Below are 144,179 nucleotides of genomic sequence, written 5' to 3' on the forward strand. Positions count from 1 at the left end.
CAACATATTCATTTTGCATACATAATGAAGTCTTGCTTTAAGATTTCAATCTGCTACCTCAAGAAAATTGTTATGGTCAGTTTACTAGAAGAATTTCATAGTAGAAATCTCACGTCCTGTCTGCCTCTCTGAGGTGGCGGAGCAACACCAAGTAAAAGTAAATTATCCAAACACAGTAAGGCAGAAAGCTATTTGATTCCAAGTGTTAACGGTAGGATTATGTAGTCCTTTGGGCAGACAGAAGTAAAGGATGGGGAAAAAAATGGAGGTAAGAGGAAGGAAATAAAAATATTCCACTAGCACCTGCCTGCTCTAGAACAAAGCAGTAATACCAATACCATAGATTGTTTATTCATACATTTGATGACAAGACGTGGCATTATGAATCCAATTTTCCTCTTTTTCAGCTCCCAGCATTTTGATCATCCCTTGTGTATTTCTGGTAGGTAGAGTTTGGGATCCCAGAAATACAGGGAGATCATCAGAATTGAAAGGAACCCTAAAAATCATTGTCAACTTCCCTCTTGTTACAGATGTGAAGACTAAAGCCTAGAGCTAGATAATTGAGCAGTAATTACTGAATAAAAGAACAATAAGGAACCCAAATCCAGCACAACTCATTATTTCACTCTTTGCATTTTAGCTTTCGGAGTGAATTACTCAGAATTGGTCCTTAAATGGCCTCAAATGATTAGCCATAAGTAATCCTTACATGCAATACTTCTTGTAAGACACAACATTCTACTAGCTAGCAAGGCCATAAATTATGAGACCAATGTCAGGTAAAGATATTTACAAAGCACATTTGAGCTATTATTAATATTTAGCCCAAAAAAATATCACAACACATTTGTCAATACTATAAAAGCCTCAAGAGATTCTGATATGTAATTAGTTCTGCTTTAGGATATAAAGCCATTCATAATGGCAAACAGGCATTCTTAAGGCAGCTGGTATTCTTTGCCTGTAACACAGTCTCATCTTTCTGGGTGACTACAGCAGGAGACAATGATACCAGTCCAGTTCACTTATTTTTCTCTACTCTCAGAATGTCTATAGTAACTATTATCTACTTCATTACTTACCAACCTTTTTCAGGTTGGAACCCCTTGGAAAAACAGATGTCAGCTACATATATTTTCCCCCAGGAAAAGGCACATACTAACATAGAAAATCTTACATACGGTTTCAAGTTTAGCACACATATGATCAAGAATCACCGTTCAGGGGGCGCCTGGGTGGCGCAGTTGGTTAAGCGTCTGACTTCAGCCAGGTCACAATCTCGCGGTCCGTGAGTTCGAGCCCCGCGTCGGGCTCTGGGCTGATGGCTCGGAGCCTGGAGCCTGTTTCCGATTCTGTGTCTCCCTCTCTCTCTGCCCCTCCCCCGTTCATGCTCTGTCTCTCTCTGTCCCAAAAATAAATAAAAAACGTTGAAAAAAAAAAAAAGAATCACCGTTCAGGCATTCACCTCAGTTAGCATGGGCTACCTTGTACTGATATTTATCCCCACTCATGTAGGTCCTGACTCAGATCAAAAGGTGGTAGAGGGGCTCCTGCATGGCTCTGTCTTAAGGTTAAGCATCAGACTCTTCATTTTGGCTCAGGTCCTGATCTCACGGTTCATAAGTTCCAGCCCTGAGTTGGGCTCTGCACTTACAGCATGGAGCCTGCTAGGGATTCTCTCTCCCCTTCTTTCTCTTCCCCTCCCCCACTCACTCTTTCTCTCTCAAAACATGTAAGTATTTTAAAAAGGTGCTAGAAGTTAGGAATAAGTCTTACACTCCTCTGTATCAAAAGCTGGGTGCATTCCTCAGCACATAGTATTGACTCAATATATGTTAATAATTAATTCTTAACAAAAGGTCATTTACCCATTTTGTGTCCATTATGAGCCAAATACTGTGCAAGAAAATGAGGATTCAAAGATGAAAGACAAGGATCCAATCCTCAAGGAACTAACAGTCCAATGTAAGAGATAAATAGGTATAACTATAATTACAATAGTGGGAAAAAATGCTAAAGTGGAGGAGAAAACAGATGGGGAAAGGAGTACAGAAGAGGAACTGGTGCTCATAGATTTCTAGGCAAGTGCAGAAGAGGAACTGGTGCTCACAGATTTTTAGGTTTGTTGAGGATGGTGAGTTAGGAAATTAAGATGACATCAAAAGCTTCCTGGATATGAAGCATGCTTGAGCCAAGTCCAACAAAAACAACAAAATGCCAGAAAAGGGGTAGAAACTTAGAGAAGGAAGGAAAAAAAAATGGGGCAGCTTGGAGTAGGAAGTATCCCTTAATTTCTCTTCTATTGTTTCATTCCTGTAAGTTAATCAAACACTACTGAAACACCTGTATTAATATTACACACATATTGCTCTTAGTTCTACACTTGTAAAACACCTATACAAACACATTACAACAACAAATATCTTTACAACAACACATTATCTGGCCATTCCATCAAGTTCTTTAAAGTGAAAGTTAATCTAGTCCACCACGATAAATTCAGTGTGTTTAACAGAAAACAGAAGTCACAATTACCATGCTAATTCAACTGTTAGCACATTTGGTCTTCCTATATACTGTAGTAATGAGAGTTTTGCATTTTATATAGGTGACAAATGTTACTCAAGTTTCAGCTCAAATCTTTTATTTATGGAAGACAGGCCTGAGTCCATGTCATTTTACTCCTCTATAAGGCAAAGGTCTGGATTCTACACTTCTTTTGATAGAATGAAGGGTAGTTAATAGATCATTTTAGGTATAAAACTATTGATAACAGTATTAGTAATTTGAATTATAGTCAGGCATACATGCTTTTCAGTAGAGAAAATTAGTAACTAATTATCTTGTTATTGGAAATCACATAAGGTGGGCTTAGGAAGAGCAAAGATAACTTGCATTATTCGAGTCGGAAACAAAAGCAATTTTAGAGCTTTTACCTCAAATCCTTCCCTAAGTTCTGGGGAAAGAGATAGCAATTTGTGCTCTATTTCATAATACTTAACTGTATGTTCAAAACTTTACAATTTATAAGCCCTTCCATTTCATTTTACCTTCACAGTAGCTTTATAAGGTTGGCAGGTTAGTATGTTTACAAATGAGTAAAGGTTGTCTTACGGAGGCTTTATGACTTGCCCTAACTCACTTCTTAAGAGGCAGAACTGGGATTAGAAATTCATCTTCTGACTCATAGTCCCGTGCTCTTTCCTTTATGATGCTGCTTTTAAAAACAATCATCTAACACATCTTCCATAACTCATATCCTTTAAACTGCAGTGATAACTGGACCTTTCTGTTATCTACTCTGTTCATGAAATAGATCATTTTATTCTTGGTTTATCTTGATCAGTCTGCACAGAATAGGTTATTAATATTCTCAGTCTGGCTTATATATTTTTATCCTCCCAGCAGAAGTCTTCCTTTTTATCAGATTTACAAAGTAATGAAGACAAAAGAGCTTTAACATGAGATATCAAACAATAACAATTACCCACATTTTGTCATTTTGCCAAGTTTCATTCAGTGGCAGAATACCAAGCTACTCTATTTTCTACAATGCCAACTCCTGGAAGAAGGCGAAATTACAGAGAAATGAAAATCCTGTGATGGTATTTCAGTTGTAAAAAACGATTTCATCCTTCAATTCAGGGTGTCACACAGCTTGGTTCCTAACCCTCACCTGACCTTAGTGCTTAAGTGGAAACACAGGTGCAACTGATGAACTTTTATAGCTTTGGGGAACTATGAGTTTCCTCATGTGCTAAATCAAATTATTAACAACAAGCACTCACTCAATTTAGTTTGCGGGGCCGCTATTAAGGACTTCACCTCATTACCAGTCACCTAAACCCAGAAAAACGAAGAAATTCCACAAAAACTATTTGCCCTTGTATTGCATTCAAAACCTATACCTCTGCTCTAAACCTCTAGCAAACTCCTGCTGCCTTTTTCCATACAACTCCCCCTCAATTTCTAAGAAACAGATAAAGTAACTGAAAGGACAGGTGACAGCAGCCCTGAACGACAAGGGTTCACGCTCAAGAATCATTTCAAGCCAGTCCCCCTACTCCTCTGACTCTCGCCAAAGCAGTCCCGCTTCCTGGATAAAGGCGGCTACCAGGAAAACAACAGCAATAACAAACAAAAGTTACAGGCGCCTATCAACCAGCATCAGTGCCCCCATCCTTCCACAACTAGACCTAAAAGGTCACCAGGCCCTGCCCTTCTCCCATTCCCTAAACCCTGGCAGCAGCTTTTCAGACGGGAAAGGATACTCTCCATATTCGACATGGTCCCACAACTTTTCTCGTGAGGCGACAGCCCAAAGCAGTGACACGAGTTTCATAAGAGAGCGTTCAGGGTACCGCCCTGGTTCCGACCTGCTGCTCCCCAAGCTCCCAGATTCGCAGTCCCACTTCCTGTTTCCGCGCACAGCCTGCGGGGTATGGGGGGGGGTTGGAGCCGTCTGCGACTGAGGGGCGGAGCTTGTATAATGCCAAAATGGCTGCCTCCAAGAGAGGCTGTTAGGGTGGGCTGCAGTCGCTTGGGGGCGTCGGCGGGCTCTAGAGGTTATGCCCCTCCCCCTTGTGTTCTTAACCCAGCCCCTAACGGATTTCGTCCTCCGGCTAACCGTCTAGTTCTTTCTTTTGTTGTACTCCGAACTCTACTTAATCTTCCACCCCAACTCTTTCCACAGATTTCACACTATCCTTGGCCCCTCACTTCTGTTTTCAGAGTTTAAGTCTTACGGAGGAAGGAAAAGGTATAGGGCTTTTAAAATACTTTAAAAATATGTATAACCGTATGAAATGAGGGCCTGCGGGATTAGCGGGGTTGGTAATTTTGATTTGTGAGGTTCAGTTGAACTTTTAAAAAGGATCATGATCCTTAAAGTTTTAAGTTAGAAGGGGAGGACAAAATAAGTAAGCGCAGGTTTAAGAGGTGAAGCTGCTGTGAAGTGTAAATTCGTACAAAATAGATTATTCTTATTTTTCACAGTAGATGGTGTAAATTACGAAAATTACTATGAAACCTTTCCAAAATATAATCGGTGGCAGGTTAACTGAACCACTAAGTGGTCGGCGTTTTATATGCGATATTAAAATATCCAAAGGTAATTTATTAGACGCCATCTCTAGATTTGTGGGAAGGAAGGGGGGATCTTTACCGGTATCGCTGCATTTCGATTTAAAACTCTTGGAAATTCCAAGATCTGCTTTGGAAAAAAAATAGCTAGGATAATTGTTCTCTTTCTGAGGAATTTTATAAGTTTGGCTTTAATTTTTTTCTCATCTTTAAAATTTCAATATGTGGGAAAATAATGAATACATTATTGTCTTTTTATCTTTAGGATGGTTTCCTGGTGCACCAAAATGGTCCTATAAGGTCCAGACTGTTACCTAATTATAAATGCTTGATGCTGGAAAAACCTTTTTGGGGGGAATATATGGTTTCGGGGAAAGTACAATTTGGAAACCACTTACATAAATGAAACTATATAAAGATTATATTTATTTTTTGATCCTGCTCTGTTTCTATATGTTTCAGATGAAGGTTTACCTTTATAGAGACAAAAAAAAATGGCACATTTCATTGTTGTTTCATCACTTTCCATGCTAGATAAGCAATTACATTTCACTGTTTGAGAACTTTATTTTTTTTGTATGAAAATGAAAAATATTTTTAAATAAGTTCTTTCCTATATGCTTAATATGTATTAACATAGCTCTTACAATAAATCCACATGTAGACCAGAACAATTCACTAAAGCTTCAGAATTTCCATGTTTTGTTTTATTTTTAGTTATATGTGCATAGCCTATAAAATAAGCCTTTAAAGAAAGTGTTTTTAAAGTGTTTTGCATCGCATAGAACTTCTTAAGAGAGGAATCTTTAGGATAGACTAGGGTTTTTAGTAGAATTAAGATATAAAGATTTTTACAATTAAGAAGTTTGTTATTGTTGTCCATGTTAAGTAAAAAAAAATGCATATCCTGTATCTTTGATTGATTAACCACTTAGAAGATTAAGAAATTGTTATGAGTTGTGAACTAATGTTGATTCCAAAACTTGCCCGGTTTTTTGTTGGATATCTTATGTCTTAAAGTTAGCTTTATAATTTATTTTTTGATTTTAGACATAGTAATAGAAGTATTTAAAGTATATGTATAATTGCTGCTGCTGAAGCAAGGAATTGAAATGTCTTAAAATCATAAACTTCTTTTATTACAAAGAAATATAGAAAGCAAAGACATCAAATTTCAATTGTTTTCATTAAATATTGAATATGTATAAAATATTTGTAAAACATGAGTATAGAATAAACAAAAGCAATACAGCAAACATCTGTGACCCAATTTAAGAAAGCTACCATTCCTTTTAAATTCCCGTGTGTACCCCTTCCCTGATCACATTCCTTTCCTTCCTTCCTTAGAGGCAACTGCTGTCTCAAATCTATATGTAATTTCCTTGCTTTTCTTTATAATTTTATCATAGTTTTTATATCCCTGAACAATATTTAGTTATTGTTGTGCAAATAACAAAAGTTATTTAGTTGTGCATAAACTCTGTGTAAATCATACTGCTTTTTCTTCTTTGACTTGCTTTTGTAATTCATTGTAATGTTGCTTGTCTGTATTACTGCTTGTAACCATAGTTCATTCATTTTCACTGCTGTAGAGTATTCCACTATATGAACATTTTGTAATTTCCCATTCATTATTCTGATGATGGATATCTGGGTTGCTTCTAGGTTATATAGCCTCTAATAATATATTAGTGTTATATTAACACATACTCTAAGCACTTAAGATCCATAACTTACTTAACTCTCCTAACATATTAGGATGAAATCTGGAAATGTTTACTTTATTATAGAGATGATTAAAGTTAACCTTTTTAAAGTCAGATATAATCTTTAACAATATAATTTTACTCTCTCACCCTAGGAACTGTTATTCATTTATTTTTTTTAATTTTTATGTATTTATTTTATTTTGAGAGAGAGACAGAGTGTGAGCAGTGGGAGGGGCAGAAAGAGAGGGAGACACAGATCTCAAGCAGGGTACAGGCTCCGAGCTGTCAGCACAGAGCCCGATGCGGGACTCGAACTCACAGACTGAGACCATGACCTGAGCTGAAGTTGGAAGCTCAACTGACTGAGTCACCCAGGCACCCCTCATTTATTGTTTATTGTATTTATATTTCTTATTATTTTGGGTTATCTTGGATCTTGGCTTTGGTTCTTCCACTCTATCAGATTAATACCTCCAACTCTGTCTCACCTAAATAGGCAACTACCTTGTTCTCCTTTCACCCTTTGAACAGGGCTATAATGATAAAGATGGAAAGTATTGGACCTCCCAAATTGTTCTTTTAGATTTTAGTTAACTCTAGATATGAAGGTTTAACTGAAGCAACATTAGTCACATATTGATAAACCCGGATGTGGTAAATTTCATTATGAATACTTATATGTGTTTTAAAATATCTATGCATTTTTACTATGATAATTGAGATATAAAGAGCCAATATACTATCTTAACTCAGCCTCTATTGAATATATTAAAATTTGATATTATTCAAATAAAGTTAATGTAAATTATACTAATTCCTACTGTAAATTGAGTTATATTCATGGTTAATCAACTATGTTTACAATCTGTGTTAAAAAAGAACAAGCTTTGCTTTTTAAAGTTAAAAATATTTATTAAAAATTGCAGTTAAAACCTAAATTAGTTAATTTTTTTCAATTTAATTTTAGTTCTTTTGTGACTACACAACATTTTTGTTATATTTTAACAAATGGTTTCAAGATGATCAGAAAATCAAATGGCAAATCTGGTTAAACTTTCACTGAAGTATGAAGTAAACTCTCATACACTATGAATGAGAATGGTGTACTATATGTAGTATTTCTCAAAGTTTGGTGTTCTTGTTAAAAATACAGATGGCTGGGACTCATCTCTATATATTCTGATAGAATAAATTTGGAATAGGTCTTAGAAGTCTGTATTTTGCCTCTGTTTGTGTAATTGAATATTGTAATATAGAGTAACATATATCCTGCATTGCCTAAAATAGCTCAATGTGGATGCAACTTCATAGTTTACAAAATGCTTCTTATACATCATTTCATTTGATACTTAAAAGTAATGTAAGGCAACCTCAGCAGGCATTATGATCCTCTTTTTACCAATTAAAAGAAAAAATTAAAAACCAAAACTCAGAGATATCATATGATTTGCCCAAGCAAGTTTTTTTTTTAAAGTAAGCTCTACACCCAAGTGGGGCTTGAACTCACAGCCCCAAGATCAAGAGTCAAATGTTTGATCAAACTGAGCCAGCCAGGTGACCCTGTCCAAGCAAGTTTTGAGCAAATGGAGTCTATATTCAGTTCAGGACTCCTTGATTTCTAATCCAGTACTTTTGAATGCATATAGCAGATTGGCAAGTAGGAATCATTAGACCACTTCTGTTTCTTGCTTTCTATACTTTAGGTGCCCATTGGGTATAGGAGTAAAATGAACAGATATTCCAGTTGGTCAGCAGTCTTTCTGGTTTCTATAAGAAGATTCAGTTTTTTAGAAATTCTAGAAAGGTAGAATCTAAGGGTTTTTTTTAGTTTTTGGTTTTTGGGTTTTTTTTAGTTTTTATTTAAATTCCAGTTAGCATAGTGTAATATTAGTTTCAGGTGTACAATTTAGTGACTCGACACTTACATACAACACCCAGTGCTCATCATAAGTGTCCTCCCTAATCCCCATCACTTACTTAATCCTTCCCCCTACCTCCCCTCTGGTTACCATCCATTGTTTCTATATAGTTAAGAGTCTTTCTCGGTTTGCCTCTCTCTTTTTTTTCCCCCTGTGATCATTTGTTTTGTTTCTTAAATTCCACATGTGAGTGAAATCATATGATATTTGTCTTTCTCGGACTGACTTATTTCACTTAGCATAATACTCTCTAGCTCCATCCATGTCATAGGGTCTTTCTTTGCTCACAATGGAAAAAGTTTTTCCCTAGGCTGGTATCATTTGTCTCCTGGGTTTCCTAGTCTATAACTCTTCAAGTGAGAGAATAAAGAAATTAGAGCACAGAAGAGGTAAATCTCTATTATCTGAGACATATAGAAGGTGAGGTAGGAACAGAAGTTTAAAGACAAGAAGATGGGTTTGAGTGGCTGCAATAGGTGACCTGAAAAATATCCAGTTTGTGATTAGCAAGTGAGAGATAAACATAAGGAGACCAGATAAGAAGCTGAGTGTAAGAGTCAACTGAACAGAAACAGAAAAAAGTCTTGGATAATTAGGAAAAATACATCCATATATTTACCACCTTTATAAGTGATCATTCCTAAGATTTCATTGTTATTTTAATAACAAATGGTGATATTTGGTGATTGTAGTATATAGTTATCAGAAAGAGAATTTTTCTGGAAAGCTTTGATTATAACAGAGCACTCAAGACATTAAAATTTGCTTTTCCCAGGAAACCTTTTTAAAATGTGAATAATCAATACAATTATATCTTATCATTAGATGAGTTGATTGATTCTTAATGAGTGACATGAGAAAGAATAAAGTATTTTCCATTATTATTAGAGATGCTTTCCCCTTTGGGATGATTCCAAAGTAGTTTTGAGAGTTGTATAATTCAGAAATTCTTTAATATAGGTATAAATGCTTATAAAGAAATTCATTTTTAATATGCCTTTTTCTTATTTCTGTTATTTTACCATACAGGAGCTATTTGAAGAAAACTCAAGAGAAGAAAAAGCAAAAATAAGAGACTTTTATCAGAAGGACAAGTGAAGGCAAGGTAAAAAACAAAGCGCTTGCTCTCTTAAAAAGCTACTATTCTGTACTCCTATATCCCATTTTACTGACCACAGCACCTACACACTTAGTTCTAGACACTGCTTTTATTTACTTTCTCACCATAGACCAGTTGTAGAATTTCAAGTCAAAATTCTGTCAGTCATTCCTATGGTTTTAGAAATTTATCTGGTAACTGGTTAGTAGAGAGCATGCTTTGTAAATCCTTTGAGTTCTCTATATTTTAGTACGCACATTCTATCTTTTAAAGTTTTTTTTTATTTTAATTCCAATGTAATTAACATACATTCTATTATTTTTGCATGTTATTTTTTTCCCAAAATCATCTATAATGTGGCCCATAATTCTTACCTCTGGGTCAGGGTTTCTCAACTAGCACTATGGACGTTTTCGACTGGTTAGTTCATTTGTTTTGGAGGGCTGTCCTATACATTATAGGACTTTTAGCAGTATCCCTGGCTTCTAGATGCCAGCTGCTTCCTCCCACCTCCAAAGTTGTGACAACCAAAAATGTTTCCAGAGATTGCCAAATATCCTCTGGAGGATAAAATCTCTAATTAAGGACCAGTACTCTAGCTCTAACATCAGCTAGTGCTGCCTTATGTATAAAACCAACAGACATACAACAGCAATAACCGCAAAACATCTTTAAGCTTACTCTTTTTTAGGAATAACTGTGGCAAAAGCAAATGCAACAATAACATCTCTAGATTTTGAACTGTTTTGCTAAAATTGCTAAAATTGGATCCAGGACAGGGGTTTTGAAGTCATTGTAAAATTTTTCTCTATGGAGGCTTTTGAAACAGCAGGACATTTAGAGTCATTCAGAGCTAGGTTTGAATTTCTGGCTCCTATATTTAATAGCTGATTATTTTGGACAAGTTATTTAATCTCTGTGTTTTCAATTTCCTCATTCGCACAAACGGGTAATAATATTTATTTCCTAGGTTTATTATGAGGATTAAATGAGATTATTCTGAATGTTAAAATACTTAAAATAGAGGCTCTCAGAAATCATAGCTTAGTAATGTCTTCTGCAGCCAAAACACCCTAAATAAAGAGGTAAGCATTAAGAAAGGTATTTGAAACAAAGGAGAAAATCATACTGATATAAAAGCATGGTACCTTGGTGCGTGGAAAAATTTTGGCATTTCTATTCACCACTTCTTGAGAAAGAATTAATGTCAATAAAGTGGTCAGAGGGGCACCTGGGTGGCTCAGTAGGTTAAGCATTCAACTTCGGCTCAGGTCATGATCTCCTAGTTTGTGAGTTCGAGCCCCAGATTGGGCTCTGTGCTGACAGCTCAGAGCCTAGAGCCTGCTTAGGATTCTGTGTGCCCCTCTCTCTGCCCCTCCTCTGTTCTCCCTTTCTCTCCCTCTCTCTCTCTCTTCAAAAAAAAATAAACATTTAAAAGAAAAGAAAAGAAATGGGTCAGAGAAGAAGTTACAAAAAGTGTCAGAAGGGCTTTGATCAGAATGGACTATTTAATATTCTTCTGTCTAGAAAGAATGGGCACATGTTGATTGAATCAGCATAAATGGTGGAGTGTATGGGTAGAGTAAATACGAATTTTTTCCTAGGATCTTGAGCAACAAAGAGTAGGCGATCTTCCTGTGACTCAGCCTACTCGATGATAGAGGGAGGTATTTATTTTTTGTTTTTAATAATTTTATAGTATATTCTCTCAATATTACATGATTCTCTTTGTATGTTTTATAAGAAAAAAAATTTAAATGTTTTAATGTTCATTTATTTTTGAGAGAGAGAGAGAGAGAGAGAGAGACAGTGTGTGAGCAGGAAAGGAGCAGAGAGGAGACACAGAATCTGAAGCAGGCTGCAGGCTGTGAGCTGTCAGCACAGAGCCCAACATGGGGCTCAGACTCACAAACTGCGAGATCATGATGTGAGCCAAAGTTGGGTGCTTAACTAACTGAAGCACCCAGGTGCCCCAAGAAAATGTATTTATATGAGAAATTTTTAAAATATAAAGGTTATAAATAATAATATATTAAATATCCATGTTTCCACCTCCAAGAGTTTACAATAGTCAATATTTTGTCCCATTTGTTTCCAGTTCTTTTTAAAACCAAGTAAATAAAATATAGTGAAGTTGAAGTCTTCTTTGACCACGCTCACTAGTATTATTCTCTGCTCTCCCTCCTGGAGACAACTACTTTCATGAGGTACTATGTGTATCCTTTTCCACGCATAAATATACATTCAAGTAAAATATACAATATTTGGGGGGCATCTGGGTGGCGCGATTGGTTGAGTATCCAACTTCGGCTCAGGTCATAATCTCACAGTTCATGAGTCTGAGCCCTGCATCAGGCTCTATGCTGACAGCTCAGAGCCTGGAGCCTTCTTCAAATTCTGTCTGTCTGTCTGTCTGTCTATCTCTCTCTCTCTCTCTCTGCCCCTCCCCTGCTCTCACTCTAGGTCTCTCTCAAAACTAAACATTTAAATAAAATAAAATATACAATATATTTATGTTTTTAAATTTACATAAATATTAGTATATGTCTAGGTTTTGTACCCTTTATCAAACATTACTTTTGATATCTACCCATGTTGATGTATCTACATTTGTATATGTAATAATTTATTATACAAATATGGCTCATTTTATTTATCTACTCCCTCTTCATGGACATTTATAGGTTGCTTTCATTTTTTTCCCCAATTACAAGAAATGCTGCAGTAACTAACTGTATAATGCTGTACACATTTGCAAGAGTTATCTAAGGTATATGCTGAAAGTAGAATTACTGGGTCATTGGGTAGAAATATCTATCTTAAGATAAGTGGACAAGTAGTTAAAAAGGTTTTGTATACTGGAAATGAAGTTTCAAAAAGGAGTTAAATTTGCATGCATTTGATGGAAGCATTTTATGGCTTTTATTTGGGATGCTTTAGAAGTCAGACATGCCTGCTTATTTCAAAAACAGTTTAATGAAATATTGATTGCCTACTATGTGCTTAGAACTGCACAACTGATATTATGAGAAACAGAATACTGAGCTGGATGAACTAATCCAGGGTGGCTTTTATTATGCTCTTATTCAGTCAAAAGGAAAGACTACAGAACAAGATCAATGTACCACGCAAAAGTATATGAAGTGTGAGTATATCAGGTTCATTGCCTGTTTGATTTGCATAGTTCTGGTCAAGAAGGTTTGTCACATGCTTTCCTCCTCTCTGAACCTCACATTTATAAGACCATTATTGATTAGTTGTAGCTGAGATACACTGAAAGTTAGCATTTGTCCTAAGCTGAAGCTTAATCAGATCTAGGCAGTGATCCAGACTACATAAAAATTAATAGCCTGTTCCTTTTTTCAGATTTAATTCTTTATAAAAGAAATCACCGAATATTTCACATCTATCTAACTGAAGTTACCCTAACTGGAGGTAAGATACAAAGTTTAGAGAGGCAGAAATATATGACTTGGAGGAAAAAAGAGAGGTTGTGGAACTTGCTAAAGATCATACATTAGATTGTTGTGAATTTAGCCTTTCATTTCTTATTTCACCTTTCAAATAACTCCTCATTTAATATGTATTTATGAACAGGGTAGAAAGGATCATCTTGAAAATTCCCTTTGACAATTATGTTAATAAATAAAGTATGGTTTTAGTAAGTTCAACTTTGTATAGAGGGAAGGAAAGAAAGATTATGGGCATATATTTGATAAGCATATTTTCCATTATATTATTATTTTATAGTTCTTCATTTTTTTATTTAAAGCAGTAGTGGGGCGCCTGGGTGGCGCAGTCGGTTGAGCGTCCGACTTCAGCCAGGTCACGATCTTGCGGTCCATGAGTTCAAGCCCCGCGTCGGGCTCTGGGCTGATGGCTCAGAGCCTGGAGCCAGCTTCCGATTCTGTGTCTCCCTCTCTCTCTGCCCCTCCCCCGTTCATGCTCTGTCTCTCTCTGTCCCAAAAATAAATAAACGTTGAAAAAAAAAAAAAGAAAAAGGAATAGTTTATCTATTGTGATAGAGGAAATGTCAAACTGTGTCAGGTCAGATAATTATAGGTTAGTTGATTTAGTGGCAAGGGTATGAGATATTTAAAAAAAAAAATAAAGCAGTAGTAGTTGTTAGTGTTCCTTTCTCCTTTCTTATTACCCTTTCCCTAATTTTTTTTAAAAAATATTTTAATGTTTATTTATTTTTGAGAGAGAGAGAGAGACAGAGCGTGAGCAGCGGAGGGGCAGAGAGAAAGAGAGACACAGAGTCTGAAGAAGCTCCAGGCTCTGAGCTGTCAGCACAGAGCCCAATGCAGGGCTCAAACTCATGAACTGTGAGATCATGACCTGAGCCAAAATCGGATCAGATGCTCAACTGACTGAGCTATCCAGGTGCCCCTCCCTAATTTTTTTATTTTTTATTTATTTTACTCATTCTCATATTCATCCTTAGTACCAGCCCTTTGAAATACTTTAAAGTCATGCCTGATCAAGGAATCTCAAGCTCAACTGAGATTTCTATACTTAGACTCAGAAGGGTTTACTAGAATTCATAGGATACAGTGCAACTTTAAGGTGAAGATTTAGTTAACTGGAATTCATAGGATACACTTCAATTAAGTGAAGATTTAGTTAATAGTCTTATATTAGGCAAAGAGGGACCACATCAGGTGCATGAATGTATAAATGTTCCAATACTTCATGTTTTTTAATATTTACTAGAAATCTATCAACTTCTAAAAAGTTACCGTTTAGAAATTTGGTGTCAATCAGAGTGATACAACCACTTCTAGTAATCACTGCGATAAACAACTTTGGTTACTATATAAATTGTTATTATCTTTTTATCTGTGTGCCTATCTCTGCATTCAGTTTATAACCTTCTTTAGGACCAGGTCATTTTATTACTTATGACTTGTGACTCCTGGAACCAACTGATTTCCTTGCATATAGTTGAAACTTAGTACATTTTTAATATTGATAAGGTTTTATTACTTTTTAAATTAGAGCTATTTCTTTTATTCAGAGAGATGACTTCATAACCAGTTACATGTCTGTGATTGGGAAACATATGCAAATATTTGAGGAGTAAGAGATTTGTAAACGATTAATTAGCTGAGAGTAAGAGATTTGGAAAAGATTAATTAGCTGAAGAGAGAAGACAAGAAACTCTTATTTTCAGCAGACAAACATGTCTGTTAAAATAATATCTCTCTAAGTGAATATATCTGAAGTTGAGAACTGCCTGTTCAATACAAATAGCAGATTGTTTATGTTTATACATATTAGATGCTTTTGATACCAGTCAGTAACTGAGCATGAATGAGCTTCCAACAGAATTAGCAGTGGAAACTACTCTCTTATGAATCTCAGGTATCTCTGTTCTGATAATGATAAAAATTAACTAATTTTAGTGCTCGCAAAGTTGTTCCTCATTTTATGACCCTGGTATCTTTATAAATGGTATAAGTTAGTTGATTGATGGTCCTGTAATTTTACAGTTATTAAATATCATATATTGAAGTGTCCTTCTGATTAGAATACCTTTCAAGAGAAATATATCCACCCCCACCACAAAAGATAATTTTTGTTGTGAATGACTAAAAAAGAAGACCTTGTCAAAATACCATGTAGTTAAGTGTTACAGGAAGCAAGTCCTGGTTTATTATTTTTTAACTGTGTCTGAAGCATTTTGGTCATAGAGATGTAGTAAGAACTTTTAAATACTTGTCCTCTCTAAAACTGAATGGGCAAAGAACTATCTTCAACCTTATAATCATAGGACAAATTGATATCATTATACACAAAGAATACACTGATTTTATTAAATCAGTAGTTTTCTTCATGCAGCAGACTTGTGGTTTTAATTACTCTTTGGGAACTTTTTTTTTGGAGAAAGGTTCTCCTAATGTCTTTGTACTAATGTAGTAATAGGAGATGTTTTTGTTGAATCTAATCAATTAATGAACATTTTTGGATACCTTCTTTTTCCCACAACTCGGATGAAAAAGAAATGTAAGACATTAATGTGTCCTCAAGGAAGTTATAATTTAGTTGTGGAAATAAAACCAGCATATATTGAACAATTAGAGAACACTAAGTGTTAACTTTGCAACACTGGCTTGATGTTGAAGATATCAGTATTGACTAGAATGCTCAAGGTTTCATGGAAGACATCAGACTTAGAAGATTAGGGTAGGCCATGGGAGAAAGGAAAGTAATTCCAGATAGGTAGAATGACATGATTGAAAACATAGGGATAAAGATTAATACCTATTTACACTCCAGGGGTATGTCTGTGTTGGTATAGTCAGTAACCCCACTTTACAATTTTTTTTCAACGTTTTTTATTTATTTTTGGGACAGAGAGAGACAGAGCATGAACGGGGGAGGGGCAGAGAGAGAGAGGGAGACACAGAATCGGAAACAGGCTCAGGCTCTGAGCCATCAGCCCAGAGCCTGACGCGGGGCTCGAACCCACGGACCGCGAGATCGTACCCACGGACTGCGAGATCGTGACCTGGCCGAAGTCGGACGCTTAACCGACTGCGCCACCCAGGCGCCCCCCCACTTTAAATCCTAACTGGGAGACTATGAAACTCTAGTGTTTATGTAGTTAAGTAATGTATTTCTTATTTCTTCTATGGCATGTTTTCACTGACTGAAAATGCTACCAATCAAATAAGCATATCAAGGGTAATATCTTAGTAACATTTTCCTAGTTAACTCTGTCCTGTGTAGTAGAGATTAGAGATGTCAGTCTTTAAAAGATAGTTTAGAGAGGTGCCTGGGTGGCTCAGTCCTTTGGGCATCTGACTTCAGCCTAGGTCATGATCTCGCCATTCCAAAGTTCGAGCCCCACGTCGGGCTCTGTGCTGACAGCTCAGAGCCTGGAGCCTGTTTCAGATTCTGTGTCTCCCTCTCTCTCTCTCTGCCCTTTCCCACTCACACTCGGTCTGTCTCTCTCAAAAATAAACATTAAAAAAATTAATAAAAAAATAAAAGATAGTTTAGAGCTGTGTGATATTAAAATAATTTTAGAAGGTCCAGAACCAGATGAGTAAGACTGAGAAATCAATTGTCCCTGGTTTATTGGTTGATATTTATGGCTTCATTAAACTATCTTACATATAAGCAAACACAAATGTACAGCTTTTACTGTACTGCCTATAGCGACACCATTATTTTTTTTTAGTTTGAACTTAATATGAAACAATAGCAATAATGCTGCAATAAGATCTTATTGCTAAATAACTCAATGGGCAGATGAATAATGAGATAATTTATAAGTTGTGAATAAAATTTTTGTTTTGGGTATTGAAAGATGTGTTCTGTTCTTTTGAATGAATTTTAAGCTAATATCTTATTGGATGGGCTATTAGTTACCACACAGTTCTAATAGAAGGGTGAAAAAATCCAATTTTTTGGCACTTGAACCAAAAGAAATACTATTTTGATTCAGGTACATTTGGAGAATATCTTGATAGTTTGAATCATTAATTTTAGAATTTGGTAGTGTTGGTTCCTGTTCAGACTGGTTAACTGTATGTGATTTAAAGCTGAATTTTGGTATAAAAATGAATTTTCAATTTGATATAAGCTAGAACTAGAAAATATGTTTCAGTAAATAGTGACTTTTTTTTCTTAAAGTACAAAATAAAGTTCAACTCAAGTTCTTAGTCTGTGGAAGTTACTAGGAGGAATGCAGATTGTTGGTTGCATGTGATATGGGAGAAATATCATTTGTGTGTGATATTTGATAGTGTATGTTCAGGGAGGTTACAGAGCAATAGTCAGCTTATTTGGATATTTGTGATAAAGGCATATATATTAGAAGAACCAAGGGAACTCTTCACTAATAGCTCTACATGTATGAAATAAAACTGAAAAAGATAATGAAGAGAGTTCCAAATTGAGCAAAGTAGTTCTGCGCAGTGTCCTTAAGATAGCTGACCTGTTTTTGTAGAATAAACTCATATAAAGTTAGAGATACTAATGGTCTTTTTTTTTAAGTTTACTTATTTTGAGAGAGCGAGAGTAGGGGAGGGGCAGAAATAGAGGGAGAGAGAGGGAGTCCCAAGCAGGCTGAGAGATCATGACCTGAGGTGAAATCAAGAGTGGGACGCTTAACCAACTGAACCACCCAGGTGTCCCAGGGATGCTAATGTTCTTAATAACCTAGTCCAACCCTTTAATTGCACAGAGGAGACTAAAGTTTCAAAGTGGTGAGGTGACTTGGCAAGTCCCACAGACGGTATTAGAGTCAATATTAAAATCTAGGTATCCTCCTTTCCAAATCTATTCTTTACTGTAACTTATTACCGATATGAGACAAGATATGATTTGAATGTTGTTGTTAAAAAACATGCTAGCCCTGGTACATCTTATCATTATCCTCTCCTATACCAGAAATTCCTAATATTAGTGATTCTTATGTAATCCTGTAATCTCTCTTTCTTTCTCTCTCTCTCTCAAAATTAAATAAACATTTAAACAGACTTTTTGTAGGATCAGAAAAGAATTACCAGGAATTATATTTCCAAGTTTTTGAACTACTTTTTATGTTTGTTAATGGTAAAATTAGTGGTGTTCTTAATATTAAGAAAACTTGTCTGATACAGAGTAAATATTCTCATTTTTATGTAAGAAACATCAGAATCATCCACTGCATAAATTTCCATGTCTTGGTTTTTATTTTAAAAATTTGTAAAAGAAACAAGATTTATGGTGTTTTATATATTTATTGTAGCAGTCTAAGACAAATATTCCTAGAGAAATTAGGAGGCAGTTTTGAAAACCATGGGCTTTAGAGTTAACCTGTTTTTAAAAATATTTATTTATTTTTGAGGGGCACTTGGGTGGCTCATCTGACTTCGGCTCAGGTCATGGTCTTGTGGTCAGTGAGTTCAAGCCCCACGTCAGGCTCTGTGCTGACAGCTCAGAGCCTGGAGCCTGCTTTGGATTCTGTCTCCCTCTCTCTCTGCCCCTCCCCAGCTCATGCTCTGTTCTCTCTGTCTCTCAAAAATGAATAAACATTAAAAAATTTAAAAATTAAATAAAATATGTATTTATTTTTGAGAGAGAGAGAGAAAGTGCACACACACACACACACACACACACACACACACGCAAGTGGGGGAAGGGCAAAGAGAGAGGGAGACACAGAATCCCAAGTGGGCTCTGCAAATGCTGTCAACACAGAGCTGGACAAGGGGCTCAAATCCAAAAACTATGCAATCATGACTTGAGCCAAAATCAAGAGTCAGAGGCTTAACCAACTGAGCCACATGAGCACCCTGAGTTAGACCTGGTTTTTATATCCTGACTCTGACAACTGTGCCTTTTGGAAAGTTAGTTTCTTTATCTATAAAACAAAGGTGGTTATACATTCTTCATACAGTTGTTGTGAGGATTAACTGAGACAAAATAGTTAAAGGTATTTAGCAGACTACAAGAAACCCAATTAATATTCAATAAAAGATAGGAGTCATTATTTCATTGTTAAGAGCAGCAGCAGCAGTAGAATAATAATTGTAATAGTAATTGTTGCTTTTGTCACCATACTCTGTTTTGTCATAGCAATATGTTGTGTCATAGCTAATGTAAATCTCTTCAGGCAGACATTGGGTTCAATGATTATTTCATGAGTTTCACTTGCACTGTTTAATAGTTTCTCAAGGTATGTTAAGAAAAGTTGAAAGGATTGTCAGTGTCATTATTTATACTACTGAATAGATTGTTCCAGTGGTAGGAGGGGTGGGGGAGAAAAAGAGAGAGAGAGAGAGAGAGAGAGAGAGAGAGAGAGAGAATGAATGAGTGCTTTCCTTATGGAATTTATTCCACAAATGTATTATGAAACCTTAATAATGGTGTCAGTGTTTTTATTGAGAAAATAGTAAAATGTCTTATTTTTCTAGCTCTTTGGCTTTAATATAGATCTTAATATTGTTTATTGTACAGATAACTTTAGAATTTTGTCCTTTTAGTAAAATTCATTTAAAGTAGTAGTACTTTACAAAACAAGGTTAAAAGCAGCATTTTTGGCTATAGCTTATTATTTCATTTTTTTGATAAGGACTTTCTCAGTTATCCTTTTGTATCACAAAAGACGTAAGAGCTAAATGTCTTTATTTTTTATGTTTTTATTTAAATTCCAGTTAGTTAATATGAAGTGTAATATTAGTTTCAGGTGTACAATATAGTGATTCAGCACTTCCATACAACACCCAGTGCTCATCACAGCAAGTTCACTCCTTAATCCCCTTCACCTAGAGCTAAGTGTTTTTATAGTGACATAGCAGATATGCAGTTTTTTCTTTCTCCAATTTTTTATTTAAATTCCAATTAGTTGACATACAGTGCAATATTAGTTGCAGGTGTACAATTTAGTGATTCAAGCCTTACATATACCACCCAGTGCTCAAGTACAGACAGTCCTTAATCGCCATCACCTATTAAACCCATCCCCCCCACATCCCCTCCAGTATCCCTCAGTTTGTTCTCTGTAGTTAAGAGTCTTATTTCCTGGTTTGCCTCTTTTTTCCCCCTATTTTTATCTGTTTTGTTTCTTAAATTCCACATATGAGTGAAATAATATGGTATTTTCTTTCTCTGACTTACTTCACTTAGCATAATACTCTCTAGCTCCATCCACATCGTAGCAAATGGCAAGATTTCATTCTTAATATTCCATTCTATTTTTTTAAGAGATAGCTATACATTCTATTTGATTTTTGAGAAAAGGTAAGAGAATGAATGCTTTATTGAATGCTCACTGTGTATTTTCTTATTTAATCATTGAATAGCCATGTAAAGTATATTATCATTGTTGCCCTCACTATAGATGAGAAAACAAAGATACAAAGATTAGACAACTTACTCATGGTAACATAGTTGATAAATTATAAATACTCAGATTCAAGCCCTGATATATTAGGATTCCAAGACTATAATATTATTTTTCTACTAGATCATGCTGCTTTCAGTATTTATTGAAGACTGTAATGTTTAAGGTACCACGATGGGTACTTTAAATAGTACATTCTCTCTTTTTAATTTTCATAGCATCCATGTATAGTAAAATTAGATACATTTTATAAATAAAAGATGTGAGACTTCATGAATTTAAGTAATTTAACCATGACTGCTTAGTTATTGAGTGGCATAGCTGGAATTTGAATCTGTATAAGTTTAATAATTCCCAAACCTAAAACCTGTCATACCTTTACACCCAGATAGCTAATGTGAAATAACCACAATCCAGTAATTTTTTATGTGATGTTAATCATAATGTAAGCTGATCCCTTTTGTTGTGAATTTTAAAATGTGTCTCATATTTACAGTTCAATTCTGATTAGAATTCTTATTTTATATTTCTTAGTTCATTTTGACATAGTACAGAGATTAATAATACCTTAAGAAAGTACGGTTCCAGAGGAGTCTCAAATATACCAAGAGGTTTTTTTGATTTACAAAATGTTTTATTCATTATTTTAAAGTGTTTTCTGATGTTGTTAAATGTGCTATGCATAGTAGTTTAAACTTCTTTGTTTACAGGTGATGAAGAAACACCCATTAAGCAAATCCAGCATAAACTACAAAAAAGTACAAAAAAAGTACGAGAGAGAATTTCTAATAGCGTTTATCCTTCCAAGACATGAAATAAAAAAGACTAAAAGAACATCTAAGAAAAATATAAATATAAACTCTTTTAACCTGTATTTTTAGATTACTGAGAATTAAAAAAAAACTTTTTTAATGTTTATTTATTTTGACAGAGATAGAAAGCATGAGCAGGGGTTGGGGGGTGTTGCAGAGAAAGACACACAGGATCCAAAGCAGGCTCCAGGCTCTGAGCTGTCAGCACAGAGCCTGATACAAGGCTCAAACTCAAGAACCGCGTGATCATGACCTAAGCTGAAGTCAGTCGCTCAACAGACTGAGCCACCCAGTTGCCCCTAGATTACTGAGGATTTTAAAAGTCAGAATTTCTAGACAGTCCATCTAAATGCTAAAATATATCCAGTGCTTGGGGCGTCTGGGTGGCCCAGTGGGTTAAGTGTAGGACTCTTGATTGCAGACTAGGTCGTGATCTTGGGGTTTGTGAGTTTGAGCCCCATATAGGCTCTACACTGACAGCATGGAGCCTGCTTAGGATTCTCTGTCTCCTGTCTCCCTCTCTCTGCCCCTCCTCTGCTTACACTCTCTCTCTCTCTCTCTCTCTCAAAAATAAATAAATAAAATATTTAAAAATATGTATATATGCATAACATATATGTTTTTATTTAACATATACATATATATGTTTATACATATACATGTATATATACATATTTATTTATACATATTTATATACATATTTATTTATACATATACATGTAAATATACATATTTAACATATACATATATATATATCCTGCTCTAGTATATCTAGTATATCTAGTCCATTATGCCTCCTGACTTTCTAATATACTTGCTATTGTTGCATTGCACTATTTCCCCACCTAGTAATTTAGGTTTGAGATGTAAAATATTGCTCGAAGTCAGATGGTTATTAAGGCAATTTTTTTTTTACTTCACCTGGCAATATATTCAACTACAAACATAATTATAATAGCTAATAATAATAGCAGCTCAAAAGGGATTCCCAGACTAAACGTAAGCTTCTATAACAGTATTTTTGTTGGCTATCATTATCCCTTACTGTCGATTGCTTTTATTTTTTTAAGTTTTTTATGTTTATTTTTGAGAGAGAGACAGAGCGTGAGCAAGAGAGGGACAGAGAGAGAGGGAGATACAGAATCTGAAGCAGGCTCCAGGCTCTAAGCTGTCAGCACAGAGCCCGACGCAGGGCTTGAACTCACAAGCCATGAGGTCATGACCTGAGCTGAAGTTGGATGCTTAACCGACTGAGCCACCCAGGCAGCCCATACTGTGGATTGCTTTTAGAGAGTGACAGTAAAATGTGAGGATAGCAATGATTTGAAGGATAAGACTTCCCTTTAAAAAAAAAGTAATGAGGAGTATTTTATTCACATTTTGTGGCAAGTTAGCACCTAAATATTTTCAAAGTAGCAAAGAATAGTAGTAAAGATTGGTAATATCTAGAGAGATCCAAAGATTTAAAAATTTTAAATTGAAATCAAAGAATCCACTTATTAGAAGAACAACAACAAGGGGTATTAATAGGAAAACAAATAAGTATTCAGAAGTAGCTAGGAGCTTTTTACCCATAAAGAATAAGACAGATACTAAAATGGAGAAACTCAAGCTGAAAAACAAAAATAATACTGGAAAATATGGAAAGTCTTTATCTTAGAAAGAATATGGAAAACCTAGGGTTCTTGGTGAAAAAGTCCAAGAGTTATAGGGATATAGATGCATATAATCTGCTGAATCTGAGATTTGGTTTACTAGATAGACCCAGGAAAGCATACTTCCAAAGTAAGGAGATAATAAAATGAGATATCTTGGAGAGTAATGGCCTTATGAAGAAGAGGTCCTGTAGTGCCCTGCCATGTAGTGTCCCCTGTTCTCCAGGTCGTGGTGCTTCTGGAAGTGTCTCCAATGTGTGCTGCATGTGTTCTGCCTTTTGCTTTGTCCTTCAGGGTAGTTGTCTGAAGAGGTGCTCTGCCTTTTGTGGGAAGTGTTTGGTCCCTGCCATAAATGTCATATGTTTTAACTAGACATGATCTGGTCTGCTTTTGAAATGAGACCTGTTGCTACCACCACTGAAACTGAGACTCTGCAAAATTCCCAAGTCAGGAGATGCAGTGTGGGCAGGGGTTTGGGCCAGTCCTCTGAGGTAGGGGGCCTACCACATTGGGGGCTGAAGCAAAGGAGGTGGAGAAGGGCAGTTCCACCAGAATATGGGGGGACAGGGCTTGATGTAATCAAGTTAGATAGCAAGTTTTGGAGCCACACGTGTTCCCACAGGTTGCCCTGTGCTTATGCTGAGGGGCGGGGGGGGGGGGGGGGGGGAATGGCACCTGCCAGTTCTTTTGTTCCCAGAGGTGTCTCTCCATGAACACTGCCTCTCTGCAACACACTCTGAAGTGAGAATATAACCTTCCCACTGTGTGTCCCAGTACTCTTCAGATCACTGATTCCACACTGTATGTCTATGGGTTGTTTGCGTGCCTTCACTCCAGGAGCACCGCAGTGCCCTCCAGCCCCTATCCCAGCCTGTCTTGCTGACCTTTAAAACTCCAGACTTTAAGCCCAAATGGTTGCCAGAAGTCACAAAGTTTGGCCCCTCTCCCTTTCCAAGCCAGTTTCTATGGGGATTTATTCCCCATTCTCTGAGCTCCCCTGTGTGTTAGTCTTTCTCTTGCCACTCTCCATGACTGCAGCTCTCTCGCCACCACAGTGGCCAAGATCTGTTTCTCTCCTAAACCATGTCAAAATTCCTACATTCTTCTATGTGGCCTCTTCTCTACCTTTAGTTGTAGAGTTTTCTCTGCCAATCTTCAGGTCAATTTCTGGGGTATTTAGGATGATTTGTAGTTATCTAGTTGTATTTCTGGGACAAAGAGAGACTAGGGTCCTCCTACACTGCCACCATCTTCCACCCTGTCTATCCAATACAGCTTCATTTTAAATCTATTTCCTTTCCTCTTGTCATTTGTTAAGATGAGGAAAAAGAAAGAAAGTAAAAAAAAATCTAGGTTTTTGGTTTTCCTGGAGCTCAGCTGATTCAGGATTATGGCGTTTTGTGTGTGTGTGTGTGTGTGTGTGTGTGTGTGTAAATATAAAATCTTCTCTCTTCCTCCTGAGAATATATTTCCTCTCTCTAACCAGGAAAATGGTTGCAAATTATTTCCTTAATTTTTTGATATTCCCCATTAAAATTATTCTTCTCCATTGTCCAGAGTATTGGTGAGATAGGCACCTACCCACATGGTAAAAGCAACATAAGGAAAGGCAGCCATGTTATTTTGTTATTTTGCCCAGTATATGGTATCATGCTTGTCAAATGAAACATACTTAATAAATCACTGTTGAAGAAATAAAGGAATTTATGGCCCACTGGAGTCTAAATTTTCTTTTCCACTCCATAGAAACTACTTACTGTTATTTCTAAGTCTGATGAACATTTTAAAAATGTCTTATCTTACTAGATAGCACAACTTCATTCCACAATATTGATCACATTTTTCTCTTTGAAACTTTCTACTTCATAACACTCTTTAACATTTTTTGGCTCTCCTTGTGTATATTTAACTGCACATGCTTTTCATGAACTTCTCTCCACTCTCTCAGTGTAGGTGTTCCCAGGATTCTCTTACACATTTTTTTCTGATTTTGCACTCTTTCCTTGTGTGAACTAATTTATACTTTATCTTTGATTAATCTATATGACAAGCCCACATTTCTCTCACTTGAACATCACACTCCACTTGCTCATCATCCAACTCTTGGTAGATAGCTCTGTCTCACAGGCACTTCAACATATTTAAAATTGTCCTCAGTTTTTCATTCAAAAGACTTCTTCATTCAGTATTTTCAGTCTCATTTGGAAACACCATTTTCTTCCCAGTTACTCAAACTAGGATTTATCTTTTACTTCTTCTCCTTTATATTTTACATTCAATTAGTCACTAGATCCTGCTGATTTGATGTAAATATTTATTGAACTGTTCCTTATTTTCTATTCCTACTACTATAGTCATAGTTCAAACTCACACCTTCTCTTTTTGGGACTATTACAGGATTATCTGTCCATTAAATCATTTTATTCAACAAATATTTTCCTTACCTCTCTTCTTATCCTTTTCAAGTTCATCTACTCTACAGCTACCTGAAAGTTCTATCTAAAGTAGAAGTCTGATTATGCCACATCTCAGCTTAAAACTCTTTAATGGTTTCTCATTATTTTCGGCATAAGATTCAGGCTCCTTTAACATAATCACGTAAGGTCCTTTATGATTAATTCCTCTTCCTATCTCTTTTATCCTTATATTCTACAATTGCTTTATATATTATTTTATAGGACCAATTCAGAGCTTTGTCTCCAAGTCCACATGATAATATCTATCACTTCTGTAGATTTGCTTTGGGCTTTCAATCAGCCTGGAATTCCATCTTCTCCTAAACCCCAGTAATTCCAATTCATCCTTTAAGACTTGGCCCAGTTGTCATCCATAGGCACCTTTTCTTGATGGCTTCACTATCTCCTTATCTAATTATATCATTCTTTGTACTGACTGTATTTATAATTTTTGGTTAATGTTCCATTATATTAAACTTTTTGAAGGTAGGGTCTCTATCTTTTATCACCTGGGCCTGTCATCGTGCCTGGCACCTAGGAGGAACTTCAAAATTATTATAGTCAATTGATATACATCGTATGTATATCTTTGCCAAAGCTATACACTTTTGACTGGTGATTCCCTTAGGAATCAAGAGCTCTGTCATTGCAGGTGATCCCTGTTTTTATTTGCAACAAGAATTGACTATAGTTTAATAAAATTTCTCATTTACTTAAAAGTGGTACTTGGGGCGCCTGGGTGGCGCAGTCGATTAAGCGTCCGACTTCAGCCAGGTCACGATCTCGCGGTCCCGGAGTTCGAGCCCCGCGTCAGGCTCTGGGCTGATGGCTCAGAGCCTGGAGCCTGTTTCCGATTCTGTGTCTCCCTCTCTCTCTGCCCCTCCCCCATTCATGCTCTGTCTCTCTCTGTCCCAAAAATAAATAAACGTTGAAAAAAAAATTAAAAAAAAAGTGGTACTTAATTTATAAAAGTTACTATTTTTATGTAGTTGCTCAGTCAGCGACACTGAACTTGACAACTACTGTTATGTGGGGTTCATGGAAATTTTTGATATTAAAAAGAGGTCTTTATACTCAAAAAGCTTGAGGACCATTACCTTGTACTGTAACTTATAGAATGCAGGAATTTATTTCTTCTATTAATCTCTTTTTATTCAAAACACCAGTTACTAGCACTGGTGAATGGTAATAATTAAATATGATAGTTATGCTGTTTTACTCAATGTTAATTAAGCTCTTATTTTTTGCCAGAACTTTCTTTCACTAGGTGCTATTAAGGGAACTCAGAGATATGTACTTGTATATACATACATAGGATTTTTGCTTCAGTTATCTGATAATAACAGGTACAAGTGATCTGGAGCACTTGGATTGCTCAAATAGTATCCTATTTTATTTGAATGCTTTTTCCATTTCTGTTAGAAACATCTTAATCAAGAAGATTAAAACGTAAGTTTTTCATGGTCATGAACATTGTTCATTCTTTAACCTGGTTAAAAGGAAAGAGGTGTTTCATAACAAACACAAATGTTCTCAAATAGAAATTATAAAAAAAAATCCAAATGTAAGGAGAATCATACTAAGAATTGTACTTAGATTTTACCTTTGTTCTGAAGAAATACTCCATTCTGGATGTCTGAAATGAAGGGAATTTTGAAAATACATCAATACACCCAGAGGCACCTGGGTGGCTCAGTCAGCTAAACATCTAACTCCTGATTTCAGCTCAGGCCATGATCTCATGGTTCATGAGTTTGAGCCCCACATTAGACTCTGCATTGACAATGTGGAGCCTGCTTGGGATTCTGTCTCCCCTGTCCCTCTGTCCCTACTCTACTTGCTCTCTCTCTCAAAATATATACACTTAAAAAATTATTTTTAAAGAAAATACATCAGCAAAAGCTCAAGACAGAAATATGATAGACCCTTAACATTTAAAATAAATTTAGCATTTAAAAAGAAACCTTATATACCAGTTAATATATTCTAAAGAAAATGATTTTGGGATACTGTTCGTCCTTATCATCTAGCATTATAGTTACCTAGAGTAATTTCTTCATAAACATTTATTGATCATAAGAAGTAAATAAAAAGAGTGCAAAAATTTTTGCATTCAACTTCAATGTGATATACCACAACGAAACCTCAAGTTGATGATTAAATTATTATATACTTTTTATTGAATTAAAATACTTCTTATAACCCAAATTATATTGTATTACTTTTCTATGTATATATTATGTATATCATATTTTTCATAATTTGCATCATAGTATGTAACATTTTATATCCAATTTTAACATCTTGAACATTTTCCATTACTATTAAGTACTCTTTTAAAATGATTTTATTTTATTTTTCATGGAACATTCTCCAAGATAGATCACATACTGGGTCACAGAACAGTCCTCAATAAATATAAAAGAATTGAGATCATACCATGCACACTTTCAGATCACAATGCAATGAAACTTGAAATCAACTACAGGAAAAAAGTTTGGAAAACCTCCAAATGCATGGAGGTTAAAGAGAATCCTACTAATGAATGAATGGGTCAACCAGACAATTAAAGAAGAAATTTTAAAAATATATGGAAACAAGTGAAAATGAAAACACAACAATCCAAACCCTTTTGGATGCAGCAAAGGCAGTCTTAAAATGATTTTTAAATTTCTGCCTAACAGTCTGTTATCTATAATGTATCCAACCTTTCTTTTATTGAATGTTTAATTTTCATTGAATATCTTTCTGCCTAAATCTTTGCTTCCATCTCATTTTTAAATTACTACTTTAAGAAAAATCCTATCTCATTATTTTATTTTTCTTGATATGTTTCAGGAATTATTAGATGTTGGGAATGAAATAAAATGATCCTCTACCTCTAGTACTTGAGGGTCCATTGAAAGAGACAGACATGAAAGCAAATGATGTGATAATAAAATAGGAGGTGTTAACAATATTAGGTAATACATATATGTAGAAAGTGCTATGGAAACCAGAAGAAGCAACTATAACTCTATATGAAACTATAATTCTGTGACTTCATTTTCTCATGTAAAATTTTACAAAATGTAGTTATTAAGTATATGCACCAGTGATAAAGAGAATAGTTTCATGAATACTTGCGGGTGCTTTCATGAGAACCATTCCAAATTGTAGTGTATACACGTTCCATTTCGATGGATTTTTTCCCCATTTCCTAAACCAGGGATTCTCAAGGTAGGGTCTTTGGACCAGCAGTATTAGAATCACCTGCAAGTTGGAAATGCACATTCTCTGCCACTACTCCAACCTTCCCAATCAGATATTCTGGTGGTTGGGTCAGCAATCTGTGTTTAAGAAACCTTCCAGGTGATTTTAATGTAGGCTAAAGTTTGAGAACTACTGCTCTAGATAAAACAATGTCTGCCACCAGTATATCATTCTCCTTAGTCAGTCACCCAAGTTTGAAATCTTAAAGCTATTGAATCATGGAATCATTTTAGATTTGGAATGAACTCTAGAGAACCTTCTCATTATAATAGATAAGGAAACTGAGGCACAGAAGGTTAAATAATTTGACCAAAGCCATGTATCTAGTCCTCTTGGTTAATTCTTTTCTCCTGATTTCCCATATATATTTATCACCAAATGTAATTGATTCTAAAGTTATAATGTCCCCACTCTTCTTCTTTCTCATTCCTGTTATCATACTCCCTGGCTTTTGCCCTTTAGTTTAATTCACTGTATGTACTAATTAATCTTCACAAAAGGCATCTTTTGTGGATTAATCTTCACAAAAGGCATCAATTTTGACAAGTCACTTTCATACTCAGAAACTTTGGTGTCTCCCTATGGCCTAACAACTGTATTTTAAACTTCTCTCTTAAATAAATTTTTCTAATTTGTAAGAGCCAGTCTGGTTTACTCATTGACTCCCATCTGCATGCCTTGTGCCATCCATTTTATTCCTTTTTACTGTTGTTTTTTACATTCTATTTCAACTTTTAATTTTCTTAATACTTATTTATTTTTGGGAGAGTGCAAGCGGGGGAGGGGCAGAGACAGGGGGATGGAGGAACCAAAGAGGGCTATGCACTGACAGGTTGACAGCAGCATGCCCAGTGTGGGGCTCAAACTCACAAACCACGAGATCACAACCTGAGCCGAAGTCAGACACTCAACTGACTGATCTACCCAGGTGCCTCCTTCTATTTTTTAATTTTTCCCATCCTGGAATATTTACTCTATCCCTTTTACCTATTTTTCATAATTCTACCTATGTTTCAAAATAAAACTTAAGGTCCATACCTAAAAGCTTTTTCTCATCATATCCAGTCTCTCCCTTCTCTGAACTCTTATTCTCTTTTTATGTGCAGTTCATTGGGCACTTAATTGTATATACTGTTTGCATTGCTAGTTGACTTTTCAAGTATATGGGTATATATGTATATATGTCTTATTTTCCTAAGTTGTAAATTTTTTTTGTAGGCACGAAGAGTACCTTATGTTTTCTTTAGTGCCTTATTGTAATAGATGCTCAATAAGCTAGTGATCTGTAACATTGCAAAAATAATTTGATAACATTATAAGTTTCGCTGAAATGTAAAATTTCTAATTGTGAACCAGTTTATAACTATATTTTGTACAATTCGTATATGTATATTTTAAGTCAGTTTAATTCAAGTGACCTTTTCACCCATTTCTTTTATGATTATATTTTTTTCTACCTCCTTTCTATTTGTTTTCTGTCTCCTTTCTGTGCTAATTTTTGGAAGACAAGAAAACTCTCCATGAAAAATAGTGTTTCTAATGATGTCAATACAACTCTTACTAATTTTTAGTGAAACCTTACATGGTAAATGAAGCATAGTATTTCTGAAAAGAAAACTCTAGAAACCTTTAATATCAATGTTAAAACTCAAATTTCTAGCCTACAGAGTACTGAAAAAAACATAGCCCTGTGCTTAGGGTACTGATATTTTTATTCTCTTAAGAATTTAGCTTTGTGTTTACTGATGTTTCTGGTGAAATGGAATACCTGATTGTAATAAATAAGGCAATAAATATTATGTGCCATATGTTGTTTACTTATTTGATATAAATAGATTTTTATATTCCTAGATGGTAAATTGAATATCACAACAGTTTTCTGAAATACACACTGTTGGGCTAGATAAGGAATTTCAATGCTGATTTTTTGAAGGTGGTATAGGATAGATCTCAAAGACATTTTGATATTTTGCTACTTGTAATTATTAAAGTTTATGGCCTAATTGCTTATACCATTGTATTTTAATTTTTCTCTGTTGAAAGGACAAGAGGTAAATAATCTCACTATATTATAAATTGTATTTTTTTCTTTTTCGTTGATCCCCATTCACAAAGTCAATGAAGTGCTGAAATGTTTCTTGTATCTTTATAGTGTTGCAGTTTTCTATCATAATTAGAAAATAGACTACACAACAAAAATATATCTGCTAGGAATGGGTATAGAGAGTTATTGTATTTAAACATTGATGGATGAAATTTATCTTTTTGTTCAATAGGTAATTCTTTTTTTTTCGTGTATTTTATTAACTTCTCGTTCTCTCCTTCAAATTCTTCCTGTATCACTTTTCTCTGAGCCATTCTTTTCAGACTTAACAGAATATACATTGGTTATGTGTCTTTAAAAACCTATCTTGAAATTGGCTATTAACATTTTACTCAGGTCTCAATTTTTCATGTTTTGGTTATTTTGTGGATGAACTTCTTTCTACATCTTAGGTTTCCCTATCTGCCATCATGTTATCATGTAGGTTTTCCTTGCTGGGCAGCCCATGTATGTATATTCAGGGAATATAATTCAATCTTATTATCCATAATCAGAAACTTACTTAAAAAGGTAAATTTTCTATAAAAAATCTATAATACATTTTAAAGAATTTAGTAGTTATTGAGATTATCCATTATTTTTAAATATCCGTCTTTTCACTCCAACTCTAGCACTAATAAACAATAGTAACTAGTTAACTTCCTAGATCACAACACATAGCTAATTATAATGGGAAATTCAAGACATATCAATAAAATGAGCAACTGACGTCAAGGAGAAGGTACCATCAGTAGTGTAGAAGATCTTCATAATGGATTTATGGCCACTCTGCCTATTTCCCCTGTTTCTACAAAGTCAAGAATAGGCATTAGAAAAAATTTTAAGAAGAATATCTTAGATCTCAAAGATAATAAATTAACCTTTCCTTGTCTATCATAAGCAGAAAATTGTTTCTTATCAGTAATCCAGTTTGTTTTAAAATCTAGTCTAGTAGAGAGCCTGACTTTCTCTGCAGTCTTTCATGTCTCTAAACACCTAAAACATTTTACTCTTTAGCTGCTTCTTCTAAAAGAACAAATATTTACATATTTGTAAGCTTTATAAAGCTTATAATAAGTTTGACTTTAACTTATATAACCTTTCTGAACTCCATTTATCTGATGTAAGTTGAAAGGATTGCCTGTTTTTGTACACATATACACGCCTACTTACACCAGCATACTCACACACAAGCACACAAAGAGCTAACATGATGTTCCAGGTACTGTCCTAAAGACTTTATATATAACTCATATAATCCTCTTTACAGACATTGAAACCTATTCATAGGGCTGCAAATTAACTACCTTCAAGCCAGGCAACTAGTAAGTGCTAGAACCAGGAAATAAACCCAGTTAGTGCAACTCCAGAGCCTCATACCTACTTTTATTTTTGAGTTTTTATTTAAATTCTAGTTAGTTAATAGTGTAATATTAGTTTTTGGTGTACAATACAGTGATTCAATACTTCCATTAAATACCTGCTGATCATCACAAGTGCATTCCTTAATCCCCATCTATATTTACCTATCCCCCCCATGAAATGTGGGTTTACTTATGGACTCTTTATTCTGTTCCTTTGATACATGGGTCTATTTTTTGTGCCAGTACCATACTGTTTTGATTACCATAGCTTTGTAGTATATCTTGAAATCGGGATTGTGATACCTCCAACTTTGTTCTTTCTCGGGATTGCATTGGCTATCCAGGGTCTTCTACGGTTCCATAAAAGTGTTAGTATTATTTGTTCTAGTTTTGTGAAAAATGCTATTGGTATTTTGATAGGGATTGTATTGAATCTCTAGATTCCTTTGGGTAATATGGACATTTTGACAATATTAATTCTTCCAATCCATGAGCATAGAATATATTTTCATTTGTTCTTTTCATTTGTTCTTCAGTTTCTTTCATGAATGTTTTATAGTTTTCAGAGTATATGTCTTTCAGTTCCTTAGTTAAATTTATTCCTAAGTATTTAATTCTTTTTGTTGCAGTTGTAAATGTTTGTTTTTAAATTTCTTATTTTTCTGACTTCGTTTTTTAGTGTATAGAAATTCTACTGATTACTGAGTATTAATATTGTAGCCTGCTGGTTTACTGAATTTATTTCCAGTAGTTGTTGGTGGAATCTTTAGAATTCTCAATGTATAATATCATGACTTTTGCAAATAGAGATATTTTAATTTATTTTTTTGCCAATATAGATGCTTCTTATTTCTTTTTCTTGTCTGATTACTGTGGCTAGTTTTCTAGTACTTTGTTGAATAAAAGTGCTAAGAGTGGGCATCCTTGTCTTGTTCCTGACCTTAGAGGGAAAGCTCACAGTTTTTCACCACTGAATATGATGTTAGCTGTGTTTTCCATATATTGACTTTAAAATGTTGAGGTATGTTCCCACAACTCTATTTTGTTGAGTTTTTATCATGAATGGATGTTGAATCTTATCTATTTCTGTATCTATTGCGATGATTATATAATTTTTAACAATGTGTGTATCACATTGTTTGATTTGCAAATTTTGAACCACTCTTGCATCCCAGCAATAAATCCCACCTGATCGTGCTGAATGATCTTTTCAATGTTGTATGTGGTTTGCTAGTATTTTACTGAGAAGTTTATGCACCTATGCTTATCAGGGACATTGGCCTGAAGTTTTCTTTTTTTGTCGCGTCTTTGTCTGGTTTTGGTTTCAGGATAATGCTGGCCTTGTAGAATGTATTTGGAAGCTTTGTTTCTCTTCTATTTTATTTTGAAATAGTTTGAGAAAAGTAGTTATTAACTCTCCTTTAAATTCTTTATCAGGCATATTGTGTATTTCCATTTCATTTAGTTCTTTTTCTGAGGATCAACTCTTTCTTTTGGAATGCTTTCCTGTTTTCTCCCCATTTTGCTTGACTTTCTGTTCTTTTAATTTTTACAGATTAGCTAGAACAGCTACTTCTCTAAACTTGAAAGAATGGTCCTTTGTATGGTTGTACCCTATGTAGACTTTGTGTGCTTGGTGACATTTTCTGGCTGGTTGGATCTGTGGCTGGCATGGGCTGAGGGTCCCAGGGCTCTCCACATAGTGGGCCTCCTGGCAGGATAGCTAAAGCTGAAGTGGGTGCAAATCAGTGTAGTTCCTGGCCTTTCCATGCAGTAGGTGTCCTGGCAGGACAGCTAAAGCTGATGTGGATGCAAGCTAGTGTGTCCTGAGGCTCTACACATAGAGTGAACCTTGTCAGGATAGCTGGAGCCAAAGTGGAGGTTATGTGGGACATCCTGGGGCTCTCTGTGCAAAGGGTGCCCTAGCAGGTTAGCTAGAATTGATATCAGTATGGGCCAGCTGTTCCTGGGGCTTTCAGCATATTGAACACTTTGACAAGACACCTAAAGCTGTAGTGGGTGGAGGCCAGGGGTCTTGGTGTTCCACATGTTGGGGGTACCCAACATGTCCTGGAAAGACAGCTGAAGCTGATGTAGGTGTAAGTCAGAGGATCCTGTGGTGATCCACAGTGGGGGTGCCCCAGTGGGGCAGCTGGAGCTGAAGCAGTGTGCAGCTGGGAGGTCCCTGGGCTCTTTGTATAGAAGGTTTCCTTATAGGTTAGGTAAAGCTAAATTGGATACAAGTTGGGGAGGGGGTCACAGGACTCTGTTAATAGGGCACCTTGGCAGGGAAGCCAAAGCTGAAATGGGTGTAAACCAGGTTATTCTAGGACTCTCCATATAGAGTGTACCCTAGAGTGCCAGTGTAGCTGAAGCAGGATATAGGCTGGGAGTTCCTGGGGTGCTCTGCACAGGGGGCACCCTGGCAGGACAGCAAAAGTGAGCCTGGACCATTGTGGTTCCTGAGCTATACATGAACTGTGCCTTGGCAGGATAGCTGAAACTGAAGTGGTTGCAAGCTGGAGTGACATGAGGCTCTTCACACTGAGGGCACCCTGGTGGGACAGCTGAAGCTAAAGTGAGTACAAACCAGGGTGGTCAGTTCAGGAGGTGTTATGCCTGGGCAACTGGATCCAGGGTTGGCACGGGTGGGGGTGTTCCTTGGTGCTTTACACAGGGAGCACCCTGGTGGGTTGGCTGGATCTGAAGCAGACATCAGCTGGGAGGTACTGGACCACTTTGCAGCAGTGGTGCCCTAGTATGCTGTCTGAAGCCAAAATGGTATGGGCCTGGAGTGTTCCAGGGTACCTTGTACTTGTGTCACCTTGGCACAAAGACTGAAGCTGTAGTGAGCACTAACCAGGGGTGCCCTGTTGTACACAACCCTGTGGCTGCCATGGTAGAATAGCTGGTACTGGTGTGGGCTAGGGGCCCAGGGCTCATTGAGTTGGCATGGTGGTTTGGGTGCCTGGACACTGGTCTGTGATTTCAAGGTGGAGGAGGAGTGTAGACTGTGTCTATCAGCCCTTCCAACCCCAGAGAGAATTCCAGAACTCTTACCACTTGAAAGAGTTCTAGAGCTTTCTCTTTTATATAAGAGCTTGTTTTTTTATGCTGAGTGAAACAGGAAATCACTAAAGGGTTTTGAGTAGAAAAGGGACATAATCAGACCTCTATTTTTAAAGGTTAACTCTGGGTTCTATATTGAAAAAAACATGCAAGAAAGTAAAGGTAGAAGGAGGGAGACCAGTTAGAAGGATCTTGCGATAATCCAGGCAGGAGATGATGATTTGTTTAGGCCAGATTGGGGACAGTGGGGTGTTAAGAGGTGGTTTGACATCTGGATATATTTTGAAGGGAGAGCTCACAGCTGTTGTTGATAGGTTAGATTTAGGTGTGCTGAAAGCAATGAGCCCATGATGACACAGTTACTGAGATGTGTGCAACCTTGCATAGGGATATGTTTGGGGTTTTGAATACTATCATGAATTCAATTTTGGAAACATTAAATTTGAGAAGTATTAGCACTTAGAAGTGTTAGCAGTTAGATGTACAAATCTGGAATTCAGGATAGATTTCAGCCTGGAGATTTATATTGAAGAGCCATAAGCATAGATAATATATAAAGCTGTGAAACTGATAAGATCACTGAAGTAATAAATGTATCTTTAAAAAATTCCTAGAGCTTAACTCAATCCAAATTTAAAGAAATGAAAAAGAACAGAAGAATATTAAGGAGTGGCCAGAAAGGCAATGGAAAACCAGATAAGTGTAGGATTGTGAAAACCAAGCAAAAAGCGTTGTTGTTGTTATTTTTAAATACAATTTATTGTTAATTTGGCTAGTATACAGTGTGTACAGTGTGCTCTTGGTTTTGGGAATAGATTCCCATGAATCATCACTTACATATAACACCCATCCAGTGCTCATCCCAACAAGTGCCATCCTCAGTGTTTTAAAAAGACAAAGGGATCAGGGTGCCTGGGTGGCTTGGTTGAACGTCCGACTTCGGCTCAGGTCATGATCTTGTATTCTGTGAGTTAAAGCCCTGCATCAGGCTCTGTCCTGACAGATCAGAGCCTGGAGCTTGCTTCAGATTCTGTGTCTCCCTCTCTTTCTTCCCCTCCCCTGCTCATGCTGTGTCTTTCAATAAATAAACAAACAAACAAACAAACAAACATAAAAAATAAAAAGTAAAATTAAAAAGACAGAGGGATCAAGTGTACCAAATGCTGGTAGGTAGGTTCACTAAGATGTGGCCTACCCATACCATTTTGGCTTCAGACAGCATACTAGGGCACCACTGCTGCAAAGTGGTCCAGTACCTCCCAGCTGATGTCTGCTTCAGATCCAGCCAACCCACCAGGGTGCTCCCTTTAGCCCTTGGGTAAATTTCGGGTGTGGAGTTTGGTGAGTATTGGATTTAACAACTTCAACATCATTAGAGAATGCTTTAGTGAACTGGTGTGAGGAGATAAAATGGAGATAAGACATACATACGGCTTACTTTAGAAAATGTATTTCTGGGGCGCCTGGGTGGCGCAGTCGGTTAAGCGTCCGACTTCAGCCAGGTCACGATCTCGCGGTCCCGGAGTTCGAGCCCCACGTCGGGCTCTGGGCTGATGGCTCAGAGCCTGGAGCCTGTTTCTGATTCTGTGTCTCCCTCTCTCTCTGCCCCTCCCCCGTTCATGCTCTGTCTCTCTCTGTCCCAAAAATAAATAAACGTTGAAAAACAAATTTAAAAATAAAAAAAAAGAAAATGTATTTCTGTAAAGAGAAGAAAATGTGATGATAGCTAGAGAGGGAAAAGTCATGAGAATTTTTATTTGATCTGCAAGAAATAACAGTAATATTCCATGGGGGTTTTAAAAATAGTAATGGTTTATTTCATGAAAGTTAGGCATATTAACACTAAGGAAAATTCTATGTTGATGAGAATGAACTTAGTCAAGTGGGAAAGAATGATGTTCCAGGAAGGAGGATAGAATATCCAGGACAATATCCTTGAGTACTGGAAAGGATGGGATAGGATACTGAGGTGGTGGGGTTTGCTTTGGCCAGAAGTGTGTGCAAATCATTCATACTAAACAGGAGAGAAAGCAGCATACATAGGCACAGAGACAGATATAAATGAGTAGAAATCAGATGTAGATGCTTATAAAAATTATCTTTTGTTTCTGTTTTCTCATTGTGGTGGGAAACAGGGTGCTCTGATAAGCATGACAACTGGAGAGAAGGTGTTAAAGATTTGAGAAGAGAGAATTGTATATAGTTGTCTAGGAAAGTGGAAGAGAGAATTAACTAAGGAAGTTCAGTATGATTGGCTGGCAACATTACAATTATACTCAAAATTGCTGGTTAATTAATTTTAAAGTGAGACTTCTCAGAATATTTTGTGTGTTTTTTAACACATGTTCACTTGTACATGTTCAGGCAAGAAATAGGCAGAGAGTTGGCTTTATTTTTTTAACATGAAATTTATTGTCAAATTGGTTTCCATACAACACCCACTGCTCATCCCAAAAGGTGCCCTCCTCAATACCCATCTCCCACCTTTCTCTCCCTCCCACCCCCCATCAACCCTCAGTTTATTCTCAGTTTTTAAGAGTCTCTTATGCTTTGGCTCCCTCCCTCTCTAACCTCTTTTTTTTTTCACCTCCCGCATGGACGTCTGTTAAGTTTCTCAGGATCCACATAAGAGTGAAAACATATGGTATCTGTCTTTCTCTGTATGACTTATTTCACTTTTCGTAACACTATCCACTTCCATCTACATTGCTACAAAAAGTCATATTTCTTTCTTTCTCATTGACATGTAGTATTCCATTGTGCATACAAACCACAATTTCATTATCCATTCGTCAGTTGATGGACATTTAGGCTCTTTCCATAATTTGGCTATTGTTGAGAGTGCTGCTATAAACATTGGGGTACAAGTGCCCCTGTGCATCAGCACTCCTGTATCCCTTGGGTAAATTCCTAGCAGTGCTATTGCTAGGTCATAGGGTAGATCCATTTTTAATTTTTTCAGGAACCTCCACACTGTTTTCCAGAGTGGCTGCACCAGTTTGCATTCCCACCAACAGGGCAAGAGGGTTCCCAATTCTCCACATCCTTGCCAGTATCTATAGTCTCCTGATGTGTTCATTTTAGCCACTATGATTGGCATGAAGTGATATCTGCGTGTGGTTTTGATTTGTATTTCCCTGATGAGGAGCGACGTTGAGCATCTTTTCCTGGGCCTGTTGGCCATCTGGATGTCTTCTTTAGAGAAGTGTCTATTCATGCTTTCTGCCCATTTCTTCACTGGATTATTTGTTTTTCGGGTGTGGAGTTTGGCGAGCTATTTATAGATTTTGGATACTAGCCCTTTGTTCGATATGTCATTTGCAAATATCTTTTCCCATTCTGTTGGTTGCCTTTTAGTTTTCTTCATTATTTCCTTTGCTGTGCAGAAGTTTTTATCTTCATGAGGTCCCAATAGTTCATTGTAGCTTTTAATTCCCTTGCCTTTGGGGATGTGACAAGTAAGAAATTACTGCGGCTCAGGTCAGAGAAGTTTTTTTCCTGCTTTCTCCTCTAGGGTTTTGATGATTTCCTGTCTCACATTCAGGTCCTTTATCCATTTTGAGTTTATTTTGGTGAATGGTGTAAGAAAGTGGTCTAGTTTCAACCTTCTGCATGTTGCTGTCCAGTTCTACCAGCACTATTTGTTAAAGTGACTGTCTTTTTTTCCATTGGGTATTCTTTCCTGCTTTGTCAAAGATTAGTTGGCCATACTTTTGTGGGTCTAGTTCTGGGGTTTCTATTCTATTCCATTGGTCTATGTGTCTGTTTTTGTGCCAATACCACGCTGTCTTGATGATTACAGCTTTATAGTAGAGGCTAAAGTCTGGGATTGTGATGTCTCCTGCTTTGGTCTTCTTCAAAATTACTTTTGCTATTTGGGGACTTTTGTTGTTCCATACAAATTTTAGGATTGCTTGTTCTAGCTTTGAGAAGAATTCTGCTGCAATTTTGATTGGGATTGCATTGAATGTGTGGATTGCTTTGGGTAGTATTGACATTTTAACAGTATTTATTCTTCCAAACTATGATCACAGAATGTTTTTCCATTTCTAGGTATCTTCTTCAATTTCCTTTATAAGCTTTCTATAGTTTTCAGCATACAGATGCTTTACATCTTTGGTTAGGTTTATTCCTAGGTATTTTATACTTCTTGGTGCAATTGTAAATGGGATCAGTTTCTTTATTTGTCTTTCTGTTGCTTCATTGTTAGTGTATTAGAATGCAACTGATTTCTGTACATTGATTTTGTATCCTGCGACTTTGCTGAATTCATGTATCAGTTCTAGCAGACTTTTGGTGGAGTCTATCGGGTTTTCCATGTATAATATCATGTCATCTGCAAAAAGTGAAAGCTTGACTTCACCTTTGCCAATTTTGATGCCTTTGATTTTCTTTTGTTGTCTGATTGCTGATGCTAGCACTTCCAACATTATGTTAAACAACAGCGGTGAGGGTGGACATTCCTGTCGTGTTCCTGATCTCACGGGGAGAGCTCTCAGTTTTTCCCCATTGAGGATGATATTAGCTGTGGGCTTTTCATAAATGGCTTCTATGAGTTTTACGTATGTTCCTTCTATCCCGACTTTCTCGAGGGTTTTTATTCAGAAAAGATGCTGAATTTTGTCAAATGCTTTTTCTGCATCCATTGATGGGATCCTATGGTTCTTATCTTTTCTTGTATTCGTGTGATGTATCACATTGATTGATTTGCGAATATTGAACCAGCCCTGCATCCCAGGAATGAATCCCACTTGATCCTGGTGAATAATTCTTTTTATATGGTATTGAATTCCATTTACTAGTATCTTGTTGAGAATTTTTGCTTCCATGTTCATCAGACATATTGGCCTGTAGTTCTCTTTTTTTTTTTTTTTTTGCTGGGTCTCTGTCTGGTTTGGGAGTCTAAGTAATGCTGGCTTCATAGTATGAGTCTGGAAGTTTTCCTTCCCTTTCTATTTTTTGGAATAGCTTCAGAAGGATAGGTATTATTTCTGCTTTAAATGTCTGGTAGAATTCCCCAGGGAAGCCATCTGGTCCTGGACTCTTATTTGTTCGGAGATTTTTGATAAGTGATTCAATGTTTTCGCTGGTTATGGGTCTGTTCAAGTTTTCTATTTCTTCCTGTTTGAGTTTTGGAAGTGTGTGGGTGCTTAGGAATTTGTCCATTTCTTCCAGGTTGTCCAGTTAGTTGGCATATAATTTTGCCTAGTATCCCCTGATAATTGCTTATATTTCTGAGGGATTGGTTGTCATAATTCCATTTTCATTCATGATTTTATCTATTTGGGTCATCTCCCTTTTCTTTTTGAGAAGCCTGGCTAGAGGTTTGTCAATTTTGTTTATTTTTTCAAAAAACCAACTCTGGGTTTCATTGATCTTCTCTACAGTTTTTTCAGATTCTATATTGTTTATTTCTGCTCTGATCTTTATTATTTCTCTTCTGCTGGGTTTGGCGTGTCTTTGTTTTTCTGCTTCTAGTTGCTTTAGGTGTGCTGTTAGATTTTGTATTTGAGATTTTTCTTATTTCTTGAGATAGGCCTGGATTGCAATGTATTTTCCTCTCAGGACTGCCTTCGCTGCATCCCAAAACGTTTGGATTGTTGTATTTTCATCTTCATTTGTTTTCATATATTTTAAATTTCTTCTCTAATTGCCTGGTTGACCCATTCATTCTTTAGTAGGGTGTTCTTTAACCTCCATGCTTTTGGAGGTTTTCCAGACTTTTTCCTGTGGTTGATTTCAAGTTTAATTGCATTGTGGTTTGAAAGTATACATGGTATGATCTTAATTCTTTTATACTTATGAAGAGCTGTTTTGTGACCCAGTGTGTGATCTATCTTGGACAATGTTCCATGTGCACTTGAGAAGAAAGTATATTCTGTTGCTTTAGGATGCAGAGTTCTAAATATATATGTCAAGTCCATCTGATCCAATGTGTCATTCAGGGTCCTTGTTTCTTTATTGATCCTGTTTCTAGATGATCTATCCCTGTTGTAAGTGGATTATTCAAGTCCCCTGCACTTACCACATTCTTCTCAATAAGGTTGCTTATATTTGTGATTAATTTTTTTATGTATTTGGGGGTTCCCATATTTGGCACATAGACATTTATAATTGTTAGCTCTTCCTGATGGATAGACCCTGTGATTATTATATAATGCCCTTCTTCATCTCTTGTTACAGCCTTAATTTAAAGTCTAGTTTGTCTGATATAAGTAAGGGCACTCCAGCTTTCTTTTGAGCTCCAGTAGAATGATAGATACTTCTCCATCCCCTCACTTTCAATCTGAAGGTGTCCTCACATCAAAAATGAGTCTCTTGTAGACAGAAAATAGATGGGTCTTTTTTTTTTTGCCCATTCTGATACCCTATGTCTTTTGGTTGGAGCATTTAGTCCATTTACATTCAGTGTTATTATAGAAAGATATGGATTTAGATTCATTGCGATCTGTGTAGGTTTCATGCTTGTAGTGATGTCCCTGGTACTTTGTCTCACAGGATCCCCCTTAGGATCTCCTGTAGGGCTGGTTTAGTGGTGATGAATTCCTTCAGTTTTTGTTTGTTTGGGAAGACCTTTATCTCTCCTTCTATTCTGAATGACAGACTTGCTGGATAAAGGATTCTCAGCTGCATATTTTTTTTCTGTTCATCACATTGAAGATTTCCTGCCATTCCTTTCTGGCCTGCCAAGTTTCAGTGGATAGATCCGTCACTAGTCTTATCGGTCTCCCTTTATATGTTAGAGTGTGTTTATCCATAGCTGCTTTCAGAATTTTCTCTTTATCCTTGTATTTTGTCAGTTTCACTCTGATATGTTGTGCAGAAGGTCGATTCAAGTTACGTCTGAAGGGAGTTCTCTGTGCCTCTTGGATTTCGATGCCTTTTTCCTTCCCCAGTTCAGGGAAGTTCTCAGCTATGATTTTTTTCAAGTACACCTTCAGCCCCTTTATCCCTCTCTTCCTCTTCTGGAATCCCTATTATACGGATATTATTACGTTTCATTGCATCACTTAGTTCTCTAATTCTCCCCTCTTACTCCTTGTCTTGTTCTTGACCTTGGGGGAAAAGCTTTCCATTTTTACCCTTGAGGGATAATGATAGTTGTGGGGTTTTCGTATATGGTCTTTATTATGTTGAGGTATGTTCCCTCAAATTCTGCTTTGTTGAGGGTGTTGAGAATGAATGTTGTACTTTCTCAAATGCTTTTTCCACATGTATTGAAATGATAATATGGTTCTTATCCTTTCTCTTATTGATATGATGTACCTCCGTGATTGATTTGCAAATACTGCACTACCCTTGCAACCCAGGAGGAAATCCCACTTGATCATGGTGAATGATTTTTTTTAATTTAAATCCAAGTTAGTTATCATATGTGTAATAATGATTTCAGGAATAGAATTTAGTGATTCATCACTTACATATAGCATCCATTGCTCCTCCCAACAAGTGCCCTCCTTAATGTTCATCATCCATTTCCCATTTAGCACATCCCCCTACCCAACACCCCACCAGAAACCCTCAGTTTGTTCACTTATATTTAAGAGTCTCTTATAGTTTGTCTCCCTCTCTTTTTTATCTTATTTTTCCTCCCCTTACCCTATGTTCATCTGTCGTATTTCTTAAATTCCACATATGAGTGAAATCATATGATATCTGTCTTTTTCTGACTGACTTATTTGCTTAGCATAATAAACTCTATTTCCATCCATGTTGTTGCAAAGGGCAAGATTTCATTCTTTTTGATCACCAAGTAGTATTCCATTGTATATATTTACCACATCTTTTATCCATTCCTCAGTCAATGGACATTTGGGTTCTTTCCATACTTCGGCTATTTTAGATAGCACTGCTATAAACATTGGGATGCACGTGCTCCTTTGAATCAGTGATTCTGTATCCTTTGGATAAATACCTAGTAGTATAATTGCTGGGTTGTAGGGTAGTACTATTTTTAACTTTTTAAGGTACCTCCATACTGTTTGCCAGAGTGACTGCACCAGTTTGCATCCTACCAACAGTGCTAAAGAGTTCCTCTTTCTCTGCATCCTTGCCAACATCTGTTGTTACCTAAGTTGTTAATTTTAGTCATTCTGACAGGTGTCAGGTGGTATTTCATTGTGATTTTGATTTGTATTTCCCTGATGATGATGATGTTGAGTATTTTCATGTGTCTGTTAGCCATTGGATGTCTTCTTTGGAAAAGTGTCTATTTATATCTTTTTTCTACTTACTCACTGAATTATTTGTTTTTTGTGTGTTGAGTTTGATAAGTTCTGAAGAGATTTTTGATACTAACTCTTTCTGTGATATGTTATTTGCAAATATCTTCTCCCATTCCATCAGTTGCCTTTTAGTTTTTCTCATTGTTTCATTCACTGTTCAGAAGCTTTTTGTATTGATGAGGTCCTAGTAGTTCATTTTTGCTTTTGTTTCCCTTTTCTCTGGAGACATGTCAAGTAAGAAGTAGGTGCAGCTGAAGTACAGGAGGTTGCTGCCTGTTTTTTTCCTCTAGGATTTTGATGGCTTCCTGTCTTATAGTTCAGTCTTTCATCCATTTTGAATTTATTTTTGTTGATGGTGTACGAAAGTGGTCCAGGTTCATTTTTCTGCTTGTTGCTGTCCAGTTTCCCAACACCATTTGATGAAGAGATTGTCTCTTTTCCATTGGATATTCTTTCCTGCTTTGTCAAAGATTAGTTGGCCATATGTTTGTGGGTCCATTTCTGGGTTCTCTGTTCTGTTCCATTGATCTATATGTCTGTTTTTGTGCCAATACCGAACTGTCTTGATGATTACACCTTTGTAATACAGCTTGAAGTCTGGAATGCCTCCAGGTTTGGTTTTCTTTTTCAACTTTGGCTTACTTTGGCTTTTCAGGGTCTTTTCTGTTTCCATAAAAGTTTTAGAATTGTTTGTTCTAGCTCTGTGAAGTATGCTGTTGTTATTTTGATAGGGATTGATTTGAATATGTAGATTGCTTTGAGTAGTATCTACATATTGTTGAATTCAGTTTACTACAATTTTGTTGAGGATTTTTTGCATGTGTGTTTGTAAGGGATATTGGCTGGCAGTTCTCTTTTAGTGGAGTCTTTACCTGGTTTTGGTGTCAGGATAATGCTGGCCTCATAGAATGAATTTGGGAGTTTTGATTCCTTTTTATTTTGGGGGAGTACTTTGAAAAGAATAGGTATTGACTCTTTTTTAAATGTTTGGTAGAATTCACCTGAGAAGCCCCCTAGTCCTGAACTTTTGCTTGTTGAAATTATTATGATTACTGATTCAATTTCTTTGCTTGTTATTGGTATGTTTAATTTTTTATTTTTGTTTCAGTTTTGGTTGTTTATGTTTCTAGGATCTCATCCATTTCCTCCAGGTTGTCCAATGTGTTGCTGTTTAGTTTTTCATAATATTCTCTTATAATTGTTTTCATTTATGTCATGTGATTTGTTATTCCTCCTCTCTCATTTGTGATTTTATTTATTTTAGTCCTTTCTTTTTTTCTTGGTAAGTCTGGCTAGAGGTTTATCAATTTCATTTATTTTTTCAAAGAATCAGGCCTGGTTTCATTGATCTGTTCTATTATTCCTCTAGTTATATATCATTTGCTTTTGATCTAACCTTTATTACTCCCTTCTGGCTTTTCAGGTTTTATTTGTTCTTATTCCAACTCCTTTGTGTGTAAGGATAGGTTGTGTATATGAGATTTTTCTTGATTTTTGATGTATTGCTATAAACTTCCCTCTTGAAACTGCTTTTGCTGCATACCAAACATTTTTACCATTGTTTTCATTTTCATTTTTTTCATATAATTTTTTTATTTCTTTTTATTTTCTTGTGGACTCTTTCATTGTTTAGTAGAATATTATTTAATCCCATGTATCTGTGGTCTTTCCAGTTTTTTTTCTTCTGGTGGGCTTCTCATTTCATAGAGTTGTGGTCAGAATATATGTATGGCATGATTTTGTTTTGTTTTGTTTTATTTTTCATTTGTTGAGGCTTGGTTTGTGGCTTAATATGTGATCTGTTCTGGAGAATGTCCCATGTGCACTTGAAAAGAATGTGTATTCTGCTCTTTTAGGATGTAATGTTTTACATTTATCTGTTAAATCCATCTGTTCCAATGTGTCATTCAAAGCCATTGTTTCATTGTTGATTTTCTGTTTAGATGATCTGTCCATTAATGTAAGTTGGATGTAAAGTCCTCTACTATTATTGTACAAGTATTGATTAGTTCCTTTATATTTGCTATTAACTGTTTTATGTATTTGGGTTCCTTCATGTTGGGGGCATATATGTTTACAATTGTTATATCTTCTTGTTGGATTGTCTTCTTTATTATTACTATACAGTCCTTCTTTGTATTTTGTCATTTTTGTTTTAAAGTATATTTTGTCCAATATAAGTACTGCTACTCTGGCTTTCTTTTGACATCCATATGCATGATTGATGTTTCTCCATACCATCACATTAAATCTGAAGCTGTCTTTAGGTCTAAAAAGAGTCTCCTGTAGACAGGAGATGATTCTTATTTTTTATCTGTTTGTTAGCCTGTGTCTTTTGATTGGAACATATGTAATCCATTAACATTCAAAGAACTTTTTGATGGATATGTATTTAATGTCATTTTATTACATATTTTGTTGTTTCTGACGATTTCTCTGATCCTTTCTAATCTTTCTCTCTTTTATGGTTTTCTAATTTTCTTTACTGATATATTTGGATTACTTTATCTTTATACTTTGCATATTTATTAGTGGTTTTTCATATATGATTACCATTAGGTTTGCTTATAACCTTTTCTGCATATTAGCAGTCTGTATTAAGTTGGTGGTTGTTTAAGATTAACCCATTCTTTACTTCTCTCCTCCTCACATTTTAGGTATATTGTCATATTGTATATCCTTTTATTTGTGAGTTCCTTAACTGATTTTTTTGAGAAATATTTATTTTTACTGATTTTGTGTTCCCTACCTTCATAATGTCACTTTTGGTCTCTCCTTTCCACTCAGAGAGTCCCCTTTAATATTTCTTGCAGGGTGGGCTTAAGTGGTCATGAGCTCCTTTAGTTTTTGCTTGTCAGGAAAACTCTTTGTCTCTCCTGCTATTCTGGATGATAGCCTTGGTGGATAGAGTGTTCTTGGATGCAAATTTTTTTTCCATTCAGCACTTTGAATATATCATGCCACTCCCTCCTAGCTGGCAAATTTTATGCTAGAAAATCCCATACTAGCTTTATGGTATTTCCTTGTATGTTACTCTCTTCTTTATTCTTGCTGCTTTAAAATTTTTTTCATCACTATTCTGCCAGTTTAATTACAATATGTCTCATTGTGGATATGCTTTTGTTGATTTTATTAGGGGTTCTTTATACCTCTGGGTCTGGATATCCCTTTCCTTCCTCAGATTGGAGAAGTTTTCAGATTTTATTTCTTCAAATAAATGTTCTGCCCCCTTTTCTCTCTCTTCTTCTGGGACTCCTATAATATCAGTGATATTACATTTTATGGAGTCACTGAGTTCCATAGATTTATTATTTTGCATAATTCTTCTTTTTTCTTTTGTTCCGCATGATTAGTTTCCAGTAGTCTGTCTTCTAGGTCATTAGTTAATTCCTCTGATTCTTCCAACCTGTTCTTCATTCCATCAAGCATGTTTTTCATTTCAGTTTTTAGCCCTTTATTTCTGCTACATTATTCCTATCTCTGTGTTAATGGTCTCACTCATGTCTGCTACTCTTCTCAAGTCCAGTGAGTATCCTTATTATCACTGCTTTAAATACTCTGTCAGGCATGTTACTTATATATGTTTTGCTTATATCTCAGGTCATGGTCTTGTCCTGTTCTCTCATTTGAGATAAATGTCTCTGTCTTCTGATTTTGTCTAAGTCTCTGTGCCTGTTTCTCTGTGTTAAAAAAAAGTCAGCTATTTCTCCTCTGTTTTTGAGGTAAATGGCCTTTTGAAGAAGTCCTGTAGTGCTCTGCCATGTAGTTTCCCTGTTCCCCAGGGCCTGGTGCTTCTGGGAGTATCTCCATTGTGTGCCAAGTATATTCTGCTGTTTTGTCCTGGCTGCTTTATCCTTCAGGTTAGTAGTCTGCAGTGGCTTTCTTTACCTGTTGTGAGCAGTTTTTCCTCCCTGGCCTGAATGTGGCACATTTTAAGTAGGTGTGCTCTGATCTTCTTGTTAAATGAGAGCTGTTACCACCACCACTGGAACTGTGATTCCAAAGAACTCCCAAGTTGGGAGACATGGCATGAGCAGGGGTCTGGGCCAGTCTTCTGGAGAAGGGGACTGGCTGCCTTGGGACTGAGGTAAGTGAAACTGGAAAGGGTGGTTCATGGGATTGCAGGTGGGTGGGACTTGGTGTAAGCAATTAAGTAGCAAGTGTTGGATATGTGCAGGTTCCCATAGGTGGCCCTGTGCTTATGCTGAGGGGCAGTGGAGGGAAATGGTGCCTGCCAGTTCCTTTGTTCCAGTAGTGGTCTCTCCATGAATGCTGCCTCTCTGGAACACACTGAAATGAGCAAATTACCTCTCTACTGTGGGCCCCAGGTGCTGTTCACATGGCTGTTTCCATGCTCTATATCCACAGGTTGTTTGCCTTCCTTCTTTCCAAGAACAGTACAATGCCCTCTGAGTTCTATGCCAGCTAAGCCCACTGACCTTTAAAAACTCCAGGTTTTAAGCCCTGCTGGTTTCCAGAAGTCAGGAAATTTGGCCTCTCTTGCTTTCCAAGGCAATGTCTATGGGGATTTTTTTTTCCCTGTGCGTTCCTCTTTGTGTTGGTCTATCTCTTGCACTTCTCGATGACTGCAGCTTCCTCTCTACCATAGTGGCCAGAATCCCTTTCTCTCCCATACTTTGTCTCCATACTTCCTGTCTTCTTCAGTGTGGCCTCTGCTTTAGCTTTTGTTGAGGAGTATGTTATGCCAATCTTCAGGTGAATTTCTGGGTATTTAGGATGATTTGATAGTGGCCTAGTTATAATTGTGGGACAGGGTGAGCCTAGAGTCCTCCTACTCCACTGCCACCTTCCAACCCTCTCAGTTTCCTAAAATTCATTCATGAATTTATTCATCAAAAATTTTGAGCACCTATTATATACTAGGCCTTTGTTAACTTTTATGGGCATATAATGTTCAGAAAACATCCAGGGTATTTATTTACCCAGGGCTTTTAGTCTGTCAAGGTGAGGTAATCCAGAAATTGCCCACAAGAGAGCAGAAATAAATTGTTAATTGACTTATCAGAGTTCTTGTTTTAAATAGTACACAGCTGAAATATACATACTAACTAGGGAGATAAAGTAAACAACAAACGGACATATTCAAACCATTAATAGTTAACCCAAAATGTGAAGTGTCAGGACCGCTCTAGAGTTATGGTGAAATTATTCTTATTAAAACTAGAAGTTTAAGTTGCTGACAAGGTGAACATTGTATGAAGGAAAAGATTGTTTGAAAACAAGTGTGAGGGGTTCCTCATTGAAATAGAGTAGGATTCTATATAGTTTGGACCCTGTGGGTATCTAATATTAAGTAAGCCAAAGAAAAATGGATACTTTAGCTCACATTCAATTTATAGAAATAATTTTGAACAGATATTTGAGTGTTATTTTTGAAACTCTGAGAACATATGTATATTACTACATAGAATATAGAATAACTTTATTATACATCTTATTAAAATATCTACCAAGCATCTATGGAACTTATGTTAAAGTAATAATGTCATTTCCTTTCGGTGCTCTTCAGCAGCCTTCAGTGCTATTTATATGCTATAAATAATACCCTCACTAATTACACAATTACCCAAAAGCCAAATATTTTTATAATGAACTCTGTGTTAGTTTACTTTATAAGTTCATATTGCAAACTAAGCAGTAAAAAGAGACTCTTATTTATTTTTTTGGTATTTTTTATAATTATAAACGTGTTTAAAGTCACTTGGTTTATTTATAGATGTAGGTTGTCTAAGGTTTAGATTAATATTGTTACTTTTTCACCAATATCTATTTATTAAGAGATAAAAGCAAATCAGTAGTAGTTAAACATACCTTAAACTAAATAATACTTTGAAAATTTTCCCTTTATATTTTATTTATTTATTTTAATTTTAATGTTTATTTATTTTTGAGAGAGAGAGCAGGGGAGGTTCAGAAAGAGGGAGACAGAGGATCTGAAGCGTGCTTCGTACTGACAACAGAGAGCCAGAGGCAGGGCTCGAACTCACAAACTGTGAGATCATGACCTGAGCCAAAGTCAGACGCTTAACCAACTGAGCCACCCAGGCACCCATCTCTTTATATTTTAACCACTCTCAACTAGGGCATAACATAAAGCTCATTACTCCAGCTCTAAATAAAAAACTTCTTTCTAAATTACTGTGCATCCTTATTTTTTAATATATTCCTAAACTGATCACAATTTCAACATGAATTCTGACCATCTTGGCATTAAAATCCTACTGGGATATATACTTCAATATTCTTTATAAATGATATTGACCTCACTTTTGCAATGGTAGGAAAAAATATATCATGTCTGAAAAAATGAACCCTGAGTGTGCAAAGAAGGTATACACACATTATTTATGAGATATCAGAATTATGTACTGAACACCCATTGAAACCTAGAAGACATAATAAAACAAAAATCATTATCATATGAGAAAATGCAGGCTAAAAATAAAATGAGAAATTATGATGTTTTTTCATCACAGAGTAGTTTTTATTATATGTGGGATATCCCAGACCCCATTTGAAAAGGTTTAGTTGAAGTATCACTAGGCATTAGACATATTCACTCATAAAGCAGCCTTATTCTTGTGTAACCAAGTATAGGTTATTATAGCAAATCTCTTGAAAAGCAGGTTGCTTTTATACAAAGTATTTGGTATTTGGAACCAAATAGGCCTAGGATTTTTATCTTCCTTCTACCACTTGAAATCAATGTTACCTGGCACCAGTTAATATATTTAAGTATCAGATTTCTCATCTTTGAAATATGAATAATAATATCTGCTTCAAATTATTATGAGACTTAAATGATATAAAATATAAATAGTCTATTAATATCTGAAACTTAATAGTGGCTTGACAAATATTAGTGCATTTCACTTTTCTCTTCAACTCTGTGTAGTAAATTTAGGAATGATTTAGCTCACTTAGCTGTTTTATAATGATTGCATAAAAAATCTATAAACCTGTGGGAACTTGAAATTTATATTTTAAAAGTAACATCATGCTTTTCTACAAATCACTTTGGGATACTTTTAATGGCCATTATCAATGGTCCAATGCCTAAGGTCTTTAGTGGTTCAGGATTTTTAAAATATTTTTTCATGTTTCATCCTCATTTTATTTCTAAAATGTATCTATACTAAGTTTATTTCTTTGTCCTATAATGTGATAAAAAATTTAGTGACGCCCACCATTTACATGATTAAAAACTGTGAATTTTTCCTTCATTTTATACTTCCTCCAACCTAATTTGCACTATATTTCATGCAGTTGTATGCATGTCTTTGAAAGATTTCATAAACACTATTACTGGTTAAAGAGGATACAACTATGTATGTATAAAACTGAGCAGTGGTTTAGGAGGCATACATTTTATGGAGAAATATTTTGGTTCTTTGTGAATCACTTAACAATCAACTGGTTGGTTGAAAATGTGTGTGTGTGTGTGTGTGTGTGTGTGTGTGTGTGTGTGTGTTTGCTCTGTGTTATTTGAGCTTTTTGAATTTGTGATTTATTGTACTTCACTACTTTTGGAAAATCCTCATTTATTAGCTCTTCCAGTATTTCTTCTGCTCCTATCACATTCTCCTTTTGGGATTAAAATTACATGTATATTAAATCATTTGATATTGCCCCACAGCTGTTAGACACACCATTCTCTATCATATTCACTCTCTGTCTCCCCATTCTTCTCCCTTTTTTCTTCTCCCTCCCTTCCCCTACATTGTGTTTAGTTTGGATAATTTCTGTTGATCTATCTTCAAGTTCATTGACTTTTTTTCAACTGTGTCATGTCTACTGATGAGCTTGCTAAATACATTCTTTATCTCTGTTATCTTGGTTTAATTCCTAACAGTTTAACTTGATTTTTTTTTTGGATATATTCTGTGTTTAGTTTCAGACTACTGAAATAAAGCAAATATTGCAGTAAAGCAAGTCAAATGAATTTTTTGGTTTCCTAGGGCATATTAAAGTTGTGTTTATTGGGTATTGAATTTGATAATTTCTTTATAGATTTTGGATGCTAGCCCTTTATCTAATATCATTTACAAATATCTTCTATTCCATCAGTTGCCTTTAGTTTTGCTGATAGTTTCCTTTGCTGTCAAGATTTTTATCTTCATGATGTCCCAATAGTTCATTTTTGCTTTTGTTTCCCTTGTCTCTGGAGACATGTCAAGTAAGAAGTTGCTGAGGCTGAGATAAATGAGGTTGCTGTCTGTTTTCTCCTTTAGGATTTTGATGGCTTCCTCTTACATTTAGGACTTTCATCCATTTTGAATTTATTTTTATGGATAGTATAAAAAAGTGGTCCAGGTTGATTCTTCTGCATGCTCCTGTCCAGTTTTCCCAACACCATAAAAACAAATAATCCAGTGAAGAAATGGGCAAAAGACATGAATAAACACTTCTCCAAAGAAGAGATCTAGATGGCTAACAGACACATGAAAAAATGCCCAACATCACTCATCATCAGGGAAATACAAATCAAAACCACAATGAGATACCACCTCACACTTATCAGAATAGCTAAAATTAACAACTCAAACAACAACAGATGGTGGTGAGGATTCTGAGAAAGAGGAACCCTTTTGTACTGCCGGTGGGAACACAAAGTGGTGCAGCCACGCTGGAAAACAGTTTGGAAGTTCCTCAAAAAATAAAAAATAGAACTACCCTATGACCCAGAAATTGCACTACTAGGTATTGCTGATTTGAAGGGGCCCATGCACCTCAATGTTTATAGCAGCAGTATCAACAATAGCCAAAGCATGGAAAGAGCCCAAATGTCCGTTGACTAATGAATGGATAAAGAAGATGTGGGGCGTATACACACACACACAGACACACACACACACACACACACACACACACACACACACACTGGAATATCATTTGGCAATCAAAAAGAATGAAAAATAAATATCATATGATTTCACTCCTATGTGGAATTTAGGATACAAAACAGATGAACACAAGGGAAGGGAAGCAAAAATAATACAAAAACAGACAGGGAAACAAACCATAGAAGACTCTTAAATACAGAGAGCAAGCTGAGGGTTGCTGGTGGGGTGTTGGGCGGGGAGATAGGCTAAATGGGCAAGGAGCATTAAGGAGGACAGTTGAGATGAGCACTGGCTGTTTGTTATATGTAAGTGATGAATCACTAAATTCTATGCCTGAAACATTATTACACAATATGTAAAATAACTTGGATTTAAATTAAAACAAATTTATGTTTACACTATACTGTAGTCTAAGTGTGTAATAGCATTGTATTTTAAAAAAACAATGTACATACCTTCATTAAAAATAGTTTACTGCTGGGGCGCCTGGGTGGCTCAGTCAGTTGAGTGTCGGACTTTGGCTCAGCTCATGATCTCATGGTTTGTGGGTTCGAGCCCCACATCAGGCTCTGTGTTGAATGCTTGCTCAGAGCCTGGAGCCTGCTTCAGATTCTGTGTTACCTTCTCTCTCTGCCCTTCCGCTCACGCTCTGTCTCTAAAGAGACAAAACAGATGAACATAAGGGAAGGGAAACAAAAATAATATAAAAACAGGGAGGAGAACAAAACATAAGAGACAAATATGGAGAACAAACAGAGGGTTACTGGAGGGGTTGTGGGAGGGATGATGGACTAAATGGGTAAGGGGCATTAAGGAATCTACTCCTGAAATCATTGTTGCACTATATGCTAACTAATTTGGATGTAAATTAAAAAAAATAAAATTAAAAGTAAATAAATAATAAATGTGAACAAAATTTTTAAAAAATTGGTCATTGCTAAAAAATGCTAACTATCATCTGAACTTTCAGTGAGTCATAATCACTGATCAGATTACCATAACAAATATAATGATAATGCGAAAGTTTGAAATAATTGCTAGAATTACCAAAATGTGACACAAAGACGTGAAGTAAGGAAATGCTATTGGAAAAATGGCACCAATAGACTCAGGGTTGCCACAAACATTCAATTTGTAAAACTGGCAATATCTGCAAAGTGCAGTAGAGTGAAGAGCAATAAAACAAGGTATGCCTGTAGTTTCAATCTGGCTGCTGAGATCACCCATCTGTTCATGAATGTTGAATGATGTCCACCTTTTCTACTGGAGTATTTTACTGTAGTTATTTTAACTCTGATGGTCTCACCATTTACATCATTTATATTCAAATCTTTCTGTTGTATTTCTTTTTTCTTCCTTTTTTTTTTTTTTTTTTTTTGCTTTATAATCGAGTAGCATGTGTAGGACAGAACAGATTAGAGTGAATAATATTTATGCCTAGAAATGGGAATGTATGTTCTGTCAGGCCTTTAGTGTGGGGGTTGGGATATTGTAATTGAGATAATCACATTATTACAATCTAGAAATTCCAATTAAGATAATCTAATCAGGTAATTGAAGTGGATGTAGGTTTTGTTCTTGATGTGATTATTCTCAGTATACTACCAGATTCAAATCCCTGTAGTTACCTTGTACTTAGAGTGAATGCTACATTGCTGGAGGGTTTTTCCAATATTCATATTACACCCTCAGGTTTAGCCTTTCCCTGTTATCCTGTGCCTCAGAAAAACATCTCTCCTCATTTTTCCTTGAAACATGATATTGGTAGGAGTAGGGGAGAGCACTCTCTGTTGTCTTTGCTTTAGCTTCTGTCCTCTATTGCCCTGTGCTTCTGGTTCTCCTAAAGAGGGCTTTCTCAGTGATCCTGCCCTTCCCCTAGTGGTATAGTTTTGTTGTTGTTTTGTTGTTTGTTTTTGTAAATTTTCTTTATCCACAGTGAGTCTTCAAATGTGCCACGAGAATGACTAATTTTGCTGCATCTTAGGTATTTGTTCCATAGGAGAACAAATGGAACAGTGATACAGAAATTTATGTTTTTCCCATATCAGTAACCACTCCCTTTCCCCAGGCCTGTACCATGAAGTAGGTTTTCTTTGGCCTCCTGATCTTCCTTAAGTAAATTTTTGTGGGGGCGGGGTGGGGGTGGGGGTTGATGGTGATGAAGCAGCCACGAGGCAAGTGTGTTTGAGCTCTCTCCATAGTCTACAGGTCTCAGGGGTTCTGTACTTTCATGCTAGTTCAAATTTTCTTCATCAATTTGTTAAAAAAATTCATCTGAAAATTTTCTTGCTTTTATGGCTGCCTGTTACCCTTCCATGTTCTTCCCCAAGTTACTCAGTGCTCATGTCTCATCTCTTCTTGGAAGCACCTGGCTTTCCTTACATTTCAGTCCAGTTTGTTGCTCTGTGACCTTGCCTCTCTGATAGGTTCATGACAATTTATGATTTTGTATATTATCCAGTTTTTCTTGTTAGAGTGGGAATGTTACTCTTCGCAACTTTCCATGTACAAGAACAACCTCTACAATGTGTTTCTTAGAATAATAAGATCTAGGGGCGCCTGGGTGGCGCCGTCGGTTAAGCGTCCGACTTCAGCCAGGTCACGATCTCGCGGTCCGTGAGTTCAAGCCCCGCGTCAGGCTCTGGGCTGATGGCTCGGAGCCTGGAGCCTGTTTCCGATTCTGTGTCTCCCTCTCTCTCTGCCCCTCCCCCGTTCATGCTCTGTCTCTCTCTGTCCCAAAAATAAAATAAAAAACGTTGAAAAAAATTAAAAAAAAAAAAAGAATAATAAGATCTAGCAAGATCTAAAAGTTATAGACAGAATGTCAGAATCGTAGGAAGTAAACATCACTATAGCAGACAGAGCACATTTGGGTAAGTATTGTATTAGGAAATTAGAAGGGAAAGGAAATAGAGAAATTAAGAAAATTTTGGTTATAAAGTATAAATTCTTTAAACTTTGGTGATGTTAAAATAATTATGATTACATAGGTAATGACAGTCATGAAGGAGATGAAATGTCATTATATTAATATCATTGTCTTTCATAGCTTGGAATCAATAAATTCTGACAAAGTTAAAATTGGTAATTAAAAATACAAAAGTGTTTTAATGTTAATGTAGTATGATTGTTTTACTTAATTTTAGAGGAATCTTTTTAAAATGAATCTTTCTGTGAAGAAGTATTTTTCTGATATTTAGCAATTTCTTCAGTTTAATTTTAGTTTCCTTGTCTATAAAAGTAACTAAAATTACATTTGACATTTAAAATAATATCATATGATCTTCTTGTAGTAAAATTACTTACTTCTAACCTTCCATATGATATATACACAGAGAGAACAAAGTATTCCAGAGTGTTTTTCCTTAAATGTTAACCCTGGTAGGATTCAAGGTAATTTGTTTTTATCCTATTTGTATTTTTTATTGGCCTTAAATAGTTTTAAGCGAACATGTATCATTTTTCTAACATAAAGCTACTGGGATAAAAAATCATTTAAATTCATTTTAAGTAAAAATTAGACATAATCTGATTGCTTCTTAGAGTTTAAAAAATTGAATCTGCCATAAAAATCAGCAAGATAACATTGTGAAATATCTTTAATATACTGTTAATTACCTCATAACATGCTATAATTTCCCTTTCTTAAAAACTAGGGATTTCTGATAGTTTTGTAAAATAGAATCTTATAGTTTTAAAGACCTTAGTATCCATTACTAGAAATACTTCTTATTGAATCTAAATAAATATCTGTGTACTTTAGGGCTGCCTGGGTGGTGCAGTTGGTTAAGTGGCTGACTTTAGCTCAGGTCATGATCTCATGGTCCATGAGTTTGAGCCCCGCGTCAGGCTCTGTGCTGACAGCCCAGAGCCTAGAGCCTGCTCTAGAGACCATGGATTCTGTGTCTCCTTCTCTCTCTCTGTTCCTCCTCTGCTTGTGCTCTATCTCTCTCTGTCTCTCAAAAATAAATAAATGTTAAAAAAAATAAATAAATATCTGTGTACTTTCTAATAATACAGGGTTTCTCAACCTCAGCACTGTAGACACTTAGGTTGAATAATTCTTTGTTGCAAGAAGCTTTCCTGTGATTTATCAGATGTTTAGAACGTCTCTAGCCTCTACCTACTAGATGCCAATAGCAATCCCCCTGCCTACAGCTGTGACAACCAAATATGTCTTGAGACATTGCCAGATATCCACTTGGGGGCAAAATTACTCCTAGTTGAGGACCACTGTTATAACAGCACTTTGGAGGAACTGTTCATTCCTATATGACCCTATCATCAGCCATAACTGAGAGAGAACTTAAATAAACCCTTGCTCAAAGTCTTCCTCTGACCTCATTATCTGAGTCATTATACTTTTTATTTACCAACATATCATGCTATTTTCATCCTTTATTTTCTTTCAACAGATGATAAGAGCTCATAAGTCAAGAATGGTCTTATAGTTCATATATATATTGCCTAGCCTATGCCTCACACATTATATGGGTTCAGTAAATGTTTATAGATTCCCTTCAACCTAAGTAAATGTTTATAGATTCCCTTCAACCTATATTTAATGAGAAAATTATTGTGACTGGCCTTGAAGGGTATACAATTATGGGAAAGAATAGTCTGCCCCTTCAAGAAGCATTAGTAACAAGGCTAAAATAAATATATAAAATCATTAATAGGGAGAATATGCTGAAAACCATAAAAAGGACACAGAAAATGCCAAAAGTAAGAGGAACCTGGAAAGACTCCAAGGATGAAATGGCTTTTGAAATGGGTCTGAAGGATGACTGTCAGGTAGGTTTGGAGAGAGTAGAGGGTATGAAAGGGTTTTTAATAGGCATAAATTAAGGGAAGCATTGAGGTGTGAAGAACAAATCGTTGGGGTCAAAAAAAGCCTAAAGTATGTTCTGGAAATACCAAAACCTGTTGATAATAGAAAACCTATTAGATATTGTCTGATTAAAGTCATGTTCTATTTTTTTATTTCTGCCAAACTAAGACATCCTTGTCATCAAAGAGATTGTGATATTTTATGAAAGGATCTGTACTAATTTCTGAGGTTTATTAGTATAGTAAATATTTAGAAAAAATGATATTAAAGCAAAGGGATTCTTACGTAACTGTATCATTTTATTAAACATATATTATTTATCTGCAGCTTTTTCCCTAGTTCCAAGTTCTTATTTAAATTCCAGTTAATTAACATACAGTGTAATATTAGTTTTAGCAGTAAAATTTAGTGATTCATCACTTACATACAACACCCAGTGCTTTTCACAATTGCCCTCCTTAATACCCATCACCCATTTAATGCATCCCTCCCCACCTCCTCTCGAGCATCTCCCACTGTGTTCTCTATAGATAAGTCTGTTTTATGGTTTGCTACTGCCTTTTTCCACCCTATGTTCATCTGTTTTGTTTCCTAAATTCATTATATGAGTGAAATCATATGGTAATTGTCTGTCTCTGACTGTGTTATTTCATTTAGCGTAATATTCTCCAGCTCCATCCACATTGTTGCAAATGGTAAGATCTCATTCCCTTTTTTATGGCTAATATTCCATTGATATATATATAAACCACATCTTCCATTCATCAGCTGATGGATATTTGGGTGCTTTCCATAATTTGACCATTGTCGATAATGCTGCTATAAACATTAGGGTACATGTGTCCTTTCACATCAGTATTTTTGTATCCTTTGGGTAAATACCTATAATGAAATTGCTGGGTCATAGGGTAATTCTATTAAGTTTTTGAGGAACCTTCATACTGTTTTCCAGAGAAACTATACCAGTTTACATTCCCTCCAACTGTGTAAGAGGGTTGCCCATTCTCTTCATCCTCCCTAACATCTCTTGTTTTTTGTATTATTAAGTTTAGCCATTCTGACAGATGTGAAGTGATATATCTCATGGTAGTTTTGATTTGTATTTCTATGATGATGAGTGATGTTGAGCATTTTTTTCATTTGTCTGTTAGCCATCTGGATGTCTTCTTTGGAAAATCATCTATTCATGTCTTCTGCCCATTTTGAACTGGATTATTTGTTTTTTGGGTGTTGAGTTTTAGAAGTTCTTTATAGATGTTGGATACTGATCCTTTATAAGATATGTCATTTGAAAATATCTTATCCATTATGAAAGTTGCCCTTTAGTTTTATTAATTGTTTCCTTCACTGTGCAGAAGCTTTTTACCTTGATGAAGTCTCAATAGTTTATTTTTTCTTTTGTTTCCCTTGCCTCAGGAGACTTATCTAGTAAGAAGTTCCTACAGCCAATATCAAAGAGGTTACTGCCTGTGTTCTTCTCTAGGATTTTCATGGTTTCCTGTCTCACATTTAGATCTTTCATCCCTTTTGAATTTATTTTTGCATATGGTATAAGAAAATGGCCCAGTTTTATTCCTTTGCATGTTTCTGTTCACTTCTCCCAACACCACTTATTGAAGATACTTCCTTTTTCCCATTGGATATTCTTTACTGTTTTGTCAAAGATTCGTTGACCGTATAGTTGTAGGTCCATATCTGGATTTCTATTCTGTTCCATTCATCTATGTGTCTGTTTTTGTGCCAGTATAATACTGACTTGGTCACTACAGCTTTGTAATGTAACTTGAAGTTTGGAATTGTGATGCCTCCAGCATTGTTTTTCTTTTTCAAGATTGCTTTGGCTATTTGGGGTCTTTTGTGGTTCCAAACTTTAGGATTGTTTGTTTTACTCTGTGAAAAATGCTGGTGGTATATTGATAGGGATTGCATTAAATGTGTAGATTTCTTTGTGTAGTATACAGATTCTATCAATATTAATTCTCCAATCCATGAGCATGAGATGTTTTCCCACTTTTTTTATCATCTTCAATTTCTTTCATCAGTGTTTTATACTTTTCAGAGTACAGATCTTTTACTTCTTTGGTAAGATTTATTCCTAGGTATCTTATGGTTTTGGTGCAATTGTAAATGGCATCAATTCTTTGAATTCCCTTTCTGGTGATTCATTATTGGTTTATAGAAATGCAACACATTTCTATACATTGATTTTGTATCCTGAGACTTCATTGAATTTGTGTAACAGTTCTAGCAATTTTTTGTGGAGTCTTTCAGATTTTCTACATAGAGTATCATGTCTTCTGCAAATAGTGAAAGTTTTACTTCTTCCTTGTCAATTTGTATCTTCTTTCTTTCTTTTTCTTTTCTTTTTTTTCTTTCTTTCTCTTTTGGCTGATTGATGAGGCTAGGGCTTCCAGTAATATGGCAGTAACAGTGGTGAGAGTGGACATCCAGTCTTGTTTCGGACCATAGAGTAAAAGCTTTCAGTTTTTCCCCAATGAGGATGATAGTAGTGTGGGCCTTTCATATATGACCTTTATGATGTTGAAGTATGTTCCCTCTCTCCCTACTTTGTTGAGGGTTTTTATTGTGAATGGATACTGTATTTTGTGAAATGCTTTTTCTGCATCTACTGAGAGGATCGTATGGTTCTTATCCTTTGTTTTATTAATGTGGTATATCACATTAATTTGATTGACTTGTGGATATTGAACCACCCCTGCAGCCCAGGAATAAATCCCACTTGATTGTGGTGAATAATTCTTTTAATGTGCTGTTGGATTTGATTTGCTGGTATTTTGTTGAGAAGTTTTGCATCAATGTTCATCAGGAATATTGGCCTGTAGTTCTCTTTTTTAGTCAGCTCTGGTTTTGGAATCAAGGTCATGCTGGCCTTGTAGAATGAGTTTGAAAGTTTTACTGCCATTTCTAGTTTTTGGAGCAGTTTGAGAAAAATGAGGTATTAACTCTTCTTTAAATGTCTGCTGGAATTCCCCTAGGAAGCAATCTGGCCCTGGAGTATTGTTGGTTATCAGTCTCTTCAAGTTTTCTATTTCTTCCTGTTTCAGTTTTGGTAGTTTATGTTTCTAGGAATTTATCCATTTCTTTCCAATTACTCAATTTGTTGTCATATAATTTTTCATAATATTCTCTTGTAATTGTTCATATTTCTGTAGTTTTGGTTATAATCTCTCCTCTCCCATTCATGATTTTATTCATTTGGATCCTTTCTCTTTTTCTTGATAAGTCTGGATAGAGGTTTATCAATTTTATTATTTTTTTCAAAGAACTAGCTCCTGGTTTCATTGATATGTTCTGTTTTTGGTTTTGGGTTTTTTTCTTGTTGTTTCTATATCATTTATTTCTGCTCTCATCTTTATATTTTCCCTTCTTCTGCTGGATTTAGGCTTCATTTGTTGTTCTTTTTCCAGCTCCTTTAGGTATAAGGTAAAGTTAGCTTGTTTATTTGAGATTTTTCTTGCTTTTTCAGGTAGGTGGGCCTGTATTGCTATATACTTCCATTTTATAACTGCTTTTTCTGCATCCCAGTGTTTTTGGACAATTGTGTTTTCATTTTCATTTGTTTCCATGTATTGTTTTATTGCTTCTTTGTTTTCCTGGTTGACCCATTCATTCTTTAGTACCGTGTTGTTTAACCTCCATGTATTTGTTGTCTTTCCTATTTTTTTCTTGTGGTTTACTTCAAATTTCATAGCATTGTGTTCAGAAAATATGCATGGTATGATCTCAGTCTTTTTGTACTTGTTGAGGCCTGATTTGTGACCTAGCATGTGGTCACACATGTTTTAGAGAATGTCCCATGTGCACTTGAAAAAAATGTGTATTCTGCTGTTTTGGATAAAATGTTTTCAATATAGCTGTTAGGTCCATCTGGTCCAGTGTGTTATTGAAAGCCATTGTCTCCTTGTTGATTTTATGCTTGATGATCTGTTCATTGATGTAAGTGAGGTGTTAAAGTTTCCTACTGTTATTGTATTATATTCAGTGAATTCCCTTATGTTTGTTTCATATAGTTAGGTTCTTTCAAGTTGGGGCCATAAATATTTACAATCGGTAGATCTTATTATAGAGACTCTTTTAAGAAAAGTGCCCTTCTTCAGCTCTTGGTACAGTCCTTGGTTTAAAGTCTAGTTTGTCTGATAGAAGTATTGCTACTTTGGCTTTCTTTTGAAGTCCATTTGCATCATAAATATTTCCCCATCCCATGACTTTCAATCTGCAGGTGTCTTTAGGTCTAAAATGAGTCTTTTGTAGGCAGCATATAGATGGGTCTTGCTTTTTTATCCATTCTGACACCCTGTGACTTTTGAATGGGCATTTAGTCCACTTACATTCAAAGTAATTGTTGATAAATATGAATTTAGTGCCATCTTATTGCTTGTTTTGTCATTTCTACAGATTTTCTCTGTTCCTTTCTAGTCTTTTTCACAGAGTCCCCTTTAATATTTCTTGCAGTGCTAGTTTAATTGACACAAACACCTTTAGTTTTTGTTTTTCTGGGAAATTCTTTATCTCTCCTTCTCTTCTGAATGATAGCCTTGTTGGATAGAGTATTCTTCGCTGTAGATTTTTCCCATTCATTACGTTGAATATATCATGTCACTCATTCCCTTCTGGTCTGCCATGATTTGTGGAGAGATCTGCTGCTAAACTTATTTGTTTTCCCTTGTAAGTTAGGGACTTCTTTGGTCTTGGTGCTTTTTAGGATTTTTCTTTATCTCTGTATTTTGCTAATTTAACTACAGTACATCTTGGTGCTGGCCTGAATTTGTGGATTTTGATGGGAGTTCTGTGTGCTTCCTGGAATTTGCAGTCTGTTTCCTTCCCCAGATTAGGGAAGTTTTCAGCTATTATTTCCTCAATTAAACCTTCTGCCCTCTATTCTCTCTCCTTCTTCTCTGGGACTCCTATGCTATGAATGTTATTACATCATGGAATCACTCAGTTCTCTAAGTCTACTTTTGTGATCCAAATTTTTCTTTCCTGCTTTGATTACCTTCATTCTGTCTTCTGTTATTCATTCTACCTTCTATTATTCTATCGTCCATATAACTTATTCATTCCTCTGCTTCTTCCATCCTTGTTGTCATTGCATCCAGTCAGTTTCAAATCTCATTTTTCATTGCGGCATGATTGATTTTAAGCTCTTATCTCTGTAGTAAAGGACACCCTGGTGTCTTCTGTGCCTTCTTAAATCCAGTGAGTATCCTTATGATTGTTGCTTTAAATTCTGGATCAGGCATATTATTTATATCTGTTTAGTTAGATCCCTGACCATGACCTTTCCTTGTTCTTTCTTTTGGGATGAATTCCTCCATCTTGGCATTTTGTCTTGGTCTTTGTCTTCTTCTCTGTGTTAGGAAAGCCTCTCCTGTTTCCTGCTCCTGAGAGTAATGCCTTTATGAATATGAGGTCACGTATTTTCCAGGGCCTGGTGATTCAGGAAGTGTCTCTGGTTTATGCTGCATACACTCTGTGTCTCTGTTATGGCTGCTCTGTCCCTCAGGTCAGTCTTCCACAAGGTTCTGCTTGCCTGAAGTGGGGAATGTTTGGACCTTGGTGAGAGTGTGGTGACTTTTAATGAGGTATGCTCTTATCTCCTTGTTAAAAAGAGACCTGAAACTATTTCCACTAGAGCTGAAGTTTTGCAGAACTCTATTGTCAGTAGACATGGTGCGTGTGGGGGTTTGTGCTATTCTTCGGGTAGTGGGCCTACTGCACTGGTTCTCAGGCAAGTGCCAACAGTGTACATGGTGGTGGCACTTGGTTAAGCACTTCAAGCTGCCAGTGTTATCAATGTATTATTTACTGAAGTTAGTTTATGTCTGAGGGGTGGGAGAGGGAAATGGTACCAGCCAGCTCCTTTGTCCCCAGAGAGGGCAGTTTGTGCTCGCTACTATCAGGGAAGCCCTCCCAGAAGAGCAAATAATTTCCCCTCATTCATCATAGGTGTTTCTCAGATTGCTTTTTTCACACTGTGTGTCTGCATTGTTTGCCTGCCTGGACCAGTGCAGTACACTTTGGGGTCTATCCCAGCCAGGCCCACTGAGTTTTAAATCTCCAAACTTTAGGGACCTGGTGTGGCAGTAACTGCACTGTCTTCTGGGGGAGGGTCTCACTGCACTGGGATTGATACAAGTTTAACTCACAAGAGCAGTTGCACCAGACTTCAGGAGTGTGAGGTTTGGAGCAAAGTGTGCTAAAGAGCCAGTCTCCAGGTTAGCCACCTTCAGCAGGTGTCTTTAGGCCTATGCTGAGGAGCAAGGGAGGAAAATGACACCTCCTGGCACCTCTGTCCCTTGAGATACAATGCCACCTCTATCAGACGTATTCCAAGAAGAAGGAACTGTTGTCTTTCCTAACATGTCTCAGGTGATCCACAGATCTCACCCTCTGCTCCCGGGTTACCTGCTTGTCTTCTGTACAGAAGCACTGCAGCACCCCCAGGGCTTTATACCAGCCTTTCCACAAACCTCTAAAACTCCAGTATTTGAGCCCTAATGGTTGCAAATACTCACAAAAATTATCCCCTGGGGAAAAGTTTTCCCAGTCAGTGGCTTTGGGGAAGTGTTTTCCTTGTGTGATTTCCTGTGTGTTCTTCTCTTTCTCTCTCGCTCTCTCTCTCTCCCTCTCTCTCTCTGCAGCCAGGGCTCTCTCCCCTCTGCAGAACCAGCCATCCATTTCTCACCCAAACCATATCTCTGCACCTCCTACTTTCCATGATGTGGCCTTCTCTCTCCTTCTAGTTGTGTAGTTTGTTCTGCCAGTCCTAAGATTGATTTTTTTAGGTATTCAGAATGGTTTGATACTTGCTTAGCTGTATTCGAGGGGTGAGGCAAGAAGCCTGGGGTCTTCCTACCCCTCCTACTACTCTGTCATCTTAGCTCCCCTGCAGCTTTTTTTTTATCTAATAAAAACAAAACTTATTTAAAATTATTCTTTATGAGTATTATAGAGTTTTCTTTCTAATTGTTTCATTTTAAATTACCACCATACACCATGAACTGTTATTTTATATTTACTAAATATTTTCCATTCATATTTGCTCTCTCTTGTAATGTGAGTTTGCTGTAGCCAAGTGGCATTAGAGAGTTATATGGTCCTCAATTATAGATGAATTTGGGAATAGAAAATATCCACTAGATTGTAGTTCCCCTTTTCCCATAGCAACAACAGAAAAAAAAACTTTTTATTCAATAAAAGTATTTACAATTTCATTAAGAAAACATACAGTAAGGGGCGCCTGGGTGGCTCAGTCGGGTATAGCATTTGACTTCAGCTCATGTCATGATCTTGTGGTTCATGAGTTCAAGCCCTGTGTTGGGCTCTGTGCTGACAGCTCACAGACCATAACCTGCTTCAGATTCTGTGTTTCCCTCCCTCTCTTCCCCTCTCCCACTCATTTCTTTCTCTTTCTTTCAAACATAAACATTAAAAAAATTAAGACAATATACAGTAACCTAAAATAAGCTTTGGCTTCAAATAAAAATGAATGAGAAATTCAATGCTCTTAGGCATAGTCCTTTGTAGCAGTTCTCAAAGTATATTCCAAGGATCCTAGGAGTCCCTGAGACACTTCTGTGGGTCCATGAGGTCAAAACTATTTTCATAATACTAAGACATTATTTTCATTATACACTGTGTTGACATTTGCACAATGGTGCAAAAACAATGATAAGTGAAAGTACTAACACTTTAGCATGAATCAAAGAACTGGTACTAAGCTCTAGTAGCCATCATTTGTATTCTTTACCAGAGTACACTCATAGGGGCAGAAAAGCCGATTTAATTTAATGTCTGATGAATCACTAAAAAATATTAACTTTATTAGATCTAGATGCTTAAGTATATATGTCTTTAATAATCTATAAAACAGAGTATAAAGTGGACCAAAAGCACTTCCTTCCTCATACCAAGAATGATGGTTGTCTCCAGAAAAAGCACGTATAAGATCAAGTGAATTATGAGACTTTCCTAGCCACTTTTTTTCATGGGCCACCATTTTTACTTGAGCTACTGAAAAACTGGTTATTCTGTCTTGCATATTTGGCAGACAGTTTTTCCAAAGTGGATAAAGTGAATCTCTCACTTCAAGCAAGGTAAATGGCAGTTTCATTGCCAAGGAACAAATGTAAACTTGCAAGTGAAAACTGTAATTTTTTTTTTTCATTTATCAGTGTTCATTTCTGATGGGTAAATCTGGATGAATATAATCCACATAAACAAAATATCTTGTGTTCCTCAACTCCTAAGCATATAATGATATACTGAGGCCGACATGTTTGAGTATTGGTGGTCTACTATACTACCTACCTTATAGGACACCTTGTTAAGAAGAGGTCAATTAATTTTATTTCATAATATTTGTCACTTATGTTCCACCTCCCTTCTTTTTTTGATATTAATCCTAAACTGGATATAAGGACAACTCAGCCAACTTAGCTATATTTGTATACTTATAGGTCCCAGTTTATTTTCTGTGGTTTTTTCTCTCTTAAAATACACCTCTGATGTCAGTTGACAGCATGATTTTCCTTTCCCCCCTCTTTACAACATAAACACCTAAATTTCTTCCACACATCTGCTCACTAAGCCATTTATGCTGCTTATCTAGTAAAGATAAAGATTGATAATATCTTTATCAATATGTCACATTATCTAGAAACCTCACAAACTGTTACATTGTTGAACTTTTTGGCAATTACAGTTTTAAGTTATAAAATTGGATTAAGGCATAATATCCAAAGAGGTAACTTGTTTTACCTTACAAATTACCACCTAAAACATGTTACTTTGTTTAAATTTTCTACCAGCAGCTTTTTCTTAAATACTTTTCTACCAGGTGAGAACTTCCTCTCTTAAAAATAGAAGACAGTGGTTACCAATAAGGAAACAATGTATACTAAAATACATAATTTAAAACAGGAATGTCTGTAATGTATGCTGTACTTTTAAAGGGGTCCCTAGACCAGTTCCTGTCACCGAACTTGCTTGCACCACGCAAACGCCCAATGCTGTGCTTCTGTGGATCCATCCCTCCGAGAGTCCTGCCTCCCTCCCAGTGCTGCAGGGCCCCTCCCGCAGGGGACCACCAAGGTCAAAGCGAGCTAAGCCTGACCCTCCCACCCCTGTGCACCTTGCTAATATGCCCTTGGCCAGGTCCCATCAAAGCAGTACCACAAGCCTGGCAGTGTGCAGGTAGCCCAGACAGGGACCACACCACTCCACAGTGAGTCCTGCCATTGGGAGAGGGGAAGATAAGGTACACACCAGTCTGACTGTGGCCCCAGTGGTGGGCTTGGGGCAAACATCAGGTCTGACTATGGCCCCGCCCACCAACACAAGTTACTCTGGACAGCACAGAGGAAGTGCCCCAGTTTGGAGCTACTGCAGGGACTACCCAAAATGATGAAACGGAAGAATTCTCCTCAAAAGAAACTCCAGGAAGTAGCAAGAGCTACCTAATTGATCAAAAACGATTTAGCAATATAACAGAACAAGAATTTAGAATAATAATCATACAATTAATTGCTGGGATTGGAAACAGCATAGAGGACACAGGGAATCACTTGCTACAGAGATCAAGGGGCTAAGAAATAGTCATGAGGAGCTAAAAAATACTATAAATAAATGAGGTGCAAAATAAAATGGAGGTGGCCATACCATGGATTGAAAAGGCAGAGGAGAGAATAGGTGAATTAGAAGGTAAAATTATGGAAAAAGAGGAAGCTGAGAAAAAGAGAAAAATTCCAGGAGAATGAGGGGAGAATTAGAGAACTAAGGGATGCAATCAAATGAAACAATATCATAGAAATTCCAGAAGAGGAGAGAGAGAAAGGGCTGAAGCTGTACTTGAAACAATCATAGCTGAGAAATTCCCTGATCTGGGGAAGGAAAAAGGCATTGAAATCCAAGAGGCACAGAGAACTCCCTTCAGACGTAACTTGAATCAGTCTTCTACCTGGTATATCATAGTGAAGCTGGCAAAAATACAAGGATAAAGAGAAAATTCTGAAAGCAGCTAGGGATAAACTGGTCCTAACTTACAAAGGTAGACACATAAGAGTAGTAACACACCTATCTACTGAAACTTGGCAGGCCAGAAAGCAATGGCAGGAAATCTTCAATGTGATGAACATAAAAAAAAAAAAAAAAATGCAGCCGAGAATCCTTTATCCAGCAAGTCTGTCATTCAGAATAGGAGAGATAAAGGTTTTCCCAAACAAACAAAAACTGAAGGAATTCATCACCACTAAACCAGCCTTACAAGAGATCCTAAGGGGGATCCTGTGAGACAAAGTACAAGAGACATCACTACAAGCATGAAACCTACAGACATCACAATGACTCTAAACCCATCTTTCACTAATAACACTGAATGTAAGTGGACTAAATGCTCCAACCAAAAGACATAGGGTATCAAATGGATAAAAAAAAACAACAACAAGACCCATCTATTTACTGTCTACAAGAGACTCATTTTAGACCTAAGGACACCTTCAGATTGAAAGTGAGGGGATGGAGAACTATCTATCATGCTACTGGAAGTCAAAAGAAAGCTGGAGTACCCTTACTTATATCAGACAAACTAGACTTTAAATTAAAGGCTGTAACAAGAGATGAAGAAGGGCATTATATAATAATTACAGGGTCTGTCCATCAGGAAGAGCTAACAATTAAACGTGTCTATGTGCTGAATACGGGAGCCCCCAAATATATCAAACAATTAACCACATACATAAGCAACCTTATTGATAAGAATGTGGTAATTGCAGGGGACTTTAATAACCCACTTACAGCAATGGATAGATCATCTAGACACAGGATCAATAAAGAAACAAGATCCCTGAATGATACATTGGATCAGATGGACTTGACAGCTATATTTAGAACTCTGCATCCCAAAGCAACAGAATATACTTTCTTCTCGAGTGCATATGGAACCTTCTCCAAGATAGATCACATACTGGGTCAAAAACATCTCTTCATAAGTATAAAAGAATCAAGATCATACCATGCATACGTCCAGACCACAATGGTATGAGTCTTGAAATCAACCACAGGAAAAAGTCTGGAAAATCTCCAAAAGCATGGAGGTTAAGAACACCCTACTAAAGAATGAATGGGTCAACCAGGCAACTAGAGAAGAAATTTAAAAAATATATGGAAACAAATGAAAATTAAAACACCACAATCCAAACTCTTTGGGATGCAGTGACCGTAGTCCTGAGAGGAAAATGCATTGCAATCCAGGCCTATCTCAAGAAACAAGAAAAATCCCAAATACAAAGTCTAACAGCACACCTAGAGGAAATAGAAGCAGAACAGCAAAGACAGCCTAAACCCAGCAGAAGAAGAGAAATAATAAAGATCAGAGCAGAAATCAACAATATACAATCTAAAAAATTGTAGAGGAGATCAATGAAACCAAGAGTTGGTTCTTTGAAAAAATAAACAAAATTGATAAACCTCTAGCCAGGCTTCTCAAAAAGAAAAGGGAGATGACCCAAATAGATAAACTCATGAATGAAAATAGAATTATTGCAACCAATCCCTCAGAAATACAAGCAATTATCAGGGGATACTAGGCAAAATTATATGCCAACAAACTGGATAACCTGAAAGAAATGGACAAATCCTAAGCACCCACACATCTCCAAAACTCAAACAGGAAGAAATAGAAAACTTGAACAGACCCATAACCAGTGAAAACATTGAATCAGTTCTCAGAAATCTCCCAACAAATAAGAGTCCAGGACCAGATGGCTTCCCTGGGGAATTCTACCAGCCATGTAAAGCAGAGATAATACCTATCCTTCTCAAGCTGTTCCAAAACAGGGAAGGAAAACTTCCAGACTCATTCTATGAAGCCAGCATTACTCGTATTCCCAAACCAGACAGAGACCCAGCAAAAAAAGAGAACTACAGGCCAATATCTCTGACGAATATGGATGCAAAAATTCTCAACAGGATACTAGCAAATCGATCAAGGGAAATACAGATCAAAACCACACTCAGGTATCACCTCACGCCAGTCAGAGTGGCCAAAATGAACAAATCAGGAGACTATAGATGCTGGAGAGGATGTGGAGAAACGGGAACCCTCTTGCACTGTTGGTGGGAATGCAAACTGGTGCAGCCACTCTGGAAAACAGTGTGGAGGTTCCTCAAAAAATTAAAAATAGTCCTACCCTATGACCCAGCAATAGCACTGCTAGGGATTTACCCAAGGGATACAGGAGTACTGATGCATAGGGGCACTTGTACCCCAATGTTTATAGCAGCACTTTCAACAATAGCCAAATCATGGAAAGAGCCTAAATGTCCATCAACTGATGAATGGATAAAGAAGTTGTGGTTTTTATATACAATGTAATACTACATGGCAATGAGAAAGAATGAAATATGGCCTTTTGTAGCAACATTGATGGAAAGGAGACTGTTATGCTAAGTGAAATATGTCATACAGAGAAAGACAGATACCACATGTTTTCACTCTTATGTGGATCCTGAGAAACTTAACAGAAGACCATGGGGGAGGGTAATGAAAAAAAAAGTTAGAGAGGGAGCAAAACCATAAGAGACTCTTAAAAAAACTGAGAATAAAGTGAGGGTTGATGGGGCTTGGGAGGGAGGGGAAAGTGGGTGATGGGCATTGAGGAAGGCACCTGTTGGGATGAGCACTGGGTGTTGTATGGAAACCAATTTGACAAAAATTTTCATATTAAAAAATAAAAATAAAAAATTAAAAAGTGGTCTCTAGACATGAGAGTTACCTTAGTAAAATCTGTTGAATACATAAACAGAAAAACAGGAGAACTAGAGCATGTTCAGGATATTATGATCAGTATGTCAAGGAGATTCAAAATCATACAATATAAAGCATTGTTGGAAGAATTAGGTTATTCATTTTCCTAGTGTAAAGATACCCCATGGGAGACCTGAACACAGTCTTCATATGGTTGAAGAATTTTCGTGGTAATGAAGGATAACTTCTTGTCTACCCTTGTAAGCAGTAGAACTAGAACTAGTGGGTAAAAGCAATATAACGACAGATTTCAGTTCAGTATAAGTTTCTGGCAGAACTGTCCAAAGCTGGAATGGGTTGCTTTAGAATTTTTTACTTGTCGATGGACAATGTTTAGGGTTGGATTAGTATGCGTGTTAGGCAGGCCTGTATTGCATGGAGAATTCAAGAGTTTGTTGGATGATTGGACTAGATGGCCTTTTAGGTCTTTTATACCTCTTAGATATTGTGTTTAATAACTTTTAATTTTTATTTCTGAGTGTAATTTTTTAGGAGATGAAATTCAGCTGCAAGACATTAATTGCAGCAAAAGTAAAGCATAATGAAGAACATTGTGTTCTTTACTAAGGAAAAGCATGTGTACCAAATAGTACCTACTGCTTACATATGTCTCTACTGGAAAGACTGATTAACAAATTGATGAATCAGGGTTCTGGTTACATTTTTTTTTCTGTGAGTATAATGAAGTATGTCTCAAAAGCCCAGTACAAAGCTGTATCTTTAAGTAGAGGAAGGCATCTCTGAGAGGCCTTGCATTGGGCCTTCAGGCACTAAGTATGTAGGTGAGCATTCCTTAGCCATTCCATCATAGCTTTCTACTTGTTGACCTACCTACAATGTTTTGTTTGGTTCTATACACATATTCAGCAATGATCATTTATATTGGTCACACCTACATAAAGACCCTGATAAAACAACATTGGACAGTTGATAAATAGCAACCATTTATCCTTAGGAATGTATTTTCTCATCCATGAAATGACATTGTAACAGCTACCCTACCTACCTTTCAGACTTAGGAGATAATGTATATAAACATAATTTGTAAACATTAGAGAGTTGTTGAAATACAATGAATTATAATTATAAGTTTGAGTGATTGTAGTCTCATAAAATTTCGGTATAACAGTGTTGACTGTGTGCATGGGTTCCATCAGTGAAATTCAAATGTAATTATAAAATTCAATCAAGTATTTATCACAGAGATTGTAAACAAAACTCTGGCTTTGAATAATGGATGTATAAATAGAAATTGGTATTATTGACTTTCTTGTTTTTCTTGGCTAGAGATATTCCCAATGAAAAACCAGACTTTATATACAGATCCACATTTCCTTATCCACAAATGAGAAATTTGTTTTAAATTTTGAAAATCTAAAATGTTTTTATAATTAATCTTGGTTGCAAACCCTGACCTAACATGAACTTGTTTGGTAGCAAACCCTAGAAATGTGAGGTGTTAATTAGTATATTTATTTATTCCATTTGGTGTGAATAATCAAGTTTCATTGAAAAAATATTAATGTATTGGATTAGAGGATGGTACTCCAAATCCCAATGGAGGTATTATATAATATTTGCTATATACTCCAATATTGCATTTCTAATATCTGAAAGAAATTCTGACATTGAAAAGATGCCCTGTCAGCACCCAAGCATTTCAGATAAAGTACTGTGGTAATGTTTACATAGTCCCATCTTTAGCTGCACTCCCAGTGCACATCTAGCTGTTTTAAAAAATCAGTAGAGACTACTTGATATACAAAGAAATATTAGAAGATAAGAGCAGAGCTTTGTATTGTGTCACAATAACTTTACATTGTTTAAGTTATTCTAATTTCTTCCTGAAGATCTTTTGATACCTTCAGTTTGTTCTTACTCATTTCCTTTCCCAAAGTGATATTAAATGGATATTGGGATCTGGATTTTTGATATTAAAATTGTTCACCAAATGTAATCTTTGAGTTTACTCCAGTGAGTATTTGTTTTTAAGCACCAATCTGAATCAGTGAAACAAAAAGGCAAAAATACATATTAAAATCAGGCTGAACCTGCCACTCTAAAATACAGTGTAGCTTTTAAAATATAGCAACATTTTACTGGTAAAAGAAGGTGAAGTGAAAAATCCTAGGGAAACTGTTCTTCATCCTGATAAGCCTACCATGAAGGAGATGTTCGTGTTTTTTAACTGAGTAGCTCAAGCTAACGACAGGTAGTTTCCATTCAGGATAGGTGTCAATGGTCAAGGATGTATCCACCTATGTACTTCAGATATTGAGTGTTTTTGGTTACTATACTAGAGGTTTATTTTCAGAAACCCATTTAAGAATGATTTTTCACTGTATATACCATATTCAGTGTTCATTATCCCAATTTCTAACCTTCTGGCTCTTCAGAGCATGATTCCTCTACAACTTTTCTTTGGAGCTCATGGAAGAAATTCAGTGTTTTGTCCTAAAATGTGACAGTTCCCACTCAGTTTTTTCTAAAATCACTCCTATTTGAAAAAAAAGTATATTTAATGAATTTTTAAATGTATCAAACTAAGTCAAAAGAGATATGGCACAATTAATCAAGTTGGGAATTGTAACCTTTGGAGTGAATGGGACTTAAATAAGACATTTGGATCACTAAACAGCTACTTAATGATAGTTGTCTTTTGACTTTTGTCTTTTTATTTTCCCAAGACTCCTTCCATCATCTTCTTCACTGTTAAATGTACTGTCTTGTTTTATTACTACATTGTTTTATTTTTTTAAATTCTACTTAAAACCCCATCCCCCGACTTGTGCCTATTGATCTCTTCGTTAATCCTGGGCTATTATATCTATTACTCTACTCACTAATTTATTTGTATAATTTGTTCTTTGTTTTTGTCATCTGAATCTTGGGCCTTTTGATTTTCTTTACATTTTTTTTTGAGTGAGAATTACATGACTTAATTAAAGCACTTAGTACCTGACACATTATTAACATTATATAATTATGAGCATTATATAATTTTAGTTATTATTACCACTTAATTACATGTTTAAATGTTCTACACTCAAAAAGTTAAAATTTTTAAATCTATATTCAGTATTACATATGAAATGTCATGTAACTTATGTATTTTTCCTTTAGAAACTGAACAGATATATTTTCCTATTCAAATTAAGCTCTGATTTAACATTATCTCCTTCATGTACATGATGTATTGTTAGATCTTATTCAAAAATTGTTTCTTCTTCCTCTGACATATACTTTAGTGCCAGGGAAAAATTGAGCAAGTGTCTTGTTTGATCTTTGGCCCTTCCAAAGTGTACTTATTCCCTTCTACATTTCACTGCAAAATGACTACAAGGACTATCCAAAACATCTCCTTTGGATCATTGGCTTTCACAGATATTTCCTATCTATAATCTATTTGCTTGCCTATCTTCTCAATTTTGATAATTTCATTAAAAAATTCATAACAATTTGTCTTTACTATTTTTATTAAAGTCAAAGTAACTTAGGAATGCATTTTTAATATTTAAAATGTCTCATGTAGCTTTGGATTCTTTTGAGATTTCAGACTTAGAATTTCCTTATATAAATTTCTCATTTTAAAATATTTTTATAAGAGCATTAATGATGCAACAGTAATATTCTTGGTCTCCTGGCAACAGTATCCATTGTGTTGTGGCAAGTGAGTTTCAGAGAATGTGGGGAGATCAGTTGATGGGGAACTCTGGAGAAGGAAGTTAATCTTCAGAGTAGTAGTGTTGTTAAATTCAAAAAAGTGTGCTACGAAAAGACATGGTGAGAAATCTCATAAAAAGGGAGTTTACTTTTTCCTTTTAGTTTCAGCTATGAGTAGACATTGAAATTGACATTGTGATTACATTTCATTTGAAAACTTACTTTACTCAACTAAAATATGGACTGAATTTCTTAGAAAATTAGCTGTTTTGTTACTAATTGTGTCTATTATTATAGCTGTGGTAAAAAATAGAACTCAGTTAATGTGATGAAAAAGGCATCAGTAATTATTTTTATATTTTACTCTCTGTGCTTATGTCAATGATGATAGATGAGAGACAAAATATAACTGATATGTTGATGTAGTATAAATAATTATGTTTATTCACAACTCCAGGGTAAGGGAATTACAACTTTCTCCAGATTAATCGACTAACACATTTACGTTTCAATAAATAGCCAGATAGTGAATGATTTTGAAAACTTTAACTTCACACATTTCTCAAGTGAAGTATTAAAGTCTGTACCTCACTTTTTTTAGGTATCAAGTGTGTTTACTACATACCAGTGAAAGAATATTGCAGCCAGGTAATCAAGCATATTTATATATATATTTTTTCTATAATACTGAACTGCCTTTCCAGATTTACTTTTCCTTTTATAAACCACCCATTAGTTGTCTCTTTTGTATAGTCTTGAGGTACCCTTAAAAGTGAACTTTAGGGGCGCCTGGGTGGCGCAGTCGGTTAAGCGTCCGACTTCAGCCAGGTCACGATCTCGCGGTCCGTGAGTTCGAGCCCCGCGTCAGGCTCTGGGCTGATGGCTCGGAGCCTGGAGCCTGTTTCCGATTCTGTGTCTCCCTCTCTCTCTGCCCCTCCCCGGTTCATGCTCTGTCTCTCTCTGTCCCAAAAATAAATAAATGTTGAAAAAAAAAATTTAAAAAAAAAAAAAAAAAGTGAACTTTATTTTATGCTAGTAGAAGAATTTAATGGAAGTAAAGTTTGGAAACAATAATCAGATTAATACTTTTAATGTTACTAATGATAAACTTAGTGGATTTCATTAAGACAATTCTACTTTTAAAAAAAAGAAACAAAACAAATGAGGAAAGAAAAAAAAAGGAGAAAGACAGGGATACAACCAAGAAACAGACTCTTAACTAGAGAACAAACTGATGATTACCAGAGAGGAGGTGGGTCGGGGGATGTGTGAATTAGGTGATGGAGATTAAGGGGTGTACTTGTTGTGATGAATACTGGATAATATATGGAATTGTTGCATCATTATGTTGTCACAGTATGTTAACTGTACTGGAATTAAAATTAATAATAATAGATTAATACATTTAATATTATTGATTATAAACTTAGTGGATTTCATTAAGGCAATTCTACTTTAAATTATCAAAGACTGCATTTTGAAATTGTCTCTAAAAAATTCCATCCAGGGGCACCTGGGTTGCTCAGTCAGTTAAGCGTCCGACTTTGGCTCAGGTCATGATCTCATGGCTCATGAGTTCAAGTCCCAAGTTGGGTTCTGTGCTGACATCTCAGAGCCTGAAGCCTGCTTTGGATTCTGTGTCTCCCTCTCTCTCTCTCTACCCCTCCCCTGCTTGTGCGCTGTCTCTCAAAAATAAATAAACATTAAAAACAATTTTTAAAAATGCTATCCAGCTGTTTTCTCTTGTTAGAAGTAGCTATAGATATGGGAGAAACTATAAGGACCTATATTTCTAGGCAAACCAAGAGCATAAGGTATTTTTTTAATGTTTGTTTATTTTTGAGAGAGAAAGCATGCATGGTGGAGGGACAGAGAGAGAGGGACTGAGGATCTGAAGTAGGCTCTGTGCTGACAACAGCAAGCCCAATGTAGGGCTTGAACGCATGAACAGTGAGATCATGATCTCAGCTGAAGTCAGATGCTTAACCGACTGGGTCACCCATGTGCCTTCAGGGGCAGAAGGTATTCAGTGAGAGAGGGAAGTCTTCATGATGGAGAGACTTAAGGAAAAAAGAGAAAACGAGGGGAAAAAGCCACTTGTTTCAGAAAAACTGCCCTCTGAGCATGAATTTAAGTTTGTATTTATGTTGCCCATGATTGAAGAGGCATAGGAAGGAGGAGGATATATGGTAGGTGTGTGTTTTGGGGAAAGACATGTCAGATAGTATTTTGGGAGATGATAGGAAATTGGTTTTCTGTGTGGGGAGGGAGAAAAAGTAGTAGTATTCCACTGGACAAAGTTCAGCACTAAGGGAAAAAGGAAAGTAATGGAGAGATCACTGGCGTGGGGCAGGTAGGCTCAACACTATAGGCCACCTTAAATTGTGTGCCTATAGGTTGCCATAGAAGTGGTTTTACACTACAAGGGGGATTAGCCTGGGAGGAAGGGAAGTTTGTAGGGTAGGTGAGTGGAGCTAGAGGGGTCTGTTGGGGGAAATACTGTCCGTACCCACTTGCCCTTGGACAGCAACAGCTTAGGGGCCCTGGCAGCTGATACAAGTGCTTGCTTTCTGTACACTTTCTTTCTTAATCTCTTTCCTTCCTTCTCCCTTTATTCCTTTCCTTTTAATTCCTACATTTCTCATTCTTTCTCTTTGGCCACCCTTTCCCTTCTTCTCTGTGCTTATCAGCAGCCCCCCCTCCCAAGCCTCATTGTAGCATGACATCCCTGCCCCCCTCCAGTTGTCTGGACAGATTTGAAGAGACCAATAGTTGGTGAAGTGAATTCTTATGGCCAAGAAGGTGCTGTGAAGGGAGAAGGGGAAACAGGCTAACAGATTTTTTTTTAATACTGAGGCTTTTTCATTGAGCATTTTAGTGAGTTCCTACTTTCCTCCTTCTTCAGGTAGTGTTCCTGAGTCATATGGAAGGTATATATGTTGTTGGATATAATTCTGGAATCTCTTTTAATCTCCAGAGAATCCTTGATCTGTGTGTGTTGACAGGGTTATCTACAAAGAGGCAACAGATCTGGAATGACTTGTAGAATGTTTACCTGGTTACTGGGTTTATTGTGGAGTCATGGTGAACTGAACAGGGTCAGTGCTAAGGGGATGGAGCTTTGTTCTCACTAGGTAGCTTTAGCTCACAGCTTGCCCAGAAGCCTGTTGTACTTCAGAGCCTTCTCAGTGATCTGTGCACCCTGTCATTCCCTCCAAAGGGAAATAGAGTTCTCTCTGGCCAGCTCCCTTATTTGAGGTTAATGACAGTTTGGAGAGGCAGCAACTTTTGTATCAGGTACATTAGAAGCAAAAGAAGCCTGATTTGGTTGAATCTGCATAGCTATCAGCCTTTATCAGCCACTTATATAAAGAGCAGAGGGAAAAAGGAAGAAACAAGTATTACTGAGAGCTCTCTCACTTCCCACTGTAAGGGATTGGCGCTAAACCTGAAAGGATTTGGGAGATGATTTCCTTAGAACACTGCATACTTTTAACACTTTGAAGCAACAAATAACATCCACAGCAAGTTAAAAACTATAAACAAACACAAAGTATATTTATGGATTGGGGCAGAATGGGAAGGAAATGATAAGATTTCTCTGGAATTAGAGGCAGAGGTTTAACCTGGGGGAAGGTAGCTCGTTTTTAAGCTTCTGAGCATCATGCTTTTAAATCCAGAGATATTTCTCATTTGGCTTTTGTATTGTTTTCTCTAGGTGTCTGGCATGTTGATCTTTTTTTATAAATTTTTTTAATGTTTATTTTTGAGAGAAAGAGACAGAGCATGGGTGGGGGTAGAGAGGGGAGAGAGGGAGACACAGAATCCAAAGCAGGCTCCAGGCTTTGAGCTGTCAGCACAGAGCCCAATGTGGGGCACGAACCCATGAACCACGAGATCATGACCTGAGCTGAAGTAGGACACTTAACCCACTAACCCACCCAGGCACCCCTGGCATGTTGATCTTAGTTATTCCAATGCACCTTCTATCTTAGCTTTTTAACTCAAAACCCCTCTTTTAGCATGGTTCTATCCACATGTAAGAATTTCAAGAACAAGTTATTTCCCTAATCATAAATGGCAGGAAACCAGGAATTCATGTAAATTTTCTATAAAAACAGTATTAGAATGAAAATTAGAGCTAAGCAGTGTTTGAAAAGAGATGGTCATAAAGTGAAGAGGATGACAGACTAGGATGTTAATAACACTAAAATAGAATCTACCTGCCTGCGTTTTTATGAGTATGAGTAGAAACTAGAAATCTTGAACACTTCTACTATCTATTGGTACATGAGAAGTTGACATTTTTCTACTTCTCGCTCCATGGCCCAAGCCTATTTTTTTGTTGTTGCTTATTTTTGAGAGAGAGAGAGACAGAGAGAGAGAGAGACAGAGAGAGCGAGCGCAAATGGGGAAGGGACACAGAGAGAGAGAGAGAGAGAGAGAGAGAGAGAGAATAAATCCCAAGCAGACTCCGAGCTGTGAGCGCAGAGCCCAATGTGGGGCTTGAACTCACGAACTGTGAGATCATGACCAAGAGTCAGACACTCAACCGACTGAGTCACCCAGGTACCCCCAAGCCTAATTTTAAGTCCAGTGACGTCTCTGAGCACTTTGCCACTTCTATTCATTGAAAATAAAGTTATTACACGTGTTTTTAACATAATTAAAACATTTTTTAATTAAGAAAAAAATTTAAATAAACATCTTTTTCTTAAGTTTCATCATTGTCTGAAGTACATTTGTAAGAGGCTATAACTTTGAAAAATGAACCCATTTGTTTTATTAGTAGAATTCTGTACTAATAAAATAGTTTTTGAAGTAATGTAAATTGGAACTGTTATAGCATCAATGTGATGAGATTTATTCTTCAGAACTAAATTTGAAAATGACTAATGCCAAAAGTGAACTGATAGTGAGAAGTCACTTCCAAATCTTTAAATGCTATAGAATTGTAACATCAACAGTGCATTATGGCATAAATAATATAGTGTTTTGTGATACAAGATTTGTTCTAGGACTTAAGCACTGTGGTCAATCATATAAAAATTGCATACACACAATAATAGAGGCTTCATATAAGCATTCTAAATTAGATTATAAACAAATATTAGAATTTTTATCTATATTAAAAACTTTGGAAATACACAGCTTCCCTTTCAAATGTTTATACTTTTTCTTTTAAAACATTCATCCTTCGCTAAATTTTACCTGAAATTAAAATTTAGGTAAAATTAATTCTTTGTAATTAAATCTTTTGAATGTAATGGCCTAACAGAAAAATCCACAAAGATGAACACGCAAATACTTTATTATAATCAATGACTTTTAGTCAAGATATTTATTTTTAACAGATTATAAAATAGCTGCCTATTTAGATTGATAAATATATTGTGATTATGATGTTTATAAAAATAATTTTATGGGTTGTCCACAGAACTTAATGTTAGTATTTATTATTAAGAGTGCAATGGAATATTATCCAGCCATAAAAAGAGTGAAATCTTGCCACTTGCAGTGACATGGATGGAGCTAGAGAGTATAATGCTAACTGAAATAAGTCAGTCATAGAAAGACAATACCATATGATTTCACTCATGTGGAATTAAAAAAAACGAGCAAAGAAAAATAAAGAGACAAGTCAAGAAACAGACTCTTAATTATTGAGAACAAATTGATGGTTACTAGAGGGGAGGTTGTGGGGGGATGGGTGAAATAGCTGATGGGGATTAGGGAGTGCTCTTGTCATAATGAGCCCTGGGTGATGTATGGAACTGTTGAATCACTATATTATACACCTGAAACTAATATAACACTTCATGTTAACTATACTGGAATTAAAAGAATGTAAAAATGAATAAAAAGAATGAATTTACCTTAAAATATTTTGCATCTACAGTTAGACTCTATACACAGGCTTATTTCTATGTCTCCTTGTAAGCAAAACCTACTCGAAGTTTAGCAGAGCAAAGAACTAGTGAATTGAAAGGAAAACTGGTTCTTTTAGAGTTTTTTAACTTCCATCTTACTTTATATACATTTTTTAAACTTCCCATTTTAAAACCTTCAGCTATCATCACTTGTGGTGAGCATAGCATAAGTACAGAGAAGTTGAATCACTGTTGTACACCTGAAACTTTCTCTTTATCTGTCTGTGTATATATGTCTGTGTGTGTGTGTGTGTGTGTGTGTGTGTGTATTATTTGTAGGACTACTGGCCAAGGATCACTAGATTACTTGTACATACATTTTTCAAAGAACCCCATCGTTGCATTTTTTTCTTCCTGCAGTTTTACTGGTTGATTCATTATTTTGTTCAATGATAAAATGAAAATTCCTATCTTCATTAAAGGATCCACTGAATCATCACATTAATTCAACTGTATTGCATTCTTGAGGTAGTCTTTCCAGCGTAAGTCTTAAGCCTTTTTTCTCTCTCTTTGGAAATACTATTCTAGTATTAATACAAATTGAAAACAGTGGCTAAGTTTTCCTTTTTTTCCTGTAGTCAGAAGGACCATAAGGTGGTGATAGGGAGAACAATTATGCTTTATTATATAAGTATCTATTTGCAATTCTTTGTGAAATCTTGGCAACTTACTCATCTTGCCTTGCACTCCAGTGAATTTAACCAATTGAATAATGGAAACCACGTTCTGTGTTTACTATAGTTGGATACATTTGGGGCACACTAATATTAGTTAAAGTAGATGGAAAAAGTGATAGCTTTAAGGATGAGTAAATTGGGACAAGTCAGAGAGAACGAGATTTATATACTCTGCAAAATAGTGAACTACTGCTGATTTCCTCATTTGGAGATGAATAATTAGGAATTTCAGATTTTGTACTTCTGTTTGAGTTTACATGATGCATTATTGAAGGATTTCTGCCTATAATTTGAGCTGTTAGTCTTTGAAAATATAGCTTTATATTTTATGTTCAATAAACATACTTTCAGTAACTAAAAACTGCACTGTATCCAAGGTAAACTTAAGCATTGTGAATGGTTTTGTTGGCATTTTCCCACCTTTAATATGATTTCCATCAGTCATCCAAAGTTTATATTTATCCATGCTCTTTGGTTCAGCAATTCAAATTAAATTTTCCAAGTTTTATAATATTTGTTGTTATTGATATATAAGTATTTGATTTTGCTATATGAAGTTAACTGCTGAGCCATAACCCCCACATGAAGATAAGTCTTATTATTTTATTGCCATGTGTGAAATCTGTAACTACAAAATTATATGGATATTGTGCATTATGCCAGGAAATGTGCCAGGAAAACATAACATTACTCTCAAATCTTGATTATCCATGTTTATAGTGGTGAGCATTGATGGAAGCATATATAGATTCCAGATCAATATAAATCACGTATATTTATTCCATTGTGACATATAGTTCATAATATTTTGTATGCTCATGTATGTCTATATGTATATATGTGTTTTTGTGTATCACAGATTTATTTTCATAATTATGCTTTTCTCTAAAACTTTTTTTTAAAAATCTAATTTGCATTTCCTGTATATGTAGCTGTAGAGGTGATTGGTGAGATAGTAGCTTGAAATTCCTCAGCTGGTAATAATGTTAATTCAGTACAGAAGTAGGCTTGATTTAAAAAGTATGCTTATGGGGGTGCCTAGGTGCCTCAGTCAGTTAAGCATCCAACTCTCAGTTTTGGCTCAGGTCATGATCTCACGGTTTTGTGGGTTCAGCCCTGCATTGGGGTCTGTGCTGGCGGTGTGGAGCCTGCTTGGGATTCTCTCTCTCTCTGCCCCTCCCCTTCTCATGCTGTCTGTCCCTCTCAAAATAAAGAAATAAACTTAAGAAAAAGTGTGTTTACATAGTTGTGCATAGAGAAACATGAGAGAAAATAGCTGGTTATCAAAGCTCCAATTTTGATATTTAAGTAATATATTGCTCAACCAAAGACAGTTTTCCTACATTTTAGCAAGTTGGTGTCACTGTTACTTTTGTAACAAGAAATACCAGGCCTAAAATATTCTGTATGTGTATTTTTTTAAAGCTCTCTAGATAATTCTGAAAAACAGAAATTTGGGTAATTAACATAGGGTATCATTAACATAGGGTAATCAAGCAGCAAGTCTATAGTTGTTCAATGATGATCAATTTCCCTCCACTACTTCTCTAGTGTAAGGTAAAGTTAACCTTTGGACAACATCTTTCTTGTCCTTGAAAGATCATAGTATTATTCTGCCTGGGAAACAAAATTCTGACCCTTCCCTTCCTCCTCTTATATCTATGAGCAGATTCAAGATACAAAGTAAGACTTCCTATTTCTTGATTTGAAGGACACCTTTTGATCAAGGACTCCCGCATTCTGACAGTTAACTTAGTCATGTCTTTGGTTGGTTTTATTTGCACATAAATATCCTGGAAACTTCTGTATGGAAAAGAATGCGGTAATTTTTTTTATTTTTTTAACGTTTATTTATTGTTGAGAGAAAGAGAGAGACAGAGCATGAGAATGGGAGGGGCAGAAAGAGGGGGAGACACAGAATCCGAAGCAGGCTCCAGGCTCTGAGCTGTCAGCACAGAGCCCAACATGGGGCTGGAACCCAAGAATCGCGAGATTATGACCTGAGCCGAAGTGGACACTCAACTGACTGAGCTACCCAGGTGCCCTGAATGTGGTAATTTAAATAACGGCAGTATATCAGTGTAAGTGATCTTTATTTTCAGATGATTGGTGATTAAAGGTTTAGGTTCACATGGGGATTGTAGGCCTGGTAATAGACCATTGAATTTTAAACTTTTAACTAATATTAACAAAGGAAATTTACCATTAAGGAAAGGAAAATTGCCATTTGCAAAAGAAATTTACATATTAAAAAGGAACTTGGAAACTTTTTCTATATCAAAGTTAAATAATTTACATGTGATATTTCTAAAATATTGGGTAAATGCTTGATCTTCCTTAGGCCCTTACATGAAGCCAGCCAATGTTATGAATTATCATTTTTCTAGATTGAGAATTTGAGGATAACAAACTTTGTTAGCTTGAAACAATTCAGTGACAATTCAGGAAGAGAAATTAGGAAGTAGGCATGCCAGTTTTTACTGCATATTCTATTCTTCATGTAACATTTTATTTTTTCTAATGTTCTAAACTCAATATACATACTATTTCACTTGATGGATGAATAACCAAACTCCAACAGCCTGGTGTGTAGTCAGCTCAGCCTATTCATCTTTAAGGATTGATTTGGATATTGACATTGCTAATAAAACTTTCTGAGCATTAGTAATTAATGTGGCTTAAAATGAAACAATACATTACATGGGCCATTTCATCACATAATAAAAATAAGTACTTTTATTCATATATATTGTGATTTCATATACAGAAACAATATTCATATACATGGAGATTTCATATACAGAAACAATAGATTTAGTCTTATTTTCCCACTGACATAGATTTGCCATTCTTTAATTGATCTTTTGCCAGTGCTCAGACTATCAAAGTCAGTCTGAGAAAGCCAAATACCATGTGATTTCACCCATAAGTGGAATTTAAGAAACAAATGAAGAAAGAAATAAAGAGACAAACAAAAACACACAATCTTAAACTCAGAACACAGAGAACAAACTGGTGGTCACCTGAGGAGAGGTGGGTGGAGGGATGGGTGAAATAGAGGAAGGGGATGAAGAGTACACTTACTGTGGGCTCCTGGGTGGCTCAGTTGCTAAGCATCTGACTTCAGCTCAGGTCATGATCTCATGGTTTGTGAGTTCAAGTCCACATTGGGTGAGCTCGAGCCCTGCTTCAGGTGAGCACAAACCCCACTTCAGGTAAAAAACACAAGGCCCACTTCGGGTGAGCCCTGCTTCTCTCTCTGTCTTTCTCTGCCCCTCATGGGATTCTCTGTCTCTGTCCCTCCCTCATTTGTGCCATCTATTTCCGTGTCTCTCAAGAAAAAAAAAAAAGACTACATTTATCATGATGTGTGATGAGTACTGAGTAATGTATAGAATTGTTGAATCACTATATTGTACATTTGAAACTAATATAACATTGTATGTTATTTATACTGGAAATAAACAAGCAAATAAAAAAAGCAAAAAAAGAAAAAAGCTGATTCTACAGATGTCAAATAAGATGATAATATTTGCTCTAGTCTACTAGGGAAACATACAACACTAAATTCTAAATATTGATATTCTGTTCTAATACCTCCTTACATGGGAAAAATATGAATACTATCTATACACATTTACATGGGAAAAATATGAATACTATCTATATAAATATGCCTTAAACTTCATATGTTTTTTTAATTTCTAGTATTCATGAAAGAAAGCCTAAACCCAAAGCTACATCCATAACTAGCTTTATTTATTTTCCTAGATATATCTGCTTGACAGCTTACTAGAGTATTTGAAGGTCCATTTAATAACTGTAATTGTACCTAATTACATAATAGACTTATATTTAACAATTGCATATATAGTATTTATAACTTTAAATTTCTTAACTCCAAACTGTAAAGTTTCCTGAGCATATCATACTGTATATCTGCAGAAAACAGTTTTTAAAGCTCAGGAATCTTACAGTTTTTTATATCTTTGCCCCCATTTTGGAGAAAGATATAGTAGTCTCATTTGTTTTTCATTTTATTTATTTTTTTAGTTTTTTTCATATATTTTTTTAATTTTTTTAACGTTTATTTATTTTTGAGACAGAGAGAGGCAGAGCATGAATGGGGGAGGGTCAGAGAGAGAGGGAGACACAGAATCGGAAGCAGGCTCCAGGCTCTGGGCCATCATCAGCCCAGAGCCCGATGCAGGGCTCGAACTCACAGACCGTGAGATCGTGACCTGAGCTGAAGTTGGACGCTTAACCGACTGAGCCACCCAGGCGCCCCACATATTTATTGTTTTTAAGAGAGAGTGCAAGATGGGGAGGGGCAGTGAGAGAGGAAGACACAGAATCCAAAGCAGGCTCCAGGCTCTGAGCTGTCAGCACAGAGCCTGATGCAGGTCTGGAACCCAAGAACCATGAAATCATGACCTGAACCTAAGTCAGACACTCAACCGACTGAGCCACCCAGGTGCCCCTGTTTTGCATTTTTTCCATGTTCTTCATTTTAAAACGACATTTATTATTTCCTTCAACATTTGTTTTTTTTATTTCTTTATTTTGAGAGAGAAAGAATGTGCAAGCAGGGGAGTGGCAGAAAGAGAAGGGGAGAGAGAATCCCAAGCAGGCTGTGCACTGTCAGCGTAGAGCCCAAGGTGGGGCTTGAACTCACAAACCTTGAGATCATGACCTAAGCCAAAATCAAGAGTCAGACACTTAATCGACTGAGCCACCCAGGTGCTCCTCCTTCAACATTTCTTAGAGTTACTGGGCACATAGAAGAAATAAGTTAGGTACTATCCTTATATCCTCAGGCAATTCAAGGAATTCATAACCTAATGGACTTCAGTAATCTTTAAAATGAGAGCAGTAATATATATGAAACCATAATTCCTTAAATCTTTTGGATTAAAGATTCTATGCATTGCTTCTAAACATCATGCCTTCAGTCAGCGGGGTCTAACACACACAGACATGCTCTTTGATCTCACTTGAAATTAATGACAACTAATGTCAGTGATGTACTATGCTTATTTCATGAAAAAAAAAATTATACCAAATACAATCATTATAGTATTTACATGAAGAAAGATTGAGAAAGGCCACCATCTTACATAACAAAATAATTACATTTCTAACAATTCCTTGAGAATGTCTGTTTGCATGCACTAGTGGATCTAACAATTTTGACATAATCATAGTGGCTTTTATTTCACTTAACTATTAAGAACGACTTATGGTTACCAGAGGGAAGGTGGGTGGGGAAATGGGTAAAATAGGTGATGGGGATTAAGGAGTGCATTTGCTGTGATTGAGTACTGGCTATTGAATGAAAGTGTTGAATCACTATATTGTACACCTGAAACTAATATTACACTGTATGTTAACTAACTGGAATTTAAATAAAAACTTTAAAAAATATATTTAAACACAATTAGGAACAGTGACAATTTACTTCCTAGTATTAGTTTTGTTTATGAGGGTAAGTCTATTTTTAACTTTTTCGTATGCTTTAAGTATAACACTGATTTTGTGATGCTAACATTTCCTCTCAAAATTTTCTTGCTTTCTAGTTGATCTCCTGATCTTACAATGTCTGAAATCAGATTTAGCAATCTCACTTGGGATCAAGTTATAATACTGGATCAAGTGTTAGATGAAGTAATTCCAATTCATGGAAGGGGAAATTTCCCCACATTGGAGGTAAAACCAAAAGATATCATTCATGTTGTGAAAGACCAATTGATAGAGCAAGGAATTATTGTTAAAGATTCCCGATTGAATGGTTCCACAGCAAGTTATATACTTGCAAGCCACAGTGGAATCAGCTATAAGGATCTTGATGTTATTTTTGGTGTTGAATTACCAAGTGATCAGGAATTTCAAGTTATTAAGGATGCAGTTCTAGGTTGTCTACTGGACTTTTTACCAAAAGGTGTGAAAAAGGAAAAGATCACCCTAAAGACCATGAAAGAGGCTTATGTGCAGAAGATGGTCAAAGTTTGCAATATGCATGATCGTTGGAGTCTCATTTCTCTTTCAAACAACACTGGAAAAAATGTAGAGCTAAAATTTGTGAATTCACTCAGACGGCAATTTGAATTTAGTGTTGATTCCTTTCAAATTGTTTTGGATCCCATGTTAGAATTTTACAGTGACAAAAATGCTAGGCTAACCAAAGAATATTATCCTGTTGTGATAGCTGAAAGCATGTATGGAGACTTCCAAGAAGCAATGACACATTTGCAATACAAGCTTATATCTACTAGAAAACCTGAAGAGATTAGAGGTGGTGGCCTTCTGAAGTACAGCAACTTGCTGGTTCGTGATTTTAAACCAGCTTGTGAAGCAGAAATCAAGACACTGGAACGTTACATGTGTTCTAGATTCTTCATTGATTTTCCTGATGTAGTAGAACAGCAAAAGAAGATTGAATCGTACCTCCGTAACCATTTCATAGGTGAAGAAAATAGCAAATATGACTACCTTATGACCTTGCGTGGAGTTGTGAATGAAAGCACTGTTTGCCTTATGGGTCATGAAAGAAGGCAGACACTCAATATGATCACCTTTATGGCTTTAAAAGTACTTGGAGAACAGAATATTTTACCCAATACAGACAATGTAACTTGCTTTTATCAGCCTGCTCCATACTTTGCTGCTGAGGGAGGGTATCCTAATTATTATGTAACATCTGGACCACCACCGATTTTTTTCCAACCATACCAACCACTGCACTTTCATGTGCCAAATGGTATGGTCTAAACACACACACACACACACACACACACACACACACACACCCCAGAAACTTTGCTTTAATTAAACACGTCTTAAAAGCAAGTTTCCAAAATCCATAAAATTAAAATCTATTTTTTATATTTCTTCAGTTATCAACTATTTTCCATTAATTATAACTTAAACCGTCACAGTAAGTACAATATCATCTATAAACTGACCACTGTAAATGATTTTCAAGTGTTATTAATAAGCTATAATAACTTTCAAATGTTGTGGACCACTTAAAATGATTTTCAGATCTTACTAAGTCTTAAGTAAGACTCAAATTTGTCCTGAAAAATACATGACAGATGCCTGAATCTTTGATTAAAATATAAGAGACTCATATTTTCAAATTCAAAGGTACAGTAAATATAAGTGCCAACATTTCTTTATTCAATCAATTCCTGTGTTTCATTCACTTCACCATTTTTTTTCTGGTGAATATTACCATCACTGAGTTTTCAATACTTAACAAAAATGCCTAATTTCAAAGACAACAGATTCAGAAGAGATTAAAACTCTGGACTTTATAATTGTTTTCCAATTAAATTGGGTTAGATACAAAATCCTACTGTTATTTCAAGGAACACTGAAAAAAATATTTCTTAAAAACACTGGACATTAGCAATTTGTTAACTGTCAAATAGTGTTGTTGATCTGAAGAATAATACCATCCAGCTGTAAAATCAATACTGCGATCAAAATTATATGTGTCTTCATTTTTTTCCCCTAAATAAGTTGAAAAGAATGAAAATGACCATGAATGTGAACATTTTTTATCATTATCTGTTAGAGACTCTAAATGGCAGATAGCAAAAAAACAGGCAATGTTTTTTTTAGCTATGGATGGTATTTATCATTTTTAGGACCTATTTGTCTAATGTATTAATATATCTGGAGATACTCAGTATCAGTAAGTTAAAATATTTTCATTATTGTTCATTGAAGTGCATTTTTTTCACTTTGCTCTTACTAAAGATCAGTTTCTAACATGCTACTCAAGTGCCTCTTCATGTGAGTTTTTGCTTAATACTATAATTTATCCAACAATTGCATACATTCATCAGGTATCTGACTATTTGCCTACTACATCAGGTATGCTGCTAGCATATCTACCAATAGAATTAAAACAATATTTTTCCCATAATGAAGAAAATAATGCATAACCAATATTAATGGAGATGAGAGAAGATGAACCAACCTGAATGAATATAGAGAAGACCATCAGACAACTTCACCATTTTAACTTGCTTCTGATTTTTTGTTTTTCCATCTCAGTTTTCATTGACCATCATAAGTTTTTTCATCACAGCATGATCCAAAAGGCATATTCTGAGAATTTGTCACTTATAAACTGTGCTTAATCTGTCTTCTCTGTATTAAAGTACTGGACACAAAAAGTACATAAAATATGGCATTTTCAAATAAATATTTCCAAGATGTTTTATACCACCACACCACTGGCCATCAGTATATTTTTAAAGAATTATATTTAAAATGTATTTATGTGTATTTACACATGCACATATTTATCAATCATACAACCCTGAGGCTTTTAAACGTTATATGGATTCACCTCTTTGCTTGGGAAAAATAAAGAATTTATAAATACCACATTAAAGAGAAAATTTAGTAATCTATTAACATAGTGTATTGGCTGAAAAATTATCTTTCTGTGCTAAAGTATAATCTTTAGTTTTCAGTTGGGGGAGTGCTTGCACATAAAACTGAAATAGTATATGCTATGTTTAAGTACCAAAAAACAATTCCAAAAGATATGGGAAAAGTATTTAGGAATAAAAGAACTATAGTAGTTATGAGTCATGGGTAAAGATTCAGTATTTCCATAGAATTTTATGCTGAATAGCAGAATTCTGAAGCTGTTTGGAAACATCCCTCATGTGCTCCCTTAGTTTTCTTTGGTTCTATTGAGAATTTGAACTCCTTTTTCCCTAAAGAGGAAATTCTCTATGGTGTTCTCCTAAAGCTTTACATACTGCTGGAAGAATGGCCTGAAAGCTACCAGCTTACTCCTAACATTTTCAAATATGTGTTTTCATTGTAGTATAAAAGCTCAGACTTGGTATATAAGATTTTCTCAAGAAAGAGAATCCAAACCTGTTGAATGGAAATGGTATCACTAAAGAGAAAGCTATAGTTTGATATCTCATGGTTTTCTTTCCAAGCTAGGCTGTCCTTTGCTTCTAACCAAACAGAAAAATATCTATCTTTAATAGCGTATGAGTATCTCTCCAGGATTAGGCTAGTTTTCTTAAGATACAGTATTACCTCATTCTGTTCATTAAGATAATAAATGGGAAAATTTTCCTATAAAAAAAGTTCCAGATTCTTTGCCTAAAGGAGTTAATAGATGTTAGTTAAATTTGACTCTAGAGCATATGTAATTTCATTACAAGAGAGAAATGTTGTCTTTTCCTCTTTTATTTTACACAAATTCAACACTGAGTCTTAGTTTGGGAATTGTTTTTTCTTCTCAGAAACCTAACCAAAACCAAAAAAAAAAATCGTTTGACATAGTTCTAGTATTCATATCAGTGGGACACAGTTGGTGTTAGTTATAGGTACATATTTTTTTAAACCAAAATATTCTTGCATTTCACAGACGTTTTCACATAATTATTAAAGTTATATTAGTAGACTATTTGTAGCTTTTAAATTCAGAGATATTCTGATAGTGACTGATGTCCAGTTTCTCAAGGAAAGTTGAAGACAAGTTATTTAAATTAAAGACAAAATAACAGAGATGGAACAGTTATGAACTTCTCCAAAAAAACTGGGAAAATATCCTAGGCCCGAATTCCATTTGTTAATACCATCTCAGAAATGTTCTATTAAAATTCATGCAAAATAAACAATTTTTAAAATTTGCCTTTAGCCATATTTTAGTTTTTAGGTATTGATAAGGGTCAATATGCAAAATGTCTGAGATATGATTAAAACTCTTTTCATGCATGGATCTATTATCTGGAAGGATTCATCCATCTTTGAAAATATAGAGAGTTAAAAGTTTACAGTTGAGAAAAAATTTGAAGTTTTAAAGTTTGTAATGCTTATCAAAATTATATTGATCTATGAATATGGCAGTTCCATTTGTAGAGGATTTAAAAAAAATTGAATCTGTAACTTAACATTAAAACAGGATTGGGAGGTTTGTGGGACTACAGTTTGAAAAGTATTCTTATAAAGACCATTTTGTCAAGGCCTAAAACCCATATTTTAAAGTACTTTAGGATTTATTTGCTTTGCATTGTAAAAGAAAATACTTTTAATGATGTTTTCTTTTTACTTCTGTTCTTTTGTGGTCATATTCTGTATGTTACAATGTTAAAAGTTACAAGTTTGGAAATCGTATTGCTGATCCACTGCTCCCTTTTATGAACACTTTTTTAGCATGTATAAATGAAAGGAGCTAATTTGTTGAAATGTCATTGTATTGCTTTTAGGTGCTTTCTTAAGGAAACAGATTTCCTCAAATTTTGTCAGTTTGAGCAAAAACATACCATTTAGAGTATATGGTGTCTGTAAATAAATTTAACTTGTAACAGGTGATATTTAAGCTCAACACATTACACTTCTAGTTTTGTTTTTCTTTAATATGGGGGATGTGAAGTTATTTTTCACAAAATTGTTATGTCACAAGTAGTGCTAAATGAATTGCATTAGTGTTTGAAACAATAGAAACCCATTTTTGTTTAGATGTAGTCTTTGAAAGAGCAAGAAAATAACCCCTGTAAATGAATAAGTGTCCTAAGAGAGAAGTGTCTTCAGAGAGCCCTCTTTAAAAATTTTCTCTTATGATTCCAAATTAAAAGTGATGGATTGAATAACCCTGTTAAATCCAATTTAAGTGGTTTCATGATGATTTATGAAAATTTATTTGTTATAAATTGTAGACTGGTGGTAGAATTTGAACTGTTCTCTAAAATTCTAGTGAGTAGTCCACTTTACATTATAAATAAAATGTGACCAAGTCTCACTTGGTCCTTTGGCTCAACTAGAGAACCCAGGATCCTAAGATTGAATTCTTGTTTTAACATTGGTATGCTAATAATCAGTGGGGGAGATTGGTCTCCATGAAAATGACAGTAGAGAGTGATATGAAAGTTCACACTAATATCTTATTCAGAAATTTCATTTTTATCATAGAAAGACAACATAAAAAACATTTCTATATAAAATGTGGCTTCAATAGCAAATGGAAAAATAATAAAGATATTGTAATATCTTTAAGTTATAAAATCAGTTAAAAAAGGAATTCCAGTATATTTGTTGTAGTCACTAATAAAATGTTTTTAAATAAAAACTGGTATTACATAGTCATTTACATTTAAAATGTCTGTTTTAAAAGTTTTAACAAATGTTCACCTCTCCCCAATAAAATTACTCAACCCAAACATATATTAGTGGATATTTGAATAAAGAGGATTGAAAATAATTTTTTTTAAGCCTTACATGTGACCTCCTTGAACAAAAGGATTTTTACATAAGTTATTTTCTTTATGGTTTTGAGGGTTTTGTAGGGTAGCTTTGGGATACTTAGGATTAAATGCCTTCAAGGGGCACCTGGGTGGATGAGTCGGTTAAGCATCTGGCTCTTGACTTCAGCTCATGTCATGATCTCACTGTTTGTGGGTTTGAGCCTCATGTCAGGGTCTGCACTGGCAGTGCAGAGCCTGCTTGGGATTATCTCTCTCCCTCTCTGCCCTTCACTGGTCATGTGCTCTGTCTTTCTCTCTCTAAATAAATAAATAAATTAAAAAATAAAGGCCTTCAAAAAGCAATGGTATCTCAGGCAGTGAAGTCCAAATAACTTCTGTCTTACTGTAACTCCTCAAGATTTATTATCAGGTGAAATGCTTTCAGATCATGTCAGCAGGTAAATAATATAAATTAAAAGAGTTTTTAAGGTTAAAAATCTACTTCTTTTAAAAGCATCTAAATATATTTTTAAAGGGAAAGTTATCATCATCTTCTAGGTACACAGTATGTGTCCTGAAATGAAAATCGTGCTAGGGAGGTTATGTGTTTTAGAAAGGTAGAGGACTATATTTAATATTCTATAAGTAGATTTATATTAAATTCAGTGTCTGTTTACTTAAATCAAGGCGAATACCTCTGAAGAAGGGTTATGTGAATTGTAATCCTGACAGTTTACAAAAAGGGGGCACATAATCCATTTTCCTGAAGAACAAGTTTTTAATTCCTTCTGTTTTTGTGCCACCTTTCCCTTGTTTACTAAAACGATACCTCTGTGTGTTCATAGTGATAAGATGCAAAAAAAAATGCAGTCTAAGGGTTATTTATTACTGTTTTTAGTACCAAAAGACAAAATGACACTGTTCCAAGTGAGGGAAGAGTCTGGAAATGTCAAAAGTATTGACTCAAGATTGTAATCATACATGATTCCATTCTAGAGAAGAAAACTTTCATGTGTGCATTGTGGAGAATCCAATTCTAGGATCTCCAATTTTTCAAGATTTCTCTTAGAAGACACAACACTTGAATTAAAAGGCCATGATTCTTAAACATTCACTTTTCAGTTCCTTAAGAATTTTAGGCAACTAAATGTGGAGAAATCACTTACATGACTATCATCCAGAGTTCAGACTCGGGTAAGTTATAAGTTAACTTTTAGTAAGAAATAGTCAAAATCATTTTAAGTGTTATGTGCTTTTGTATAATTCTTGGAACTTTTTTAAAGTTAAGTAAGTTTCATTTCAACTTCATTTGTATATATGAAAATTGTAAATCAAACCAATTGAACTTTTAAAAAGGACAAAAGTCCCCCCCATAAACTTAGATTTAATACATAAAATTATACATTAGAGTATATAAATTTATAAAATTTTTAAATTCCCATATAATAATGTCACATTAAGTTATAAAACTATTAATAGATGATTCACCTTAATTAATTATAATTGTGTATTACATTTATTGAAAATTTTTAGTATTTATTATTTTCACTCAAAGAGTGTAAGTGTCTTCCAGTAAATATTGGAAATAACCTGTTGGATTATCTGAATTTTCCAGATCTTAATCCATTATAATTGAATGATACTGTCTTGGGACTATCTTGTCCAATTTAAGTTCTTTAAGTTTTCACTTTACAAATGACTAATGCTAAAGCATAAGTGAAATAGCAAACTCTTACTTGCTCTTTAAATAAAAATATCCCACTATTTTAAAGCAAATCCTATATATCTCTGAAAAAAAATCTACTTTATGTCCATAGAATGCTACTACATTTAATTGAAAACTAAAGTTCTCTTTGTCAGCTTGTGGCTATTGTTTCACATAGTCCTTGTTTAGATTGAGTGAAATCAGTGAAAAGCATGAGCAAATAGAAAGTTATTTCCTTAAAATTCTGGATGTTAAATCAATGTTTCAACCTGCAAAACAAAGCAGCTGTCCAGATAATTGAAATAAGTCACTAATTAATGAATAAGGAAAAGTGGTTCCAAATTAATTACAGTCCAAGTCATTGAATAACTGCATTTTCCCCATATAGACAAGACCAAAATTAACTATTGGATATGAGAAAATCCCTACAATAATACCATTTTATTAGATGTAAAACAATCCAATATAGAATAAAGTTAGAAGATCTAACTTCAAAGCTTAGAGAACAAATGGAATACTTAAGAATTTATCTCAAATATGTGTTTAAAATTTCAGTTAATTGAAATCCAATTGTTAAGCATGAAAGAAAATATCAGTGAAAGGAATTATAGTCACTGAGTGGAAAATGAAATTGAAACATCTAAATGTAGTTGCTGAGCACCCAGTAAAACTGGTATGATTTCCTACACTATTTCAAGACAGACCTACATTTTATCGTTAAACAATTCACTTTAGGAAAGCAGTGAATATAAATATAGCTTCATAAATGTTTTAGGTACCTTTTCAGCCTTCTAGTTCACAGCACCAATTTTGATCTTTTACTACAAAACTTTTGAAGTGTTCTTAAGAACTTACTGTGTCTCAGGGGTGCGTGGGTGGCTCAGTCAGTTAAGCATCCAACTCTTTTTCTTATTTTTTTTTACATTTATTTATCTTTGAGAAACAGAGTGAGACAAAGCGTGAGTGGGGGAGGGGCAGAGAGAGAAGGAGACACAGATTCTGAAGCAGGCTCCAGACTCTGAGCTGTCAGCGTAGAGCCTGATGTGGGGATCAAACCCATGAACTGTGAGATCATGACCTGAGCCCAAGTCGGGCGCTCAACCGACTAAGCCACCCAGGTGCCCCAAGCATCCAACTCTTGATTTTGGCTCAGGTCGTGATCTCACGGTTCGTGGGTTCGAGCCCTGCATCAGGCTCCATGCTGGCAGTGCAGAGCCTGCTTGGGATTCTCTCTCCATCTCTCTGGGGACCACTTTCTTACACCTTACACAAAAATAAATTCAAAATGGATGAAAGACCTAAATGTGAGACATGAAACCATAAAAATTGTAGAAGAGAACACAGCCAGTAATCTCTCTGACATCGGCCATAGCAGCTTCTTTCTAGATATGTATCCAGAGGCTAGGGAAACAAAAGCATAAAAGACTATTGTGATTTAATTAAAATAAAAAGCTTCCACACAGTGAAGGAAACAATCAGCAAAATTGAAAGGCAACCTACAGAATGGGAGACCTTTGCAAATGACATAGCTCAGAAAGGGTTAGTATTCAAAATGTACAAAGAAACTTACAAAACACACACACACAACAGCACCATATATTTAGCAGAGCCAGATAGTGTATCTACTAAAGTCTGTGTATGCTAAACACATATTCAAGCAATGACATTAAGTGATTATGGAGTGGAAAATATATTAGGATATAGTGTTTATTGGAAGAATTAAGAACTATGGTGAAAGGGATTGGAGAGATAAAACACCACTTGATATGGTTTCCTTGAAGGTTCTACAGTTTTAGCAACAGCAACCCTAGGCTGGAGAATTCATTATTTTACATAAACTATAGAACAATATATCAGTAAATACACTCATGCTAAAGCTGGCACATTTTCTTTACATAATGTAAATTATCAGATTGCTAAATCTTAAAGCAATATATATGATTACAATAAAGAAACAAAATGACAGGCGCTTGGGTGGCTCAACCAGTTGAGCATCTGACTTTGGGTCAGGTCATGATCTCAGGGTTCATGAGTTCGAGCCCCACATGGAACTCTGCACTGACAATGCAGAGCCTACTTGGGATTCTCTCTCTCTCTCACTCTCTCTCTGCCCCTCCCCAGCTCATGCTCCTGCTCTCTCTCACTTTCTCTCTCTCGAAGTAAATAAATTTTTTAAAAAGAGCTGTTGAGACTGTCTTTATTCCATTGGATATTCTTTCCTGCTTTGTCAAAGATTAGTTGGCCATATGTTTGTGGGTCCATTTCTGGGTTCTCTATTCTGTTCCATTGATCTGAGTGTCTCTTCTTGTGCCAGTACCATACTGTCTTGACATACTGTCTTGATGATTACAGCTTTGTAGTATAGCTTGAAGTCCAGGATTGTGATGCCTCCTGCTTTGGTTTTCTTTTTCAAGATAGAGGCACTATCGACAATAGCCAAAGTATGGAAAGAGCCCAAATATCCATCGATGAATGAATGGATAAATGGTATATATATACATACAATGTATATATATACAATGGAGTATTACTCAGCAATCAAAAAGAATGAAATCTTGCCATTTGCAACTACGTGGATGGAACTGGAGGGTATTATGCTAAGTGAAATTAGTCAGAGAAAGACAAAAATCCTATGACTTCACTCATATGAGGACTTTAAGAGACAAAACAGATGAACATAAGGGAAGGGAGACAAAAATAATATAAAAAACAGGGATGGGGACAAAACATGAGACTCATAAATATGGAGAACAGAGGGTTACTGGAGGGGGTGTGGGAGGGGGGATGGGCTAAGTGGGTAAGGGGCACTAAGGAATCTACTCCTGAAATCATTGTTGCACTATATGCCAGCTAATTTGGATTTAAATTTTAAAAATAAAATTAAAAAAGATAAAAAAGATCTGATTGCTTATAAAAAATATAAAATGATTCATTGACACAATCAAGACAGTTTTTTCATCCTTTAATACGCAAGGATAAGTTGTGCCTCGTCTGGTACTTCCAACTTGAGCAGAAAGCATAGGTAGTATCCACTTGTATAAAAAGAGCCAACTATAGTAACAAATGATGGTAAAAAATGCAAGTCAAAAAAATTGTTTTGCTTGTAACAAGACAGTTAAACGATGGGTGATATTTTACCAAGCACTGTAATATTTCATTATTAAGCATTAGTAAAAATGAGATTCATTTACTTTGGGATCCTTGACAATGATGCCATTAAGGTACTTGCATATTATGAAATTTCTGATTAGACTTTGTGATCATTGCACTTGTCCTCCCCCCACACACATTATTTCCAATGTTAAAGTGGATAAGCATTATTACTCTGTATGCTTTCATTTCTACTCAATTTGGGTCTGGTCATTAGTAGGAATATTTAAAACTATCTACCTTCATGATTTCTTCAAAGGTTCATTTTTCTTTAAATTTTAACAATATTTTTACATATTTAAAAATAAAGTTGTTAAAAGAAAGATGATGAGTAGTGTTCTATTTCCCATCACTGCACACATTACATGTTGTCACAGATGATTCCATATTTATCATGTCCTGTGTTATTACAGAATTTCCATTTCTAAAATCACAATTATTTGCCGTGGAAAGAATTAAAACATTAAAAATATAATTTTAATAACATGATCAAGCAACAAATTTGGTCTCCTTTAGAATACACATATACCTGTGAAATAATCTCCACGTTTCTTTCAGCTTTTTATTGGAGATTCCCTCTCTCCACCTCCATACATACAATGATACACAAAAGTGGCAGGTACTTAACATACATGTCATGGAGGAAAATCACCTCTCCAATTTCAAAGGGAGATATATATGACAATTGCCTTAGGCTATAGCTAAAATTGTTGAAACAAATCTTTTTTTTTTTCCTAGACAAGAGATGGGATAAAACAGTGGCTGAACTGAGAGGCATTACCAACTAATATAGAAAATTGTAAAAAGAAAAAAAAAGAAAAAGAAAAAAAGCTCTCTGAAAGTAGTTCTATGGGAAGGTAATTTATCATATTCTTGTCGGTTTCTAATGCCTTTGTAGATTCTAAAGGAGAATCAAAACTCACCTGAACAACCCTTGTCTTGGCTTGTCTGAGTGTCTTCTTTTAAAACTCAAAGACCAATTATCTCTGGCATACTGATTTAATTCACCCCACTGCTCAATATGAAATAATTTTGAGAATCCCCATTGGGGAAGCCCAAGGAAAAACTGTTAAGTATGGCTTAGTCACTCCCTTCCAAAGACTCGGACCCCTAAGCATTTGACTGCATCCTAGCCCCTATACCACCACCATTTCATCCACCTCATACAAATGTGCATCCTTATATGATTCCCCCACCATAGACTGTACTTCATACATCCCTAACATCAAAATGTTAATGGCCTATGGTATCATCTGCCAAGAAAGTTAATTCTTTTAACTTTTCTCTCTTTTTTAAATGTTTATTTTTTTCTGAGAGAGAGAGAGCATGAGAGGGTGGAGGGGCAGAAAGAGAGGAGAGAGAGAATCCCAAGCAGGCTGATGCAGGGCTCCATCTCAGGAACCCTGAGATTGTAACCTGACCCAAAATTAAGAGTCCGATGCTTAACTGACCTAGCCACCCAGGCGCCCCTTTTAAATTTTCTTATATCATGTGAAATGTCCAGGATGAAGTCAATAAAAATAGTGGAATAAGAACTTACAAAATTTCAGTTTTTGATAAAAACAATGAAAAACACAAAAATTGTTAGAATTAACTTTTCCAGAGCTCAAAATTACCCAGAGGCTTGCAGCAATACAGGGAGAGAAATAGCTGAATCTTGGTAAAAACAGTGGCTTTTTTAAAATACTTAATTTTTAGAGAATTTTTAGGTTCACTGCAAAATTGAGGGGTAAGTGCAGAGAGCTCCCAAATATCCCCTGCCCCTATGCACACCTGCCTTCTCCACTATTAACATCTCAAACTAGAGTGATATATTTGTTAAAATCAATGAATCTACATTGCCACATCATTATTACCCAAATTCATAGTTTATATTAGAGTTCAACCTTGACAATGTGCATTCTGAGTTTAGACAAATTTTAAATTGCATGTTCCCACCATTGTATTATACAGAATAACTTTAGTTCCCTGAAAATCCTTTCTACATTGCCTATTGATTCCTCTCTCCCCCTACACAATGGCAACCACTGATCTTTTTACTTTCCACATTTTTTTTCTATTCCAAAATATCATATAGTAGGGATCTTATAGCATGTAGTCTTTTCAGATTGGTCTCTTTTACTTAGTAATATATATTTAAGAATCCTCCATGTCTTTTCATGGCTTGATAGCTCACATCTTTTTAGCGCTGAATAATATTCTATTGTCTGTATGTACTACAGTTTATCCATTTACCTACTAAAGGACATATTCATTGCTTCCAAGTTTTGGCACTTATAAATAAGGCTACTATAAAAATATGTGTGCAGGTTTTTGAGTGGACATACATATTCAATATTTGGGTACATACTAAAGAATGTGTTTGCTGGATCATTCGGTAAGAGTAGGTGTAAGTTTTATTTTGTTTTGTTTTGTTTTGTTTTGTTTTGTTTTGTTTTGTTTAAGAAACTGCCAATCTGTCTTCCCAAGGGGCTGTACCATTTTGCATTCCCACCAGAAAGGAACGTAAGCTCCTACTGCTCCACATTATGGCCAACATTTGTTGTCAGTATTTTAGAATTTTGTGATTCTAATTGATGTGTAGTGATATCTCGGGTTTTTAAAATTTTTTTAATATTTATTTGTTCTTGAGAGAGACAGAGCATGAGTGGGGGAGGGATAGACTCTGAATCAGGCTCCAGGCTCTGAGCTGTCAGCACAGAACCTGACGCAGGACTCAAACTCATGAGCTGCTAGATCATGACCTAAGCCGAAGTCCAACGCTTAACCAACTGAGCCACCCAGTCACCCCTCTCATTGTTGTTTTAATTTTCAATTTTCTAATGACATATAATGTTGCATATTCTTTACATATGCTTTTGTGCCATCTGTATATCATGTTGATATACAGTGAAGTGTCTGTTAAGATGTTTTGTTCATTTTTTTTCATCAGATTGCTCATTTTCATACTGTTGAGTTTTAAGAGCTCTTTGTTTATTTTGGATAACAGTTTCTATATTTTTTGCAAGTATGTTCTCATTGTCTGTGACTTGTATTCTCATTCTCTTGACTGTGTCTTTTATAAAGTAGAATATTTTAATTTTAATAAAGTCCACCTTATGAATTATTTCTTTTATGTATTGTGCACTTGGTACCTTTGCTATTGATCACCAAACACAAGGTCATTTAGATCTTCTCCTATGATGTCTTACAGCATTTTTGTAGTTTTGTGTTTTGCATGTAGATCTATGATCCATTTTGAGTTAATTTTGTGAAGGGTATAAGGTCTGTAACTAGATTATTATTTTTTGAATGTGGATATCCAGTTGTTCTAGCACCATTTGTTGAAATGACTATATTTTCTCCTTTGACAAAGTTTGTCAAAGTTAAGTTGACTATATTTGTGTGAATCAATTTCTGCGCTGTTTTTCCATTGATCTATTTGCCCATTCTTTTGCCAATACCACATTGTCTTGATTACTGTGGTAGTCTTGAAGATGGGTAGTGACAATATCCTGACTTTGTTTTTTGTTTTTTTCAATCCTGTGGTGTTGATTCTGGATCTCTTGCCTCTACATATAAATATTAAGATTATTTTGTCTATATCCACAGAATAATTTTCTGGGACTTTTATTGGAATTGCATTGAATCTGTAGATCAAGTTGACAGTTTGAGAATATTGTCTTTCTATCCATGAGCATGGACTCCCCATTTTTTAAGCTCTTTCTTTAATTCTTTTATCAGAGTTTTATAGTTTTCCTCATTTGTATCTTATACACATTTTGTTAGGTTTATACCTAAGTATTTCATTTTTTTTGGTGCCAACATAAATGGTATAATGTTTTTAATTTTAAATTCCACCTGTTTCTTGCTGATATATAAGAAAGTGATTGACTTTTATATATGAACCTTCTATCTTTCAACCTTGTAATAATCACTTATTAGTTCCAGGTTTGTTATTGATTCTTTTGAATTTCCTACAAAGACAGTCATTTCATCTGCAAAAAAAAGACACTTTTATTTCTTTCTTCCCATTCTGTATATATTTTGTTTCATTTTATTCTCTTATTCCATTAACTAGGAGTTTCAGTTAGATATTGAAAAGCAGTGGTTAGTGAAGAGATCCTTGCCTTTTTTCTGATATTAGAAGGGAAGAGTCTAGTTTCTCACTATGTAGTCTGATTTTAGCTATACTTTTTGTATATATTATTAATTAAGGCATTCCCCCTATATTCCTAGTTTTTTAGGAGGTTTTTTTTTTAACATGAATAGGCGTTCTATTTTTCAAAAGCTTTTTCTGCATCTACTGATATGATCATGTGATTTTTCTTCTTTAGCCTATTTATATGATAGATAACATTAATTCTCAAATGTTAAACAAACCTTACATACCTGCAATAAATCCTATTTGTGGTGTATAATTATTATTTTTAAAGTTTTAAAACACTTTATTGAGGAATGGTTGGCATACAAAAACTGTGCATACTTAATATATACAGAATGACGAGTTTGGAAATAAATACAATCACCACATTCTGTGCCACAAAAATATCCACCACCTTCAAAATCTTCCTAGCACCCACTGATTATTTTTAAATAAAAACACTTAATACAATAAGATACATTCTCTTAGTCAAATGTTAATTATGCAATATGGTATTGCTAACTATGGGCACTATGCTGCACAGATTTCTATTACTTATTCATTTTGTATGACAAAAAAAATTGTACTATTTGACTAATACCTTCCCTTTTCCCCCTTCCCCCAGCCCAGACAACCACCATTCTACTTGCTGCTTTAATTTTGACTCTTTTATATTTATATAAGTGGTATCACAAAATATCTGTCTTTCTGTGTCTAGCTTCTTTTCAGTTAACTTAAAGTCCTCCAGATTCATCCATGTTGTCACTAACGGCATGATTTCTTTCTTTTTTAAGGCTGAATATTATTCCACTGTTTACTACATTTCTTTATTCACCCATCAGTGAACATTATAGTTGTTTCCATGTCATAGTTATTGTAAATGATGCTGAAATAAATATGGGAGTTCAGATATCTCTTACATATATGATAGATAGATAATACATAGGTATAGATAAATATAGATATATAGATGATATAGATTAAATATAGATAGATGATATAGAGATAGAGATAGACATAGAGATAGAGATAGATATAGATAGATATAGATATCTTTGGGATATATACCTATAGATATCTTTGAGATATATACCTAGAACTAAGATTTCTGGATCATACGGTAGTTCTATTTTTCATTTTCATTTTTTTTTTGTTAACTGCTGTACTTTCATCCATAGTAACTGCACTGAATTACATTTCCACTAAGATTATTTAAGGATTTTCTTTACATCTTCACCAATACTATGTATATACATATATATATATATATATATACACACACACACACACTAGTATATATATATATATATATATATACACACACACACTCACACTATATATATATATATATATATATATACACACACACACTATATATATATATATATATATATACACACACACACACACACACACACACACACACACACTAGTATATAATAAATATTTGATAGCCATCCTAACAGGTATTAGATGATATCTCATTATGGTTTTTATTTTCATTTCCTTAGTTGTTTGTAATATTAAGCATCTTTTTCATACACCTATTGGCAATTTATATATCTTCTTTGGAGAAATGTCTAAGTCATTTCCCCATTTTTATTTTTTTAAATATTTTTTTAACATTTATCTATTTTTAAGAGATAGAGAGAGACAGAGCATGAGTGGCAAAGGGGCAGAGAGACACACACACAGAATCTGAAACAGGCTCCAGGCTCCAAGCTGTGAGCACAGAGCCTGATGCAGGGCTCAAACCCATGAACTGTGACATCATGACCTGAGCCGAAGTCAGATGCTCAACCTACCGAGCCATCCAGGCGCCCTGTCATTTCCCCATTTTTAAATCTCACTATTTATTTTCTGTTGCATTATAGGTGTTCCTTATATATTTTATATGTTAACCTGTTATCAGATATTTGGTTTGAAAATATTTCTTCCATTTTATAGAGTACTTTTTCATATGTTAATTGTTTCCTTTGCTGTGCAGTTTTCAAATTTGATACTATTTCACTTTTTCTATTTTTATTTTTGTGGCCTGTGTTTTTGGGGTCATATCCAAGAAATTATAGCCAAAGTCAATGTCAATAACATTTTTCCCTAGGTTTTCTTCTAGGAATTTTATGGTTTCAAGTCTTATGTTTAAGTTTTTAAAGCACTTTGAGTTGATATTTTTTTATAGTGTTAGATAAAGGTTCAGTTTCATTCTTTTGCATGTGGATATCCAGTTTTACCAACACCATTTATTAAGGAGACCATACTTTCCCCATTGTGTGGTCTTGGCACCCTTCTTGAAGATCAGTTGTTTATCAATGTGTGGATTTATTTTGGGGTTCTCTGTTCAGTTCCATTGGTCTATATGTCTGTTTTTATTGTACTACCATACTATTTTGATTGCTGTAGCTTTCTAATTTGGCTTGAAATTAAGAAGTATAATAGCTCCAGCTTTTATTTTCTTGCTCAAATTGCTTTGGCTATTCAGGTTCTTTTATGGTTCCATATAAATTTTAGAATTTTCTCAATTTCTGTAAAAAAATGCCATTGGGATTTGGATAGAGATGGCATTAAATCTGTGGATCATTTGGGGATAATATGTACATTTTAACAATATTAATTCTTTTAATCCATGAACAAAGGATGCTTATTTTGTCTGCTTTAATTTCTTTCATTGGTGTTTCATAATTATCACATAAATCCTTTACACCCTTAGTTAATTAAGTTTCATGTTTTGCTTTTTTTGACTGTTGTAAATGGGATTGTATTCTTAATTTGCTTTGCAAATAGTTTTTTGTGAATGCATAGAAACAAATTAATTTTTGCATATTAATTTTGTCGCCTGCCATATTACTTAATTTATATATTAGTCCTAACAACTTTTTATGAGTCTTTTGGGTTTTCTACGTGTAGATCATGTTATCTGCAAAAGAAAATTTTACTACCTCCCTTTCCATTTGGGTGACATTTTTTAATTTTCTTGCCTAAATGCTCTGGCTAAGATATCCAGTACCATGTTCCATAAGAATGTTAAAAATGGGCATCCTTGTCTCATTTCTAATCTTAGAGGAAAAGCTTTTGACTTTTCACCATTGAGAATGATGTCAGCTGTAGGATTGTCATATATAGTTTCTAAAATGTTGAGGTGTATTTCTTCTATGCCTAATTTTTGAGGGTTTATCACTAAAGGATGCTGGATTTTGTCAAATTCTTTTTCTGTATCTATTGAAATAATTGTATGATTTTTATTTTTTACTCTGTTAATGTGGTATATCACAATTTTTGTCTGCATATGTTGAACCATTCTTGCATCCCAGGTATGATTCCCACTTGATAGCGCTGTATGAACCTTTTTAAAATTTCTTTTTATTTAAATTCCATAGGTTAACATACAGTGTAATATTAGTTTCATGTTTACAATTTAGTGATTCAACACTTCCATACAACACCCAGTGCTCATCACAAGTATACTCCTTAATTCCCATCACTTATTTAGCCCATACCCCCCGTCACCTCCCCTCTGGTAAACATCAGTCTGTTTGCTGCAGTTAAGAGTGTGTTACTTAGTTTGCCTCACTCTCTCTTTTTTATTCCCTTTGCTCATTTGTTTTATTTCTTAAATTACACATATAAATGAAATTACACACATGGCATTTGTCTTTCTCTTACTTATTTCACTTAGCATAATACTTTCTAGCTGCATCCATGTCATTGCAAATGGAAAGATTTTATTCTTATTATGGCTAATATTATATATATATATATATATATATATATGAGTAATATCCATTGTTTATATATACCACATCTTCTTTATCCATTCATCAGTCAGTGGACACTTGGGCTGTTTCCCTGTTTCCATAATTTGCCTATTGTAGATAATGCTGCTATAAACATCAGGGGCATGTATCCCTTTGAATTAGTATTTTAGTATTCTTTGGGTAAATACCTAGTAGTGTAATTGCTGGGAGTTCTGTTTGTAACATCTTGAGGAACTTTTTCCAGAGTGACTGCACCAGTTTGCTATCCCACCAACAATGCAAGAAGATTCCTTTTGCTCCACATACTATTGTTTATTTTTGTGTGTGTTGTTGATTTTAGCCATTCTGACAAGTGTGAGATGATATCTCATTGTAGTTTTAATTTGTATTTCCCTAATTATTGGTGAGTTGACCATGTTTCCACATGCCTGTTAGCCATCTGGATGTCTTCATTGGAAAAATGTCTATTCAGATATTTTGACCATTTTATAGCATAATTCTTATTTTTCGTATTGAGTTTTATACATTTTATATATATATTTTGGATACTAAATTTTATGAGATATCATCCTCCATTCTGTGCATTGCCATTTAGTTTTGTTGATTGTTTCCTTTGATGTGCAGGAGATTTTATTTTGATGAAATCCCAATAGTTTATGTTTGCTCGTTTCCCTTGCCGCAGAAGTATCTAGTAAGAAGTTGCTACAGATAATGTTAAAGAAGTTACTGCTTGTATTCCCTTTTAGGATTTTTATGGTTTCAGGTCTCATATTTATGCCTTCAGTGCATTTTGAATTTATTTTTGTGTATGGTATAAGAACGTGGTCTAGTTTCCTTCTATTGAAGATTGCTGTTCAGTTTTCCCAGCAACATTTCTTGAAGAGAGTGTCTTTTTCCCATTGGATATTCTGTCCTGCCTTGTTCAAAATTAATTGACAAGAGAGTTGTGGGTTCATTTCTGGGTTTTCTATTCTGTTCCATTGATTTATGTTTCTTTTTTGTGCCCATACACAATAAGCTGTTTCAATAACGACAGCTTTGTAATATAACCTAAGGTCTGGAATTGTGATGCCTCCAGCTTTGCTTTTCTTTTTCGTGGTTGCTTTGGTTATTCAGGGTCTTTTGTGGTCCCATACAAATTTTAGGATGGTTTGTTCCAGCTATATGAAAAATCTTGCTGGCATTTTGATAGGGATTGCACTAAATGTGTAGCTTGCTTTGGATAATATAGACATTTTAACAGTGTTGGTTCTTCCAGAACATTAGCATGGAATGCTTTTCCATTTCTTTGTGTTATCTTCAATTTCTTTCATCAGTGTTTTATAGTTTTCAGAGTATAGTTATTTCACCCCTTTGGTTAGGTTTATTCCTAGGTATCTTATTGTTTTTGGTGCAATTGTAAATGGGATTGATTACTTGATTCTCTTTCTGATGCTTCATTATTGGTGTATAGAATTCCTGTGTCAATTCTAACAATTTTTTAGTATTGTCTTTCAAGTTTTATTTATAGAGTATCATGTCATTTGCAAATACTGAAAGTTTTATGACTTCCTTGTCCATTTGCATGTCATTTTATTCTTTTTCTTGTCTGATTGTACCGTGTTTAATCAGTGGAGTTATTCCCGTGTTGTTCCTGACCAGAGATATTCCTGTGCCATTCCTGACTATACAGGAAAGGTCTGTTTTTCCCCATTGAGGATGATATTCATGGTGGGTTTTTCATAGACGGCCTTTATTATATTGAGGTATGTTCCCTCTAAACCTACTTTGTTGAAAGCTTTTATCATGAATGGATGCTGTACTTTGTCAAATGTTTTTTCTACATCTATTGAAATCATCATATGGTTCTTACCCTTTCATTTACTAATGTGGTATATCACCTTGATTTGCAAATACTGAACTGCCCTTGCAACCCAGGAATAAATCACACTTGATCATGGTGAATAATTTTTTTAATGTATTGTTGGATTTCTTTGCCAGTATTTTACTGAGAATTTTTTCATCCATATTGATCAGGGATATTAGCCTGTAGTTCTTTTTTTAGTGGAGTCTTCATCTGTTTTTTGTATTAGGGTAATGCTGTCCTCCTGGGATGAGTTTGGATGTTTTCCTTCCTTGTCTGTTTTTTGTAATGGTTTGAGAAGAATAGCTTTAGAGTCTTGTGTAAATGTTCAGTTGAGGGACGCCTGGGTGGCTCAGTTGGTTAAGCATCGAACTCTTGATTTCAGCTCAGGTCATGATCTCAAGATTCATGATATTGAGTCCCACGTTGGGCTCTGTAGCACAGAGCCTGCTTGGGATTCTCTCTCACCCTCTTTCTCTATCACTCCCCTGCTAGCTTGCTCACACTCTCTCAAAATAAATAAATAAATATTAAAATATATATATATATGTATATGTATATATATATATATATATATATATATATATATATATATCTGGTCCTGGAATTTTGTTTGTTGGGAATTTATTAATAATTGATTTGATTTCTTTGCTGGTTATCAGTCTGTTCAAGTGTTCTATTTCTTCCTGTTTCAGTTTTTGTATTTTATATGTTTCTAGGAATTTGTCCATTTCTTCCAGGTTGCCCCATTTGTTGGCATATAGTGTTTCAAAATATTCTTTTATAATTGGTTGTATTTCTATGATGTTGGTTGCTATTTCTCCTCTTTCATTTATGATTTTATTTATTTGGGTTCCTTCTCATTTTGATGAATGTAGCTAGAGGTTTATCAACTGTATTAATTTTTTCAAGGAACCAAATCCTTGTTTCATTGATCTGTTGTATTGTTTGTTTGTTTTTTGTCTTTAGTTTCTATATCATTTGTTTCTGATCTAATTTTTATTATTTATTTTTTTTCTGCTGCCTCTAGCCTTCATTCGTTGTTCTTTTTCTAGCTCCTTTAGGCGTAAGATTAGGTCTTATTTGAGATTTTTCTTGCTTCCATTTTTTTCTTTAGTTTTTCTAAGCAAGTCAATCTGGGAAATACAAATACCATGTTATTTAACTCATATGTGGAATTTAAAAAACAAAACAGGGGGCGCCTGGGTGGCGCAGTCGGTTAAGCGTCCGACTTCAGCCAGGTCACGATCTCGCGGTCCGTGAGTTCGAGCCCCGCATCAGGCTCTGGGCTAATGGCTCGGAGCCTGGAGCCTGTTTCCGATTCTATGTCTCCCTCTCTCTCTGCCCCTCCCCCGTTCATGCTCTGTCTCTCTCTGTCCCAAAAATAAATAAACGTTGGAAAAAAATTTTTTTAAATATTAAAAAAAATAAATAAATAAAAATAAATAACAAAACAGATGAACTTATAGGAAGGGGGTGGGGAAGAAGAGAGAGGGAAACAAACCACAAGATAGAAAACAAACAGAATTGTTGGAGGGAGTTGGATGGGGGATGGGCTAGATCCGTGATGGGTATCAAGGAGGGCACTTGTGATGAACATGAGGTGTTGTATATAAGAGATGGATCACTTAATTCTACTCCTTTTTTCACATTTTTTTAAATTTAAATTCAAGTTACTTAACATATACTGTAGTAATAGTTTCAGGAGCAGAATTTAGTGATTGATCACTTACATAGAGCACCCAGTGCTCATCTCAACAAGTGCCCTCCTTAATGCTAAATACCCATTTAGCACATCCTCCCACCCACCACCCCTTCAACAACACTGTTTGTTTTCTGTATTTAAGAATATCTTATGGTTTGTCTCCCTCTATGTTTTTATCTAATTTTTCTGTCCCTTCCCCTATATTCATCTGGTTTGTTTCTTAGCTTCCACATAAGAGTGAAATCATATGATATTTGCCTTTCTCTGATTGACTAATTGGGCTTAGCATAATACATTCTAATACCATCCATGTCGTTACAAATGGTAAGGTTTTATTCATTTTGATCACTAATATTCCATTGTTTATATATACCACTTCTTCTTTATCCAATCATCGATCGATGGACATTTGAGCTCTTTCCAGATCTGGCTACTATTGATAATGCCACTATAAACACTGAGGTGCATATGTCACTTTGAATTAACATTTCTGTATCCTTTGGATAAATACCTAGTAGTGCAATTGCTGGGTCGTAGGGCAATTCTATTTTTAGTTTTGTCTTTAAAGTTTATTATTTTGGAGAGAGAAAGAGAGAGAGAGCAGAGGAGAGGCAGAGAGAGAGGGAGAGAGAGAATCCCAAACAGGTTCCTCACCATGAGTGCAGAGCCCAATGAACCATGAGATCCCAACCTAAGCCAAAATCCAGAGTTGGATGCTTAACCAAGTGAGCCATCCAGGTGCCCCTATTTTTATTTATTTTTTTTTTGAGAAACCTCCATACTGTTTTCCAGAGTGGCTGCACCAGTTTGCATTCCCCCCAGCAGCGCAAAAGTGTTCCCCTTTCTCCACATCCTTGCCAACATCTCTTGTTTCCTGAGTTGTTAATTTTAGCCATTCTCACAGGTGTGAGGTTGTATCTCATTGTGGTTTTGATTTGTATTTCCCTGATGATGAGTGATGTTGAACATCTTTTCATGTGTCTATTAGCCATCGATGTCTTCTTTGGAAAAGGGTATATTTATGTCTTCTGCATATTTCTTCACAGGATTATTTGGGTTTTTTGGGTGTTGATTTTGGTAAGTTCATTATATATTTTAAATACTAACTCTTTATCTGATATGTCATTTGCAAATATCTTCTCCCATTCCGCCATTGGTTGCCTTCTAGTTGTTTGATTGCTTCCTTTGCTGTACAGAAAATTTTATCTTGATGTGGTTCCAATAGTTCATTTTTGCTTTTGTTGCCCTTACCTCCAGAGACATGTCCAGTAAGAAGTTGCTGTGGCCGAGGTCAAAGAGGTTGCTGTTTGTGTTCTCCTCTAGGATTTTGAAGGTTTCCTGTCACATTTAAGTCTTTCAACCATTTTGAATTTATTTTTGTGTATAGTATAAGAAAGGGGTCCAATTTCATTCTTCTGCATGTCGCTGTCCAGTTTTCCCACCATCATTTGTTGAAGAGACTATCTTTCTTCCACTGGATACTCTTTCCTACTTTGAGAAGACAGCTTGGCCATACATATGTAGGTCTATTTTTGGGTTCTGTATTTTTTTCCATTGATCTAGGTATCTATTTTTGTGCTAGTACCATTCTGATTTGATGATTATGGCTTTGTAATACAGCTTGAAGTCCAGAATTGTGATTTCTCCATGTTTTGTATTCCTTTTCAACATTACTTTGGATATTTGGGGTATTTTCTGGTTCTGTACAAATTCAGAATTGTTTGCTCTAGCTCTGTGAAAAATGCTGATGTTATTTTTATAGGGATTGCATGAATGTGTGGATTGCTTTGGGACATTTTAACAATATTCTTCCAATCCATGAGAATCAAATGTTTTTCCAGTTCTTTGTATCATTTTCAATTTATTTCATAAGCTTTCTATATTTTTCAGTGTACAGATATTTACCTCTTTAGTTAGGTTTATTCCTAGGTATTTTATGGATTTTGGTGAAATTGTAAATGGAATCAATTCCTCGATTTGTCTTTCTGTTGCTTCATTTTTGGTATATAGTAATACAACCGTTTTCTGTACATTGATTTTATATTCTACGACTTTACCAATTTCACATATTGGCTCTTTTTGGTGGAGTTTTTTGGGTTTTCCACATAAAGTATCATGTTAACTATAAAGAGTGAAAGTTTGACTTCTTTGCCAATTTGGATGCTTTTTATTTCTTTTTGTTGTCTGTTGAGGCTAGGACTTCCAGTACTATGTTGAACCAGTGCTGAGAGTGGACCTCCCTGTCATGTTCCTGACTGTAGGTGGCAAGTTCTCAGTTTTTCCCCATTGATGATATTAGCTGTAGGCCTTTCATATATTGCCTTTATGATGTTGAGGCATGTTACTTCTATTCCTATTTTTTGTGGGTTTTTATCAAGAAAGGATGCTGTATTTGTCACATGCTTGTTCTGCATCTATTGACAGGATCATATCTTTTCTTTTATTAATGTGGTGTATCACGTTGGTTTGCCAATATTGAACCAGCCCTACAACGGGAATAAATCCCACTTGGTGGCGTAGTGATTCATGGTGAATAATTCTTTTAATGTACTCTTGGATTCAGTTTGAAAGTATCTTGTTGAGAACTTTTGCATTGAGTTTCATCAGGTATATTGACCTGTAATTTTCCTTTTCAGTTCAGTCTTTGTCTGGTTTTGGAATCAAGGTAATGCTTATTTCATAGGATGAGTTTGGAAGCTTTCCTTCCATTTCTATCTTTTGGAACAGTTTGAGAAGAAAAGGTATTAACTCATCTTTAAACGTCTTCTAGAATTCCCCTGGGAACCATCTGGCCCAGGACTCTTGTTTGTTGGGAGACTTTTTATTACTTATTCAATTTATTTGGTGGTTATGGGTCTGTTCAAATTTTCTATTTATTCCTGTTTCAGTTTTGGCAGTGTGTGAGTGTCTAGGAATTTGTCCATTTCTTTCAGATTGACTTTTGTTGGCATATATTTTTTCATATTATTCTCTTATAATTGTTTGTATTTCTGTGGTATGGGTTGTGATCTTTCTTCTTTCATTCATTATTTTGTCTTTTTGGGTCCTCTTTTCTTTTTGATAAGTCTGGCTAGGAGGTTATTAATTTTGTTTATTCTTTCAAAAAACAGCTTTTAGTTGCATTGATCTGTTCTAATGGTTTTAATTTGTTTTTATATCATTTATTTCTGCTCTAATCTTTATTATTTCCCTTCTTCTGCTGACTTCAGGCTTTATTTGCTTTTCCTTTTCTAGCTCCTTTAGTTGTAAGATTAGGTTGTGTATTTGAGAACTTTCTTGCTTCTTGAGATAGGCCTGAATTGCAAAGTACTTTCCTCTTAGGACTGCCTTTGCTGCATCCCAAAGTGTTTTTACAGTAATGGCTTTTAATTTCATTTGCTTCTATGTATGTTTTTCTAAATTTCTTCTTTAATTTCCTTATTAACCCATTCATTCTTTAGTAGGATGTACTTTAACCTCCATGTATTTGAGGGCTTTCTAAATATTTTCTTGTGGTTGATTTAATGTTTCATAGCATTGTGATCTGAAAATATCCATGGTGTGATCTCAATTATTCTGTATCTCTTGAGGGCTGATTCGTGACCAAGTATGTGATCTTCTCTGGAGAATGTTCCAGTGCACTTGAGAAAAATGTGTATTCTGCTGCTTTAGGATGAAATGTTCTTGAATATATTTATTCAGTCCTTTTCGTTCAGTGTGTCATTCAAAGCCATTGTTTCCTTGTTGACTTTCTGCTTAGGTGATCGGTCCATAGCTATAAGTGAGGTAGTAAAGTCTCCTACTCTTATGGTATTATTTTCGATGAGTCTCTTTATGTTTGTGATAGATTTATTTATATGTCCATTGTTGTAAGTGGGATGTTAAAGTCCCCTACTGTTATTATATTATTATCATTGAGTTTCTTTATGTTTGCCATTAATTGATTTATAGATTTAGATGTTCAAGTTGGGGGCTTAAATGTTTACAATTGTTATATTTTCTTGTAGGATAGTTTTCTTAATTATGATACGATGCCCTTTCTTCATCTTTTGTACAGACATTGTTTCAAAATCTAGTTTGTCTGATATAAGTACGGCTACTCTGGCTTTCTTTTGACTTCCAGTACCATGATAGATGGTGCTCCATCTCCTCGCTTTCAATCTGCAGGTGTCTTTAGGTGTACAATAACTTTTTTTTTGTAGGCACCATATAGATGGATCTTGTTTTTTAAATCCATTCTGAAACCCAATGTCTTCTGATTGGAGCATTTAGTCCATTTACATTCAGAGTGATTATTGAAAGATGAATTTAGTGTCATTTTGTTACCTGTAGAGCTGGTGTTTCTGGTGATGCTCTCTGATTCCTTGTAGTCTTTGTTGCTTTGGTCTTTTTTTTTTTTTTCTCCACTCAGAGTCCCGGTAAATTTTATTTCAGGTATGGTTTAGTAGTCATGAATTCCTTTAGTTTTGTTTATCTGGGGAACTATCTCTCCCTATATTCTGGATGACAGTCTTGCTGGAAAAAGAATTCTTAGCTACATATTTTCCCCATTCAGCACATTGAATATTCCCTGCCACTCCCTTCTGGTCTGCCAAGTTTTAGTGGATAGGTCTGTTACTAACCTTATGTGTCTACCCCTGTAGTTTATGGACCTCTTTCTTTAGCTACATTCAGAGTTCTCTCTTTACCTTTGTATTTGGAAGTTTCACTATGATATGTTGTGGTGTTGACCTGTTTTTATTGATTTTGAAAAGAGTTCTCTGTACCTCTTGGACTTGGATTCTTGTTTCCTTCCCCAGATCAGGGAAGTTCTCAGCTATAATTTGTTCAAATAAACCTTTGACACCTTTTTCCCTCTCTTTTTCTTCTGGAACTCCTGTAGTATGGATATTGTTTTGTTTCATGGAATTGCTTAGTTCTCTATGTCTCCCCCCATGATCTAATAATTTTCTTTCCCTCTTTTTTTTACCTTCATTATTTTCCATAATTCTCTGTTCTATTTCACTTATTCTCTCCTCTGTTTCTCCAGTTCTTGCTGTCAATGTATTCAGTTTGTTTTTCATCTCAGTTATAGCATTTTTTAGTTCATCCTGACTAGTTCTTAGGTCTTTGATCTCTGCTGCAAGGGTTTCTGTAGTGTCTTCTATGCTTTTTCCCAAGCCTAGCTAGTAGTTTTTTGACTGTTCTAAATTCTTGTCTAGATATATTGCTTATATCTGTTTAGACCAAGTCCCTGGCTATGATTTCTTCTTGACCTTTCTTTTGGGGAGAATTCCTCTGTCTTGTCATTTTTGCTAAGTTTCTGTCTTCTGTGTGTTTTAAAAGCTTCTTACGGTTCCTTCACCTGAGAGTACTACTGTGTTACAAAGGGGTCATACAGTGTCCAGGACCTGGCACTTGAAATATTTCTGGTGTATGTTGTGTACATTCTGCTGTTGTGTTTTGGCTGCTCTTTTGACTGGTAAGTCCTCTGCAGAGCTCATATTTGCTTACAGTGGTAGAGTGTTTGGACCTTTAACTAGGTGTGCTTGTATTTGTTTGTCCTCTGCAGAGCTCATCCTTGCTTACAGTAGTGGAGTGTTTGGACCTTTAATTAGGTGTGCTTGTATTTGCTTGTTGAAGCAAACCTGGAAAAGGGGGGGGGATTCTAATTTCAAGAAAGGGAACAACAACAAAAAACCCTGAAAATCCAAAAACTGTAAGGTTGATTCCAAAGATAATGAAAGGGAGGTAAAAAAGAAAAACAAAGGAGAAAGAAAAAAAGAGGGAAAAGAAAGGAATAAAAAGCCTGATCCAAGAAAAAGAGGAAAGGAAATGAAAAAAATCAAACAAGAAACTATGAGCCTGATTTCAAAAGAAAAAAAAATAAGGAAAAAAAAGGAAAAAAGAGCTGTCTGTGTCATTTTGAGGCACAATTTTCAGTGAACTTGGTGCATGAGAGGTGCTAGCTGTGTTGGTCTTCTTGAAGAGAAGTTCCCTGAATTGGCTCAGATTCAGTCTTTTCCCAGTAAATAAGCAGCTGCTTGGCAAGAGGGGCATGTTTGGTGTAAGTGGGTCCCACTTCTATTGGGAACTGCTGCTGTGTTGCTCTCTGAAGTCCCACTGTGTTGGTATTGATGGAAAAATGGCACCAGCCCAATCTCTCATCCCCAGACTGAGGGTCTCATAACCCCCATGGTTCAGACTGCCCTTACAGAATAGCGAAGTCAGTCAGCTTGCCCTGCACACACTCTTTGTTTTTTCCTTGGTGCATGGTTGGTATTCAAAACCGAAAGTCTTCACAGACCTGGCATGATGCTGATCTACTCCCTTCATCCAGAGTAGAGCCTCTCCACCCTGCTGATGAATGGGCTTTGGCTGACACCTGCAGGCTCTTTTTTCCTTGGATAGGCAATAAACCTTATTCTAAAAGTACTCCAAGAAGGCTAATGTTCTCTCCCAGTGTGCCCCAGAGATCTCTACAACACTGTAAGCACTCCAGGGCCCACTCCCTCTTTCCCAGGGGTGTACCCTATGGCTCTTCTCTGGAGAAAGTCTCTCATTTTAACAACCTCAGAATTTCAGCTCCTAATGCTGTTTGCAAAAAGGAACTGGGACACTCAGTAATTCCCTCTCCTGAAAGAAGTTTTCTTTCAGAGAAGTTTTCTTCTTATGCTAACTTGTTGCCATGCTTTCTCAGCCCCTCTTTCTTTCTCTCCCTAATGTCTCTCCACATAAAGTTTTCCCTCCCCTCTGAGGTACCACTGTCCCCCTCCCAATTTACTTCTACATAACACACTCACCAACGTGTCTCCTTCCAACTGTGGAGATCCTTCTTCCTGTCTGCAGACCAATTTCCTGGGTGTTCCAAGTGATTTGACCTCAATACAACTGGGTTTGAGGAATGAAGAAAGCTGAAGCCCCTTTCACTTCCCCACCATTTGAACTCCTCCTGCTCTTTTGTGTGTTTTAAAAACTTGTTATGTTTCCCGCACCTGATAGTACTGCTATATTTAAAAGGGGTCATACACTGTCCAAGTTTCTGACACTTCAGGAAGTGTTTCTTGTGTATGCTCTGTGCACTCTGCTGTTGCATTTTTGCTACTCTTTTCTACTGGTCAGTCCTCTGGAGAGCTCCTCCTTGCTTGTATTTGGGAGTGTTTGGACTGTTAACTAAGTGTGTGCTTTTATTTGTTCGTTAAAATAAGCCTGTAAAAAAAGGAGGAAAAAGCCTGATACCCAAAAAAGAGAAAAGGAAAGGGAACCAACCAACCAATCAAACAGAGAATCAAAAAACTATAAGGCTTATTTCAAATAAAAATAAAGAACAAGAAAATTATAAAAAAAAAAAGAAAGAAAAATAAAAAAGAAAAGAAAAGTCTGGTCCAAAAAAAGAGAAAAAGAAATTAAAAAAAAAAAAAACTATTAGTCTGATTCCAAAACAGCAAAAGAAGAATAAGGGGAAAAAAGGAAAAAAAAAAAAAAAAGCCTGGTCCTATTCCCACCAGCACTGCAGTTGTCATTTTGAAGCACTCGATTTTCAGTACACTTGATGGACATTAGTGGTTGGTGCCTTGTGCTGGTCTTCTGGAGAAGAGGCCTTGCTGCGTTGGATCAGAGTCAGTCTTGCCCCAGTAAATAAGCAATTTCCAGGCACAGGGGGCAGGTTTTGGTCTAAGCATGTCCTGCCTCCACTGAAGGGTCACTGTGCTGTTTTCTGAAGCCCTAACTTGTTGGCGTTGGAAGGGAAAATGGCACCACCTCAATCTCTCATCCCCAGAGAGGGTTTTTCACACTTCCTACTGTTCAGGCAGCCATCACACAATAGCAAAGACAGTCAGCTCTCCTGGCACCACAGCTCTCCTGTGTGTTTTTCTTGGCACATGGCTGGAATTCAAAATTCGAAGTCTTAAAGTACCGGGAACAACTGGACCCTCCCCTTCCTCTGGAGTAGAGACTCTCCACGCTGTGTCTGATATCTTTTGTCCCAGTAAAACAGTCCTATGCCTGTGTGGTGCACATAATCTATGGTGTAGCTAAAAGCAGGAAAAAGATTATATGCCCTCTGGGTGTGCCTCTGTCTCCTACTGGTGAAAGGTCTTTTGCTGGTCCATACAGGGTCTTTTGTCATTGGAGAGGCAATATACCATCTTGCAAAACTATGCCAGGAAGGGGAATGTTCTCTCTCAGTGTGCCCTGGAGATCCCTACACCACCCTATGCATGCACTCTGGGGCCAGCTCCCTCCTTCTCCCCAGGAGTGTGTGCCACAGCTCCACTCCAGAGAAAGTTACACACTTCCAAACCTCAGAGTGTAAACTCCAAACACTGTTTGGAACAAAACAAAACACACCCTGCAACATTCAGTACTTCTCACTCTACAGTCCATGATCCAGAGAGGTTTTCCTCTTGTGCAAACCTGATACTGCACTCTCTCAACTCCTCTCTTCTTTCTCTTCCTTTGACTCTCCACAGAAAGTGTTCCCTCCCTTACGTGGCACCGGTGTTTTCCTCTCCCTCAATTCACTCTCATGTACCTCGCACCTGCCACACTGTCTTCAACCATGGAGATCTTTCTGTCTGTCCACAAGTTGATTTCCTGGGTGATCCAAGTGATCTAATTTCAATATAGAGCTGTGTTTGAGGGATGAGGAAATCCCAGGGTCCCCCTACTTCTCTACCATCTTAACTCTTCTGAATTCTATTCCTAAAATTAAAATTTCACTCTATGTTGGCTGAAATTTAAATAATTAAAAAAAATTCTAGTTAGTTAACATATATCATAAAATTGGTTTTCAGGTGTATAATTTAGTGATTCATCACTTATATATAACACCCAGTGCTCATCACAAGTGCCTTCCTTAATACCCATCACCCATTTAGCCCATCTGCCACCTGCTTTCTTCCATCAACCCTCAGTTTGTTTTCTATATTTAAGAGTATCATGGTTTGCTTCCTTCTTTCTTTTTTCCCCTTCCCCATGTGCACCTGTTTTGTTTCTTAAATTCCACATATGAGAGAAATCATGTGTTTTTCTGTCTCTGCTAAGTCACAATTTTTTTCTTCTGTTTTTTTCCATACAACTATTCATTCCATAAAGCATGTTTCTCATTTCATTTATTGTACCCTTTATCTCTACTATGCTATTCCTTATCGTTGTGTTAAGGGTCTCACTCATATCCTCCATTATTCTCTCAATTCCGGTGACTATCCTAATTATTATTGCTTTAAATTCTTTATCATGAATGTTACTTATATCTGTTTTGTTTATATCTCTGGCTGTGGCCTTTTCCTGTTCTTTCATTTGGGATATATTTATCTGTTTCCTCATTTTGTCTGCCTTTCTGTGTCTATGTGTATTAATAAAGTCATGTTTTCTGTGTCTTCTGCTCTTTAAAGTAGTGACTTAATGAAAAAGAAGTTCTGCAGAACACTGCCTTATAGTGTCCCCTCTTTTCCAGAACCTGGCACTTCAAGAGTATCCTGTTTTTGATTATACCCTGCTCTTATGTCTGAGTCACTTTTTCTTTCTGCGCAGTCATCTGCACTGACTCTCTGCCTGATGTGGGCTCTGCTTGCCTTCTGTGATGTTAGAGGGACCCAGGAAGACCAGCTCCTGGGCAAGATTACCCACCAGGGAACATGGAAACAGGGAAGTGGTGTTAGCAAAATGTATTCTGGGCCACTAATCCTGTTGCTGCACACTGAAGAAAAAGTTCTCAGACACTTAGGCTGAACAGATGTGCAGGGCTGCCTCTGCCAGTGAGAACAACAGCAGCAGTAGTCTGCACATAGTCTTTATTTCATATTTCATTAGATAGAAGTATCAAAAAATATCAAAGCAAGGAAAGAGAGCACTAAGGATCTTTAGATATTAGCCAGACATACATCTGGTGGCTATGTGAAGGCAATAAGGGAGTGCTTGTGGTTTCAAGGAATGTCAGGGAGTTACAACAGGTTTTATTTCTTAACTGTCCTTTGGGGGATCATGGGTCTCTGATCTCATAATGCTATCATGTTCGAAAGCCTTATAATGCTATCATGTTCAAAAGCCTTGAGACCAGAACATTGCTGACGTTTCACCTAATGCCCCATTCGCCCTCCAGGACTTATAATACATTCTCTAGAAATGACTCTACATAATCCAATGCTGGATCTGCTGAAATACTGTGGTAGCTGGGGATCTGTGGCTGGGGACTCACAGCTAAGTGTGGTGTGCTGGATATGTGGTGCATTTGGTGGCAGCTATGCACCTGGCAGCTGAGCTGCCTGCTTGGCTTTAACAAAATTTTCCCTGAGCCCAGGATGGAGGCCAACAGGTTTGAAATGGGTGAATAATCAGAACTTGTGGGTGTGGTGCACTGCTGGTGGGTTACTTAACAAGTATCTATGCAGGGCCAGCTCCAGCAGGTGTCTCTGCTTACACGGGAGGGCAGGGGCAAGGGAGGAAGATGGTACCTGCCAGACCCCTTGTTTCCAGAGAAGTCCCCCAACAAGCTCCAAAATCAATATGAACAGATTTGTCTCCTGTTTGATCCTGGTACTGTGTAAACTAACATTTTTATGTTGCCTCTCTGTGCAGGCTACTGTCTCTTTAAGGGTGGCAACATGGCTATCACTTGCCCTCTTGGCTTGCCCAATGCTGAGTCAGCTGACCTCCAAAGATCCAGTGGTTTTACAAACTCGTGGAATTCAGCCCTTCTGGTTTTTAAAAACAAATGCTATGGTAATTAGACTTCCCTGTGTGAATTCCCTGGTGTGAGGGCCCATTTCTCTGCCCACTGTGTGTGCACAGCTCTCTGCCTGCTGCAGGTAACCTTCCCCCACCTTTCTGACCTTTTTACGTTTTCAGACGCAGCTTCTCTGTATTTAGTTATGGAATTTGTTCTGCCATCTTCAAATTGCTCTCTAGTTTATTGAATTGGATGTGGATGATAGCTAGTTGAAAATGTGGGATGGGGGCACCTGGGTGGCCCAATCAGTTAAGCATACAGCTCCTGATTTTGTCTCAGGCTATGATCTCATGGTTCATGAGATTGAGCCCCATGTTGGGCTCTGTGCTGACAGTGTAGAGCCTGCTTGGGATTCTCTTTCCCTCTCTCTCTGCCCTACCACCGCTCATGTGTTCTCTCACTTTATCTCAAAATAAATGAAATAAACATTTAAAAAAGGAAAATTTGGAATGGCATGAGCTCAGGGTCCTTCTACTGCACCATTTCCCAAGCTCCTCAAGCATTACTCAAATATTTTTAAATTATTCTTTTGCTATTTTTATAGTACTTCCTCAAGGGTTTACAATATAAATGTTGAATTATCAACATTTAAGTTTATGCTTTCTTAGTTCCAGTGATTTATAGAAATATTATTCCTACTTAGAATCCTTTTGTCTAACCATTTTGTGTTATGTGTATTATATATTCATATTTCCATTTCAATATTTTGTTATAACTGTTACCTTATATAGTCTTATGTTATCTGAAGAATGTGAGAAATGAGAAAATATAAATTTAGAGAGTATGTTATGTTAAACTATATTGTTCTTTATGGATCTTTTCATATCTTCCTCTTGGATTTGAGTTACCACGTGCTGTCATTTTCTCACTCTTATGTAGATTTGTTCCACCCTTTGTCTTCTTTGCTCTAATTGTCAGATATATTACATCGCTGCATGTTATATACCCAACAATACAATTCTAAAAGTATTCCTTCAAGAAATTACTATTTAAACCAGTTAAGAGGAAAAAAAAGAAGAAATATTCAATTGTAGAGTCTTGTAACTATCTAAATAATTTCTGTCACTGGGGTTCTTTTTTTTACATTTTTTTAACGTTTATTTATTTTTGAGAGAAAGACAGTGTGAGTGGGGGAGGGGCAGAGAGTGAGGGAGACACAATCTGAAGCAGGCTTCAGGCTCAGCTGTCAGCAGAGTCTGATGCAGGGCTTGAACTCACAAGCAGTGAGATCATGACCTGAACTAAGTGGAATGCTTAACCAACTGAGCCACCCAAGCACCCCTGGAGTTCTTTGTTTTTCCATTTAGAATCAAAGTACTGTTCAGAGTTATTTGAACTCAGCCTGAAGAATTTCCTTTACAATTTCTTGTAAGTTTATAAGAAATTTATAAGAAATTGTCTTCTAGCAATGCATTTTCACAGCTTTTTTTAAATCTGGAAATTTATTTCATTTTTATTTACAAACAAAAATTTTTCAGAATATTAGATTCCTGGTTGACAGCTTTTTTCTTTTTCCAATACTTAGAATATATAATTCCTACTATCTTCTAGCTTACATTGTTTCTGATGGAAGTCAGCTATTTAACTTATTGGGATTACTTTGTATATGATTGATCTTTTTCTAATATTATTCATTTTTTTTGTTCTGAGATTTCAACAGTTAGATTATGATGTGCTTGGATGTGAATCTCTTTTAGTAGGTGTAGATTATTGGTTTTTAATTAAATTTGAGGTGTTTTCAGGTATTGTGTTTTAGAATATTTTTTCTCACCTCTCATCTTCTGGTGTTCTCATTGTGCATATTTTGGTGTAGTTAATAATGTCCCATATTTCTCTGAGGAATCTATACATTTTTATCACATTTAATTTAATTTAATTTAATTTTGTTTTATTTTAAACTCCAGTATAATTAACATACAGTGTTATATTAGTTTCAGGTATACAATATAGTGATTCAACAATTTTATACATTGCTCAGTGTTCATCATAATAAATGTACTCTTTAATTCCTATCATATATTTCACCCGTGTCTCCACTCACTTACCTTTTGGTAACCATCAATTTGTTCTCTATAGTTAAGAGTCTGTTTCTTGGTTTTTCTGTCTTTTCTTTCTTATTTTTTTCCTTAAATTCCACATATGAGTGAAATCATATGGTATGTGTCTTTCTCTGACTGACTTATCTTGCTTAGCATTATACCCTCAAGCTCCATCCCTGTCATTGCAAATGGCTAGATTTTATTCTTTTTATGACTGAATAATATTCCATTCATCTATCAATGGACTTTTTGGCTGCTTCCCTATCTTGGAATATGTAAGTATGCATATTGTAAACACTGCTGCTGTAAATGTAGGGGAGCATGTATCCTTTTGAATTAGTGTTTTTGCATTTTGTGGGTTGATACTCTGTAGTGTGATTACTGGATCACAGGATAGTTCTCTTTTTAACTTTTTGAGTAACCACCATACCGTTTTCAACAGTGGCTGCACCAGTTTGCATTCTCACCAACAGTACACAAGGGTCCCTTTTTCTCCACATCCTCACCAACATTTGTAGTTTCTTGTGTTTTTGATTTTCACCATTCTGACAGGCGTGAAGTGATATCTCACTGTTGTTTTAATTTGCATTTCTCTGATGATGCATGACGTTGAAATTGAGCATCTTTTCAAGTGTCTATTGACCATCTGGATGCCTTCTTTGGAAAAATGTCTGTTCATTTCTTCTTCCCATTTTTAATTGGATTACTTATTTTTTGATTGTTGAGTTGTATCAGTTCTTTATATATTTTAGATACTAACCTTTTATTGGCTATGTCATTTGCAAATATTTTCTCCCATTCAGTAGGAGATCTTTTAGTTTTGCTAATTGTTTCCTTCACCGTGAAGGAGCTTTATATTTTGATGAAGTCCCAAGAGTTTATTTTTCCTTTTATTCCCCTTGCCTCTGGAGACATATCTAGAATAATGCTGCTATGACCAATGTCAGAGAAATTGCTGCCTGTTCTCTCCTCTCATATTATTATGTTTTCAGTTCACATTTAAGTCTTTAATACATTTTGAATTTATTTTTGTATATAGTGTAAGAAAGTAGTCCAGTTTTATTCTTTTGCATGTAGCTTTCAAGTTTTCCTATGTCACTTTTTTATATCTATTCTTAGTTGGATGATTCTTCTGTGGCTGAAATCTACTGTTGAGCCCCTGTAGGGAATGTCTTTTTATTTTGTACTTTTAAGTAAGGAATTTCCATTTTGCTTCTTTTTAAAAAGAATTTCTGTCTCTTCATTGATGTTATTTTTGTGATGATATGTTGTCATAATAAATTTCTTTACTTCTTTACTTATAGTTTCCTTTAGATTTTGGAAATATTTATAATAGTTTCTTTGAAGACTGTCTACTTTGTCTAACATCTGGATTTACTGCTATTTACATTGCCTTCTTTTGTTCCTGTGTATATATCACACTTTTTTTGACTTTTTAAATTTTTCATAATTGTTGAAAACTTGAGATATGAGATAATACATTGTAGCAAATCTGAATACTATGATTGCTATCGTTTTTCTTTATTTGTTTCATTTCATCTTATTTTTTGTTACTAGCTCAACTAATTCTGCAAAGTATATTTTCCCGAGTGTACAGTCTCTAATATCACTGCACAGAATCCTCCTCTCTATTCTGCTTAGTACCTAAGGATAATTTCTGGGTTGTCCTAAACATTTTTGGTCAAAATCTATGATTAACCTTCTTTTTCAATTTAGATTTTTACCGTTTTACCATTGAATGTGTGTATGTTACTTGGAAGATACTATCAGAGTTTAGGGAGTGTACAATTTTAGTCCTACGTTTAGCCATGAATAGCTTGAAAGTTTCTTCTTTAATTCTGAGAGAGTTTAGCCTTAAGAATGTATAAATCTTCCAGACTGTCAAAGATAAATGTGAATTTATTTTTTAGGCTAAATTCCTAGTAGTGAACCCTGGGTCTTGGTAGCTTATTGTTAACTCACTGTTTGGTTACAGGTTGTGTTTAATCTTTTTTGTACCAGTGAAGTTTTAGTCTTATATTGATGGGTCTGTGTGTGGCTTGAAGAATGCTTCCAAGCTTGCTTCATGTCCTGCTTTGATTACTCCTAAATGAATGTAGTCTAGCACCTGTTACACAAATGTCTCATTCTCCATGATTGACAATGATCTCAGAAAGGATTCTTGTGACTGTCTCCTTCCCTAGTTCTATAACACTTCTGTTTTGCCACCGTATTTTTATTCTGGAGCTCCACCCCCCCCCCCCCCCCCAGTGCTTCCCATTAAAATGTCAATTGTTTCAATTGTTTCCAAAACGCCCTTAGGCATGGAGTTATACAATCTCTTTTAAAAACAAAGTTAATCTCTCAGGGTTAGCTGAAGAGCCTTTTATCATTATGGTCTATCCTTTTGGTCTTGGGTGTAAATCTTGCATCAGCGCCATGGAGCTGCAGGCAGGGCCTGCTTTTCCCAGAGTGATATTTCCCTATGTGTGGACCATAGGAGAGAATAGCAACCTTTGGTCTTCTAATAGAAATTTACCTTTCTGCAGTGAACTTCTACACTACAAATGAGCTGGGGAGTAAGTGATTGAAATCCCAGGATGGTCAACCTGCTTTGCCTCTAGTAAGGTTCAATCAACCAGTGGAGGATGGATGGGGGAAGGAAGTTAAGTCCTTTTGGCCATGCCTGACTGTAAAAGATATCAAACTCAGGACTGGGAAGAAGAAAAAATGCTGATGGCAGTCTGCCCCTCCGAGGGTAAATTTGTAGCTCCTGGCTGAGGTCTAGGTGTTACAGAACCAGGCAGGAATGCTGGCGGAGAAACCAAGCGGCACTCAGAGATCTTTCTGGATTGGAGATTTATTTTGCACCGGTGGGCTCAGAGGAGACTGTTTCTCCAAAGGTCTGAGCCCGGAATGCAAGTGGGGAGGTAATTTATAACCTGAGGTGGCGTCTCTAAGCTAGACACCAGAGTTTGTTTTAATCCAATCAGCCATCTTTGGTGTACTTTATCCACTTCCCCAACATAGGGACAAAGGGAGACCTTGTCTTTTTAATTGCACCTGTTTAGAGTACATGAGGTAGTGCTTCCGTAGAATGAAATAGAGGTGAGGAGTAAGAGAAGTCATGGTTTAAAAACCAGAGATGTTAGGTCTTTCTATAGAAATTTAATATATTTTGGGGCGCATGGGTGGCGCAGTCGGTTAAGCGTCTGACTTCAGCCAGGTCACGATCTCGTGGTCCATGAGTTCGAGCCCCGCGTCAGGCTCTGGGCTGATGGCTCAGAGCCTGGAGCCTGTTTCCGATTCTGTGTCTCCCTCTCTCTCTGCCCCTCCCCCGTTCATGCTCTGTCTCTCTCTGTCCCAAAAATAAAAAAAAAAAAAACGTTGAAAAAAAATTAAAAAAAAAAAAGAAATTTAATATATTTTTATGTGAATGTTTTCTCACTTGCTCTATGACCGTAGGGTGATTTCTAGAGTCTTTAAATGTTTTGAAGAACAGCTGGGTGGCTCAGTTGAGTAAACGTGACTTTGGTTCAGGTCATGATCTCAAGGTTTGTGATTCAAGCCCTGCATCAGGCTCTGTACTGACAGCTCAGAGCCTGGAGCCTGCTTCGGATTGTAAGTCTCCCTCTCTCTCTGCCCCTCCCCTGCTCTCAGTCTCTCTGTATCTCTGTCTCTCAAAAATAAATTTAAAATATTTTTAATGTTTGAAAAATAATTATGAAGATTTTAATTATTTTGCTAACGAAGGAATGTGCTAAGCTCCTTACTCCATCATTCTTACACCCCACACATATCTATAGGACAAAAAATGCATAAGAATAAAGGGAGCTAAGATGGCAGCATAGTAAGAGGAATCCAGGCTCCACTGATCTCTGGAACAAAATTAGATAATATCAAATCATTCTAAATGCCCAAGAAACTGACCTGAGGAATGACAGAACAAACTCTACAACTAGAGGGAGAGAAAAGGCTGTATTGAGGAAGGTAGGAAGTGCAGAGATAAGGTTTAAAAGAGAAACAGATCACAGTTGCTGAAAAAGGGAGGGAGCCCTGGTCATGAAGAAATGTGAGAGAACAAGGAGCATACAGGGAATTGCAGAGGGATAACACTCTCTCAAAGCCATTGGCTGGAAAAATGAAAGGGGCTGATTTTCATGAGTTTTTGCAACCAGTGGGGCTTAAAGGCTGGAGATTTAAAGGTCAGCAGACATGGCTGGGATAGACCCTTGAGGGCACTGCCCTACTCCTGGAGAGAAAGCTGGCAAGCAATATGGGTGCAGATGGTGCGATCTGAGGAAAACCTAAGGCTCATAGGAGAGACTTTCCCCTCCTCTTGGAGTGTTTCTGTGAGAGATGGCTTTCTGAGAGATGCTTCTACCACAATAAAAGAGCCAGCAAGCACTAATTCACTCCCTCACCCCTTGCCATAGAGGGCAGCTGGCACCAAAACTGGCTGCATACCCTGCTTACTCCATGTCACAGGCCCCTGCAGTCTGGCACGACTGCCCTTCTAGGTCAAACCTGCATCCTTCCCAGTGTAGTGAGAACCTCCTCCAGAAGATGAGTACATGTCCCTGCCACACAAGATCCCTAAACTTTGGAGCTTTAAAAGTCAGCTGACTTAACTAGGCTAGATACCAAAGTGCATTGTTCTGCTCCTGGCAAGTCAAGCAGTCCAGAGATAGCATGAAAATGACAATCTGAAAAATACTTGGGATGCACAGGGGGTGGGGAGAGAGAGCTTCTCTGAGAGCAGAAAGCTCAGAGAACCCTTCCTGGGGACAAAAGAGGTGGCTGGTGTCATTTCTTTCCTGGGACCCTCAGCATAAACCAGCTTGGGTAAACAGCACAGCACTGTCAATTGATGCCTAATCTCTTACACCAAGTCACATCCCCCCGTACTCTGCCACTATTACCCTTCCTGAGCAAGTGTGCCTCAGTCCCAGCAATTTGGGCTCAATCCCCAGAAGACCAGCAGAAACCCCACACACATTATGACTGCTGACCAGAGAGTTCTTCAAGGCTTCAGTTCTGTTGGAAGTAGAATCAGGTCTTATTTAACAAGCAGACCACAGCACACCTAGTTAAAACTCACAAAATTCTGTCCAAGGTGCAAATACTGCTCACTACAGGCAAGGAGAGGCTCTGCAGGTGACTTGCCTGGAGGATAGAGCAGCTGAAACACAGCAGCAGAGTGCACGGAGCACACAAAAGAGACCCTCCCTGAAGCACCACGTCCTGGACACTCTATGACCTCTTCTTCATAAAGTCATCACTTTCAGAATCATGAAACATAACAGGCTTTTTTTTAACACAGAGAAGAAAACATATACTAAGACAAAATGTCAAGACGGAGGAATTCATCCCAAATGAAAAAATAACATAAGGTCCTTGCCAGAGATCTAAGCAAAACAGATATAAGTAATAGGCCTGATGGAGAATTTAAAGTAACAATCATAAGAATACTCTCTGGGCTTAAGAAAAGAAGACTTCAGGGAGACCCTTACCCCAGAGACAATACAGTAACAAAGAATCAGGCAGAAACGAAAAATGTAGTAACTGAGATTCGAAATAGATTGGATGTAATGGACACAAGAATTGAGGAAACAGAGGAATGTATAAGTGATATAGAAGATAAAATAATGGAAAATAATGAAGTTAAGCAAAAGAGATAAAAAATTGTAGATCATGAGAAGAAACTTAGTGAACTCAGTGACTACATCATATGTAATAATATTTGTATCGTAGGAATTCCAGAAGACGAAGAGAGAGAAAAGGGAGCAGAAAGTATATTTGAGGAAATAATAGCTGAAAACTTCCTCAATCAGGGGAAGGAGATAGCCAGATTGAGGAGTCACAGAGAATTCTCATCAAAATCAACAAAAGCAAGCCAAAACAAAGGCATATCGCAGTTATATTTGCAAAATATAATGATAAATAAAAAATCCTAAATGGGGCCTCTGGGTGGCTCAGTTAGGCATCCGAATTTGTCTCAGGTCATGATGTCTCAGTCCATGAGTTTGAGCTCCACATAGGGCTCTGTGCTGACATCTCAGAGCCTGGAGTCTGCTTCAGATTCTGTGTCTCCATCTCCCCCTGCCCCTCGCCCACCCACACTCTGTCTCTCTCTCTCAAAAATAAAATACAGACTTCAAGGTGTATTACAAGGCTGTAATCATCAAGACAGTATGGTACTGCCACCAGGACAGACCCTCAGATCAATGGAACAGAATAGAGAACCCAGAAATGGACCCACAAACATATGGCCAACTAATCTTTGACAAAGCAGGAAAGAATATTCAGTGGAATAAAGACAGTCTCTTCAGCAAGTAGTGCTGGGAAAACTGGACAGCGACATGCAGAAGAATGAACCTGGACCACTTTCTTACACCACACACAAAATAAACTCAAAATGGATGAAAGACCTAAATGTAAGACAGGAAGCCTTCAAAATCCTCGAGGAGAAAACAGGCAAAAACCTCTTTGATCTTGGCCACAGCAACTTCTTACTCAACAAGTCTCCAGAGGCAAGGGAAACAAAAGCAAAAAATGGAAAAATTGGGACCTCATCAAAATAAAAAGCTTCTGCACAGTGAAGGAAATAATCAGCAAAACTAAAAGGCAACCAACGGAATGGGAGAAGATATTTGAAAACGACATATCAGATAAAAGGTTAGTATCCAAAATCTGTAAAGAACTTATCAAACTCAACACCCAGAAAACAATCCAGTGAAGAAATGGGCAAAAGACCATAGACACTTCTCCAAAGAAGACATCCAGATGGCCAACCGACACATGAAAAAATGTTCCACATCACCTATCGGGGAAATACAGATCAAAACCACAATGAGATACCACCTCACACCTCTCAGAATGGCTAACATTAACAACTCAGGCAACACCAGATATTGGCAAGGATGTGGAGAAAGAGGATCTCTTTTGCACTGCTGGTGGGAATGCAAACTGGTGCAGACACTCTGGAAAACAGTATTGAGGTTCCTCAAAAAATGAAAACTAGAACTACCCTACAACCCAGCAATTACACTACTAGGTATTTATCCAAGGGATACAGGTATGCTGTTTTGAAGGGACACATGCACCCCAACGTTTATAGCAGCACTATCAATAGCCAAAGTATGGAAAGAGACCAAATGTCCATAGATGGATGAATGGATAAAGGAGATGTGGTATATATATATATATATATATATAATGAAGTATTACTCAGCAATCAAAAAGAATGAAATCTTACCATTTGCAACTATGTGGATGGAACTAGAGGGTATTATGCTAAGCGAAATTAATCAGTCAGTGAAAGACAAATATAGGACTTCATTCATATGAGAACTTTAAGACACAGAACAGATGAGTGCAAGGGAAGGAAGCGAAAATAATATAAAAACAAGGAGGAGGATAAAACATAAGAGACTCTTAAATATGGACAACAAACAGAGGGTTGCTGAAGGGGTTGTGGGAGGGGGGATGGGCTAAATGGGTAAGGGACATTAAGGTATCTCCCCCTGAAATCATTTTTGCACTATATGATAACTAACTTGGTTGTAAATTAAAAAAAATAAAAAATAAAAAATAAAATAAAATAAAACATTTTTTAATTAAAAAAAGAAAAAACCTAAAGCAGCAAAAGAAGTCCCTAAATTTCAAGGGACGACCCATAAGGCTAGCAGCAGATCAGTTAACAGAAATGTGGCAAGCCAAAAGTGAGTGGCATTATATATTCAATGTGCTCAATGAGAGAATTCTGCAGCCAGGAATACTCTATCCCTCAAGGCTATCATTCAGAATATAAGGAGAAAATTTACCAAACAAAAACTAAAGGAGTTTTGACCACTAAAACAGCCCTGCAAGAAATGTTAAAGGGGATTCTTTGAGTGCAAAGGAAATATCAAAAATGGCAAAAACCAGAAAGTTACAGAGAAAATATCCAGAAATAATGACAAAACAAGTAATAAAAGAGCACTAAATACATATCTATCAATAATTACTCTGAATATAAAAGGATTAAACGCTCAAAAGACATAGGGTGTCAGAATGGATGAAAAAGAACAAGACCCATATATATGCTGCCTACAAGAGACCAGTTTTAGACCTAAAGACAGCTGCAGATTGAAAGGAGATGGAGAAACATTTATCATGCAAAGGGATGTCAAAAGAAAGCTGGAGTAGCAACGCTTACATGAGACAAACTAGATTGTACTATTTTTTTTTTAGAGAAAGAGCATGAGCTGGGGAGAGGGGCAGAGAAAGACAGAGACAGAGAGAGAAAGAGAATGCCAAGCAGGCTCCATGCTCAGTGTGAGGCCCAACAGGGCTTGATCCCAAGTCCCTGGGATCATGACCTGAGATTAAAACAAGAGTCAGGTGCTCAACTGACTGAACCACCCAGATTTCCTGAGACAAACTAGATTTTAAGCCAAAGACTGTAACAAGAGATGAATAGGGCACTATATCATAATAAAGGGGACCATCCAACAAGAAGATCTTATAATTATAAATATTAATGCCCTCAACGTGAAAACACCCAAATATATAAAACAATTAATTAAAAATATAAAGGAACTCATTGATAATGATACGATAATAGTAGGGGACTTTAACACCACACTTACATCAATGGACAGATTATCTAAAAAAAATCAATAAGGAAACAATGACTTTGACACACTGGACTATTGGACGTTTTTCATTTTTTTATTTTTATTTCCATTTTTTTAAGATTTTATTTTAATTTTTAAATGTTTATTTTATTTATTTTGAGAGAGACAGAGACAGAGAGAGCATGAGTGGGGGAAGGGCAGAGAGAGAGGGAAAGAGAGAATCCCAGGCACAACCATGAGATCATGACCTGAGCCAAAATCAAGAGTCAGATGCTTTACCAACTGAGCATTCCAGGTGCCCCTTAAAGATTTTAGTTTTAAGTAATTTCTTTACCCAACCTTACAAACCTGAGATCAAGAGTTGCATGCTCTATTACTGAGCCAGCCAGGTACCCCTCGATCAGATTGACTTAAAAGATATACTCAGCATATTCCATCCTAAAGCAGCAGAAAACGCATTCTTTTCAAGTGCCCATGGGGCGTTCTCCAGAATAGACCATGTACTAGGTCACAAATCAGACCTCAACAAGCATAAAAAGATTGAGATAATACCATGCATATTTTCTGACCACAATGCCATGAAACTTGAAGTCAGACACAAGAAAAATTTGGAAATATCACAAATACATGAAGGTTAAACAACATCCTACCAAAGAATGAATGGGTCAACCAGGAAATCAAAGAAGAAATTAAAACACACACACACGGAAACAAATGAAAATGAAAAAAAAAATAGTCCAAAACACTTGAGATGCAGAGGAAGGAGTCATAAGAGGGAAGTATATAGCAACACAGGCCTATTACAAGAAGCAAGAAAAATCTCAAATAAACAACTAACCTTACACCTACAGGAGCTGGAACAAGAACAACAAATGAAGCATAAAACCAGCAGAAGGGGAATAATAAAAAAAAATAGAGCAGAAATAAACAATATAGGAACAATAAAAATAGAAGAGATCAATGAAACCAGGAACTGTTTTTTTAATTAAAAAAAATTGATAAATCCCTGGCCAGACATATCAAAAAGAAAAAAGAAAGGATCTAAATAAATAAAATCACAAATGAGAGAGGGGAAATAACCAACACCCCAGAAATACAAACAGTTATAAGAAAATGTTATGAAAAACTACATGCCAAAAAATTGGACAACCTGGGAGAAATTGGATAAATTCCTACAAACATAAAATCTACCAAAACTGGAACAGGAAGGAATAGAAAACTTGAACAGAATGATAACCAGCAAAATAATTTAATCAGTAATCAAAAATCCCCCAACAAACAAAAGTCCAGTGCCAGATGGCTTCACAGGGGCATTCTACCCAACATTTAAAGAAGAGTTAATACCTATTCTCAAACTATTCCAAAAAATAGAAATGGATGAAAAACTTCCAAATTCATTCTGAGTCCAGCATTAACCCTGATACACAAACCAAAGACTCCACTCAAAAACGATTAATACAGGACGATATCCCTGATGAACACAGATGCAATGTTTGCAATAAAATACTAGCACACTGAATCCGACAACGTTAAAAGAATAATTCACCATGATCAAGTGGGATTTATTCCTGGGCTGCAAAAGAGGTTCAATATTTGCAAATCAATCAACGTGATACACCACACTAGTAAAACAAAGAATAAGAACCATGTTATCCTTTCAATAGATGCCAATAATGCATTTGACAAAGTACAATATTCATTCATGATAAAATCCCTCAGCAAAGTAGGGTTAGAGGGAATATACCTCAACATAATAAAGGCTATATATGAAAAACCCATAGCTAATATCACCATCAACAGGGAAAAACTGACAGATTTTTCTCTACACTCAGGAACAAGACAGGGATGTCAACTCCCACCACTGTTCAACCTAGCACTGAAAGTCCTATCTTCAGACAACAAAAAGAAATAAAATGTATCCAGATTGGCAAGGAAGTCAAACTTTCACTATTTGCACAAGACATGATGCTCTATATAGAAAACCCAGAGACACCACCAAACAAATGCTACAACTGATACACGAATCTGTAAAGTCATAGGATACAAAATCAACATATTTGTTGCATTTCTATGTGCCATTATTGAAGCAGCAGAAAAAAGAAATCAAGGAATCCATCCCATTTACAATTACACCAAAACCCATAAAATATCTAGGAATAAACCTAACTAAAGTGAGAAAAATCTGCACTTTGAAAACTATCAAACACTGTTAAAAGAAATTGAAGATGACACAAAAAAATGGAAAGACATTCCATGTTCATGGATTGAGAGAACAAATATTGTTAAAAGGCCTATATTACCCAAAGCAACCTATGCATTTAATGCAAAACCTATGAAAATACCACCAGCATTTTTCAAAGAGCTTAAACAGATAGTCCTGATACTTCTATGGAACCACAAAAGACCTCAAATAGTCAAATCAATCTTGAAATAGAAGAGCAAAGCTAGAAGCATCATAATTCCAGACTTCAATTTATATTACAGAGCTGTTGTGATCAAGATAATATGGTCCTGGCACAAACACAGACATGTAGATCAGTAGAACAGAATAGAGAACCCAGAAATGAACCCACAACTATATGGTGATTTAATCTGACAAAGCAGAGAAGGATATCCAATGGGAAGAAGACAGACTTTTCAACAAATGGTGTTGGTAAAACTGGACATCAACATGCAAAAGAATGAAACTGGACCACTTTCTTATACCATAAACAAGAATAAATTCGAAGTGGATTTAAGAACTAAATGTGAGAGAGCAAGTCATCAAAACCTTAGAAGAGAACACAAACAGTAACCTCCTTGACATTGGCCTTAGCAATTTTTTTCTAGATATGTCTCCTGAGGCAAGGGAAACAAAAGCAAAAAGAAACTATTGGTACTTCTTCAAAATAAAAATCATCTACACATCAAAAGAAGCAATCAACAAAACTAAATGGTAACCTATGGAAAGGGAGAAGATGTTTTCAAATGACATATCTGATAAAGGGCTAGTATTCAAAATATATAAGGAACTTATAAATTTCAATACCCCCAAAAAATAATCCATTAAAAATTGTGCAGAAGACACGAACAGACATTTTTCCAAAAAGACATACAGATGGCTAACAGACACATGAAAAGATGCTCAAAATCTCTCATCCTCTCAGAAATACAAAAGCAAACTGCAATGACATTAGTCAGAATGGCTAAAATCAACATCACAATAAACAGCGGGTGTTGGCTAGGATGTGGAGAAAGGGGAACCCTCTTACACTATTAGTGGGAATGGAAACTGGTGCAGCCACTCCTGAAAACAGTATGGAGTTCCTCAAAAATTAAGAAAAACAAGGGGCACTTGGGTGGCTCAGTCGGTTAAGTGTCCAACTTCGGCTCAGCTCGTGATCTTGCGGTTTGTGAATTCAAGCCCCTGCATTGGGCTCTGTGCTGACAGCTCAGAGCCTGGAGCCTGCTTTGGATTCTGTGTGTGTGTCTCTCTCTCTCTGCCCCTCCCCCACTCACATTCTCTCTCTCTCTCTCTCTCTCTCTCTCTCTTAAAAATAAATATTTAAAAAATTAAGAAACAAAAACTACCCAATAATCCAGCAATTGTACTACTAGGCATTTACCCAAAGGATACAAAAATACTGATTTGAATGGATACATGCACCCTGATGTTTTAGCCACATTATCTACAATAGCCAAATTATGGAAAGAGCCCATATGTCCACTGAGTGATGAATGGATAAAGAAGATGTGGTATAAATATAATGGAATATTTCTCAGCCATAAAAACAAATGAAATCTTGCCATTTGTGATGACGTGGATGAAGATAGAGTGTATTATAATAAAGAGAAATAAGTAGTCAGAGAATGACAAATAACAAATGATTTCACTCCTATGTGGAATTTAAGAAATAAAACAAATGAACATGGGCGGGGGGAAGAAAGAGGCAATCCAAGAAACAGACTCTTAAGTATACAGAACAACATGATGGTTACTGGAGGGAAGGTCAGCAGGGGGATGGGTTAAATAGGTGAAGGGTATTGAGGGCACCTGTGGTGAACACTGAGTTTTTTATGTAAGTGATGAATCACTTAATTCTATACTGAGACTAATAGTACACTGTATGTTAACTAATCTTTCCTGAAGTTATAAAAAAATTCATAAGACAATTTTTATTATAAGTTTTAAAAACTCAAAAGTGAAATCATTTTGTGACATCTCATGAACACAAAACATGTACTAAAACACCTGGGTAATAATGAAAACACAGCAAATATATGCATCTTTATCTATGCAGGATAACTGAAATGACACTCTTTCAGTTTATATCACCTAACACTGAATAAAACATATTAAAATAAATGTGATTAATTCAGTTTGACCAATTGCAAGCTTTCATGGTATAATGAAACCCATTTATAAGTACACATGATAGGGAGTAGAAAGCACAAAAGACAAATCAGAAGTTTTATTATTTTCCTAAATAATTTTTTTTTCTGAAATACCCAACCATTCTACCTAATAATTCACAAATTCTAATCAGTGACATATTCACAACTGCTATTCACTAAAATAATTTACTTCTATTATATATAATACTAACTTTACAGATGAAATATTTTCAAATATGGACATGACGACAGCTATTTTATTTTATTTTACTTTATTTTATTTTATTTTATTTTATTTTATTTTATTTTATTTTTGAGAGAGAGAAAGCATGTGAGTGGGGAAGAGGGACAGAGAGAGAGGGAGAGAGAGAATATTAAGCAGGCTCCATGTTCAGCATGGAGCCCAGCACAGGGCTTGATCCCACCATCATGACCTGAGCCAAAATCAAGAGTCAGTTGCTGAATCGAGTCACCCAAGTGCCCTGACTTGAGCCATTTTAAAATGGAGTTGGAGTGGCCATTGCAGTGAAACCATCTTACCCACACTTGTTTGAACTGGGCTGATACCTTTAGACTGGGCTAAAGGCAACAGTTTAAGCAATTTCTGGAAAAGTCAGAAGGAGAATGGACATCCTGATCACACAACTGATTTTGGTGGACTTTCTAAAGATAAAATTGGGAGTCAAAGTATAACCCAGAGTAGCTTATCTTGTTAAAACAACAATAGACATTTTAAAAGTCTTTTCTTCAATTTGTAATTGCCCCTTCATTTTCCTCAGGGGGGAAAAAAAACTTGTTTTCATGGTACAAGTGAGGCTCTATTTGGGTTTCAATATGAATATGTGCTTTCTAAATTGTAAGTATTTGATCCCAACTTAACACTCATTTGCTTCTCATTTGTGGCTTATATTTGCATTTTGAGCTTTACAGCTCTATTTGGGATCTGTATTTCTTTTTTTTTTTTAATTTTTTTTTCAACGTTTATTTATTTTTGGGACAGAGAGAGACAGAGCATGAAAGGGGGAGGGGCAGAGAGAGAGGGAGACACAGAGTCGGAAACAGGCTCCAGGCTCTGAGCCATCAGCCCAGAGCCCGACGCGGGGCTCGAACTCACGGACCGCGAGATCGTGACCTGGCTGAAGTCGGACGCTTAACCGACTGCGCCACCCAGGCGCCCCATGTATTTCTTATTATGAAGGCATTTACCCTTCCTGGTGAGTATTCTTTTTTTTTTTTTCTGTTTTCTGAAGCTTCAAAGAAGGTTACTAATTCTGTTTAAAAGGGGTAGAACATGATTCTATGTATTTTAGAAAAGCTGTTGAAAAACAGGGCCCCTCATAATTTTGACTTTTTAGAGAACCCAAAGGTTCCACCTGATCTTTAGACCAGGATCTTGTGCCTTTCTGGAAAAATGGGTAGACTTTTGAATAATTTGGGATATTAATGGGCATTTTGGGTAATTTTTGTTTTTGATTAGTCCACTTTACGGGGTACACTTAAAAGAGGATTCCAAACCTCTATGAGACAATAGAATGCATTCTTTGATTGATATACATAAGCTTTTAAAAGAAAAATGACATGAAAACTGTTCTAAAAGATCATTATGGCATGCAAATGGAAAAGAAAATCTTTCTTTAGTAAAAGACTCTGGCCATCTGAGCAGGTAACTTTTACTTAGTCCATCTGCCAGAAACACACACTTTAGATTCAAATAGTTTCTTATGAGTTTTCCATACGGAGAACTTAGCTTAGTAACCATCAGGTTGGTGACTCTATAATTGGACATAAATGGGAGTTACACCCCATTTGGAGTCAGATATGGCGAGGCATAAATGTAGGTTAAATTCAATTTGTGGCTAAGGATTTACTAATCTGCTGCCAGCCTTCAATGACATTAAAACCTAGAATAACCATGGCCATTAAGAACAACATTTATTTAGATAAAACCATCTTAAGAAGTCACTTAAGAGCAAAATCTTCAAAATTCCAGAGTAGCTTCATTGAAGGTTTTATTGCAAAAAGCTAATGACAAATTGAAAATATAAAAAATAACTAAAAGAAATAGGCAACACCCATAAACAAGGACCACTAAACTGGTGATCATTCAGATATCCTCATATCTACCTTCAAATGAAATCCCCTCCATGGACACCCAGATTTGATGATATTCTGGAAGACTTCCTGATAAACTGCTATTTCCCCAAATAAGCAAAGGGGAAACTAAACTTAGAAAAATAATGAGATTGGGGTGCCTGGGTGGCTCAGTCGGTTGAGCGTCCAACTTCAGCTCAGGTCATGATTTCACGGTTCGTTCGTGAGTTTGAGCCCCTCATTGGGCTCCGTGCTGACAGCTCAGAGCCTGGAGCCTGCTTCAGATTCTGTGTCTCCCTCTCTCTCTGTCCCTCCCTCGCTCACTCTCAAAAATAAATTAACATTTAAAAAAATTTAAAAATTAATGACATTGAAGATGATGGAGTAGGAAGATCCCACAAATACACCTGGATAACAGCTACATCTGTGAAACTAACTCTGAAGACAACCTGAAGACTGAGAAAAACTGACCTTCCACTGTTAATCATAGAGAGGAGGCCACATAAAAAAAGGGTAAGAGGAAAATATGCAGTTGGAAATCAAATTCCCAGTAAGACTAGCCAAAAATAGGAGGGACACATCAAACATGGAGAAGTGAGAGGATCAGACCCCACACCAGGAACCCCAGGCTCTGGGGACCCACACTGGGAAGATGAGTTCCCATATTTGACTTTGAAAACTAGGGGTTCTTAACTTCACAAGCTCATAAAACCAGTAAGGCTTAACTGTGGGTGCTTTGACAGTCAGTGAGCTTAGCTCTGGGAGAGGAAAGGAGCAAGAGGAAACAGTCCCTGCTCTTAAAGAGCCAGCATAAATAACCAGGCTGAGGTGCAGCATAGAAGTAATAGTTTGAAAATCAGCTGGGGTATACATGAATAATATTTATTTACTAATCTCAGAACATTTGCAAGAAGGGCAGGGATCTTCAGGAGGCTTCAGCAAGCATAAAAGTGCTAATGAAAACCATTTCTCTTCCCCTCCCCAAGCCTACCTACCCAGACACTTGCTGGAACCAGTGGGGACACTCTTCTCACATCTTGCTCATATCACATGCACCACCCCACATTACCTAGTGGATCCTCCCCATTCAACCCACGTGCCTCAACAGGCATCCCTCCAAAGCAGCTCCTGCCCTGACATACCAAGCCTCAACAGGAAAGGGCGCCACTCCAAAGTGACTACTGCCATAGGGAAAAGGAGAAATAATCCCAAATACCAGTAAGCTCACCAGTTCCAGTTCCAGCAGCTGGGCTTTTTAGCTGGCTGTGCATAAAGAAAGGCTTGTATTTCAGTGTGCCTACAGCTGTGGCAAAATACTAAGTGCAGCATCTAGTCTGACTCCTGGTCTCACCCACCAAGAAAAACCTATCAGAGGGCCATTCAGGGAGAAATCACTGCCATTTCCAGCACCTGCAACTGCAGCAAACTGCAGGCAGCTAGGCTGAATTCTGGCACTACCCACCTACAAGCCCATGACAGCCACAGAAAGGGCCCTCAATTGTGCAGGGACCAAAACCTACCAGGTGCAACCACATTAGGCAAAGTGGGTCATTACATCAAACAGGCCTAAAAGCAAACACAACTTGGCCACAATAGGGCACATGCAGCATAAATAGGAGACATCACTGGAGTGTCTGGCTTTGGTGTCCTGGACACATTGCTCTACAGGGAACCACAGGAAGTCTTCTTCTCAAGGCCACTATTTTCAAGACCAGGAGATGTATCTGAACTTTCTAATACATAGAAAAAAACACAAAGTGTTATACAAAATGAAGAGACAGAAGAATATGTCCCAAATAAAAGAACAGGACAAAGTCACACAAAAAGAACTAAATGAAACAGAGATAAACAATGCCTGATAAACAATTCAAAGTCATGGTCATAAAAAAATACTCACTGGGCTTGAGAAAAGAGTGGAGGATTTCAGTGAAACCTTGAACAAAAAGACAGAAAATATAAAAAAAGAACCAGTAAGATAAAGAACTCAATAACTGAAATGAAATATACACTTAAGAGAATCAACAGCATATTAGATGATGCAGAAAAACAAATAATTAATCTGGAAGAAAGGCAAATGGAAAGCAACCAAGTTAAACAGGGAAAAGGAAAAAAGAATAAAAAATTAGAATAGGTTGAGGAAATTCAGCGACATTATCAGGTGTAATACACATTATAGGAATTCCAGAAGAGAAGAGAAGAGAAGAGAAGAGAAGAGAAGGAGAGAAGGGAGCACAAAATTTATTTGAAGAAATAGTAGCTGAATACTTCCCAAATCTGCAAAAGGAAATAGACATCCATGTCCAAGAATCACAGAGAGCCCCTAACAAGACTAAATCAAGATGGTCCACACCAAGACACACAATGATAAAAATGGCAAAAAGTAGTGATAGAGAATTTTTAAAGCTGCAATAGGAAAGAAAACATTACATGCAAAAGAAACCCAAATTTTCAGCAGAAAATTTTCAGGCCTGAAGAAAGTGGCATAATATATTCAAAGTGCTGAATGGAAAACCTGCAGCCAAGAATATGCTACTCAGCAAGGTTGTCATTCAGAAAGGAAGAGGACATAAATTTTCCAAGACAAATAACTTTAAAGGAGTTCATCAATGCTAAACTAGCCTTGTAAGAAATGTCAAAGGGAATTCCTTGAGTAGAAAGGAAAGGCAGAATTAGAAAAAAAAATTGTAAAAGGATAAAAATTCATGGGTTAATACCCAGAAATCAGTAGCATTTCTACACACTAATAACAAAGTAACAGAAAGAGAAATTAAAACAATACCATTTATAAATGCACAAAAAAGAATAAAATAAGTAGGAATAAACAACTAAAGAGATGAAACAACTATAGTTTTATACTCTGAAAACTATAAAATATTGATAAAAGAAATTGAAAATGACAAAGCAAATGGAAAGATATTTCATATTCATGGATTGAAAGAATTAATATTGTTAAAATGTCCATATTACCAAGGGTAATCTACATATTCAATGCAATCTCTATCAAAATACCAAGAACAATTTTCACAAAATAAAAAAGAAAAATAATAGAAAAATTTGCGAGCAACCACAAAAGTCTTTGAATAGCCAAAGCAATCTTGAGAAACAAAAACACAGCTGGAGGTATCACAATTCCAGATTTCAAGATATACTACAAAGCTGCATGGTAGTGGTAGAGCAATAGGTACATAGATCAATGGAACAGAATAGAAACCTCAGAAACAAAATGACAATTACATGGTTAATTAACCTACAACATAGGAGGCAAGAATATATAATTGGTAAAAGACAGTCTTTTCAATAAATGCTGCTAAGAAAACTGGTTTGCTACATGTAAAATAATGACATTGGTCCACATTGCAACACAAAGTAAACTCAAAAGGATTAAAGGCCTAAATATCAGACATGAAACAATAAAAATCCCGAATACACAAGCAATTATTTCTCTGACATCAGTTATAACAAAAGTTTTCTAAATATGTCTACTGAGGCAAGGGAAACAGAAACAAAAATAAACTTTTGGGACTACATCTAGAAATATTTCTCACAGTGAAGCAAACCATCACCAAAACAAAAAGATAACCTACTGAATGGTAGAAGATATTTTCAAATGTTATGTCTGATAAGGGGTTAATAATAAAAATATATTTAATAACTTATACAACACCAAAAAAGCAAACAACCCAATTTAAAAAATAGGCAGAGTATATAAAAAGACATTTTCCTAAAGAAGGAATATAGATGACCAACAGATACATGAGATGTTCAACATCACTAATCATCAGCGAAATTCAAATTAAAACCACAATGAAATGCCACTTTACACATATCTAAATGACTACAATTTAAAAAAAAATAAAAGAAAACAAGAGATAACAACTGTTGGCATGGATGTGGAGAAAAAGAAATCCTTGTGCAGAATTGGGAGGAATGTAAATTGGTGCAGGCACTGTGGGAAACATTGTGAACGTTTCTCAAAAAAATTATAAATAGAAATACCATATGATGTAGTAATTCTACTACTAGGTATTTACCCAAAGAAGCTGAAACACTAATTTGAAAAATATATGCACCCCTATGTTAATTGCAGCATTATTTACAATAACTAATACAGTACATGGAAGCAACCTGTGTCCATTGATAGATAAATGAATAAAGTGGATGTGATATAGGTGATAGGGATTAAAGAGTTAACTTGCAGTGAACATGGGGTGATGTATGGAACTGCTGAATTACTATATTGTACACGTGAAACTAATATAACACTGTATGTTAACTAACTGGCATTAAAATAAATGTGTATATATATATATACATATATATATGTATATATAAAATGTATATATATATAATGTATATAAAATGTATATATATATATAAAATTACCCATAAAAATGAATGAGATCTTACCACTTGTTTTTTTAATGTTTATTTATGTTTGAGAGAGAGAGAGACAAAGCATAAGTGGAGGAGGGGCAGAGAGAGGTGGAGACACAGAATCTGAAGCAGGCTCCAGGCTCTGAGCTGTCAGCACAGAGCCTGATGTGGGGCTTGAACCCATGAACTGTGAGATCATTACCTGAGCCAAAGCCAGACACTCAACCAACAGAGCTACCCAGGCGTCCCAAGATCTTACCTTGTGACAAGATCTTACTTTTGTGACAACACGGGTAAACCTAGAAGGTATTATGCTAGAAGGCACACATGGAAATATAAATACCATATGATTTCATTTACATATATTAAAAAAACAATAGAATTGAAGGAACAAACAAAAAACTGGAAATAGACCTATAAACACAGAGAACAAGCTGGTGGTTACCAGAGGTGAGATGGGTGCAAGGATGGGAAAAAGACGTGAAGGAAAATGGTAGTTACAGAATTTCAGTTATGGAATGAAAAGTTATGAGTATGGAAAGTAAAACAGGGAATATAATCGATGACATTGTGATAACTTTGTATAGTGGCAGGTAGTATCTACACTGTGGTGAGCATAGTATAACATATAAAGTTGTCTAATCACTATGTTGTACACCTGAAACTATTGCAACATTTTGTGCCAACTGTATTTTAATTAAAAATAAGAAATGGAAATAGCATATCTCTGTAGAGCCAATTATAGAATTAATGTAATTGCTCATTCCAGATATTCTTATTTAAAGGAAGCCCAAGGTAGAATAGCCCTGACCATTTAACCCCACCAGCTACAAGGGAAGAAAAATAACAATAGAAACACCCTGCCAACTATTGAGTGAATTCCAAGAGATAATTGGTAACATGAACTCAGCTCTTTAACCTCTGTGTATGCCACACTGAAATCTTTACAGACTAGGCCTGTGGAGCAAGAAAATGTTTTGCACTTTGTTGTTGACTCATTCTAACAGTATGCTCCTCAAAGAGTAGATGTTACATACAGATCTACATTTTATTGTCAGCCATAGGATATAATGGAAGAAATTTAATTTTATCAAGGATATTCAGATAGAGAAAAGTAAAGAGGTAGAATTATTTTTAAATGTATTTTCTTTTCAACAATGAATGTTAGAGTCAGTCAATCCAGGGCATTTATTCAAGTCTACCATCTGTGTAACAATATTTATTTCAGATAAATCTTCCATTAGAATATAATGTGCAGGGGGAGAAAAGAATTGCATATGCTGTGGAATGGAGGGAGCACTGATCATGGAAAGGGGAGAGAAAGAGAGAGGGAGGGAGGGAGAGAGAGAGAGAGAGAGAGAGAGAGAAAGTGATTGCATAAGAAAAAACATTTCCCCAAAACCACTGACTGGGAAAATGACAGGGACTGATTATCACAAGATTTTACAACTAGGGAAGCTCAATGTCTGAAGTTTTAGAAGTCTGGGCCATTTCTGGGGTTGAGTCTGGTGAGCTTAGCAGTGATCCAGTGGATAAGCAAGGAAGAGGCCCAGGAGTCAAGAGGATGGTCTGAGGATTCCCTGGGTCCCTCTGGAAGAGACAGTTCCTTCCTGTAGTGCATTTGGGAGAGGTAGAACTGACTCTCAGGGGACAAAAGAGCTGGCAGACAACACTGAGCTGCCTTGTTAATTAGAATAGCAGTAGTGGCACCTGCTGAAGGTAGCTAAGCCAGAAGTTGGATTTTTGCTGCACTTACCATAAACTCCAAGCCCCTACATGGTCATGTGTCTGCTTTTCTGAGACAAACTGGTACCAGCCACAATGCGGTAAGACTCTCCTCCAGAGAATCAATGTGGCTCTGAGCCAGGCTGGCTCCCTAAAATTTGAAGTTTTGAAACCCAGCCACACATCCAAGATAAAACACAGGAATACTGCACTGCATGGTGGGCTCATGGCCCATACACAGACAGGGTGAAGGCAGGGATCTGATGGAATCCTGGAACACAGGAGGGGAGCTTGTTTGCTCTTCTGTGTGGGCTTTCTGAAAAGCGGCAGGTGGGAACTCTCTTCCCTGGGGAAAAGAGAGTGGGGTGATGATTATCCCACCTACCCATCAGCATGGGCAAACTTCAGTGAGCAACTCAGTGCCCCAGTGGAGGCTGAAGCTGCTTACAGAAAGCCCTGCCTCTCTGCACCCTGCAGGTGCATGTTTACTAGGGCAAGTCAGCCTGAGAACCATCGCAACAGGATCCTCCCCAAGAAGACCAGAACAAACCTCCCCCTCTCTGCACGTACCAAGTCTACTGATATTAAAGTGCTGCAAAGCTTCAGCTCTATGGGAAATAGGATCTAGACTTTTCTAAGAAGAGAAGCAGACCAAAACACACCTACTTAAAACTCACCACACACTCAACAAGGTCCAAACACTTCACACTGCAGGCAAGGAGAAACTCTGCAGAGGACTTATCAGAGGGAAAGAACACCCAAAACATATCAGCAGAGTGCACACAACATACACCAAAAAAACCCCACAAAACTTCATGAAGTAAAGGACAGTATATGACATCTTCTTAATATAGCCATTACTCTCATGAGCAGGAAATGTAACAGGATGTCCTAACACACAGAAAACAGAGATCTAGACAAAATTCCAAGACAGAGGAATTAATCCCAAAAGAAAGAACAAGAAGAGGTTACAGCCAAGGATCTAACCAAAACAGATATAAGTAATATCCTTAAACCAGAATTTAAAACGGTAATCATAAGAATACTACCTGGGCTTGAGAAAAGCATAGAAGACACTAGAGGGTCCCATACTGCAGAAATAAAAGAACTAATAAACATTCAGGCCAAAACAAAAAATGTTATAACCGAGATACAAACTCAACTGGTTATAAAGACAAAAAAAAGATTGAAGAAGCAGAGGAATGGACAAATGATATAGAAGATAAAATTATGGACAACAGTGATGCTGAAAAGAAGAGGTAAAGAAAAAATTTGGATCATGAAGGTAGACTTAGGGAACTCAGTGACTCCATAAACCATAATATTCATATCATAGAAGTCCCAGAAGAATAAAAGGGACAAGGGGGCAGGGGTTTACTTGAGCAAATTATAGCTAAAAACTTTCCTAATCTGGGGAAGGAAATGGATATCCAAAACAACAGGCATATAGAAATCCCATGAAAATCAATAAAAACAGGCCAACACCAAAACATATTGTAGTAAAATTTGCAAAATACACAGATAACAAAAGAATCCTGTAAGCAGCAATGGAGAAAAGTCCTTAACTTACAAGAAAAAAAAAAGGTTCCCAGGAGATCTCCCCACAGAAACGTGGGAGGCCAGTAAGGAGTAACATGATAGATTCAATGTTCTATATGGAAAAAACATGTAGCTGATAATACTTTATCCAGCAGGGCTATCATTCAGAATAGAAGGAGAGATAAAGAATTTCCCAGACTAACAAAAACTAAAAGAGTATGTGACCACCGCACCATCCCTGAAAGAAATATTAAAGGGGATTTTTTGAGTGGGAAAGAAAGGCCAAAGGCAACAAAGTCTACAAATGAAAGAGAAAATCTCCAGAAACAACAACCTTACAGGTAATGCAATGGCACGACATTTATATATGTCAATAATCATTCTGAATGTAAATGGACTAAATGCTCCAATCAAAAGACATAGGGTGTCAAAATGGATAAAAAAAAGATGAGTCTTTTTTTTATCCAATATGCTGTCTAAAAGAGACTCATTTTAGACCTCAAGACACCTACATATTGAAAGTGAGAGAATGGATAACTAATTTTATGTCAAAAGAAAGCCAGAGTAGCCATACTTATCTCAGACAAACTAGATTTTAAACTAAAGACTGCAACAAAAGATGAAGAAGGGTACTATATAATATTTACGGAGACTATACAACAAGATCTAACATTCATAGCAAACATAAAGAAACTCATTGATAATAATACAATAACAGTAGAGGGATTTAACAACTAACTTACAGCAATGAACCAATCATCTAAGTAGAAAATCAGCAAGGAAACAATGGCTTTGAATGATACACAGGACCAGATAGACTTAACAGATATATTCAGAACATTTCATCCTAAAACAACAGAATACACATTCCAAGTGCACAAGGAA

General features: G+C 36.1%; 1 protein-coding gene across 4 annotated transcripts; it reads left to right on the plus strand.

Moving 5' to 3' along the window:
• Positions 1-4,662: 4,662 nt before the first annotated feature.
• Positions 4,663-88,767, plus strand: TENT5D (terminal nucleotidyltransferase 5D). 4 transcript variants are annotated; one of them, XM_047843908.1, is made up of 5 exons: positions 4,663-4,762; positions 9,743-9,818; positions 13,179-13,247; positions 74,354-74,400; positions 85,936-88,767. In XM_047843908.1, the coding sequence occupies exon 5, from the start codon at positions 85,955-85,957 to the stop codon at positions 87,125-87,127; it is 1,173 nt and encodes a 390-aa protein (XP_047699864.1). In that variant the 5' UTR covers positions 4,663-4,762; positions 9,743-9,818; positions 13,179-13,247; positions 74,354-74,400; positions 85,936-85,954; the 3' UTR covers positions 87,128-88,767. The 4 variants fall into 4 exon arrangements, with proteins under 4 accessions (XP_047699864.1, XP_047699865.1, XP_047699866.1 ...); XM_047843909.1 differs by lacking the exon at positions 74,354-74,400; XM_047843910.1 differs by lacking the exon at positions 13,179-13,247.
• The last annotated feature ends 55,412 nt before the right edge of the window (positions 88,768-144,179 follow it).

The sequence above is a fragment of the Prionailurus viverrinus genome, chromosome X (genome assembly GCF_022837055.1).
Source record: "Prionailurus viverrinus isolate Anna chromosome X, UM_Priviv_1.0, whole genome shotgun sequence".
NCBI lineage: Eukaryota > Metazoa > Chordata > Mammalia > Carnivora > Felidae > Prionailurus > Prionailurus viverrinus.

Bases quoted from the DNA above. Each gene is read 5' to 3' on its own strand.
- TENT5D (XM_047843908.1), top strand. From the start codon at position 85,955: ATGTCTGAAATCAGATTTAGCAATCTCACTTGGGATCAAGTTATAATA.